General features: G+C 40.3%; 1 long non-coding RNA gene across 2 annotated transcripts; it reads left to right on the plus strand.

Moving 5' to 3' along the window:
* Positions 1 to 25723: 25723 nt before the first annotated feature.
* Positions 25724 to 98202, plus strand: LOC126183532 (uncharacterized). Of its 2 annotated transcripts, none has more exons than XR_007536764.1 (5): positions 25724 to 25873; positions 28814 to 28912; positions 30554 to 30645; positions 82945 to 83018; positions 97910 to 98202. It is a non-coding gene; the product is annotated as an uncharacterized LOC126183532 (long non-coding RNA). The 2 variants fall into 2 exon arrangements; XR_007536765.1 differs by lacking the exon at positions 25724 to 25873 and adding an exon at positions 25957 to 26086.
* The last annotated feature ends 45977 nt before the right edge of the window (positions 98203 to 144179 follow it).

Raw genomic sequence — 144179 nt, forward strand, 5'->3', positions numbered from 1 at the left:
ACCTGGTTCTGCTTTCAAATTCCACTCCCTCTGCTATCTGCCTTTCTTAAAATTGTCTGCTATTGCAACCATACGAGTGGCAATTACAGTCGTGTCTCCACTCACTCTTTCCATCTCTTTCTGTCGCCTTTACATATCTTCCGGTGCTGTCCCCGGATCGTCGTCCAATTGTGGCGTTGTGTTGTGATGAGTGTCGACCTATCGTGCTTACAACGTTTATCTTTCGTAAACTCTGTTCTATAACTTAATCCTGTCTTTACATGTCGCCCTGCGATGGCTTTGTTTGTGACCAGCCATGAGTGTTTCAGTCACGTCTCGTGATTCTTGCGCGTCCTTTCAAATTTGATCTAATGGTTTATTTAGTTCTGTTCGTGTGTATTGGATTTCGTGACCGACATCCTCACGCATTTTATTTCTGTTCCCCTTCAAGGTTTCGTATCCCCGTAATCGTTTGTTTCAGTGTTTCCTGCAACCACTTTTCATGGTCTGAGTCGAGTATTGAAACATTGTGAAGGTATTATCTGGTACGTTCAGCCTCCCCCCCCCCCCCCCTGTAACCATCTGATGCAGTCTTTCCCTATTCTGTCTTTCCAGTGCTGAACCATTGAGGTCAGAGCAGAGTCCTGGTACGCTAACACTCGTTCATTCAGTCCTGTATTGTGCCAGTGGGTTCAGTATGATTACGTTCGATTCTACATACTATAACTGAACATCATCTGAATCCACGTCTGCCTCACTCAAAACCTCTTCCCCATGTTCGTCATCAGCAACCAGATTGTTGTGTAACTATGCCTAACTCATCATGTGATATTCTCTGCTCTAAATCGTGCTGTTCATGCAAATCATCTTCCAGCTTGTCTAGCTTGATCCTATCCAGGTCGTCAACAACCTGTCTTTGCCCTGATCTGGGTCTTTCCACAATTTCGGATTTTCTTAACGATCTCTGAGCTTTACGAATTTTGCGTTCATGACTTCGCGTTCACATTCCCTCATAGGGCTTAACCCTCCTCCAAAACAACAGACATAGTCCCCACGTAAATTTGCTGCACTTTTCAATCGAAATTTCCGTGCAAAGTTGTACTTTCAAGCTCAGTATTGTTGGAATAGAATACAAAGCAACCCAACAACGATGAGACAGTCACCTGTGCGCCAGCAATGGAAGGCACAGAAATTCCTCTAACTACTGCTTCTAATATTTAAATGAATTATATATATATATATATATATATATATATATATATATATATATATATATATATGAATTATATATACACTCCTGGAAATGGAAAAAAGAACACATTGACACCGGTGTGTCAGACCCACCATACTTGCTCCGGACACTGCGAGAGGGCTGTACAAGCAATGATCACACGCACGCCACAGCGGACACACCAGGAACCGCGGTGTTGGCCGTCGAATGGCGCTAGCTGCGCAGCATTTGTGCACCGCCGCCGTCAGTGTCAGCCAGTTTGCCGTGGCATACGGAGCTCCATCGCAGTCTTTAACACTGGTAGCATGCCGCGACAGCGTGGACGTGAACCGTATGTGCAGTTGACGGACTTTGAGCGAGGGCGTATAGTGGGCATGCGGGAGGCCGGGTGGACGTACCGCCGAATTGCTCAACACGTGGGGCGTGAGGTCTCCACAGTACATCGATGTTGTCGCCAGTGGTCGGCGGAAGGTGCACGTGCCCGTCGACCTGGGACCAAACACAGCGACGCACGGATGCACGCCAAGACCGTAGGATCCTACGCAGTGCCGTAGGGGACCGCACCGCCACTTCCCAGCAAATTAGGGACACTGTTGCTCCTGAGGTATCGGCGAGGACCATTCGCAACCGTCTCCATGAAGCTGGGCTACGGTCCCGCACACCGTTAGGCCGTCTTCCGCTCACGCCCCAACATCGTGCAGCCCGCCTCCAGTAGTGTCGCGACAGGCGTGAATGGAGGGACGAATGGAGACGTGTCGTCTTCAGCGATGAGAGTCGCTTCTGCCTTGGTGCCAATGATGGTCGTATGCGTGTTTGGCGCCGTGCAGGTGAGCGCCACAATCAGGACTGCATACGACCGAGGCACACAGGGCCAACACCCTGCATCATGGTGTGGGGAGCGATCTCCTACACAGTGTATATATAGGGTGAGTCACCTAACGTTACCGCTGGACATATATTTCGTAAACCACATCAAATACTGACGAACCGATTCCAGAGACCGAACGTGAGGAGAGGGGCTAGTGTAATTGGTTAATACAAACCATACAAAAATGCACGGAAGTATGTTTTTTAACACAAACTTTCGTTTTTTTAAATGGAACCCCGTTAGTTTTGTTAGCACATCTGAACATATAAACAAATATGTAATCAGTGCCGTTTGTTCCATTGTAAAATGTTAATTACATCCGGAGATATTGCAACCTAAAGTTGACGCGGTTTGTGGAATCGGTTCGTCAGTACTTGATGTGGTTTACGAAATATATCCAGCGGTAACGTTAGGTGACTCACCCTATATATATATATATATATATATATATATATATATATATATATATATATATATATATATATATATATCGAAAACTTAAATTGTTTAACTATTTGTCGCACATTTACTTGTAAAATTTTACTCTCAGGTCTAGTGTCCGTTGCCAGCCAATGTGGCCGAGCGGTTCTAGGCGCTTCAGTCCGGAACTGCGCTGCTGCTATGATCCCAGGTTCGAATCCTGCCTCGGGCATGGATGTGTGTGATGTCCTTAGGTTAGTTAGGTTTAAGTAATTCTAAGTCTATGGGATCGATGACCTCAGATGTTAAGTCCCATAGTGCTTAGAGCCATTTGAACCATTTTCTTCTAGTGTCCATTGGGAGTAATTTATTTTTCTAATAGGATAATGCACCTAATGACTGCTAGTAACTCACAGAATATCAATAAAATGAGAATCCTTGCAGATGATACTAGTGTTCCTAGTAACTAATAATTAAATGTGTTCGCAAATTTTCAAATCTCATTTCCAGCAGGATATTGCCCCTATACAATTAATCATCCGAATAGCAACCATTTAAGAATTCCTAGCACGGTCGCTGTTATCTAACATTCAGAATACTCTGTTTTTATGTCATATATTCCACCACTTAACATGTAAGGAGTGCTCTGAAAAGGAAAATATCAAGTCTGTGAACCCAGACCTTTCCAGGTACGGAGATCCCAGACACGGCCACCGTTAAACGTCAGAAGAACAGCTGTTGTCGGTGTACCTCAAATATGTCAATGAGGAAGGAGGGCTCTGTTATAGGACAAACAAACAGTCTATTCTCTGCATACAGAAATTTTTTATTGCATAAATCATCATACACATTCGGTTTCCAGATGGGAAAATGGTAATCTTAGAAGATCCTGTGTCAAAAATATATTGCTATAAAAGTATATTCTTCAAATTTAACAAAACGTAATACGAAAAAAATGACGAATTTCCAAGTAGGATTCTCAACTGAAATTTCCGTCAGAAATGTTCATTCTTGCAACATAAACTAAGCTTCTGTAGCTCGGAAATGTTTCTTATCACCTGTATGACTTATCCAAATTTAAACCTCAGGATGACGTGGCTGCCACGAACATGAGGAGATTCTAGCTACTACTCCAAGCATACGCAGTTCTGGAGCGAAAGCACGCTAGTGACTTCAGCATTTAGTGCCTCAGGAATTCGTCATTTACTTTTCGAAGTGTGCAGCGAACGTGGCGACGGCGGCTTGCTGCTGCGTGTGACGTGTGTTACCTGTCAAACTAATAAAACTATGCTGGCCTCTGACTGATTTTAACCAGTCGAAAACTTCACTAAGTTTCTGTGAAGCGCAAGGCTGTATGCGTCCCTAGGCTGAGACAAAATGTCGTTGTACACTGTCCAGGGCTGGACGACGTGTACCATATTGCGTTCAAAGTACTCGGAAGAATGTTAACTGCAACTACACGTCTCGTTTCCTCCGATTTGGAGATCTACGAAGAATTCAGCACAAATATGGCTGAAATAGAGTCTAGAGAACCAAAAATGTTCACAAAAAACTTCTCTCTGCGACACCACACGGCGTTAAGCGCCCCGTGCAACACTCGACGCCTCTCGAGAGAAGAGAGCTCAGTTATCCACCCACAGTTCACGATATTTTCGTGTACTTTCCTCACTGAACCGCGGCCTTGACTCGCACCGAGACTGGCATCAAGCAGTGGGAGTGCTCGGTACATTCTGTATTTGCTTGTTCGAGCTAATCAGCATTTCCCTACTGAACTTCTGCATCACAATAACGTCATCTTCTGCCTCCTTGTCTTCCTTTCGTTCAAGCAGCATCCGAGTTTTTGTTGTTGCATTTAAGTTTCGCCAGACACGAGTTTTTACATGTGAAGCTCATGAACTATTCACGACAGGATCACGTGACCTAAGTGTTTACTAAAACTGCGACGCAGATAGCTTTTTCCACCTGCCGTAGAAATGCTCAGAGGCGACGGCCCAGACAATTGTCGTCTTAAACTGGCTCCCTGCCGTGAGGGTCGGTTTGTTGTGTCTCGCTAATTTTCCCTAAAGTGGATTTCCATGTAGCACTTCTGCGTCCTAACCCAAGGGACGGAGCCGTTTCACTTTTGTTCCACATTGTTATGAAAATGTAGGAAGGGACTATTAATACTATGTACACGAAAGCCACATGTATGCCCACTGCTCATTGCACTCCTCATTATGCAAATTAGGCTAATTACGTTCAAAGTATGGCATGTTCTGTATCAATTGAATCGACGTGTCATGGAGAATAGCATGTTAGGTAGTAAAATATCCTGCCACCTTGAAAATGCTGTTCATGAATGTCAGCACAACAGTTCGAATCACCAGACTGACAAACAAATTGACAGTCAAAGTGTGTGGGATAACCACGAGAGTGCACCTGCTATCATACGAAATTGCACCCCAGACTATAGCTTCAAATATAGTTCCAACATGTCCACCACGCAGACAAATTGGCTGCAGGCCCTCAACTGACGTTATTCTAACCAACACACAATCATCACTGGCACCAAGGCAGAACCAGTTTCCATCAAAAAACATAACAGACCTCCACCCTGCCCTCCTATGAACTCTCACTTGACACTACTGAAGCCGCAAAAGGCGGTGGTTTGGGACCAGTGGAATGCGCACTACAGGACGTCTGGCTCAGAGCTGTTCTTGAAGTAACCGAATTGTCAAAGTTCGTTGTGTCACTGTGGTGTCAGCTGCTGCTCAAATTGCAGCTGCAGATGCACCAGAGCCATACGCCGAAAACGATGATCTTCCCTCTCGGTAGTGCCACATGACCTTCCAGAGCCCAATTTTCTTGCTACCGTACATGCTTGTGATCACCGCTGCCAGCAGTCATGTACAGTGGCTACATTCCTACCAAGTATTTCTATAGTATCGCAGAAAGAATATCCAGCTTCTCGTAACCCTATTATACGACCTCATTCAGGCTCAGTGAGCGATTCATAATATCGTCTTTGTCGCCTTAAAGGCATTATTGACAAACATCAACTCACCACGTCCAATCTCAAAGGTAACTAATGCTCATGACCATTGCAGCGTGCATTTAAAACAAACCTGATTTACATCCTCATAGTGGTGCTACTAGCGCCACTCTTATGCGTCTGCCACGAAATTTGAATACATTCATCTTACAGATGTAGAAACACGCTTACCATCTTTCGTTTGCCGCACAACTCCTTGGTTTTGCGATTTTTTTCCGTCAACGTATAATTGTTTACAATATGTACACTACTGTCCATTAAAATTGCTACACCAATAAGAAATGCATATGATTCATTTGACAAATAGATTATACTAGAACTGACATGTGATTACATTTTCACGCAATTTGGCTGCATAGATCCTGAGAAAACAGTACCCAGCACAACCACCTCTGGTCGTAATAACGGCCTTGATACGCCTGGGCATTGAGCCAAACGGAGCTTGGATGGCGTGTACAGGTACAGCTGCCCATGCAGCTTCAACACGATACCACAGTTCATCAAGAGTAGTGACTGGCGTATTGTGACCAGCCAGTTGCTCAGCCACCATTGACCAGACGTTTGCAATTGGTGAGAGATCTGGAGAATGTGCTGGCCAGGACAGCAGTCGAACATTTTCTGTATCCAGAAAGGACCGTACAGGACCTGCAACATGCGGCCGTCCGTTATCCTTCTGAAATGTAGGGTTTCGCAGAGATCGAATGAAGGGTAGAGCCACGGGTCGTAACATATCTGAAATGTAACGTCCACTGTTCAAAGTGCCGTCAATGTGAACAAGAAGTGACCGAGACGTGTAACCAATGGCACCCTACACCATCACGCCGGATGATACACCAGTATGGCGATGACGAATACACGCTTCCAATCTGCGTTCACCGAGATGTCGCCAAACACGGATACGACCATCATGATGCTCTAAACAGAACCTGGATTCATCCGAAAAAATGACGTTTTGCCATTCGTGCACCCAGGTTCGTTGTTGAGTACACCATCGCTGGCGCTCCTGTCTGTGATGTAGCGTCAAGGGTAACCGCAGCCATGGTCTCCGAGCTGATAGTCCATGCTGCTGCAAACGTCGTCGAACTGTTCGTGCAGATGGTTGTTGTCTTGCAAACGTCCCCATCTGTTGATTCATGAATCGAGACGTGGCTGCACGATCTGTTACAGCCATGCGGATAATATGCCTGTCATCTCGAGTGATAGTGATACGAGGCTGTTGGGATCCAGCACGGCGTTCCGTATTACCCTCCTAAGCCCACCGATTCCATATTCTACTAACAGTCATTTGATCTCGACCAATGCGAGCAGCAATGCCGCGTACGATAAACCGCAATCGCGATAGGCTACAATCCGACCTTTATCAAAGTCGGAAACGTGATGGTACGCATTTCTCCTCCTTACACGAGGCATCACAACAACGTTTCACCAGGCAACGCCGGTCAACTGCTGTTTGTGTATGAGAAATCGGTTGGAAACTTTCCTCGTGTCAGCACGTTGTAGGTGTCTCCACCGACGTAAACCTTGTGTAAATGCTCTGAAAAGCTAATCATTTGCATATCACACCATCTTCTTCCTATAAGTTAAATTTCACGTCTGTAGCACGTCATCTTCGTGGTGTAGCAATTTTAATGGCCAGTAGTGTAGTTAGTTACATCTGCATTACATGCGTGATCTGTATAAGTAGAGATGCATTAAAACTGTTGAAATAGGAACATCTTTTACGCCGGCCGCTGTGCCGAGTGGTTGTAGGCGCTTCAGTCCGGAACCGCCCTGCTGCTGCGGTCGCAGGTTCCAATCCTGCCTCGGAATGGATGTATGTGATGTCCTTAGGTTAGTTAGGTTTAAGTAGTTCTAAGTCTAGAGGACTGATGACCTCAGATGTTAAGTCCCATAGTACTTAGAGCCATATACTTCCGATACGCGCGTGTGTCTAAGTCTCTATGGCATTCGTGATAATATAAAGTTAGTGAGAGGTAAACTGCTGAGGAAGAGTTAATATACACAAAACAAAAACCGGTCGAATTCCTACGCCTTAACCCACAGTGAGAAGTAGTTTACATTTTTAATTGAAACACAAACCAGCCCTCAGTGTCTGTTTTGTATGGTATTTTATCGGTGCGGAAGAAGTACGATGTGAAGCGACGTTTTCAACTTATTCACGAGAAATTCACGATCGATTTGGATACTGAGGAAAGCAAGACCAAACTCCTCGAGCTAAAACAGAAGAGAGAGTTATTCATTACTTGAAAATCTTATTATTCTTTATAACGCATTATGTGGTTTTGCCCTCGATTTTACCTCTTCTTCTTAACGTTTTTAAGGAAGAGAACCATGTCATCCACAATGACGACGCATTGAGAGCGAGGTATCATACAGCTCTTAAAATAGCCAAAACAGCGCTGAACGGAAGAGCTGAAGAATCTGTTACAGAGTGTTTTCTTGCTGCCGCAACGATCTTGTCCAGCGGCCCTTTTCGAAACAGTTTCTATTTCACGGAGAACAATTCGCAGACGGCGCATCGAAGAAACGGTAAACGATGTGAAAATGAAACTGAAAGATAAGAGTAAAGATTCGGTTATTTTCTCTTTGGCTTTGGAAGAATGTACGGATGTACTTGCTGTATTTGTGATAAGTGTTGACGCTGAGTTGAAATTGATGGAGGAACTCGTCGATTTAGTGCCAGTGCAAGATACAACTATGTCTGATGACATATTTTCTTCCTTAGGAAACATTATTGTTGCAATTATTGATCAAAAGTCTAGTGTCGTTGATTTGATAAGAAAAAGGTGAAAGAAGTTAACATTCATCAGAGGGCACCAGCGATACAATGTGTCCTCTGCAGCGTTAATCTATTGACAAAACTTGAAAAAACAGTGCAGTGGCAGCCGCCGAGCTGAGAGAACGCGCAGCAGCAGCAGCACTCATCAGCTAAACAGTAAATTCATTTAGTCTTTGTTTTTTTTTTTCATGTTCTTCTACAAAGAAGTGAACTATACCTGTGTATTTTAGTGTGTAGACTAGTGGTTAGAAAATTAGTCGTAAATTTTGTTTTTGCGTAAGTATTGTGAATATCCTTGTGTAGGAGACGAGGCACTGGCAGAAGTAAAGGTGGCTAAGCCATGTCTCTGCAATACCCTTTCTTTCAGGAGTGCTAGTTCTGCAAGGTTCGCAGAAGAGCTTCTGTAAAGTTTGGAAAGTAGGAGACGAGGTACTGGCAGAAGTAAAAAATTTATTTCTGTTTAATAGCTTGCGGTCTCAGAGTACAGTGAGAAATCTGCACGGCAACTTTTAGGGTTACTTCATTCTCCTTTGGTATATTTTGTATACATTTCAAACTCAGTAGCGCCATTTGAGACCTTATACGTGTTTTATACACAGTACGATATGGCCGGGGACTGTGCTTGTTGTGAGCGCACACAAGGATAGTTGCCTGCTGCTCGTAAACAGCTGGAAGCTGCGTTGGCTGCCATCGACAAACTTCTAGCTAATGCTCGAAGTTGCGGTGTCGTCGGGGCGACGCCTTTGGTGCCACTGGAATCCCCTGGTGACCCGGTCGTCGCTGCGGCTTCTGATGCGCAACATATGACAGGGCCGTCCTCACAGCAGAGTGGGTAGCAGACAGTCGTAGGTTCGCGTGTCACTGGGCGGAAGGTGAAAAAGTGAGCAGGCCGTGCGGCAGGCTCCCTACGTTTCAGCAACAGGTACGAGGTGCTACCAAGTATTGATGATAACTCTGAACCAGCACGGAATGCCTCTCCTGTTGGGCCAGCGATCGATTTTCCTGCCCAGTCCAGACAAGTACAGAGGGTGGGTATGTTAGTCATTGAGAGCTCCAACGTTAGGCGAGTAATGGAGCACCTCAGGGAGACAGCAGGCAAGGCGAGAAAGAATTCCAGTGTGCACTAGGTATGTTTGCCTGGAGGTCTCATCCGTGATGTGGAGGAGGCCCTGCCGGCGGCTGTCGAGCACACTGGGTGCAACCGGCTACATGTAGTGGCACATGTCGGCATTAGTGACGCCTGTCGCTTGGGTTCTGAGGCCATCCTCGGCTCCTTTCGGCCGCTGACTGATTTGGTGAAGGCAACTAGCAACGTACGCGAGGTGCAGGCTAAGCTGTCTATTTGTACTATGGTACCCAGGGTCCTCTGGTTTGGAGCAGAGTTGAAGGTCTAAACCAGAGGCTCAGACGATTCTGCGACGGTATCAGATGTGAATTTCTCGACCTCCGCTATAGGGTGCAGAACTGTAGGGTTCCCCGTAATAGGTCAGGCGTGCACTACACGCAGGAAGCGGCTACTTAGGGTAGCAGAGTACGTGTGGCGTGCGCATGAGGCTTTTTTATGTTAGAGAACACCTCCCTTGAGATCAAAGACGATTTGCCTCTTAAATCAGCCACAATGACTTCAGAGAATCCTGATCTTCGCAGGTCAGAGATAGAAAAGGTTAAGATGATTTTAAACTGTAGGAGCATCCAAGAAAAGGTCCCAGAACTAGTATCGCTTACTGAAGGTTATCATGCACAGACAGTATTGGGAACAGAGAGCTGGTTGAAACCAGACGTCAAAGACAACGAAATCCTAAGTTCAGAGTGGAATGTTTATCGTAAGGATAGGTTAGTCACCAATGGTGGCGGTGTATTTATTGCAGTAAAAAATTCGATAAAATCTAGCGAGGTTATCACGGATTCTGAATTTGAATTAATCTGCGTGAAATTGAGTATCAAAGAACGCTCACAAATGCTGATCGGGTGCTTTTATAGACCACCTGGGTCAGGATCTGTAGTTGTAGAGCGCTACAGACAGAACTTGTAGAATACCATTAGTAATTTTCTTGATATGCCGTTGTAATAGGGGATTAGGAGTGTTATGCCATCAAAACTGGTGCCAGAGACAGGTGTTTGTGTGGCATTCTCCTGAATCTCTTGTCCGAAAATTACCTTGAGCAAGTGGTCAGAGAACCAACTCGTGAGGGTAACGTTCTAGACCTCCTGGCAACAAACAGACCCGAACTTATCGAATCAGTTAACGTAGATGAAGCTTTAGGTGATCATAAGGCTGTGGCAGCACCTATGGTGACGGGCCCTGCAAGGAATATTAAGAAAGGTAGGGAGATATACACTACTGGCCATTAAAATTGCTACACGACGAAGATGACGTGCTACAGACGCGAAATTTAACCGCCAGGAAGAAGATGCTGTGATATGCAAATGATTAGTTTTTCAGAGCATTCACACAAGGTTGGCGCCGGTGGCGACACCTACAACGTGCTGACATGAGGAAAGTTTCCAACCGATTTCTCATACACAAACAGCAGTTGACCATAGTTTCCTGGTGAAACGTTGTTGTGATGCCTCGTGTAAGGAGGAGAAATGCGTACCATCACGTTTCTGACTTTGATAAAGATCGGATCGTAGCCTATCGCGATTGCGGTTTATCGTATCCAGACATTGCTGCTCGCGTTGGTCGAGATCCTATGACTGTTAGCAGAATATGGAATCGGTGGGTTCATGACGGTAATACGGAACGCCGTGCTGGATCCCAACGGCCTCGTATCACTAGCAGTCGATATGACAGGCATCCTATCCGCATGGCTGTAACGGATCGTGCAGCCACGTCTCGATCCCTGAGCCAACAGATGGGGACGTTTGTAAGACAACAACCATCTGCACGAACAGTTCGACGACGTTTGCAGCAGCATGGACTATCAGCTCGGAGACCATGGCTGCGGTTACCCTTGACGCTGCATCACAGACAGGAGCGCCAGCGATGGTGTACTCAACGACGAACCTGGGTGCACGAATGGCAAAACGTCATTTTTTCGGATGAATCCAGGTTCTGTTTACAGCATCATGATGGTCGTATCCGTGTTTGGCGACACCTCGGTGAACGCAAATTGGAAGCGTGTATTCGTTATCTCCATACTGGCGTATCATCCGGCGTGATGGTATGGGGTGCCATTGGTTACACGTCTCGGTCACTTTTTGTTCGCATTGACGGCACTTTGAACAGTGGAAGTTACATTTCAGGTGGCTCTACCCTTCATTCGGTCCCTGCGAAAACCTACATTTCAGCAATATAATGCACGACCGCATGTTGCAGGTCCCGTACGGGCCTTTCTGGATACAGAAAATGTTCGACTGCTGGCCTGGCCAGCACATTCTCCAGATCTCTCACCAACTGAAAACGTCTGGTGAATGGTGGCCGAGCAACTGGCTCGTCACAATACGCCCGTCACTACTCTTGATGGACTGTGGTATCGTGTTGTAGCTGCATGGGCAGCTGTACCTATACATTCCATCCAAGCTCTGACTCAATGCCCAGGCGTATCAAGGCCGTTATTACGGCCAGAGGTGGTTGTGCTGGGTACTGATTTCTCAGGATCTATGCACCCAAATTGCGTGAAAATGTAATCACATGTCAGTTCTAGCATAATATATTTGTCCAATGAATACCCGTTTATCATCTGCATTTCTTCTTGGTGTAGCAATTTTAATGGCCAGTAGTGTATTTGCTCAGCGAGGGAGACAGGATACAAATTTCAGAATATCTCAGCAGTCAGCATCAAATATTCGGTGATGACGACGAAAATGTGGAGAAAAAGTGGCAAAAATTAAAAGGCATCGTTCAATATTCCCTAGACAAATATGTTACGAGTAAGCTTTTAAGGGATGGGAAAGATCCACCATAGTTTGATAGCCGTGTTAGAAAATAACGACGTAAAGAAAGAGCACTTCATTTCAGATTCAAGAGAAGCAAAAACCTAGGTTGCGAACAAAATCTGAACGAAGGGAAAGTGAGCGTAAGGAGAGCAATGAGAGAAGCGTTCAATGATTTTGAAAGTAAGACGTTGTCAAGCGACCTGAGTAAAAACCCTAAGAGATTTTGGTCGTATGTAAAATCAGTAAGCGGGTCAAAATCATCTATTCATTCTCTCAGCGACCACGCCGGCACCGAAACGGAAGATAACAGAGAGAATGACGAAATACTGAATTCTGTCTTCCGAAGTTGTTTCGATGCGGAAGATCGTAACACTGTCCCTCTTTTCAATAATCGTACGAACGTCGAAATGGCAGATATTGAGATAACTGATCGCGGAATTGAGAAGCAGCTACAATCATTAGTAGTGGAAAGGCGTCAGGACCAGACGAGATATTTATAATATTTTATAAAGATTATGCGAAAGAGCTTGCTCCCCTTCTAGCAGTAATTTATCGTCGATCACTTGAGCAACTAAAGGTACTTAATGACTGGAAAAAAGCGCAGGTCATTGCTGTTTTTAAGAAAGGTCGTAAGACAGATAGACACAATGATAGACCTACATTGTTGACGTCAATCTGTTGTAAAATTGTGGAACATGTTTTATGCTCAAGAATTATGACGTTTTTGGAAAGTGAACATCTCCTCTATAAAAATCAACATGGATTCCGCAAACAGAGATTCTGCGAAACTCAGCTCGCTCTGTTCCTCCATGAGATCCACAGCGCAGTGGGCAACGGCGCTCAGGCTGGTGCTTTGTTCCTTGATTTCAGTAAGGCATTTGACACCTTCCCGCAATGCCGTTTAGTGAAAAAAATAAGAGCTTACGGAGTATCGCAGCAGACTTGCGATTGAATTCAAGACTTTATAGCAGACACAACTCAACACTTCGCTCTTAAAGGAACAAAATCGACAGATGTAAAGGTAATATCCGGAGTAGCACAGGGAAGTGTGATAGGACCGTTGCTGTTTACAGTATATATAAATGATCTAGTAGAAAGCGTCGGATGCTCTTTAAGGCTATTCGCAGTTGATGCTGTTGTCTATACCAAAGTAGCAACCCCAGAAGATAGTAAGAATTTTCAGAACGACCTGTAGAGAATTGATGACTGGTGCAGGCTCTGGCAGTTGACCTTTACAAGTAAATAAATGTAACATACTGCACATACATAGGAAAAGAAATCCACTACTGTAAAGCTAAAGTGTTGATGAAAAACAGCTGGAGACAGCGTATGCCGTAAAATATCTAGGCGTAAATATTCAGAGCGACCTTAAGTGGGTCAACCACATAGAACAGAGAGTGGGAAAATCAGACACCAGACTCAGAGTCATCGGAAGAATCTTAACGAAATGTAACTCATCCACGAAAGAAGTGGCTTATAAGGCACTTTTTCGCCAGATTCTTGAGTATTGTTCATCTATGTGGGATCCTTATCAGGCAGGACTGTTAGAGGAGATAGAGAAGATCCAACGAAGAGCAGCGTGTTTCATCACGGGATCGTTTAGCTGGCGAGAGAGCGTTGCGGAGACGCTCAACAAACTTCACTGGCGGACGTTACAAGAGAGGCGTTGTGCATCACAGAGAGACTTACTATTGAAATTTCGGGACAGCACTTTTCAGGAGGAGTCGGACAACATATTACTTCCCCCCAAATACATCTCGCGTATTGACCACGAGGAGAAAATTCGAGAAATTAGAGCCAGTACAGAGGCTTATTGACAATCATTCTTCCCTCGCACTATTCGCGAGTGGAACAGGGCTGGAGGGACCAGATAGTGGTACCGAAAGTACCCCCCGACACACACCATTAGGTGGTTTGCGGAGTATGATGTAGATGTAAACTAAGATCGCACGGTTTGGGACATCGGCAGTTTAAACGCTGACTGGCAGAGCTGGGGTGTATGTCGATGTGCCGTATTTTTACGAAGCACGCTGGTTATGTCGAGGTACTGTTTTAGAACTTTTTTTTTCGACTTCCGTGAAGACATAGTACCATTCATGCACATGAAAAGAATGCCAGTAAAAGAGTGTAATTGCCACCAGTGTATATTACATCTTGCATTTCTAACTGACCTTACAAAACAAAAATGTTGTGAGTACAGCTTTGCAAAGTAGACGCAAACTAATTATCGATGTAAATGACACCGGTTTGGGTTTAGAAGGAATATGCTGTTGTGGATAAAACAACTTTTAGAAAGGTCGTTTGTGCACTTTTCGAATGTTGCGTCAGTTATAAATGAAATAATTACTGAAAATGGCACTGAGTGGACATTTAGATGAATTTGTCATTGTCCTACAGGCTTTGTTTAAAAAAATTAATAGTAGATTTAGTGATTAAAATCGATTTGACACTTTTAGTGTTATTGTAATTCCTTCAGCAATGGACGTTGAAAGTGCACCTTCTGAAATTCGGTTGGAGCTCACTGACTTTCAGTCCAGTCGTGTGCTTACGTAGAGGTTTCGCATTGCAGAAAATATTGAAATGTTTTACAAGAACTTCTGCCAAGAACAGTTTCCGCAGTTGTTTCGAACGCTGCTCGAATCTGCAGTTCCTTCAAATCACATATTTGTGTGGAAGTGTTTTTTCAACAATGAAATTAACAAAATCGAATCTCAAGAGTACTTACTAACTTTCATGTGACTGGAGCACTGCTTCTGATAACCAGTCATCTCTCTTCAAACATTTAGATGCTAGTGAAAAACATTCAAGGACAATAGTAGAGTGATGGAAATAAATGATTCTTTGTTTTTCATAAGTAACAGATCAGCTCAGAACTCCACACTTCTCAGTAAGGTTACATGTTGCGTTCTTCAGTCATTATTTTAGGCCTGTGTTATATTTGTGACGAAGAACTTAAGTCGGAGTGATGTTTTACTCTCTTTTTGTTGATCCCTGTATGCCCCCCTCTTTTCCTGTACTAAACTGAAGGTCAGGATTTGCAACGGTTTGTACCGCTTGTCAGTGCTGTCAACATATGCAGTTTACTGCTTTGCCACATTTAAGTTCCCAGTATGGCATTAAACAGTGAAAAGCTTATTCTTTCTTTATTTCTTTGTCACTTTGTTGTGCCCCTATCAAGCAGCAGACGTTGAACCACTTTTCTGTCGTCTGAACTTACGAACGTGCTCTTAGTTTTTCGAACGTAGAAGAAAGTGGTACATTAAGTATGAGGTGGTCACAGAGGGGAAAGACCAGAAATAACACGTCACTCTCTGACAAACGAGGGAAAATAACACGGCTATTTTATAACCTAATAACTTATATGCATAGTCTTATGTGACGAGTTGGTAGGTAGAATCATGCAGACCAGGGTAAACTCATTTGCTTTTCTTCGCAACAGAATTGTTATACACTCCTGGAAATTGAAATAAGAACACCGTGAATTCATTGTCCCAGGAAGGGGAAACTTTATTGACACATTCCTGGGGTCAGATACATCACATGATCACACTGACAGAACCACAGGCACATAGACACAGGCAACAGAGCATGCACAATGTCGGCACTAGTACAGTGTATATCCTCCTTTCGCAGCAATGCAGGCTGCTATTCTCCCATGGAGACGATCGTAGAGATGCTGGATGTAGTCCTGTGGAACGGCTTGCCATGCCATTTCCACCTGGCGCCTCAGTTGGACCAGCGTTCGTGCTGGACGTGCAGACGTGTGAGACGACGCTTCATCCAGTCCCAAACATGCTCAATGGGGGACAGATCCGGAGATCTTGCTGGCCAGGGTAGTTGACTTACACCTTCTAGAGCACGTTGGGTGGCACGGGATACATGCGGACGTGCATTGTCCTGTTGGAACAGCAAGTTCCCTTGCCGGTCTAGGAATGGTAGAACGATGGGTTCGATGACGGTTTCGATGTACCGTGCACTATTCAGTGTCCCCTCGACGATCACCAGTGGTGTACGGCCAGTGTAGGAGATCGCTCCCCACACCATGATGCCGGGTGTTGGCCCTGTGTGCCTCGGTCGTATGCAGTCCTGATTGTGGCGCTCACCTGCACGGCGCCAAACACGCATACGACCATCATTGGCACCAAGGCAGAAGCGACTCTCATCGCTGAAGACGACACATCTCCATTCGTCCCTCCATTCACGCCTGTCGCGACACCACTGGAGGCGGGCTGCACGATGTTGGGGCGTGAGCGGAAGACGGCCTAACGGTGTGCGGGACCGTAGCTCAGCTTCATGGAGACGGTTGCGAATGGTCCTCGCCGATACCCCAGGAGCAACAGTGTCCCTAATTTGCTGGGAAGTGGCGGTGCGGTCCCCTACAGCACTGCGTAGGATCCTACGGTCTTGGCGTGCATCCGTGCGTCGCTGCGGTCCGGTCCCAGGTCGACGGGCACGTGCACCTTCCGCCGACCACTGGCGACAACATCGATGTACTGTGGAGACCTCAAGCCCCACGTGTTGAGCAATTCGGCGGTACGTCCACCCGGCCTCCCGCATGCCCACTATACGCCCTCGCTCAAAGTCCGTCAACTGCACATACGGTTCACGTCCACGCTGTCGCGGCATGCTACCAGTGTTAAAGACTGCGATGGAGCTCCGTATGCCACGGCAAACTGGCTGACACTGACGGCGGCGGTGCACAAATGCTGCGCAGCTAGCGCCATTCGACGGCCAACACCGCGGTTCCTGGTGTGTCCGCTGTGCCGTGCGTGTGATCATTGCTTGTACAGCCCTCTCGCAGTGTCCGGAGCAAGTATGGTGGGTCTGACACACCGGTGTCAATGTGTTCTTTTTTCCATTTCCAGGAGTGTAAGATAACTACTATTACTTATTCATTCGATGGCACTTTTGTGTAAGGTTGGCCTTCAAGGCCGCAGATACTATGCACATATTACGTTGTGTCATAATTATTCATTGCACTGTCGCACCGTAATAATTACGACAATTCAAAGAAAACTCTTGTGACTACAACTTGAGCGTCACCTGTCGATCATCCTTTAACAGTAGTCTTCGGCCCTGTTAGCGAGTAAGAGAATGCGAGCTGCATGCGCATAATGCCTGCACAGCGATACATACGCCCATGGTGCCTGCGGGCAGCCACGGAGGCAGCTCACGCATCCAGTATTGTTCTAAACGAATCACCAATGCATTACACATCAGTCTGAAGACAGCGTACAAAAAATGAAACATGTGCAAAGGTTTTCGTTTCAGTTTGGCATTTATCCACTGGTTTAAGACAAACCCAACTGATGATGGATTCAAAGTAGTGATCAGATCCTAATAAATTTTCATCCAGTGAAAATATTAGCGTATTAGAGATCCTTTAGAATTATTTTCAAGGACGTCTGAAGCTAGATAAGAAATTGGTAAAGTTCGTATTATACGCAATGCAGAAAGCTGGCTATAGCCAGTAACCAACATATTTGTTCTGAAGCTTGCATGACTAAGTGATCACCAAGAAGAGAAGCTACTACACTACAGGAGAGTGGCAAGGTTTCAGGAATTATTCAAATGGTTCAAATGGCTCTGAGCACTATGCGACTTAACTTCTGAGGTCATCAGTCGCCTAGAACTTAGAACTAATTAAACCTAACTAACCTAAGGACATTACACACATCCATGCCCGAGGCAGGATTCGAACCTGCGACCGTAGCGGTCGCTCGGCTCCAGACTGTAGCGCCTAGAACCGCACGGCCACTCCGGCCAGCCAGGAATTATTCCATAATAGTTGGATGAGAATTTACACACACCAAAACAGTTTGAGAAAACAAATTCTTAAGTAGTGAATACAATATAATTTCTCGTCAAACCGTTCAAAAATCTTCGTATGAAAATTGTATGGAATAGATGGTCATGTAGTGTCGCCATGATGGAATTATATTAGACTTATTGGTCACTTACAGAGCCAATCTCTTGGGAAACATTTGCAGAGAGATGGTCACTGAAACCAGAAGAGTAACATGCGACTCTTCAATAACTACAAGAGTAAAATGTAGTCATAGCCATATCCTCAGTGCAATAAAAATTTCCTATGGTCTTTGGAGGGATTCTAACACTGTCCAAAAAGTAGTGTCCAGATGCTTCATAATAAGATAAAAAGCAAAATGAATGCTGGTAATGTTACATCTTATACTCTAATAGTTCAAGTGGCTCTGAGCACTACGGAACTTAACATCTGAGGCCATCAGTCCCCTAGACTTAGAACTACTTAAACCTAACTAACCCAAGGACATCACACACATCTATGCCCGAGGCAGGATTCGAATCTGATTCGGTTTCGGACTGAAGTGCCTATAACCGCTCGGCTACAACGGCCGGCTATACTCTGACGTTCATTCACAAAAGGAAATAATGGAACATTGTAATCATTTATCATTTACAGTGAGTCTTAAAAATTCAGTGAATTGTCTCAGAAAATAACTGAAACAAAGGTTACAAACAGATTTTCACTAGCCTTAAAAATAATCACAGTTAGCTGCAACACACTTCTGACACTGGTTATAAAACCTTAGGAAACTGTCGGCAAATGCTTCTTGTGGAAGTTCACTAGCCTTTCAGGGCTAATTAAAGCTGGGACACAAAAAGAAATCTGCTGTAGCCAAATCTAGAAAATGAGTGTGTTGAAGAACAGTCACCTTGCACTCAGAGAGAAAGCTGAGCATGCAGACACTGCATGTACCCATCAATGGGTGACCACAGTACTTCCAGCTATTCTACAAAAAGCATTTTCCAACAGTTTCAAACACTTCTACAATTGATGTCAAAAGTTTGTTGTAGCTAATGATGATTCTTCCCAGACACACCTTGTAATTAACATTGCAAATGTGAACATCGGTACTTACTAATGGTGTTGAAAAGCAAGTAAAATCTCCACAACTAAACAAGATGCCAATGCCTGACGCGGTCTTTTGAAAACAATGTATAGAATTTACAAATGAATTTGTTCCATTCTTTACCATAATTTATTATAGAGCTCTTGAGCAATGAATTACTCCCAGCAGTTGGAAAATTTACAGGTCACATACATCAACAAGAGGTAACAACTGAGTCACAGAAATATCGTCTTCACATTTACCCATAACATAATTCTAAAGCACAAAATACAACCTGGAACAAAATGACTTTTTCCAAAACAACCAATATGGACCCCAAAAACATAATGTGAAGCTTATTTGCTACATACATGCCATCCTAGCAATCATGAATGGAAGCAGTTACAGACATTTGATGTTTAAGGAATTACGAAAAGCTTTGGATTCAAAGCCACAGTGACACACAGAAAAGAAAATATGGTTTTGAGAGGTATCTAGTTATGTTTGAAATTGAGCAAAAATATTCATGAGAGGCAGAATAAAACACGTTATTCTAGCTAATCATCGACATTCAGATTTTTTTTTTTTTTTGTAAAGTCCGCTTAGATGTTGATAACATATTAAGCTTGTGACAATATTGATAATTACTGTACCAGTTAATGTAGAAATTGTAAAGTTTTGCATCTTGTGAAATGTAAGAATGTACTGTATTTCGGCTATATGATGAATTAGTTACTGTTATACACACTGTGCTAAATCCCAAACCCAGACATTGGACACTGTTGACAACGATCTGACCTTCAAATGTTGTTGAACACTCTGGCTGTAAACCATGCAGTTTCACTCTTTCGTTTGCTGTCATTTACCGTGATAAGCCATCGCATAATATGAATTCCCCATATTTATAACATTCACGATAGGAATTCCCTGTCCATGTGAAACAACAGTTGTATAACGAAAATTAAAGATTCCAATGAAGTCTGCAATGTTTTAATAAATACTTTATATCAGCAGCTGCCAGTCCAATTTATCCCCCAAACGTAAGTGATAAGGTAAAGCTCTGCTTCACTGAAGAGCCACCTTTTGAATTCAAAGGAGTGAGTGAACAGGAAATAGGTACGATAATAACGAAACAATACTCATCAGGTTGGGATGGTTTCTGTAGTGTTGTGGTTAAATAAAGTAATAAAAAATAGTTAAAGTAACAACTGTTAGTTACCCAATTAGCTGTAGTACCAGAGAACACAACATTCCAAACGTATTGAAATGGAACACAGTTAAACCACTGCCTAAAAAACAGTACAAGGAAGAGGATTCAGACTTCAGGCTGATATTATTAATGCACATCTTCAGCAAAGTGTTTGAAGCTGTATTGCTGACACAATTTCTCGAAAAGTAAATTGCTGACAGACACAGCATAACCTCAAAAAGGATGACAGCACTGCCACAGCAACTACAGAACTTCTTTATAATGTGTATGATGTCTTTGATCAAGATATGCAAACAGTACTCATGTTTCTAGACTTCACTAGAGCCCCGGACTCGGTAAACCAAGAGTTACTCTTCAGTAAACTTGAGGTTCACGACATAAATGCCATATCTATTCAAATGCTGACAGCTTATCTAGTTAACTCCAAGCAGTGTACAAAGCTAACTTTCAAAATCAATGATCAGGTCATAAATTTCCAGTGCAGATATGAAACAGTCAACATCGACATCTACATTTGCATTACTATTCTGAAGTTCACACTTGAGTGCCTGGCAGAAGGTCCATCGAACCACCTTCAGACCATTTTTGTACCATTCCATTCTCTAACAGCATCTGAAGGAAAACGAACACTTAAATCTTTCTGTATAAGCACTGTTTTGTCTTGTTTTATTGCGATGATCATTTCCCCCTATGGATATTGGCGGCAGAGGAAGATGCTGGTTAAAATTTCGTGAAAAAACCTCGCCACAATGAGAAATGTATAATGATCGCCATCCCACCTCGCTTATCTTCCCTATTTTGCGGCAATACTAAACGAACTTTTTCAGTGTCCTCCATCAATCCTATCTGGCAAGGATACCATACAGCACAACAATGCTCTAGCAGATGACGAAAAAGTCTAGTGCAGGCAGTCCCTTTAGTAGATGTGTTCTGTCTTCTAATTGTTTTGCCAATAGATTAGATTAGATTAGATTCAGTTTTCGTTCCATAGAACCAAAAAATGAGATGATTCTCGTGGGTGTGGAACATGTCAGAAAGTATGGCATAAAAACATTAAACATTTAAATATAATACTTACTACCCTGATCATTTGTCAGGAGATAGTCGAAGACTAGTTAATACAATGCAGTAAACTGGGACAGCTAATATGTACAGAATTAACAACTTTCTGAATGAAACACTTTTATGCACTCTTAATAAATTTATCATACGCAAAATGCCTAAACTTGACTGTTGTGACCAAGTGTTGCCAAAACTGAAATCTAACAGATATTTTTAGTTAAGCTGACTTAACAGTCTCTGTTAAAATATTGATTCACACAAGTCTTTGTTTCCCTTCTCCATGACATTATCTATGTGATCATTCCATTTTAAGTTGTTCGTAATTGTAATCCGTAAGTACTCATCTGAATTCACAGCCTTTAGATTTGTGTGCTTTGCCGTACAACCGAAATTTAGGGGATTCCTTTTAGTAATCATGTGGATTTATAAACATTTTTCGTTATTTAGAGTCAATTGCCGGTTTTCGAGCCATACAGATATCTTGTCTATCACTCCACAGTCGATTTTGATCATCTGATTACTTTACAAGATGGCAAATGACAGCATCATCTGCAAACAATCCTAGAGGACTACTCGGATTGCCTCCTAAATCGTTTATCCAGATTAGGAACAGCAGAGGGCCTTTAAGACTTCCTTTGGGAACGCTGGAAATCAGTCCTGTTTTACTCAATGATATTCCGTCGATTACTATGTACTCTGACCCTTCTGAGAGAAAATTAGAAGTCTCTTGTGAGGAATGATGACAAACACCTTCTGGAAATCTAGAAATGTGGAATCAGTTTGAGAGCCCCTGTCGATAGCACTCATTATTTCATGTGAATAAAGAGCTACTTGTTTTGAGAAGAAAAATATTTTCTGAATCTGTGATGACCGTGTGTGAACAGATCCATTTCCCTGAGGTAATTCATAATATTCCAGTACAGTACACGCTCCAAAATCGTAGTGCAAAGCAAAACGACATTAGTGATATGGGTCTGTGATTCATCGAATTACTGTTATTTCCTTCCTTGAGATGTGGTGCGATCTGTGCAACTTTCCAATCCTTTGGTGCTGCTTATATGATTGCTAAGTATGGGGCTATTGTATCAACATACTCTGAAAGTAACCTATTTTGTATGATATGTGGATCAGAAGACTTGGCTTTGTTATGTGCTTTAAGCTGCTTTGCTATAACGAGAATATCAAGTTCTAAGTTACTTATGTTGGCAGTTATGCGTGACTCGAATTGTGGAATATTTACTTCATCTCCTTTTGTGAAGGAATTCGAGAAAACTGTGTTTGATAACTTACACAAGGTGTACCCCAGGGCTCGATTTTGGGCCCTTCTCTCTTTTGTGTATACACAAATGATATAAAGCAACATCTCGTCTCTCAGTTAGTAACCTATAAAAATAACTCACTGTCATTTTTTGCATACAAAACGATGAGTTAACACTGGTTGCCACAGAGGGACTAGAAGAAATAACTACTTTTTTCCAGGACCATTAGCTGGAGGTTAATATCAGCAAACCACAGTTATTGCCATTTAAACTTGCAAATCCACACCAAACCTCTGTCAATAATAAAGGTGGAATTGAAACAGTAAAAGCAGAAGACTGTAGATTTCTAGGTATTTACCTAAACGAAAGTCTAAGATGGTTAATCATTCCAATTTTATATGTAATAAAATCAGTAGTTCCCTATCTCTAACCAGTCAGCTATCAAAAGTAGTTTCTAATCAGCCCTTATCAACAATCTATTATGGGACAATTTTTGCACACATTATTACAATTATGGGCTAGAAAAGGGGCTGTGCTCCTGAAATATATCTGAACAGAATATTATCCTGCAGAAAAGACAATCAGTATTACCCCTGGAATAAGGTGCAGAGACTCCTTCTGGGAAATCTTTGTACTTCATAAATACCTCAGTCTACTCAGTGTATCTTTACATATAACAATTTTTGTGGCACATCAAAACAAAGCAACCTAGTTCTCTGATATGTGTGTCTATAATACAAGAAACAAAGGCTTCTGCCATAGACAAAGAACCAAACTAAAATCAACAGACCATATATCATGCATTAATAGCCTAACACAGTGTAATGGACCACAAAGCTCTGTAAGGTCTCACAAAGGGAATTTATTCAAAGTGAAACTGAAGTCAGTCTTGATTACTAAATGCTTATCCTCTTAGAGTGAACATTAATATAAAGCTAAATTGAAATCTCTGTACACTTTAGTGTATGAAATCTCAATATCTGTAATAATTATGACATGACACGCAGTTCTGTTGTCTTACTAAGTACATGCAGACCAGTAAATAAAATGCATCTAGGGAAGAGTGGATACAGCATAATTTTGATGAAATAATCTTTGAAATATGTGTCTGTTCATGCTGTTAGTTCCTCAGGGTGTAGTAAACAATTATACAAAATTTGGAACCAGTCCAGTTATTACGATTTCAGTCCTTTCGTTACCAATTTTTGTGGTATACAAATTCCAAGATTAGTCCAAAAGGTTAGTATTGAGAATAATATAAGTTCTGATTTATGAATATACAAACTGTGGCCTGTCTTTTCTTTGTGTAACTTTTCATCTAAATAAAATACACTCACTACAATTTGGTTTCATATTCAAAATGATCCTCTGAAGCAAGTGTTGACAGTGTCCAGTGTTACCCCAGTCTTGATTTAGAACAGAGGCCATCCTTAATAATTTTGCATTTCTAAATGATTTTAAGTAAAATATCTATATTGTGTAAGGTAAGGACAAATGTCCTCAAACCTGACACGGCTAATAGTGACAGAGAAAAAGTTCAGAGACGAGAAAAAGACGTTTTGTTCAAAAAGAGGAGTAGGGCCCAGCTAAGCAGATGTGTTGTCAAAAGATAATCGCCTACCAAGCTCATACTTCCGGACACCCCTGAAAGTCACATTACCAGTTATGTTACCAATATTGTCAGGGATACCAGAATCACTCTTCTGACATTCGCACTGCACTACTTTCACAGAATGCAGTCACTAAATATCATAATGTTTCGGTTGTATACCTAAGAATAGCAATGTTCAACTGGGTGACACTGCAGTCAAGTCACCCAGTCACTATTTCAGAGATTAGTATGTTTTGTTGGGTAGCATTTATACATTCCTTTCACCAAAAAATATCACATCAGGCTTCAAGGTGCCTGGATTGAGGTCATTTAATAGGTTGGCATACACTGAAGAAAGTCGTAGGCCATTAGAAGTAACTTAGCAGCCAGCAGGATCTATGTCAAGCTGTGCTACACATTCTTCTGTGGAATCTGCAGTTTTGCATGGTGCTTCACCTCCCACTGCAGGTGCAAACTTGACAGAAATATCAACTACTGCAGACTGTAGTCAAAAGGTATGAGGCGATATGTAAGATCAAAGCAATACAAATCTGCAGTTTACACTAGTAATCTAATCAAAGACGAATTGTAAGCAGCAGTGGTAGGTAAAATGGGACCAACAGTCTTGACCCAGAGCATGAAGGAATTGAAGATTTCTGCAAAAAACAAAATCGGTGATGATACCAACAGCACTGGAACCTGAGGATGATGGACGTTCTGAAAGTGATAATGATAAACCTTCCAAACGTTGACAGTTGATAAAGTGAGACCAGACGATTTTTGTGGTTTATTTTGCCGCCAAGAAGACTTTTAAATATTATGTTGGCCAACTCAGGTTTGCAGTTGCGAAAGGGGAAGTATAAGTTACATATCTGCAGAAGAATGGCTTCGGATTTGTGTTCCCTGTTGCCCCAGATGAGTCAGTAGTGAAGATGTCGGTCTGATATTATTTGCCTTCTTGCCTCTGCAAAAACACAAAATTCCAAAATTCTGCCTCAGATAGTATGAATATAAAGCATGAAAGTAACAGTGACCGCACTACCTCCCCCCTTCCCACCTGTCTATCTAAACCTACTCTGTACGAAACTTGTAAGAAATTACTATGAGGTTTGTAAAAGTGGTCTGTTGGGGTGGTGCTATAAAAAATGCCAAGAGTAAAGTGCAGCCCATACCTGACCTACGAGAAGGGTAATTTGTGATTCTCGATTGTATAAACTGAAAACCAGCTCAAAACTGAGTGTTTCCATTGACAGAAAAAATGCATGACGAAGAAAAGTAGGTGTATAGGGTGACATACTGATTTTTAGAAATTAAAAAAAGGGGTCGACGAATATAAGCGGATGGACTTACGAGGGAGGAGAAAAGTAATTTCTTTTGAGGAACGACCTAGGCAACGACGTAAGACTGATACAAAGATAACGGAAGAGGCAGACGGCAGAGCATACGTGCATACATAAAGCTGACAATATTAGTGGCTTTTATTTATTAATTACGGAGAAGACTGATAATTACTTCCTATCTCATAAACGGGTAATTCTACAAAACTACCGGTAACTGCATTTCAGTCCGTTGGTTGCACTGCCTCCTGTTCTAAATGTAATCTCTGCGATATTTGTTTACCTTTGCGTTTAAATAAAAAAAATGTCCTGAATGATTTAACGACGCTCAAGGTTGCCAAAAATATGAACTGCTGTAAGTACAGTCGTATAGTCTTGGTATATTTATTCATTATTGTGTCGTGAATCGATGGGGTGTACGTGTGGACAAGTTTTAGTATTAGAAAGGAGCAGTGTTTCGGAAATATTTCTGTGAAGAAGAAAATATTCAAACGGAAATTGTTTCATTTGTGTTGTGAGGAAACATTGTTTTGAGAATCTGTCTTTGCAAGTACATTGTAGAAGAAAGGTTAGATAATGAATATAGGCCTTCGGTAATAAATAGGAAGTAGATGAACATCAGGTTTTCTGATTGTTTTAAAAGGAGAACGTAAGGAGCCCTCGTTACGTTCCTGTTAATTTCGAAATTCATTCATTCTTTGCTCAGTATGCTGAATGGTTCGCAGTTGAAGAGCACGTTTTCATACAGATGTAACTGCGTAATTCATTTTTCCCATAAGAAGTAAATTAGTAATAGGAACTTAAAATATCTTATGAGATCCAAAATTTGTTCTTCAAAGCGATTTTATACGTTCTCCTAATTATGAACACACATCTAGGTAGTATTATTAATGTTTATCTTGCATGAGCTCGCGTTAGCCGTGCCTAATTACATAGTCAAATTTAAAAGTGGTTATTAGAACAGTAATGTTTATAAGAAATAAATATGTTTTTAGTTTTATAGATGTGGGGCAAATGTCTGACAATGCCTATCCCATTCATATGTTGTCTGGTTCTTTGAAGCAGTTGTAATTTTGGCTACATTTAATTTCCTTGAAATGCATTTCACGTAGGGGATTTCAGCCACAAGGCAGTGGTGTGTATACATCAGCTTGCCAACATGACAGATTCATCTAAGAAAGAAGCAGTGTGTGTTACACTATGCTGGCGATGTGGTCAGCATTTCCAGAAGAATACTGTGTTGATTTATGGATGTTGTTTCAATGTAAACTTTCTTGGGGTGGCTACCAAGAGTATCCTGGACTTAGTGGGAGTCAGTGATACCAATGGTGGCCTTTGTTGCCATGCCAGTTACCTGATATGGTGACATGATACAAATGCTGGAGCTTACTGCTACACATTGGACATCAAAAAATTTAAGAAAATTGGCAGCAAGTGTGGTTTTTGTATGAAATTAAGGTTAACTTATAAAGGGCACCAACTGCAGTACACCTATTCTATAGTACTTTGTTGAAGTTCTTGCTTCAGTCTGTGTGTTGAAGTGGTGCATTTTGTGAAATGTAAGCACTGAAAAGGAAGGGTAACATTTTATCAGCAGCTGCTAGATATTCTTTTCTTAAGTAGTACTGGTGACTGTCTGGGAAACCCTGTGAAATGGAAAGTGATGTTACTCCTCCAGCTCACTGTGGACTCTTTCTTTCCAGCAATACACCATGTAGTCAACAGTATAACAGCTGTTCCTTAGCTAACATACGGCACCTCTTGCATAGCCTCCCTACTCACCAAATAGGCCAATAACAGAGCATGGTTATGAAATGGTGTCTCACAAAATGCTCACTATCTTGTGGCTGTGTTTTATTTGATTCCACAATATACTTTTCAGCATAAATTATATCTGTGGAAATATGTTCACTTTTAATTCGGTTATCACTTATATAACATTAAATAATGCTTAACAGCTCAGTTTCCAGTGGGCACCTACTTTTTGAGCCAGAGGTAAATTTGATAGGGACCTTCATTCTAGTCAGTCTGGAGACTGGTTTGATGCACCTCTCCACACTGATCTATCTCATGCATTCCACATCATCTCTGCAGCAATGTTGCAGTCTACATCAATCTGGATCTGCTGACATCAGTCAAATCTCACTCCCCCTCAACAATTTTTATACCCTGCACTTTCCTTCATTACCAAATTGACAATTCCTTTATGTGTAATGATGTCTCTACTCGGACCCCCCCCCCCCCCTCTTTTACTCAAGTTGTACCATAAATTACTTTTCTCCCCAATTTGATTTACTACTGTCTCATTAATTGTTCAGTCTACCCACCTAATCTGCAGCATTCTTCTGTAGAACCACATTTCATATACTTCTTTCTGAAAAAAGTGATACACTGTCATGGAGATCAACTGACTGACATTCACAATCGACATAACCAGTGTCGATCAGTCAGTGGTCATCTTAAGACTAAGTTGCAGTGTTGCATGGAATGCAGTGTTTCTTAGAAAAGGCTTTTCATAAACCTCTATATTTCATTGACATGGGGAAATTTAATAAAAACATTTGAATTTTGTGTATAACATGCTACAGAAAGAAGCTGCTTTGGGCGCTAATGACCATAGAAGTTTTGCGCCCTAAAACCACAAACAAAAAGAAAGAAGCTGATAGTGACAACCTTAGTGCAGGTATACTGGAATGATGTGACACGTAATAAATTTGGTTGGACAACTCTATGGAGAACTATCGAGTAAAGGCTACTGGCAGTAAAACAAATGATTGGGTTGAGAGACAAGGAGAGAGGAAAGAAGATGGAATAACAGAAACTAAGTGGTATGGCTGAATGATTACAAGACTAAGAAATCAGAAAAGGAATACAAAAAAAACCTTGCCCAGTTGATCTACCTATACACTTAAGTTGCTCTGTGTCATTCTTCACTTCTCTTCCTCTTTATTTTCTGTTTCCACTTTTAATCTGTGGATTCAGATCAGTTTATTAAAAAAAGTGTGTAATCACTATTGTTATAGGCCTAACTGTTAACAGGTACTGTATTTGTTTCTTTATGCTGTAATTTCCTTTTTCTCTCTTTGCCCATCCTTTACTTTTCATTGCTGTCTCTCTTCACTTCAGTATTAAACTCTTGACAGTTTCACTGGTATTGTATTTCGCTTTTATTGGTTAGACCATAATTTTTGCAGTGTTTATTGAGTGTGGCTATTTCATCTGTCATACAGTTGATATTAATCACCTTTGTCTTTATGTGATGAAATCAGTTGAATGAGGAGAAACTTGTTTCCAGGTCGAAAATGACACCAGTGATGCTCGAGGTGCTGCAAAAAGCAGAAACCTTTCAGTTTCTGTAGTTCCAAGAATGTACTATGAAAAGGCAGATTCAGCAGTAAGTGGCAATAAATTTCTTTTTTAGTCTTTTTGTCACAATTATCAGCCATTATCAAGCTATTATAAAAGAAGGTAAAGATCAAAATACTTAGCCTTGTTATCTCATAATGATAGACTACAATCTAGGTTCATTAAATTGTGCACTGTTGGTAGAATTTTCAAAATATGTACGAGGGTTGTACAATAAGCAAGGACCCACATTTTTTCCTCAGATCTTATTTTTTGTTAAATCAGAATTTGATGACAATATACATCATGTCTTGTCCATGTCTTATGTTTCTACGTAGTTTCAATCACGTTCTATGGCCGTTCACCAATGTTGTGGAAGAGCACGTATTCCCTTCTGGTAAAAACTCTAGTCGTGTAGGCGTAGCCATGTTTTCACTGAATGACGGTCTTCTTCAAAGTGTGTTCCCCATAGAGAAACTTCAAGTGGCTCAAAGAGATTGAAGTCCAAGGGCGCCAGGTCTGGACTGTGGGGTGGATGAGGCAGTGATGTCCAACCCAATTTGGCGATGTGTTCCCAGGTTCTGAGACTTGAGTGTGGGTGTGCATTATCATGTTGGAGCAAGATTAATGCTGGATCCTTGTGCGATCGAACACGTTGGAAATGGTTCATGAGTGTATTCAGAGTCTTCATGTATGCCTCTGAATTGATGGTTGACCCTCTTGGCATCCTCATGAGAATGATGCCATCACAATCCCAGAAGACTGTCACCATGACTTTTCTGGCAGAGGGGGTTGTCTTGAATCTCTTCTTTTGTGGTGAATGAGGATGTCACTACATGCACTGCAATTTTATTTCCAGCACAAAGTGGTGCACCCCGCTTTCTTCCCCCATAACGATCGGTGACAGAAAGGCCTCTCCTTCAGTCTTGAAGCACTCCAACAATTCAGATGAAATGGCCTTTCTTTGAACCTTGCGGTCCGCTGTGAGCATTCGTGGAACCCATCGTGAGCACCTCTTTGAATATCAGAGTCTTGATAATTGCAGATGCGCTTCCAATGTTGACTGGCAACTGTAGTGCCAGTTGTTGAGTTGTGATGCGCCGGTTGGCATGAATAATGGCATCTGCACGATTCAGCATGTCTGTAGCAGTGACTGTGACAGAATGTCCCGAGCATGGCTGATGATGGAGCTCTGTTTCTGCATTTCCGGAGGCTGTAATTTTATTCACCCATCGCTCAACTGTACTACTATCAACTGCAGCATCGCCATACACTGCACACAAACATTTATGGATGTTCGCAACAGTTTCTTTTTCTGCACACAAGAATTCAATAACAGCACGCTGCTTGTAATGTACACGCCATTTTGATGCTGTGCTACGGCACTGCCATCTACCAGAACGGTTCGAAACTTCACCGGCTTGCGGAAAAAAACATGAAATGAAATGTGAAGCACCAACAAGGACATTTGTCTATGTGTATTAATGGCTTAAAAAGTGGGGCTTTACTTACTGAATGACCCTTGTACATTATGTACAGTACTTCATTTGTGAACTTTTTCTTAACCACCTAAGGAGGCATTCACTCTTTCATCACAAGAGTCTATCAATGCATTGTGGGAACACACAGCTTATGTCTGTAATAAGTTTCCTTTTCTATACAACTTTTAATGTAATTTTTTGGTGTACAGGAGGCCAAAGGAATGACTAGAAAACTGAACTGTTCATTGTGTCTTCAGACGGACGGCAAGTGAACTAGTGAATATGATCCGGTGAACTCAAAGTAAGTGTAACTCTGAAGAACATTTATTGTGTCATTGCTTCAGAAAAGGGAAAAAGTTAAATAATAAACATTAAAAATGATAGAAAAAAAGGGTTAATAGAAACTTAATTTGTGCTCCCTCATATAAATTACAAAAGAAGACTTATCATTAAAAAAAAAAAGTCATCTGTCTCCTGACTGGTTGGATGCAGCCTACCACAAATTCGTCTCGTATGCCAACTCTCCATCTCACAGTAACACGTGAAACCTTCATACTCAATTATTTGTTGAATGTATCATAATCTGTCTTCATCTCCAGTTTTTACCCTCTACAGCTACCTCTAGTACCATGCAAGCTATTCCTTGATACCTTCAAACATGCCCTATCGTCCTGTCCCTTCTTCGTGTCAGTGTATATCATGTTACTTTCTTCGCCGATTCTGTGGAGAAATTTATCATTATCTTACCTATCACTTGGCATTTGAAATGTAATGTATTGTGAAATATATGTTTTCCCACCAAAAAAATCCACAGCCTTAATAATGGATAATATATAAAGTGCAGTAAAATTTGTACAGCAGTAGTTCTTTATATGGGCAAGACTAACATAACAAAGGATCAGACTGTCAGTATGACACAAGCAGTATTTAGTACTTGATCCTCATGAAGGCTTTAATGTCAGTACATACGACACGTGGAGTATAATAAAGACATTTGGTATTCCACTGCAAAATACTGTGTCAAGAAAACGTGATAGTCATACTTGTTTGTTAGAATATGGTGGAATTTCGCAGTGTCATTGTCGGTCAGGAACACAGTGTAGCAGAAACTGTGTTAATGAAGATAGAAGTCTGCATTAGAAATTGGAATAGTACCCGTTCATTGGTGTTCTCATTATTGAAAACACATTGAGCAGTCAATAAATGAAATTTTATTATAATCCTGTAACATTAACTCAAGGAAAAATTCCATATTGTGGTATGAGGAAAGAATGTTTAGCATTTTGTGCATTACTAAACAAGTAAATATGCATTTTCTACTTTCATCCTTTATGACCTGGCTCTTAACAGGAAATTTAACTGTCATAAAAGCATTTTTTTTTTAAATTTTGTGTAGATGAATAGGTTTCTTAATATACTTTTCCAAGAAACTATGAATGTGGGAGAAAGAGCACAATGAGTATGGAGTTCTTTTTCCCAAAAAACTTTTCCCCACTGTGAGTGGTTTTGTAGTCTTCAGTGTGTGGATGACCTAGAACATTTCATTTTGGAACACACCTTTCAGTTTTCATCATTAACTGCGTGACACTGGTAACTTTAAGGAGAAAGTTATAATTTAAAATTTTATTTAGATACTGTTGCCACATTTTTTTGTTGTTGAATATGATAAAAGTATTTGTATACTGTAGAGCTTAAAATATTAGAAGAATAGGACAATTGTCATGGACCTGTTCTTCTTTGCAAGCTTTTTGGATCTATGGTGATTGTGAGCTATTAACTGTCTCTTGGGAACTCACAGCTTTCAATTTTTTTGGCACTACGTTTTGTTTTGTGATAACTTATAGATTTGTAACAAACATACTACTTCCTTCATCCTTTGGTTTTTGATCCTCTAACATAGGACAACACTTGGCTGCATTCCCGTAAGTCGTTTTAACATAAGATGCACTAGGTAAAACTGTTTCACATGATATAAATATTGATTTTTTGTCTCTTGCATTCCCTTGTTTTCTCTTTGATTTGTACCATGTGTTTGCCTTCTCATACTTTTCACTCAAAATTTTCTATACATTCATTTTATCAGTAGATATCTCTTTAAAAAGTAATACCTAGATCTGATGAGATGAACTGTGTGTGTGTTTTTTTTTTTTTTTTAAACAAAGCTTGAGCTTAAAATTATTTTTCTTATTTCTGATTTTTACGCTCTGATAAGGAAAGAGTTATTCAGAAAGTAAGGTCTGTTCTCTTATAAAACATTAAGCATCACAGATTTTTCAAAAAACTATTTTTTTAATTCCTCATGTTTTTGTATTCTGACAGTTTGCATGTGAAATAAAAAATTTGTCATAATATTCTACAAGCTTTTGTATCCCTAAGTCAGACATCAGAAGCATGTGAGGATTACCAGTCTCTAACTGCTTCTTTCACCTCATCTGTTGTGAAGCACTTGCCACCGTGAAACTCATTTAGATAGTGGAACAAATGAAAATAACTCAGCCCAGTTGTGGACTGTACGGTGGGTGGACAATCTGTTTCAATCCTAAAGATCTGACTAGATCTTGGATGTGAATGGCAGAATGGGGTCTGGCATTGTCGTGCAGCAACAAAACTAGAGAAGTCAGAAGACCAAGTCACTGTATTGCGTGTTGAAGTTTAGTCTGTAAGCAGCAGCATTTATTGTTGTCCCTTGCTGCATAAACTCAACCAACAAGGCTCATTGTGTATCCCAAAACATGATTGCCATAACCGTGCATGTTGAGGTTATCTCGTTGGTTGGTTGGTTGGTTGGTTGGTTGGTTTGGGGTAGGAGACCAGACAGCGTGGTCATCGGTCTCATTGGATTAGGGAAGGAAGTCGGCCGTGCCCTTTCAGAGGAACCATCCCGGCATTTGCGTGGAGTGATTTAGGGAAATCACGGAAAACCTAAATCAGGATGGCCGGACGCGGGATTGAACCGTCGTCCTCCCGAATGCGAGTCCAGTGTCTAACCACTGCGCCACCCCGCTCGGTTATCTCCTTGTTGACGATGTTGACTTTAACTGGTACTGTCATATGATGCCATACCGTTGATTGACAACTGGTACTGTCATGTGACGCCATGTTGTTCATTGACGTTTACCCTCTTGGATCATGTGAGAAACCCATGTCTCCTCCTATGTGACAGTGTTCCCTAAAACTTGATTAAATGCGAAAATCCTTCTTTTAGAAAGGAAGCTGTTAATATCCTTGCTTAGTCTGAGCTTGTGCTGTGCACATGATGACCTCATTATGAAACACACATTTAACTCATATCTTCATAGCTGTATAACTTAGTAACAATATCTTTCAAATTTACATGAAAAATCTTCTGTTAAGGTGTATGTAATGGATTTTCAAAATCAACACCTAGATTCAAACCAGTAGGCTTCTCCCTTACCCAACTAGATCACAGCCAGTCCAATCAAACTGCTTTAACCATACTCTACCTCCCCACACTCCCTGTTTATTACTGTGAATTAATAATATAGCTCCAAGAGCACAATACAAAATAGTCATCACCTTTTCAGAGAGTAATAAAGTGAAATAAAAGCTTCCTTCTACCTGAGTGTTGATTTGGACACTACACTGCTTTTCTAGGTGTGGTATTGTGGGAAGTTGTATGCCATTGCTGTAACCTTAACTGGGAACTGGCTCGCCCATCTAATTACAGTGGCGTCTAAGGTTTAACAGAAAAGTCGAAGCATACTGGCTCAGGAGAATATGGGTAAGGCACTGTTCTTAAATGAGAAAGTGTTCTTGTTCGACAGTCTTGTGCTCCCAATTCACTATATTTTTCAGGACACATTACAACCTTTGGTACTGACATCTCAATAGTTAACTCATTGTCTAACAAGCACATGAAGCAGGAAGCTAACCAATAATAGATATTCGTTGAGATGTTAGTTGGAGCAGTTTTGCTGTGCTTACTGAGAAGAATGTGTGCCTCAAACATAAATGAGTTTCATGTGGGTGATAGGTGCTGCTGTAGCTCAGTTCTAGTTTATAGTCTTATTTAGAGACTGTTTAACAAACATGATGATAGTTTAATGCATCCTATGAGAATTATAATGAATATTAGGGTCAGTGGTAAAATGTAGTCTCACAGTAAAAGCAGATTTGACTCCCATAAGTTACACAGTGGGTTACCGTAAATGAAACTTTCCACCTTTAAAGTGTGCTGGGATTAACAAACACTGCGGGTTTTAGCAAGAAATGCCTGTGATCACTTTTTTTGTAATCACAACTGGAGGCAACTTGCTTATCACATTTCTTCTAAGGATGCCCCGTAGCCATTGTCCTGCTTGATTTCTTCTCCATTGGTCCATGAGCTCTAATGCTTGTGCCGTAAACAGTGCATAATAATGTGACAGTTGGGCAGGTTTAGATGCTAAGTACAATCAGAATTGTAAAATAATTTTAGGGTGCCAACAAATTTGGCTTTTATTTCTTTAATCACGAAATTAGCAAAATGATTTGTAGTGCCAGTCTCTCATTAATATTCATAACAAGATTCCTGCTCATTAATCACTAGTTCCCGAGTACTGCAAAAGTCACAAAAATGCTTCGCACGTTCTTAGAATCAACATGAGATCACACAAATATGTTTTACAAGGCAACTTTATCCATTAATTCCGTCTTTATGCAGAGTTGCACTTCATGCACTAGTTCATGTGTTGCCACCTCAAAAACTGATTGCAGACTGCCTTGGATTAACACGACATTGCTCAAGTACATCATCCGAGGAAATTTTTCAACAAACTGTTCCATCTGTACATTAAATCAGATTTTATACACTGATTGATGTATCACCTCTTTAGAAATCGATCGTAGACTAGTAGTGAGCTGTCTTAGCAGTTTGGCACCTACCATCTCAGGGTGCAAATCAGATTGGTCCATCCTTTCCATCAATAAGCACTGACAGTAAGTAAAATTTGTAATTGGCATTTCCTGATGAAATGAGTGATATTGAAATTATTAATAATAAGTTCACAGTGCACGCAGAATTATCAGCGTGGAACAGTGAATATAAATGATAAATTATTTGTTTCTTGGTTCTCAGTGTGGTAGGTGAATACCTACAGTCTCTATGCTTCAGTATGATACGGCTCTTGCTCGCTCGGCCGTTCTCACGCTAAGTCCCCATCAGACACGTCGCTGGATGAGTCTACTTTGTGATCCTACCTACTCACTAGCCTGTCATAGCAAAATCTTCATATACTGTGGATTAAAACATAGTAACAAAATGTAATAAATGTAAGCAGGAATGTGGCATAAATGCCACAACTGTTCAGTTCTTTCTCATCCCAAGCTCTGTCCAGTGTGGAAGGTGATGCAAACCCAAGGTTAAAGTGAAAGTGCACAAGGAAAGAACCGAAAACCAGGCTTGTTTATTGTTGGTTGGATTCTAAAGAACAGTAAAGAAGTGTTAAAAACAGATATACTGTTATGGAGTATGACAATGGAAATTTCAGTGGTGTGTGTGGGTGTGAACCTTGATATTCTTGTCACTAGATGAATCTTGGTTCATTTCAAATATTAACTAAATAAAGGTTAGTGATGGGACTTTGGAGGCAATGTAGTAGTGCCTGTATGTAAACATGAAATTATTTCTGCTTGCAAATACACTGAATGAATGATTTTATGCCAGATTGCCTGTAAATTTATTGTTATAGAAGACATTGGTCTCGTGACTGTGTCAAAATGCTCATTCAGTGCATGCTTCCTTAGCATGGTTTTGCAGTGAAATATAATTTTCTGTAGTTGTAAATCCAGCACACAAGCTATAATCTGAGTTGTACAATGGCTTTGTCCAAAAATGCAAACTGCCATATTTTTAATTAAAAATTCATTGTAACGCACATCATATTTATTTGTACACTGAAAACTAAACTGATGCACCAATGACCACCAATTAGGTTCCTTTCAGAGTATACAGATGCAATAGCTCCATACTTAACTATCATATACAACCACTTGCTTGATGAAGGTACCGGACCCAAAGCCTGGAAAGTTACACAGGTTACACCAGTATTCAAGAAAGGTAGTAATCCACTAAATTACCGGCCCATATCATAAATGTCGATATGCAGCAGGATTTTGGAACATATATTGTGTTCGAACATTATGAATTACCTAGAAGAGGGTGGTCTATTGACACACAGTAAACACGATTTTAGAAAACAACATTCTCATAAAACACAAATAGCTATTTACACTCGCAAAGTGTTGAATGCTATTGACAAGGGATTTCAAATTCATTCTGTAATTCTAGATTTGCAGAAGGCTTTTGATACTGTATCACGCAAATGACTTGGAGTGAAATCGAATTTGTATGGAATATCATTTCAGTCATGTGACTGGATTTCTGATTTCCTGTCAAAGGTCACAGTAGTAATTGACAAAGTCATAGAGTAAAGCAGAAGTCATTTCTGGTGTTCCCCAAGGTAGTGTTATAGGCCGTCTACTGTTCCTTATCTATGCAAACAGATTGAGGAGGCAATCTGAGCAGCTGTCTTAGGTTGTTTGCAGATGATGCTGTCGTTTATTGTCAAGTAAAGTCATCAGAAGATCAAAACAAATTGCAAAACGATTTACAGAAGATATCTGTAAGTGCATAAATTGGCAATTGACCCTAAGTAATGAAAAGTGTGAGATTATCCACATGAGTGCTAAAAAGAATCCATTAAACTTCAGTTACACGATAAATCAGTCTAAAGGCCATAAATTCAACTGAATACCTGGGAATTACAATTATGAACACTTTAAATTGGAAATACAGGGTATATACGATCTGGGAAAAACCCAGGAATTTTTTAGAATTCCGGGAATTTTTCATTGTTTAGTTTTCAGTTAAATTTTTGTAATTTTGGCTGGTAAGAACTGATAATCTTACAAAGGATATTACTGTGTCCTGCTACTGCAGAATAATACTTCAACAATAAAAGATAAATCGGAGAAAAACAAAAACAACTTAAATTGCAAAGGAAATGCGCCATATACGACGACACACAGTGCTCATGCAAGTGTCTGCCAACAGCAAAATGTGTTAAAGGCTTTAGGAAGACTATGCAGTGCTTCATAGGAACATATTGCCTCTGAGTGTGAAGTCACAACTATTTACATTAGATTCATTTTAGTAATTAAGAGTGGGCTCATGTGCATGCACAGTTGAGTCGTGTTGGAGTAGTAGATTCTCCCACTTCTGGCTACAGGAATGTGACTGTTGACTGTGCAAGCCAGTTGCAGCTAGATGCTACCGGGAAATGGGGGCGCCAAATTCATATTCTTGAGGGAAAAAACTTGTTTCACAAAGTGCCTAGCATCCAGCGCACATTTGTCTAACGATTATTCGTATAGTTTTGAAATGCTTCCCTGTTGGTTTTTGAACACATTTTAAGTTGATTTCTGAATGAATCATAAGTTGATTTTTGAATGCATACATAGTGTACGTGATGTCTGTGTCAGGAGAAACCTCGTCGCATCTAGAAATATACTTTCCGCAGACAAACGGGGTTGGGACTATATGAGCTGAGCGGAGCAAAGCCGAACAGATGAATGCCAATTGCTGTCTGATTATGTAGTTGATTGGGATTGCGAATGATCAGTGTTGTTATAATTACTAGCGAAATCCATAAATTCAGACTGCCAGAATGGAAATAAATGACTGACAGGAATAACAGGTGAGAAAGATTATGTATTATCTTCTCAGTGTATCCAAGAAAATGAAATTTTGACAGAAAACTTTTGGCCAGATCGCTACAGTAGTAAGGATCAGTTGTACAGTCCCCAGCTAGCAGCTGCTTAAGTTCTATTCTGCAAGCAACACGTAAAATGTGTTGTGCGAACACGTAATAACGCCTAACTGGAAAATAATCGCGGGATAACTAAACCTTTGATTCTGTCAGGGTTAGTGAAGTTAATCGGCGAACAAATTTTGACAATGGCAGGAATAGCTACAGAATTGGTGATGACTAGATTGTTTGTGTTACGACGAGGAAGGAGAAGAAACGGGACATCACACAAATTATGGAAGAATAAGACGATTCCAAATTTACATAAAAATTTCGTAATACTACTTTCCGATCTCGTGCTTGAGAAACTGGTGCTTATGAATGAAATGTGAAACTATTTCCTACCATAAAGCTTTTTGCTTGTCGTAGGCCTAATAGGCATTTGATATTGGTACTTCGTGAATTACATTCTGTCGTGTTATAAAAATGGCCATTTGTGCCAAAACAGTCTCGTTTATTTGATGTGTGTTAAAATTTCGGCAGTGTTGGAAAGGCCAATCTTGTTTTATCTAGCAGACAGTGACAAAATAGACATAATAAAATTGAGAAACCACACCAGCCTTGGGTATTATTTGTGTTAACAGCTTTTTCAGTGCTAGATAATGACATTTTGATTTTTCATGTAGCAAAATGTTTGACGAACTTTGATGAGGTAATAGATTCTGTCTCAGAAGGGAAAGCACACTATGTAAAGCTGTAGCAAGATTAGAGAGAAAAAAATGCTAGGAGCTAAGGATTGAAGAAATGTGTACTTTCTTGCTTGTCTCTTGTCTTTATGTATCCTATATTTAAATTTGTCACACAAAACAGCAAGTTATTAACTAATAGCCAACAAAGAGTGCAAATTTTCTGGAGAGTTCTTGTTCTCCCGATTACAAATAATCCCATTTGCTATTAATTGTGAGTATTTACTTATTTATTTATTAATTAATTAATAATAATAATTGTTATTGTTAAAAAAGAGGGGCAGGCTGTCAAACCACCTGACTGGGAACAGGAGAGACACCACAGGGCATTTAAATTTCCATTGTCGTGAATATGGTTTGATGGCATCCATTACAAAATATACATGTTTCAATTCCACAGAGCGAAATACAGTGATGTGCAATAGAATAATGCTTTATGAATAGACGTGGCACTGCACTTTTTCATGCTTAAGACCAAATAAAAAGTCTTAAATTTCCTCGAACACATATGTTTTATGTTTCAGACTTTTCAGAAAGATGTGCGCTACAAGATGAACATATTTTTGAAAATTCGATTTTTGTTTAGTATTGACCCAGTTTGCAAATATTGTAGATCCAGGGCTGATGCGCAGAGCAGTCTGAGTTATAGTGGATAGTGTCCACATGACCTGTGTTTACATTTAGTGATTTTGCTGTTTCCCCTTTGTTTATTCTCATGTCAAATGAAAACAAAACGGATGTCTCTGGCCGGGAGCTGTGAAGTTAATTAAAATACATTCACATAATATTGGAAGGCTAACATATGTTTTTAGTTTCAGATTTTATTTCATTTCCACCTTTCTGACAGTCAAGCTTTAACCGTATTGTGGAACAATGAAGTTATTTTTGTCTGTTTGCTAAAGAAATTTGACTTTTATTAACGTTTTCCATAGAGCCAGTAAATGTATTTGAAATGAAATATTTAATTCCAAAGTACTGGCTAGTTTCAACCGTTCGCTGCATTTAAAGTGCATGTTTTCATCTTCTAGCACATATGGAATTATGCCATAATTAAGGACCAAACATTATATAATACAGTACTGGTGCTCCAAGGAAATTTAAATCCCGTAAACCACACTGAAAAGCTTAATATCAGGTCTAGGTCTACTTCATTGGGAATCTGGACTTACGTATGTGTACTTTAAATATGCACTTTAAATGTGCACATTTTAGTATGGGTCACGAAATTCCGATGCTCTTGGAGTACCCTCTAATATCGTGTTTCTTTTGACATAATGTATGATCTTTCAATGTTTTACACATACGTACATATGGGCTTCCTACGTCATGATAGCTGTGCAAGTGCGGTGTCGCCTGTTATCTGCGCTCTCTGGTAACTGCTGAAACGAACCTATTTTTAACAGGTCAAGGGAAAATATTGTGAATGGTGGTTCGAAAAGCATTACTTTCAAAGTAAATATCCTTTTTCGCAAGCTGAACTATGTGCGAGAATGTACCATGAATTTCTTAAATCACAGAGTGTTTCACTCTCATTTATTAATCAACTCTTTGATGATGAGCCATTTAGAAGAATTCCGAACCCTGAAAATCAGATATTTATGTCATTATTAAAAATTTTACTGGCACACTTGTGTGGTATATCTTAAAGTGTAACACGCACAAAAAAAGATCAACATCATATTTGAAAGCTTAGTCTCTCTTGCAACTTATTAACCTTAGAGATCAATATTATATGCGAAAGCTTTGCTTTTCTTGTAGCAACACTATGTATATTAATTTAAACTATTAACTTCCCCTGTTTGTGCGTTCGTGCTACTTGCCAGTGATGTTGCTGTTGGCTGACTACATCACGTGTCCTATGCACTGAATATCTGCTGTCATTGGCTGGCGAGATCACAGGACATGACCTATGACTGGCTTACAAAACCACTTCACAATCTAGATTTCAGTGATTCAGAAAGTAACATGCGGTGTTTGGTGGAATTCCAATGTATACTTTCGTAATACGAAAATGTGCAACATACATGTTGCTGCACATTAAAGATATTTCCAAAACATGTCTTTTGCCTGAGTTTTGCTTCCTAAAGTTCTGGGAAATTGTACGCCCGTGTATAAAACCATAACCATTCAAAGGATTGATAAGGGAAAATATACTGTCACTTAACATGTAAAAAGCTTGTTTTCACCTGGGAGAAAGTGTATTTGTAATCTGGAAATTCTGGAATTTTTTTTCCTTGTCCGCGTATACACCCTGAAAGAACACACAGAAAATGTTGTAGGGAAGGCATACCAAAGACGGCGTTTTATTGACAGGACTCTTAGAAAATGTAACATCTACTAGACTGCCTACACTACACTTTTCCATCCTCTTTTGGAGTACTGATGCACTGTCCGAGATCCATAGCAGATAGGATTAACGGAGTACATCGAGAAAGTTCAAAGGAGGACAGCATGTTTTGTATTATTGCAAAATAGGGGAGAGGATTTGGAGTGGATAACATTAAAACAGAGGCATTAACTTTCTCCTCCGAATGTGAAAATATTTTGTTGATGCTGATGTACATAGGGAGAAATGGTCATCGTAGTGAAATAAGGGAAGCCAGAACTCACACAGAAAGATATGTGTTCATTTTTTTCTGCGTGCTGTTAGAGAGTGGAATAATAGAGAATTATTATGAAGGTGGTTCCATGAACCCTGTGCCAGGGGCTAAAGTGTGATTTGCAGAGTATCGATGTAGATATAGATGTTAAAGAGAGCCAGAAATAGTGATGGAAAAATTTCCTGCAGTCTGTTAATTGCTCTGCTCATTCTGCTTGTATGCTGGAATTCATCCATAGGCCTGAGAGGTGAGAGCGCATTCTCCACAAGTGATATTTGGAATTGGTGTCATAGTAATCGATGACATAAACTGCCTGACATTGACTATGTTTGAGATTCACTTTTTGGCAATTTAGAGCTCTGCCAGGGGGAGGTAGATTGGATTTCAGTTACAAAAATACTGTCCTTTCCCAATGTGGAGATGGACCATATCCAGGCAGAAGGTGGAGAGATAGCACCAGTCTGGTAACATCCACTGTTGGGTGTAGTAACAACTACATCTGAAGGGGAAATTTATCTGCAGACTGCTCATCCTCTACATTTACTCATCAACTACAAATGACAGTTAAAAGGATGAATAAAGTGAAGTGGGAAACAGACCTTTAATTTTTTCAAGATAGGTCAGTTTTAATTATTCAACATTGTATTTTGTCTTCAACAAAAAATTCTTTGCCTGTGAAGTACTCGGGGAACTTAATTTTATTGACAGATTCTCAGAAATGCATGCATCCCCTGTTCTCTTTTGTAATGTAATTGTGCATCCGCATCTATGTGACTAACCTGTAATTCTTAATTAAGTGCCAGGCAGTATATTCATCGAACCACCTACAAGCTTAATCTCTACCATTCCACTCTCGAGCAGCAGCCAGGAAAAACAAATGCAAACTCTGACTTGTGGTGGTGGTGGTGGTGGTGGTGGTGATTTGGGTGCCAGCAAAATATTTTTTTACATTTGGAGGAGAAAGTTGGTGATAGAAATTTCGTGAGGAGATCCTACCACAACAAAAAATGCGCCCCTCCCCCTTTTTTTTCCACCCCAATTCACCTATTGTATCTGTTGCAATCTCACAAATTTCATGATAATACAATATGAACTGCCCTTCTTTGAACTTTCTCAATGCCCTCCTTCAGTCCTGTATGAGGAGTCCTACATGGTGCAGCAGTAATCCAGAAGAGGATGGACAAGCGTAGTATTGGCAATCTCTTTAGTAGACCTGTTGCATCTAAATGTTCTACCAATAATAATGTATGGAAAGTTCTCGTTGAAAATTGCCTAACTTTTGGAATGCACTTAGTTATTTTCTAACTGTAGGACACACACACTACTGTCTCCCTACATCTCCCTACATTGTGGTTTCAACTGCCAGCTCTTTACTGCCACACAGTGAGTGTGGGAGGGAGGGAGGGGGGTTTGAGGTGAGGTATGCATAGAAGCAGGAGGCAGGGAGGGCATTGGGGGGAAGTGGCTCGTGGGAGAGTGGGGAGCGATGTGCGGGCTAGCTAGGGGTGCAGGTAGTGGGGGCAGCCACCTGCACCCCAAGCTAGCCCACAGAATGCTCCACATTCTCCCATGAGCCACTAGACGCTTTCCCCAACCTTCTCCGTGCCTACCGCCTCTCTCTATCCCCCCATCTCCCCCAGAATTCATCATGAGCCAGTTAAGAGCTGGCAGTTCACAGTACAGTGTAGGGAGGCAGGTGTGTGTGTGTGTGTGTGTGTGTGTGTGTGTGTGTGTGTGTGTGTGTGTGTCCATCCCTCCCTCCTCCCCTTAGTCGCCTTGTTTGTTGTGCCAATAAATAAGTGTTTGGTTTGCTTTGGCCACAATGTTATCTGTGTGATCTTTCCGGTTTAAGTTGCTCATAATTGTAATCCCTGAGTACTTAGTTGAATTCAGTCTTTAGATTTGTGTGATTCATTCTGTAACTGAAACTCAGCAGATTCCCTTTAGTACTCGTTTAGAAGACTTCAGACTTCTCATTACCTGTGTTAAGAGTCAACTGCCACTTTTCGTAGTATACAGGTACCTTTCCTACACCATTTTGCATTTGGATTTGATCATCCAATGCCTTTACAAGATGGTAAATGGCAGCATCATTTGCAAGCAGTCTAAGAGGGCTGCTCAGATTTGCCTCCTAAGGCATCTGCATATCGTTCAGGATTAGCAGGAGATTATAAATAACACTTCCTTGGGAACATTAGATATTACTTCAGTGTGACTGAATGACTTTCTGCCAGTTACTACGAACTGTGACCATTTCTGAGGAAATGGTGAATCCAGTTGCAAAACTGAGTTGATCCGCTGTTGGCATGCAATTTGATTAGGAGTAGCTTGTGAGGAACAGTGTCACAAGCTTTCTGAAACTCAAAAAAAGTTTGTATCAATTAGATGTCCCCAGTCATTAGCACTCATTACTTCGTAAGAATAAAGAGCTAGCTGTGTTTCACAAAAATGATATTTTCTGAATCTATGTAGGCTATTTGTCAATAAATACTTTTCCTCATGGTAATTCATAATGTTCAAACACAGAGTAGGTGTTCCAGAATCCTATTGCAAATAGGTGATATGGGTCTGTAATTAGCCAGTTAATCCTGTTTCCTTTCTTTCTTGAGTATTGGTGTGAACTGTGCAACTTTGCAGTATTTATGTAAGGATCTTTCAACTGACAAATAGTTCTATATGATTGCTAAGTTTGGTGCTAATGTATCAACATACTCTGAAAGGAATGTAATTTGTGTACATTCTGGACCGGAGGCTTTGCTTTTATTAAGCAGTTTAAGCTGCTTCACTACATTGAGGATACCTATGTGCAAATTGCTTATGCTGGCAGTTACTTGCTCTTAACCTGAATTATAGAGTATTTACTTAATCTTCTTTGGTGAAGAAATTTTGGAAGACAGTGTTTAGTAATTTCGCTTTAGGGGCACTGTTATCTGTAAACTTACCATTGCTATTGCATAGAGAGGGTATGGATTGCGGCTTTCCACTAGTATACTTCACATATGACCAGAAATTCTTTGGGTTTTCTGCCAGATTTTGAGACAGTTTCTTTGTGGAAACTGTTAAAAGCATCTCACATTGAAGATCATGCTAAATTTTTAGCTTCTGTGAAATCTCGCAAAACTTGGGGATTTTGCATTCTTTTAAATTTGGCATGATTCTTTCGTTGCTTCTGCAACAGTGTTTTGACCTGTTCTCTGTACCATGGGAGATAAGAATCATTTCTTATTAATTTATTTGGTGTTGATACTGTTTATTTGACTTCATACTACATCTGTTCTACCCTTACATAGTCAAATTGGACGGTGCTGAGACTGTCTCTTAGGAAGGTGTCAAGCTCATGTTTGCTTTTTTAAAGAGATATATTTTGCATTTATTTCAAAATGTTTTTCTAAGAAAGCATTTGGTATGATATCAGATGACTTTTTATGTGTACCACATATATTTTGGCCATCATATCGAGGGTAGATTGAAGTCACCAGCAACTCCTATTGTATGAGCTGGGTACCTATTTGAAATGATAATCAAGTTTATTTTGAACAGTTCAACATGTGTATTATCTCAGTTGGGGTTGGGGGGGGGGGGAGTGAGGAGTCAGTAAAATTAACCAAACATGGTGTACTGCATGATAAATTTGCAATACGCCAGATGATGACTGAAGCTTTATTTCACTTAAACAGCTGTTGCTTAAAGCTGTAATGTTTGTTATTTTTATTTTTAATGGTTTTAATTTTTTGGTATTTAAATCCTGCTTAACAGTGTTAGGAATGAAATTCATCTCTTAAAATTTAATTAAATGAAATGTGACTCTTGAACATTACTTAAAGTGTGTGAAAGGTTCACCTATGTTGCATCAGATGGTATTGTTAAAACACCAATAATTCCAGAACATAGCAACACACCATTTTTTATGTCCAACCTGAAGGTGATGAGCGGGTGCCTCTTGGAAATATTATGCAATTTAGACAATTCCAACTGATGTGTATTGCCCGTGAACCTTTCAAGCAGTTACTATGTTGGGAAAGCCTCAAGCAATACAGTAGTTACCTAGATTCTGTCTAAACAATGTTAAATTGTTGCACCATTATGCAATATTCCGAGATAAATAATTAAATCCATATTGTTCTTTCGTTTCCACTTCTGATGCTTTTTCTTAGATTTTTAAATCTTGGCTGTGATTCTGTAGGTTTGTGCTTGCTTTGCACATAGTGTGATATTGAATGAATGAAATAAGTGACACAATTGATCATTATTTCTCACTGATCAAAATGTTTCCCAAGCCTCTGCAATTGAATAATTACATCAGTCGTCCATGGATTTATTCCTTAGTGTCTAAACTACTTGTATGAATGACACTAAACATCATCACAGTTAATTTGTGTTGACTGGATTAGTTGTACAGTACAACTGCAACTATCTGGGTCACAAATTATCCTGATCACTTTGAGGGAAAAGAAATTTGTACTGTATGATGAAAGTTACTGATTTTTGCAATAGTTATTCCAGTGTACAGTATAAGTTACACTTCATTATCATTCTAAAATCAATGTGCAGCAAATGTATTAAAAGAAGAAAACGGAAAAAATACTTCTGATGCTGCTAAGACACAATAAAAGTTAATATTCATCTTTGGAGTAGCAGCTCTTGTATTTTTTCTTGTTTGCAGTTACAATTATTGGTTACAGGCTTTACCTTTTATGCAGAAACACTGTTTCTTCTCTTGTTACCCATACATGCTTCGGAACTCCTGTACCGTCATCAGTGGGTTTTGTTTATTGAAAACTTTAGAGAGTAAACATATTTTAGGTTGTAACTAATCTAACAAAGTTAGTCCTAAAGACAGTTTTGTGAGTTTTACATTATATGGTTTTGCTGGATCATCTGTATGCTGTCCTGCACCGATAGCTTTCCATCTTCGAACCAAACAATGTAAATGTGAACTTCATCAGCAAGTTAACACATCTTTTCATTTTTCTTTTCTTTTTTTTTTTAACCTTGATTTTGGTGTACCAAAATGTTTTGCGTATATATTTGTTGTTAATAACATTTTGTTGTGACTGATCTTCCTCCTGTCACGTTCTCAGGGCACACACACACACACACACACACACACACACACACACACACTTGTGTAATTTTGGTTTTACAAACACCTTTTCACTTCGCAAAATGCGGTGACTACTAAACTGTTGTGTGTCCAACCCCGTCAATGTTCGTTTGTTCCCGAGAGAGTTTGACACCCGAATTTGAATTTTGATATATTCCCTCTGTGTGTTGTGTTGTGTAAGATTTAGTGTATGTGTTTTGCGTTCATTCCTTTTCTGTTTATAAATTTGTTGGTTTAATTTATCTATCATATGGGGCTGGTAACCATTTTTGTCTGCTATATGTTTTATTGTGTCTAGCTCCTGTGTGTAATTTTGTTTGCGTATGGGTGTTCTGTTCAGCCTGTGAAGAATGAATCTGAAACTTGCTTGCTTTTGTGCCACTGGTGGTTTGGCAGATTATAAAACAACAACAAAAAAAAAAACTACAAAGTTATATATTGGTGTCATTACATCAATGACATAATATGTCTGATTGATGAACCACACTCAAATATAGAACAACTACACAGTGAAGTAAATAACTTGTACCCAAAAATTCCCTTCACCTTAGAAACAGGCAACACACTAAATTTTGTATATCTCACCATATGAAAAATGAAAACCACCCATGACATCACAATATTCAGGAAACCAACAACCAGGAGCATCACCATTCACAATCTGTCAAACCACCTGGTGGCACACAAGCAGGCAAACAAAGGGACAGAGAAGTAAACAAAATTTAAATTTGGTGCCAAACACTCGGGAGCAAATCAATGCTGATAGGGTTAGGACACACAACATACTACTCGCCACATTTTATGAAGTGAAAAGGCATTTGTAAACCAAAATTATACTAAGTACATTAATATGTTTGTGTGCAGTGCCCTCAGAATGCAAAAGGAGGAGGATCAATTGCAACAAAATGTGATTAAAAACAAATACGCAAAACATTTTGGCATACCAAAATCATGTTTTTAGAAATTCAAAAGCTGTGTTAACTCACTGATAAAATTCACATTTCCATCATTTGGTTGAAGATGCCAAGCTACCAGTGTAGGACACAATACAGATGGTCCTGCAAAGCTGTATAATGTAAAATCATGGTAAGAATGAAAACTGTCTTTAGGCCTTACTTTGTTAGATCAGTTCCAACCTACAATATGTTGGATTTTACAGTTTTTAATAAACAAAACCCACTGATGATGGCACAGAGGTGCCAAAATGTGTTTGGGTATCAAGAGAAAAAAGTGTTTCTGCATAAAAGGCGGAACCTATATCCAGTAACTGTAAAAGTTAATGCACACACTTGTAGCCAGAAGGCCTGAAAGGATTAATATGGTATATGGACTTTAACTCCTTTCTTTGCGACTACTTCCCTTTCATGTCCTTAAGCTCTCATAACCACAGATTGTTTTTTATGTAAGTTGTGAATAACCTTTCAGTATTTGTATTTCATCCCTGCTACCTTCAGAATGTCAGTGAGAGTAACCCAGTGAGAAGCTTTCTTCAAGTCTACAGATGCTGTAAACATAGGCTGGCCTTTCTTCAGTCTACCTTAGTCTCGAGATCACTATGGCCTCTTGTGTTTCTGTATTTCTGCAGAAGCCAAAGTAATCTTCCCTGAGGTTGGCTTCTGCTAGTTCATCCATCTTTCTGTGTAAAGAATGAGATTTTCACTCTGCAGCAAAGTGTGCACTAATATGAAACTTCCTGGCAGGTTAAAACTATGTGCCAGACTGAGACTCGAATAACTCGGGACCTTTGTGGGCATGTGCACTTGCTCGCGAAAGGCAAAGGTCCTGAGTTCAAGTCTTGGTCTGGCACACATTTTTAATCTGCCAGGAAGTTTCTGTAAAAAATTTCAGTATTTTGCAACTATGACTAATTACACTGATGGTTTGGTAATATTCACATCTATATTCTTCTTTGGAATAGGAATTATTACATTAATTTTGAGGTAAGGGGTGTTTTGTGGGTCTGATAAATTTTGTGTACGAGGTGGAATAGTTTGTTTGTGGCTGGCTCTCCTCAGGATCTCAATAATTGAGGGAATATTGACTACTCCAGGGGACTTGTTTTGACTTGTCTTTCAAAGCTCTGTCAAATTCTTCTTGCATTATCATGTCTTACATATCATTTTCATTTATGTCCTCTTCTGTTTCTATAGTATTAATTTCCATAGTATAGATCTTGTTCATATTCTTTCCACCTTCCAGCATTCCTTTCTTTGCTTTGTACTTTACCATCTGCACTCTTGATATTCACACAGCTGCATTTTATTTCTCCAAAGGTCTCTTTAATTTTCTACGACATTTCCTTTCATTTGCCCCCCCTCTTCTGGTTGCTTCTCTCTCTCTCTCTCTCTCTCTCTCTCTCTCTCTCTCTCTCTCTCTCTTTCTTTCTTTCTTTCTTTTTTCCTTTTGAGAAAAGGTACACTCTGTAGGAAGGAAATCAGCAGATGTGATACACAGACAAACAAATGACAGCAATTTCAAAAAAATTGAATGACTTATTAGAGAGCAAGCTTGACAAATTGTGTGAGTAAATAATGTGTTGGTCTACCTCTGGCCTTTTTTGCAAGAGTTATTTGGCTTGACATTGATTGACAGAGTTGTTGGATGACTTTCTGAGGGGTTTCATGCCAAATTCGGACCGATTTGTGCATTAGATTGTCAAAATTATGTCCAGACATTCTCTTGGGATATTCAGTGACCTTGCTGGCCAAGGTAGGGTTTGGCAAAGAGGAAGACAGTCAGTAAAAACCCCCGTCATGTGCAGGTGGGCATTATCTTGTTGAAATGTAAGCCCAGGATGGCTTGCTGTGGAGGGCAACAAAATAGGGTGTATAATATCAATGTACTGCTGTGCTGTAAGAGTGATGCAGATGGCAACCAAAGAGGTCTTGCTATGAAAAGAAATGGCAGCACAGGCAATCACTCCTAATTTTTGGGTTGTGTGGCAGGTAACTGTTGGATTGGTATCCCACTGCTGTAAAGGGGCACCTCCAGACATGTCTTTGCCTTGGAAATCACATTGACTGCAGTAAAAATGCCTTCAGTAATGAGCTCTGCTTCGAACTGAGCCCCAATGAGCAACAAAGACATGTCTGGAGACACCCCTGATAGTGCTGAGATGATAATGTGACTGTCCCCCATTGTACAGTCTGACAACCAGGAGTGATGCCCTGGAGTGCCATTTCCTTTCATAGCAGGACCCCTTTGGTTGTCATCCACAGCACCCTTACAGCACAGCGGTACATCACGATTTTCTACAACTCATTTTGTTGTCCTTGACAAGCCATCCTGGGCTTAAATTTCAGCAAGGTAATGCCCACCCACACACGAGTTTCTACTTCCTGTCATCGTGCTTGCCAGTCCTGCATTGACTAGCAAGTTTGCCAGATCTCTCGCCAGTTGAGAACATCTGGAGCATCATGGGCAGCAGGGCCCCTTCAACCAGCTCGGGATTTTGATGATCTGACATGCCACTTGGACAGAATGTGACATATCACTCAGGAGTACATAAACATCTCTATCATTCAGGCCAAGCGCAATAGCTGCTTGCATAAGGGCAGGTAGACAATGTGTTATCGACTACATCAATTTGTGAAGCTCTTCCTCTTGAATAAATTGGCCAATATTTCTAAAATTGTACTCATTTGTTTGTATTTACATGTACATCACATCAAAGTATTTCCATCCCATTTGGGTAGTTCCCTCGTTTTTTCCCCTGGAGTTTATGTGATGGTAAATCAAATATAAAGAACTGACGGCATTTGTAATATGCTTCAGAATGGCATGTAGGAATGGGGTGAGCTGGCCTTTTTACACTTCTAACCAGTTTTTAAGTAGCTCCAGTAATTTTGAAGCAACAAATGTCTCCACCCCCCACCCCACCCACCAAAAAAAAAAAAAAAAAAAAAAAACTGCACACTTTGGGGATCAAACTTTGTCAAATAGATTTCTGTTTGCCTGACATAAAGAGTTCAATGAAGGACGAGTGGAAAATCCGGAACATTGTTGTTTTTGGACCACCATTACAGATGGAAAAAATTTGCGCAGTTTGGTCGACAGGTGTGTGTGTCCAAAATTGCAGAACAGGTTGGAATAAGTTACTGGAGCTGTGACAAATGATCTAAAGCTCTGTAAAGTGTGTGCTAAATGAGTCCCTTGCCTTTTGACTGCGTGCCGGAAGTGGAGGTGTTTTGGAGGTCTGTCAGAGGCTTACAACAATGTTTGTGAAAGAAAGTGATAACTGTTTTGAATGAAGAGACATTACTTGAAATGAAAAGTAGGATCCACCACTACCCTCTGGAGTTCAAACAAGCCAGTACAGAATGGCGGATGGAAGGGGAGACAGCCCCAGTTAAAGGCAAGACTCGACTGTCGGCTGGTAAGGTGGTCTCAACCACTTCCTTCGACCAATGTAAGTGATGCACAAGTATGCTGCTTACTACTGTGAGATGTTGAACAAGATGTGGGCTGCATTTTGCTTCAAAAATGAGACAAAGCAATTTGAGCAGCCATCCTCCTCCACAATGCCAGGTCCCAACTGCAAGTGCATTGGTGTCAGTACTTGAGGTGCATTTGACCCTTATTGATCATCCTACCTACAGCCTGGGCTATCATTCTGCGGGTTTTGTTTGTTTGAGCTGTTTAAAGAAACTCTAGGAGGGCAAGTATTTGAAACTGACGAGGATGTGGAGATTCTTGTGTGCACTTGGCGCCTGATGCAAGCAGCTTCATGAGTCATGTCCATTAAGTATCTGGGAGTAAGCATAAAGAAAGATTTAAAACGGAATGACCACATTGAAACTAATCTCATGAAAGGCAGATCACAGAATGAGATTCATTGGGAGAATAATCAGGATTTGTAGTCAAAGTATGAAGTTTGTAGCTTGAAACCCTCATTCAACTGATCCTTGACTACTGCTTGTCATTCCGGGACCTGTACTTGATCGGATTGCTAGAAGAAATAGAAAAAACCAGAAGGGAGCAATACGTTCTATCTCGGGTTTGTTTAGTAAGTATGAAAGAATTGTGGAGATGCTCTTCTAGTTCCAGTGACAAATGGTACAAAAGAAGTATTTTACTTCAAAGTGTGGTTTTGTATCAGGATTCTGAGAGTGCTTTCTCCCAGAAAAGTTAAACAATATATTGTTTGTCATCTGGGGCTTTCCTGGTGTAAATGCAGCTTCGATGGTTCTTGGATGTACTGCCAGATGGGATCTCTGAAAGTCCATGATATTTCCATGATCAACTGTTCCACAGTCATCAGGTGGTGCAGCTCAATAATGTTGACCATTGGTAGTATCAGGTCAGCAAACATATGTGGCAAATTCATTGTGATGTGTTCTAGCACAAGTTAACAGCAACAACATTAGCACATGTTACCTGTCATAGCAGATAATGTGCATTTTGATTCCTACTTAGTGATGTTAAATCAGCACTGGTGGGATACCTTTTAATTTCCGAAAAGAAGAAAGGGCTGCACTGCACTGACTGTATCAATCTACAAGAGGACAGAGATGTGAAAATGCCAAGACATTACCATTCCCTATACAAATTGGGAAACCAATTGGCATTCAAAACATGTTCCATTTGTCTCAAAACGAATAAATACAGGTCCTATTCGGTTCTCAGAGTATCTGATACCATTCTTCACCATTGGGAACAAACATAGTACCAAGGGATGCACCTGATCAGCGAAAATGGTCTCACAGTCCTTGGCAGTAATGTGACATTACAGAGCAATGTGGGGCCCATGGAATACCTGTATTACAATATGGTTGCCCAAGTCATCAATGACTCCCTTCAAGTTCCACTCTTGGGATGTAAACTTGGTCAGAAATTGGAAACAGCATGAAAAAACTCATCCTTCCAGATGATTCTTCTGCTACTCCATAGTCCATACTTTCCTATTACAAGGATTTGCATAACTGTTGAGTGGCTATGGAATTCCACCTAGCCTGGCAATTCCCTGCTTATGGTGCTCCATTTGTGGTTTTGGTGCTGACAGGTTACACAAGTGTGACATTCAGTGATTTCAGCTGCTACTGCAATCTTACTTTTTGTCACAATCCTCGTCAGTGACAGTCTGTCACAATCACTCAACACACAATTTCATTGTGACTTGGCGGATATATATATATATATTTTTTTTTCCCTGTATGTAGTATAAATCTTTCATATGGTGCCTTTTGAAATACCAGACTCTTTGGTTTCCTTGGAGCACCCACCATACGAGCACCAACAATTTAAATTTGAACATGGGCACTTAGCTGTGACATAATGTACTCACATCTACACAGAACACTTTCCTGGCCACAAGTGACGCTTCCAATGTATTGATATTGCACAGGTGTTTTTCATGGCCAAATAAAACCTTACAATCTGCAGATGGGGCTACTGTCTGTATTATTGTTCTAGCATGCCTTTCACGTAGTGTTTCCATATTTTTGGCAAACACCTGTGTGTTGGCTTTCACAACCAGGAGCTGCAACTTCTCATTCAAGTACCTCCACATAAGGCTGAGCTCACTTTCTTCGAAGTTCTCCCTCTAAGGAAAAATTTGTTCCAATACAGTAACTCAAACATGAAACTTGTTTGTGGTCTTGATGTCTGTCAGGCATACCAATTGTTTAGCTATGGAGGTGGACTGTGAAAGTGAAACCAAACTTAACTCCACTCATCGGCGGCACTCAGTATACTAGTAGAAAATCCAAGTGTGGGCTTTGATTTACACTAGCCCATTCCCAGTACATGATTATATTGAACTCTTGTATGCCCTCTCTATCAACCACATCCAGATCAAACTGGATAGTTTGTGAATGGGCAGATCGTAATGAATGGTTTCCTGAAATGAACAGAAGGAATGAGGAGTGATTTCTAAGAAACTGTCATTCAACATACTCTTAGGTGGTCCATTCTCATTCCAAGAACTGTCAGTCAGTCCTTGTTACCACGTCCTCGTTCTTTTCCTGATAGTTGCTTATTCCATCCTCCATTTCAACTGTTTTTTATTTTTTTTTTTTAATATATAATGTGTGTAAAAACTGTGTACATTTTTTCACACACCGAACAAATTATCTACGGATCTCTTCGCCATCTTGATAAACTAAAGAACACGTAAGTTTTTTATATTTCGTCTGCTTGATTTAATGACTAGTATTTAAGGTAACTTCATCATTTTTTAATTTTACTGTAAGAAAGTTTACATAAAACTTGTGATTTTTTTTTAATTTCTTCCAAAAATATAACATGACAAGAAGAGAGCCTTTTATTTTTAAAGTTTGTTTCCAAGTGCTGCCACCTAGTTTAGTTTCTTTGCACAAAAAAATAAGTTGGTCATGTTTTTGGCTCTGTAGCAAACGGGGAAGGTGTGCCTCTCCATTTGAAAAATTGTAGAATAACATGAAATGCTATTTACTATTTATCTCAGAAAATGTAGCTCAGAAGTAACTATATAGTGAAAAACTTTACTTCCAACTTAATTACCAATAATGCATTGCTGCATTAACTTTAATAATTCAATCTATAAACCTACTATTTACTAAGTGTGTAAAGCAAATGTGACAAGAAAATTGCATTGCTCTTTTTAATAGTTTTGAAACTGCCTTCTTCAGACAGTATTGTACCTATTAAGAAATATTAACACATTGTGTGTGTGTGTGTGTGTGTGTGTGTGTGTGTGTGTGTGTGTGTGTGTGTAACAGAGATGGTATCATTACAAAAAGCAAAATTACAGAAAATGTTTACAAATAATTTTAGTGAAGTGTACTTATGTATGATAACATGTTGTGTATCATCCACTTAATTACCATTTAAAATACTTGATTTAAAAATAGTAGCTCTGTGCTGTAGGGCCATGTCTCTAAACTATTTAAAATACCACACATTTGACAATGGATTAACAATGTGTAATGTGCCACTTGAAAGATTTGCATTAAATATAAAATGGGGTACTGGATCCTGCGGAGCAAAAGTATACCACATACAGAGCTAGTAACAAGTGCCGACTGGCTGGAGAGTAGAAGCACTAGAATTAAGTGGATGTCACACACATGTACTAGACATAGTCAATGACTCCCACATCAGATTTAGATAATGTGATCCTAAATGTGCTTCACTAAAATAATTTGTAAAAATTTGTTGTGATTTTGCTTATTGTACTGATACCATCCCTGTTCCACAAACAATGTTGGAATATTTGTTAATAGGTAAAATACCCTTCTGAAGAAGACATTATTACTTCAATCCTTAATTATATTTGTCTGTGGGTTCTGTTTCATGATGCAGTGTAGTGACTGTTTTTAATTTTTGATTCAGAAGATTATGGCGACAGAGTGAGGGACAAGAACCATATAAACAATACTTCAGTTTTTGTAAAGCCACATGCAGGATATTACTATCGGCAACCTGATATATACATATGAAGTTTTGAAAGAATTCAGAAATCCAAATACGCAGTTCTGACTTCTTAAGTGACACAGGATCATGATTTGATATACATAGCAGTAAGGAAAATACAAAGAGAAGCAACTTGTAGTCTGTTCTTTTGATTGCTATTCAGCTTCATTGAGGAACATAATGTTCTTCACCATCCACCTTGGACAACTGCTTCCTTTGGAGCATGGAAAGATACTCCATGAAATGGGTCTTTGAGAAGAGAAATTCACATTTAATTCAAAAAGTATAAATATAATTGTTTCATGTATCTTACGCCTGCAAGGTAAAAAGAGGTCTTTTTTCAAAATGGTTTTCAGTTAAAACACACACAACTCTGAAAGGGGTCATATTTTTCACTGTTGTGACAGACAAATAATTTAACAGAAAAGGCATACAGTGCGAGTTTCGCAGACAACTTTTTCATGCTCTTTTTGGTAGTAATTTAATGAATGAAATACATGTAAAACTAGCAGCATTGAAGTAGTAGTGGATCTCTTTTCTGTTCCTTTGAAATACATTTGTGTATAAAATTTATCTTTAAAGTGCATTAACAAATAATTTACCGATTTGTTGATTTTCATGTTCGGTTCACTGTCACTGTTAATGGCTGCTTGTGCTCACTCAGAAGTTATCCTTCTCAAATAACTGATGACTGATTCAATGCATGTAGCTTTGGACACTTTTCAGCTAATGAATAATCAAAAACTATCTATCTTTTTCAATTGTAAAGCTCTTTAAAGCAATAATGTATGCTAATTTGTCGAGGGTTTGAAGGCAAAACAAATGTCTTCTTTCTTTTTTCACTTGTTAAATTTCGATGATTTTCAAGCATATTTATGTTGTTGTTACCATTGCTGATACAAACCTTCTAACTTTGGTATGCAGTTTCTTGGCTCCTGTGTCAGAAGTCTTTAATTATCAAATAAATCTTCACTTTCTACACAGTATGACACTTCGATGTGTAGTTAATTTATACACCCGCAGATTGTAAAAGAAAACTATTAATTTTGGTTTGTCAGATAATAGTTAACTTTACAGCTATTTCATACTAGTAGTGTCCACGCAAATATACATAAATTTCCTGTAAACGAACTGAAAACCAGGACATTGTACTTTCTATGACTACAAGCTTCTCTTGAAAATGGATGACAATTAGGGTTGTCTATGCAGGGTCTTAAACAGGTTCCATAATTCATACTTCACCCAAGTAATGTGATGCATTCTGCTAACACATTCAGCTAAGTAATTCAAAGTAAACAACTTGCATACATTAGTTAATCAGTGAATTTATCACGCAGAAGTAATACTTGTATGTACTTGATATTTTTTCAGGGAACTTCTCTAAAATCCATATTCCACACAATTAGATAAGAAAGGAACAGGGAACAAGTGAAAATGAACAGTTTCCAAAAAGAAACAATCGCCAGCGAACTAATTCCTAAAGATGTATGAGTTTACCCATCTGTAATCCAGCCTTCTCAAAATAAGTCAACCTGCTAAGTATTTCTTCACTCACAAACACAAAATAATATAGTTGACAAATTGATAATCTTCTCCTTTTTGGAAGGCAGTTAACAAGCCTTCACTCTCCTGCAAATTACTGCACTTAGTGTTCAAAAATTGAGCATAATTGAGGAATAAGAGCATTCAGGCAACAAACCAATGTATAGAAAATGTGATTAGAAAACTTCCAGAACAATATAAACATAAATCTGAAAGATCTCATGTCACAACAACAAAACATTAATAGTATCTATTGTTCCCCACACTGTCACAAGCTTGATATCGATGTGGCTTACTGTTCGTGAGATGGTTCAGCTCTGTTAGTTCATCCAGAGTAAGGCAGGACCAGCTGTACCTCTGATAATTCACATGTGTGTTTGCAACAATTTGTAGCTGTACCTGTCATTGTTATGAATACTTCCCCCCCCCCCCCCCCCCCACATTGAAGATGTAAAAAATCAATATGATCCCGAACCTGATGCACTTCCACACCTGGCCCCCACGGCCTGTCAACAGACATCTTTCTGTGATGCTCATGGTATTTTACAGGCTACCACTTAGCTTCCACATGAATGTGTGATGATAATGATTCTGATTGAGCTCTTCTCTTCATTCATTCATTCATTCATTCATTCATTCATGGTCCAATATTGATGTTGCTGATCATGCACAATAGATACACATGTCTGCATTACTATCAGTGGGACACACATTGTTGATGTGTAGCATACAGACCTAGTGCTCTGACTGTCTGATATGCAGTTTACTGAGAAATTGAAATTCCTGAAGCAGCTGTAATCCTTGAAATAATCTTTATACTTCATCATGCAATTCAAACTTCCATCTTCATGCATACCGTGCAAGTTGCTGCACTGTGATTAGTTTCTGTTCTATTCCATTCACATAAGTGGCCAGGGGGAACAATACCACCTGTTTTCCAAAGTTTCACAAAAATCTCTTTTAAACTTCGATGTGTACTGTCCTGTCAGGATCCTAGCACCACATCTATGAATTTGTTGAATGTTTGTGTATTTGACAGAGACTGCAAATTCTGGAGCACTCTATTAGTGGCGGCTAGTGGTTTTTTCCATGTGGCTTCCTCTGTAGGTGCATTGAGCTTCACCAGAAACTTTCCAACAGATCTGCGACTTCCACTTGTCTTCACTACAACTTATTTTAAATGTTCGTCCCATTTTGTATCATTTCATGGTATTATATAATTTTTTTTCCTCAGTAAAGGAGAGCTACCATTCTCTCCAGCAACAGAAAATATTGGCTATGTTGTTCTGAATTTTTGAACTACTAGAGACTGTTGCTGACCCGGTCTTAACGTATTTTCAACTCAGTCTAATCTTTGTGAAGGTATTTCAGTATCTTGGTTATCTGTTGACAAGAGTCCTGATGGTGGCCACTAACAGGATCTGATGCCTTTTACACAGTTAGGGAGACAATCAGCTACTTACCTGAATATGCTTTTTGCAAGATTCTGTGAATGAAAAAAGGTGTTTGTGTTACAAAAGTAGTTTTACCAGAACTTGTGATTATTATTTGAGAGAAGCTTCTTTCTTCCTTGGAGCATCATAATTTTCAAGCTTAGAATATTCTCCATGGCCATGCAACAGAGGAAAATCGGTAGTGTTAGTCTGTAGTTCTGTACAGATATGTTTTTAATTGCTTCTGCAATCTTTTGTTTATTTGGCACAGTCCACATCATTAGATTTATCATGGATATGATTTACAGAACAGAGAACAAACTAGCTGAACTAACTAAATGTGAAGTTTTAAAGGGTTTCTTCTGCAATTTATTCTATGTAAAATCCAATAGGACTTCTGTCAGTGCTTGAGGCGTTGTTTACTTTAAGTAATCTTAATTGTTTTTCCATTGATGAGATTGCTTATTTCATAACAATTATTTGTAGAGATGTGTAGCAGTGAAACTTCAGTATAACAAGAGTCACTGTTTTTAGGAATGCATTATTAAATGTGGAATCTGATATTTCAGGTTTTGGTATATTAACTTCACTTTAAACACCATGCTGTTCCATGAGAACTGAATGAGAGGTCTGGATCTGGTCACTGACTTTTCATTGGGAACAGAATTTCTCAAGATTTTTGTGACATATTTTTCAAAGACCTGATCCCAAAAATTGTATCTCATGTTGCCCTTCATATAGATGCAGAAGTTGTCCTATCTTTTATTGCCTCTTTGCCTACATTAGCTTTTGTAGCGAGAGTGTAACAAGCATTGTTTTTACATTATATAAATGGTGCTATTCAACAGTAATTCTTTGCTGTTTTTAGTTGCCTTACTTCGTGTGTGTTTAGGAACATGATTCATAGTATGTTCAAGCTTCAACAACTACTTTTCTACTTTTTTCTTGGATTTAATGTGAATGTTGCCAGTTAATATGTAGGCGGTTAGTGACTGTCAGTGCTACTACACGATATATATAAGTGACTTGGTGGATGCCATCTGTGGTCACATGATGCCATTCATTGACGACAAGAGTTGTGTACAAGGAAGTGACACTGCTAAAAGCATTATCAGCAAGTGGCTCAATGAAGTACAAAATGCACGGACATTTGCAAATGATCAGTGCCAGTTGCAACTAGCCCTCAACATACATGTAATGTAATGATATAAGCAGCAAAAAGGGTCTGATATAGTTTGACTAAACTATCAATCACCTGAATCAGTCACAACTTTCAAGTATCTAAGAGTTGTTATCCAGAGTGATTTATGGTGGAAAGACTACATAAATCTATCCAGAGGCAAGGCAGATGTCAGATTTATTATGAGAATTTTAAGTGTACACAACACATGAAAGATGCCACTTTTATCATTCTTGCCAGACCAATTCTTGAAGAAAGGGAGATAGAGTTTAACATCCTGTTAACTGTCAAGGCACTTTATGATTAAACCATGGAAAATCTAAATCTTGTAAATTCGAATCGAACAACAAAAATTAAGAGTTCAGGGGATTGATATGGAAAAGAAACAAATTACAAACTTAAACATTGAATATTCGTGTTTACCAAAGTACTTTTCATGCCAATACAAATTTCAGGGCTGATTTGCCTGGGTTTGGATATAACTCGATTATTAAAGGGGGTAGGATGGGGAAACGAATAATCTCACCATTCTTTTTAGTCATTTGTGTGGTAGATGCTGAGATGGTACAGTGTATTCTCTTTCCTGCGTGGTGGGAAGTTGGCAATCGACATCCATTTTTCCATGGCTTCGTGGCATTCCTACACCATCATTAAAGCAGTCCCAGGACAGACGTAGTTGTTTATAATGTCTGTCTGTCTGTCTGTCTACATGAGACCCACACATTCTAATGTCTGTACTTCAACCAAGAATCTGCTGATGCTCTGATTCATAAGCAGCATCGTACGGTCTGCTAATTTCTTTTAGGTGTGTCATTTGTTCTGCTGCAGTTCCAAAGTTTCATGTACCTGCCTTGTTCATGTTCTTGGCACTTTAGCGTCTGCACTTTGTCTCAGTGCCCACATATTATCAGCATGTCTCTTATCATCTGCCATACTTTTTTAAAGTAGTTCACGTTTACTCTGGTGCGTAGAGCTGTTGGTGAAAAAAAAAATTCTGATATATAAAGGCGATGTTTTTTCCACCGATATATCAATATAAAACGCAATATCAAGTACCGATAGTCTTATTTATTTTTTTATTTTTTCCGTAACTTTGGTAAATATTAGAAGTTGTTGTAGAATATAATTTTACTTTCACTGTGTGGAGGAGTCTTACTACTTCTTGAGCTTTCATAAAATCCAGTCTTTCTCTTTTGACTGTATGTAGCAAGTATATGTGGTACAAAACAAGAAGTCTGATTGCACTGCAGGGGAGGGGGAGGGGAGGGGTTGAGAATGGAATAACAATATTTCCGATGTGAGGAAATAGCATACCAGTTGCATTAAAAAGAAGTGTGTGTGTGTGTGTGTGTGTGTGTGTGTGTGTGTGTGTGTGTGTGTGTGTGTTTTTTTATTTTTGTTCTTAGCATAAGTTAAAGTAGCGTGTTATACTAGGGACTGATGACCTCAGCAGTTGGGTCCCTTATGAATTCACACACATTTGAATATTTTTGCGTGTAAGTGGCACAATAAAAGCTGTCCAATGGGTCTGTCATTAGGTTCCATCACATAACGGATTTGTCTGGAGCACTTCATTTCAACTTGCCTGTCTTTTCATTTCTGCCAATGCCAGTGACCTAGCACTTGTTGTTCTGCACCCTATTCAGTAAAAACAATTGTTAACACAACTAGTGATGAAGTAAAGAAATAGCACAGTAGTTGCATTAAAAATAGTTTTTTAACACAACTAGTATGCTATTTCTTTACTTCAGCGTTCTTCAAAAACAGTTGTTGAAAATGGTGAACAAAAAACTAAATGACTAGACTGGTCTTCTCGGTGAGTGGAGACGTGTGAGGGGAAATGCTGCTGTAATCGGCACTACTAACAGAAATTGCTACGTCTAGCTTCAGTATGCAGTTTTGACACATCTGATGGGTGACTGGCATGGGCAGAAATGAAAAAACAGGGAAGTCGACATTAAGTGTACCGGAAAAATCAGATACTTGATGAAACCTAACGACGGACCCATCAGAAACCTATTATTGTGCCACTTACCTGCAGTTACCATTGTTAAAACACACACACACACACTCACTCACTCACTCACTCACTCACTCACTCACTCTCTCTCTCTCTCTCTCTCTCTCTCTCTCTCTCTCTCTCTCTCTCTCTCTCTCTCTCTCTCTCTCTCTCAAATTTAATTTGGGCAGCTAAACACCAAAGGCACATTACAGACAACAATGCCATTAAATATTTACCTTTGTTTCCTTCACTTAATCTGCCATCAAAATACACTGACTGATTAAAACAGAAAACTTGATGTAACTTCATACATGTTTACATCATTAGGTATGTCAGTGATTACAGTTGCAGTTCTCTATAACAGGTAGTGTGTTAGTGTTTCTCGTGTTTAGTGTTGTTACTGGACCCAGTAGCGTGTATAATAAGTGTGTAAAAGCACTAGATGTTGTCTGATCACCATGAAGGACAGAGATTCTACGTACTTCGGTGAGAAATCATTATCAGTACCTAACAGAGTTTGTAAGGGTGTTCATTGTGGGACTCCAGTTGACCAGCTGATGAAATCGTGCAATATCCATTTTTTTGGGTCAAGTGACAGTGGATTGAGCTTGGACTGCATGCAAATGTGAGGGCAAGTATGCTCATCATCAAGTTTCTGGTGGAATACATCTGACCACTACATGGGAGGATTGCCGTATTGTGCACAAGGCTCATTGTAACCCCTTCACATCCGCACCTGACGTGTGAGAACAGATAATGGACTCCCTTCAGAATTCCGAGAGATCCTCCACCATTTTTTGGAGACTAACAGCAGACCATCCCATGCATAGGCTGCTATTAACATGCCACCACTAACAATAGCATTTGTACTGGTGCCATGATGGGGGAGTGTAGATTGCTGATGAATGGCATTGCATTATGGTCAGCAATGAACCGTGGTTCTGCACAAATGCAGATTATTATTGGAGATAATAACAGCTACTCACAGAGAGATCCCATTCATCCAGTGTTTCGGAGAGGCACAGCAGAGTTACTCCATTTCTCATTGTGTGGGGAGTCACTGAGCATGGCTTCAGGTCACAGCTGGTAGTGATTGAGGCAACTCTGATGGCACAACAGTATAAAGTGGACATATTGCTTCCTCACGTGTTACCTCTCATGTGGCAGTATACTGGTTCAATTTTTTGATAGAACGGTGCTTGTCCACACATGGCACGTCTGTGTGTGAAATGTGTTTGTGGTGCTGATGTGCTACTGTGGCCAGCAAGATTCCCAGTCTATCATAGAACATAAATGGGGCCATCTCAAATGGCAACTCCACTCTAGTGCCAGTATCCAGGATATCAAGGACCAGTGATAAGTTGTGGGCCAACTTGCCTCAAGAGAAGATACAATGTCTTTGACACACTTCCTGACTGAATTGGCCAGAGGGGTACATCATACTGTTAAGTGGGCTCATAATGCTATGTTCTTTGTAAATATCACTGGCCTTTGTAATCATTGAAATAACATCAATATTCTCTCAACCCATCGGAAAAGTAACTTGAATGACAAGTTGCAGGTAGATACACGACATAAATCAACAGCCAGTTAAGATAAATAATAGCATTAGAATATTATGTGGAAGGAAACATGAACTGTGTACTAATAGGTAGAACAGTGACAACCCAGTTACAGAAAGACCCTACAGACAAAACTACAAAGTGCTGAAGAATGTCATCAAACAAGTTAAAACAATGCATTACACCAAGAGAACAGAAAGTGGTCAGAACAAAATTAAAATTATATGGCCAGTTGTGAAGGAGGCATCAGAGCTGAATGTCAGTGCTAAACATATTACACATTTCTTATGTGAGAATAGAAAGATCAAAACCTTTTAAAATCCGGCAGTCTTCATTACGTATAATGAAGCAATCTGAGTACCGGGTATTGCCCCGGTACCTATTTCTTCTCATCTTTTATTAGTCCATGTCCTCTTCCTCATTCACCCCTCCCCCTCCCACATATCTTCCTGTGCATCTCCTCCCCATGTCCTCCACCCCCACCCTCAGTGCACCTCCCTTTGCCCACAACTTCCTCTTTCCTTACTCTGTTCCTTTCTCCCTCCCACCTCCCACCCTCGCTGTCCATTTCCCCCTTCCCCTTGTGTCCATCTCCTCCTCCCCTTCTGTCTCAACTTCATTTCCCACTTGCCACTAGGACATTGCTGGTTCTTACCCTCACAGTATTTCTTTCCAGATAGTAAGTAAATATGTTTACTAGGTTTGGTTGAAATCTATCCAGGGATATAGGTGGTGGTTTTTACCCTTGGCTTTGCCTTTGTATGCATTTGTCAGGCATAATTAAGATATTTCACTCATACGTGTAAACATATTTCACCTTTATCTCCCTTGCAGTTTTGTTGTTGTGCAGCTCAATTTGTATCATGTCTCCTTAGCACACTCGAGACAAAGCCCGGGCATACATTGGACCACAACTTTGTGTTGAAAAGACCACACCTGAGTATAGGTCAGGTTATGATTTTCTCTACGCACGAACCACCTTTCACTTGAAAACTGAATTATTTTGCATGAGAACACTGTACGGGCACCTTGGTACCTATCCCTTGACTGGTGCTACCTTCTGTTGTCAGTTTCTAGAAATATTTTGAAACAAACATTAGTGAATGTAACAGCTGTTGCCACAAATGAGTGAGCCAGTATGATTGCATTAGCATAATTTCATGCTTGTACAAATTAGGTTTCACAGTGTGCTGTAATTCTGCTACAAATATGTCAAGTTTGTTGAGAGAGCAAGAAATTTTGGAGGCTCAAGAGGAAGAGATTGCTCAATAACTCACCCTGAACTTTTTTATTTGGAGGATAATTATACTTTCTGTCACAATTTTAAAGGTTGTAATCTGTCAAATAACTAAAGTAAATAGGAAAGATAGATCTGGAAGCTTGGTCCTTTTTTTAGTGTGTATTATTCTTGAAGATACACCAGTTACATATGTGCCAGTAATGCTTTAAATAACAGCATAAACAGCCGGGTCCTTAGGCCCAATATTTTTTCTAAGTAGCCAGTCTCCAGAGTAATAAAGTTATGCTGATAGATCCAATGGGAATCAATCCAGTGATTTATGATGAGATGTGGAATGTACTCTCTCTCTCTCTCTCTCTCTCTCTCTCTCTCTCTCTCTCTCTCTCAATATATATGGATATCAGGTATGATTATGAAGATTAAGTACGCCCTTTATTAGTTATGTACTGAGTCACAAGTGCAGTGTGTCTTTCAGGTGTTGGTAGTTTGCTGCCAGATTGAAATAATTAATGGAACCTCTTTATAAAAAGGGAGAAAGATAATGTAGGGAATTACTGACCAGTTACAGAAGTATTTGAGAGAGCAACTGTAGAAACTAGTTGCACATCTGAGTTCACACAATTTTTTGCAAGATTTTATTATTTGACTTCAGGAAAGGAGTAGTCACATAAAATGCTATTTCTTCTTTCATGTGTGAGGCAGTAGCCGGACTGAACAATAAGTTGCGGACAGTCGATATTTTCTTGTATTTAACACAGGTTTTCGATTGTGTGGCCCATGCAGTACTTTTGCCTAAGTTCAAACATTGTGGGGTTATATAAGAAGCCCAACCATGGCTCGCTTCAGATCTGGAAATTATGATGCGGAAGGATGTCTTCAAGAGGTACAGAGGCACCAAAGAGATGAGAAGTCTGAATCTGCCTGAATGATGATTATAACGAGGAGGGGGGGGGGGGTGTAAGTCAGGTCATAGGGCTCAGTTACGGATAAGTTGCTTTTCTTGACGGAAGATATGGAATGTAAATGATCTAATAGGGTAGTTTGTAATATCAACAAGTGACATTCGGAGAACAGATGAACGCATAACTACAACAAGACACAATGCGTACAGTTTCTGACATAGAACTCTCATCAAAACTAAATTTTATTGTCTCTAGGTTTTCAAACAGGTAAAGTAGTCAACCATTTTAAATTCCTTGGACTGAGGATAGATTAAGAGCTTGCTTAAGAGTGTCACTTTCAAGGTTTTGTGCTCAAAAGGAATGCTACTATTATTCATTACAAGAATGATCTCTTCTACCTCTTGACAGTGAAACGAAAGGGCTGGTTCACATGAATACGTCTTCTTGGGGAACAGCTCCTTGACACCTGTACTGCGAGACTGAGACAAGCTGGCAGTGGCATCATTATGTTCTGGGGAACATTCACGTTGGCATCAATGAATTCAGTGGAGCTTGTGCAAGGCACCATGATGGCCAAGGAGTGTTGTACATTGGTTAGAGACCATGTACAACCCTTAGAGATATCATGTTTCCTGAGGGAAGTGGCATTTTTCAAAAGATAATGCACCATGTCAAAAGGCCAGAAGTGTGATGGATTGGTTTGAGGAATGCAGTAGCGAGTTCCAGTTGATATGTTGGCCTCCCAGTTCAACAGATCTGAACGTGATTGAACACATCTGGGATGTGATTGAAAGTAGTGTCAGAGTTTATTGCCCCCCCCCTCCCTAGAAATTACAGGAATTAGGTGATGTTTATTTTATTTATTTATTTATTTATTTATTTATTGTTCCGTGGGACCAAATTAAGGAGAAGTCTCCATGGTCATGGAACGAGTCAATACATGAAATTATAACACGATATTAGAAACAGATAAAATGAAATATAAAAAAAACATATTCAGGTGACAAGTCGTAAGTTTAAATGAAGACAATCAACAATGTAACACTGGAATTTGCTTAATTTTTTAGCTCTTCCAGGAGCTCCTCGACAGAATAGGAGGAGTGAGCCATGAGGAAACTCTCCAGTTTAGACTTAAAAGAATTTGGGCTACTGCTAAGATATTTGAGTTCTTGTGGTAGATTACTGAAAATGGATTCAGCAGAATACTGCACAAGAGTCGAGGAAGTGCATTCCACATGCAGATTTGATTTCTGCCTAGTATTAACTGAGTGAAAGCTGCTAACTCTTGGGCATAGGCTAATATTGCTAACAATAAACGACATTAAAGAAAATATATACTGTGAGGGCAATGTCAGAATTCCCAGATTTTTGAATAGGGGTTGACAAGAGGTTCTCGAACTTACACCACATATAGCTCGAACAGCCCGTTTTTGAGCCAAAAATACCCTTTTTGAATCAGAAGAATTACATACGACATAAGCGTATGAAAATATGCGAAGTAGACTACTTTTCATGTTGAAGTGTCACTTATTTCAGATACTGTTCTAATGGTAAATAAAGCAGCATTTAGCTTCTGAACAAGATCCTGGACATGGGCTTTCCACAACAGCTTACTATCTATCCGAACGCCTAAGAACTTGAACTGTTCCGTCTCGCTTATAATATGCCCCTTCTGTCTGATCAAAATATCTGTTCTTGTTGAATTGTGAGTTAGAAACTGTAAAAACTGAGTCTTACTGTTTCAATATTACACACAAGATCCTTCACTATCAAGCTGGTGTCATCAGCAAACAGAAATAAAGGCATATCATTTATATAAATAAGAAACAGCAGTGGCCCCAGCACCGACCCTTGGGAACGCCCCACTGAACAGTGCCCCATTGGGACTGAACATCACTACCACTCTCAATATTGCAGAGAATTACCCTCTGCTTTCTGTTCTTAAAGTAAGAGGCGAACCAATTGTAAGCTACTCCCCTTACTCCATAATGGTCCAACTTCTGCAGTAATATTTTGTGGTCCACACAGTCAAAAGCCTTCGTTAAATCAAAGAAAACACCTAGCGTTCGCAACCTTTTATTTAATCCGTCCAAAACCTCACAGAGAAAAGAGAATATAGCATTTTCAGTTGTTAAACCATTTCTAAAACCAAACTGAACATTTGACAGCAAATTATGTGAATTTAAATGCTCCAGTAACCTTGTATATACAACCTTCTCGATAACTTTAGCAAACACCGATGGCATAGAAATAGGTCTAAAATTGTCAACATTATCAATGTCTCCCTTTTTATAAAGTGGCTTCACTGCCGAGTACTTTAATCGGTCAGGAAACCGACCACTCCTAAAGGAAAAGTTACAGATATGGCTGAGAACTGGGCTAACATACATAGAACAATACTTCAGTATTCTGCTAGATACCCCGTCATATCCATGAGAGTTCTTGGTCTTTAGTGATTTAATTATTAACTCAATCTCCCTCTTGTCAGTATCATGGAGGAGCATTTCAGTGTAACAGTCTCGGAACACTTTTTTCTAAGAGCGCTTTATGATTTCCTGTTGGGTCTAGGTTTCTATTTAGTTCACCTGCTATATTCAGAAAGTGATTATTAAATACTGTACATATATGCTACTTATCAGTAACACGGACATTCCCACTACGCACAGATTCTATATCTTCGACCTGTCTCTGCAGACCAGCCACTTCCTTTACGACTGACCATATGGTTTTAATTTTATCCTGAGACTTAGCTATTCTATCTGCATACCACATACTTCTTGCCTTCCTAATAACATTTTTAAGCACCTTACAATACTGTTTGTAATGGGCTGCTGCATTTAGATTTTGACTGTTTCTAACGTTTTGATATAATTGCCACTTTGTTCTACAAGATATTCTTATCCCTCTAGTCAGCCACCCAGGCTGCCTGTTTGTGCTAGTACCCTGTTTTGAATGTTCTAACGGAAAGCAACTTTCAAAGAGCATGAGAAAAGCATTATATTTATCGTCTACTGTATCAGCGCTATAAACATCTTGCCACTCTTGTTCCTTGATAAGGTTTACAAAGGTCTCTACAGCAACTGGATCAGCTTTCCTAAACAGCTGATGACTATATTTAACACGTGTTGCAGCTCAAAAATCTTTTAGAGTTAAAATTTGTGCATCATGATCTGAAAGGCCATTCACCTTTTTGCTAACAGAATGCCCTTCTAGTAGTGAGGAATGAACAAAAATGTTGTCTATGGTTGTTCTACTGTTCCCTTGCACTCTCGTTGGAAAGAATACGGTTTGCATAAGATTATATGAATTAAGGTGGTCTACCAGCATCCTCTTCCTTGCACAATCACTTATACAATTAATATTGAAGTCACCATATATAACTAACTTTTTGTATTTCCTATAAAGTGAACCGAGAACCTCCTCTAGCTTTAGCAAAAATGTTGTGAAATTGGAGTCTGGGGATCTATAAATAACAACAGTTAGTAGTTTAGCTCCGTTAAATTTAACCACACCTGCACAACATTCAAACACCTTTTCAGTGCAGTACTTTGAAACATCAATTGACTCAAATGCGATGCCGTTTTTCACATACATGGCTACTCCCCCACACCGCAAAGAGCTCCTCGAAAAGCAGCCAGCCAACCTGTATCCTGGTAAAGGAAGCCTCTGAATTATCTCCTTATTTAAGAAGTGTTCAGATATACCAATAATTTCAGAGTCAACATCTATAAGCAGTTTCACTAATTTTATCTCTAATACCTTGTATATTTTGATGAAATATACTAATTCCCTCATTACTCGGATACCTAAGCTTTGTCAAAAGTGATTCCCTTGTTAGAGAGACTTCCCTTAAGCAGGAATACCTATCAGCTGACTTCAATCTAAAAAAGATGCAGCTCTAACACCCACTACTGCAGGAATTTTCCCATCAATCCCACCTATGCTGTCACCTATAAGCTTTGCCTACCTCCCCTTCGCATACCTGTTGAGGTGCAGGCCGTGTCTAGTGTGTGTGTGTGTGTGTGTGTGTGTGTGTGTGTGTGTGTGTGCAGATATGGTGCAGGTACGGTGCCAACTCCCTCCAACAACCTACCAGGGCCTCATTGCTTCCATGCCATAATGTGTCACCACTGCTATCTGTGCCAGAGGTTGACATGCTGGCTATTATGCAGATGGTTGTAATGTTCTGGCTGATCACTTTATTTTGGGGCAACTCTGTGCACTTACCACGAATGTTGTTAGCCCAGAAAAGGGTAGTTATGCAGACCTGTGGAGTCAGTTTGCAAAAAAATTATGTGGACTGTTGAATTCTAACTCTTCAATCCCGGTATATATAAACTGTCATGGGATTTTTTATCATCGGTACTGACTCATTCAGAAGAAATTGCAACCTTCATTCAGTGGACACTAGATTAAAAAATGGTTTGCACTTCCTTATAAGCATTGTAGAGTAAAGTGTGGACTATTAAGCAGGTTTAATTTTCAGTATGCTTCCAGTAGATGTGTAAAACTATCTCATGAACCTAAAGTATTCAGATACGTTGAAAGGTTTCCTTTGTGGCACACACGTCCTGTTCTGTAAAAGATTTTCTCACATAACTTAAAAATGTTTTGTAATTTTTTATTGGTATACACTCTCACATTTTTTGTTTTATTCTTTTGTTTATAGTATATTTGATAGTATTACCAGTATTCTGTAAATTGCAGATGGACTCATTCCATACAAAGTAGCTTTGGCTTACATGGTCCCAAAAAACGTGCTAGATAAATAAAAAATAAATAAATAAATAAATAATAAAATGCATCTTCAGCTGTCAAGTGTACCCTGAACAAACACCAGAAATGTACTACCATTTTAAGCTGTAGTTTCTCACACAGTGTTGTATAAGGATTATTTTGTCTGCCTGTTGTTGTGCTAGTCAGTGCTACATGCACTGATGATAAGCATAATGTGCTCTTAAAGCAGAACATGACATACTCATCTCTCAAATTGTATATTTTGATTTATCAGAAATGCGCTGCATGATGTTGAGGTGCGAGCAGAAGTGAGACAAGCTGTACCCAGACCTGTAGCTCAGTTTCCAAAAAAAATGGTTCTTTGAGGTGCTAGCCTATACTCCAGATCCAGAATTAATCCTAAATAGGACTGTAATCTCAGTGGGATTGACAGCAGCTGCCTAGGCGACAAGTTACTTGAGATGTGAATAGTATTCACTGTCATATGGAACAAGGATGACAAGCATACATACTTTTCTTGGACTACCAACACAAACATTTGTACAGTGTTGACACTACGTTCTACATATTAGACAGTTTTTAAAGGACCTCTCAGCCTACCACACACCCATAATTGCATATGTTGATGTTGTGCTCATAGGCATCTGATATCTACTACTAACGCACAAAGTTTAAAGCAGTCCACTCATTTGACAAGTCTCACATGCTTGGTACATGGTTCATACTCTGTCAGCAGTATGATCCATTACTTTCACTGCACTGTGTTGTTGCCCCCACGTAAATATGTTGTTCAGAATGAAGAAATATGTTGTTGTTGTATCATTTGTGTAGAACTGTTCATTTTCCATGTTCCGCAAACATTTCAGATTTGTGTGTTTGTTTACTGATGGAAAAAGAAAATTGGTTGCTCATTTATTCCTTAAATTCTACATTCTGAATATTTCAAGTGGCAGTAGAATTTCTTATCTTCTTTCATAATTCAAAGAATATAGGTCATTGCCATTATGGACATATATGATTTACAAATTGCATTTAGGATAAATATGCTACAGCTTCTAAACTTGGTTTGTGTAGAATTTCTGACACCACCCTCTTTTGAATAAAGGTTGGAGAAGGTGCTCTGTTTCTGAAGATTTAGGGAGTGACTTTACAGATGCTGTAACTGAGGTGGGCACCTGGGAGCTTGGAGTAGCAGGATTAAACAGTGAAATCACTATTCTAATTGTGGAAGACAATAATGTTTCCAGATAGTTTCCTTTTCTGATTATGTATAGCCTCATCAGGATGACTCGGCCCACACTAATTCCAGCCAGTAGATGCAATAGGTAAAAGGGTATTGCCAGTAATGCTGTCCCATAATATTTTACACATGGTCAAAGGGGGATCCATCTGATGATCATGCTGTCTAATAGAGCTAAAGAACATCTTGGAAAACATACTGGTCACTGTGAGTAGCATGCACACAGCGGTTTCCCTGAAATCGTAGGAATGGCAACGTATTGGGATGGCTAATGATTTGCATACATTATGCACTATCCTGTGTACCCCAGGCAAAGATCAATCACCTTTGTAACTGTTCCACATTTCGAACTTGCTTTTGCTTTATTTTCACACAAACCTGTGTCTCTTTCAGTTAACAGTTCAACGATGGAAAGTCAGTTGTTCCTTCCAGTTACTTTATCTGCAACAGTTTTACAAAACTGCATTTTTGTAACTACTTGATCATTAGATTTCCCATATTTTGTAACTCATGGTGAAATTATATGTACAGGGTGGTCCATTGATAGTGACCGGGCCAAATATCTCACGAAATAAGCATCAAACGAAAAAACTACAAAGAACGAAACTCGTCTAGCTTGAAGGGGGAAACCAGATGGCGCTATGGTTGGCCCACTAGATGGCACAGTCGTAGGTTAAACGTATATCAACTGCGTTTTTTTTTTAAATAGGAACCCCCATTTTTATTACATATTCGTGTAGTACGTAAAGAAATATGAGTGTTTTAGTTGGACCACTTTTTTCGCTTTGTGATGATGGCGCTGTATTAGTCACAAACATATAAGTATGTGGTATCAGGTAACATTCCGCCAGTGCGGACGGTATTTGCTTCGTGATACATTACCCGTGTTAAAATGGACAGTTTACCAATTGCGGAAAAGGTCGATATCGTGTTGACGTATGGCTATTGTGATCAAAATGCCCAATGGGCGTGTGCTACGTATGCTGCTCGGTATCCTGGACGACATCATCAAAGTGTCCGGACCATTCACCAGATAGTCACATTATTTAAGGAAACAGGAAGTGTTCAGCCACATCTGAAACGTCAACCACGACCTACAACAAATGATGATGCCCAAGTAGGTGTTTTAGCCGCTGTCGCGGCTAATCTGCCCATCAGTAGCAGACAAATTGCTCGAGAATCAGGACTCTCAAAAACGTCAGTGTTGAGAATGCTACAGCAACATTGATTGCACCCATACCATATTTCTATGCACTAGGAATTGCATGGTGATGACTTTGAATGTTGTGTACAGTTCTGCCACTGGGCACAAGAGAAATTATGGGACGATGACAGATTTTTTGTATGCATTCTATTTAGCGACGAAGCATCATTCACCAACAGCGGTAACATAAACCAGCATAATATGCACTATTGTTGTTGTTGTTGTTGTTGTTGTTGTTGTGGTCTTCAGTCCTGAGACTGGTTTGATGCAGCTCTCCATGCTACTCTATCCTGTGCAAACTTCATCTCCCAGTACCTACTGCAACCTACATCCTTCTGAATCTGCTCAGTGTATTCATCTCTTGGTCTCCCCCTACGATTTTTACCCTCCACGCTGCCCTCCAATACTAAATTGGTGATCCCTTGATGCCTCAGAACATGTCCTACAACCGATCCCTTCTTCTGGTCAAGTTGTGCCACAAACTTCTCTTCTCCCCAATCCTATTCAATACTTCCTCATTAGTTATGTGATCTACCTAATCTTCAACATTCTTCTGTAGCACCACATTTCGAAAGCTTCTATTCTCTTCTTGTCTAAACTATTTACCGTCCATGTTTCACTTCCATACATGGCTACACTCCATACTATTACGCAATGGAAAATCCACGGTGGCTGCAACAAGTGGAACATCAGCGACCTTGGCGGGTTAACGTATGGTGCGGCATTATGGGAGGAAGGATAATTGGCCCCCATTTTATCGGTGGCAGTCTAAATGCTGCAATGGTAGCTGATTTTCTACGAAATGTTCTACCGATGTTGGTACAAGATGTTTCACTGCATGACAGAATGGCGATGTACTTCCAACATGATGGATGTCCGGTACATAGCTCACGTGCAGTTGAAGCGGTATTGAATTGCATATTTCATGACAGGTGGATTGGTCGTCTAAGCACCATACCATAGCCCGCATGTTCACCGAATCTGACGTCCCCGGATTTCTTTCTGTGGGGAAAGTTGAAGGATATTTGCTATCGTGATCCACTGCCGCCGCCTGACAACATGTGACAGTGCATTGTCAATGCATGTGCGAACATTACAGAAGGCAAACTACTAGCTGTTGGGAGGAATTGCCAAATGCATTGATGTTGACGGACATCATTTTCAGCATTTATTGCATTAATGTGGTATTTACAGGTAATCACGCTGTAACAGCATGCATTCTCAGAAATAAGTTCACAAAGGTACATGTATGACATTGTAACAACCGAATCAAATGTCCAAATTTACCAACGTTCTGTATTTTAATTTAAAAAACCTACCTGTTACCGACTGTTCGTCTAATATTGTGAGCCACATGTTTGTGAGTATTACAGTGCTATCTATCACAAAGCGAAAAAAGTATTTGGCCCGGTCACGATCAATGGATCACTCGTGCATGTGTGTGTGTGTGTGTGTGTGCGTGTGTATGTGTGATGATTGATTGTTCAAAATTGTACAGGTTGTTACGTAATTAGGGATAAGAGAAATATGGCTGAGAAAGCAATGTGCAGTGCATCATATTTACTTTGATTCAAGGTGGTTGATGGTTTTATTTTTGGGTGTGCCTGTCTTGTTCCGTTAACCAAACATGAGGAGAGTGAGGAGCGCTGGAGAAAAGTGTGTTGCATAATTTTCTGTTTTACACATTGATATAACTGCTCTTCAAGTAGGCTGGTCAGTAAGTGCAGACTGGTGTGTTGGAGTTTGCCCTATTACTCTATTCAAAGTAAACCAGGAGAACTGGCAGAAACACCAGCTCTCAGGGCAGCCAAAACACAAGCATTTCCTGAAAGTCTTGAATATATCATTCCAAATACTGCTGGGAAAGTAGATTAGAAAATCCTCACTGAATTGTTTAGGACACTGTGCCGATGCCTGAAACTCAAAAGGGAATACAATGAGAATGGAAGTTTCTGAAATACATTAATTTGCATTGTCATCATAAACTTTGTGAGTGAAACTCATATGTCATTACATGGGTAAGATAAAGATTTTTAGTATTGCAGAAAATGCTGATATTCACAAAAAGTACTTTTGAGAATTACTAAAGTCAGATGAATCAAATATTCTGCCCTGTTGAAGTAATCAAGAGGATTTGATTATTTCAAAATTGAAAGAAAATTGCTTTTCATTCGTATGTACTGTCGCTACTATGATGAAAAGTAACTCTCAAAATTCTGTTTCACCGAAGGACAGGTATTCTTGCTTTGGGTTTATGATGTTGACACTGAACTGTGTGGTAAGAATGTGTTGGCAAATTCTATGTTTAGTGGATTGGTAGCACGGTAGTGTTTTAGAAAGTGTAGGTTCAAAACTTAGTCTAACTATCCTAATTAAGGATTTCAGTCAATTACGTAAATTACCAAAGTTAAATGATAGAATGGTCCCAGGAAATAGACTTCACTTCCTGAAGCTATGATAGAACTGAGGTAGTCTGTCTTCAGTGACATCACTACCAAGGGGGCAACACCAAGAAAAATATCATATCAACAGCTGCTTCCCTCTTACATGAAAGCAGTGAGTGGAATAATCCATATTCTGACAGTCGTTGATGAACATATTTTATAAAACAGTGTGGAATTCTTTAAACCCTCAAATTCCTGCACTTGCTTTCAAAACAGTCAGAGAATTACACACTTTCTGAACTGATTCATGATGATGATGATGATGATGATGATGATGATGATGATGATTGTCCATTGAACTACAGTAAAATAGGGTGAACAGAAACTGTTTCCAACTTCAAATGGAAAAAATTGATAATTTCAAAAAGAAATATGAAAATAAAAATTGTATGGGATTGCACGTAGGTGTAAAATTTATTAGAATCAACATTATTTTTTCTTAAAATGAACATATTTTACAGTTTTGGTGCATTTATTCACCAAATGAGAATACATTAGTACTTTGCATGTATTCCTTTATTATTAACGAGCAATTCATCACCTCTTGGCATTGTTTGAGTCTTGAGCATGAATTTTTGGCATCTCCATTTCTAGCTTCATGACCTCTTTACACTCATTGGAGGGGTGAGTTGTGCTTTTTTTGCGTAGACCATGAGCTAGAAGCCTTGCATAAATAAGCTTTCTGTGGACTGTGGAGTTACAAACATAGACTCAAAAGTGCTCCAGAGCCTTCTTCAAATCTTGACTGGTAGCTCTTTGTTGTTTTTTGCCATCTGCACAAGTTTGCATCAAGTTCTAGGGGACAGTTTGTACTTGTATCTACAGTTCCCTCAATGTGCAGGACTGAAATTAAGGACATCTTTTACCACCTAGCAAATACGGCTTACAGATTTTTTGTGAAATTTGTAACCTGTTGGCTACATCTCATTTTGAATACAGTTTTTCGAGTAACATATTTTTAGAAACAACATTACTTGGCACAGATCACTTTTCTGACCTGTAACCAATAAATATCTGACATACAAAAGAACTACTGATAATAATTAAAATATTGGTGTTCTATGGCTGAAATGTAAGTAGAAATACTCACACATTATGTTTTGATGATACGTTAAGCATAAAACGCACATTAGGTATGTCCCAGCAGAATTAAACTGCCTCCAAAACAGCTGCCTCCATGCAATCTCTGCCCCAACAACAACAACAACAATTGATTGCTTAGGGAGTGCTGCCAACATTGTTATTGGCATAGTACTGCCAATAACAAAGATAAATGTTACCATATAGATGTAATAGTGAAATTTTCAATATCACATGGCTGAATAATTCCAGAGTGAGAGAAACTAGAGAATATCAAACTTTTTGTTTCGAGTCTAGTAACTTTCATGCCTCTGTAGATCTTGAGCCTAACTTCAAGCGTATAAATAGATTTCGGGCCTAGCTCGTGCTTATATAACATAATAACTTCATTGTTCCATTCACCACATAGAGAGGGGTGAATAGAAACTGCAGTGTTGATCTTACTTTATTTCTGAGTACTGGTCTTAAGTGTGAACACACACATGTCAAAATCTGTTTCCGATTTAAAAGAGTAAGAAACAAAATTTATCTGGTAAAAAATTTTATTCGCTACAAAAATGAAACTTATTGCATGAATTGTTGTTGTTTGTTCTGTTTTCCAAAACAAATAAAGATTGTTAGAGACCTAATTTCTTCATTGTAACATTAAATTGGTACACTTGGTTTGTTTGTTAATACATTAATTCACTTATGTGTTTTAAAATGATATCTTTGAATCTGAAGGTCATACCTCAGAAGTTAAAATGAACATGTTTAATTGGCCTGTGGTTTTTTCTGAAGAAAAATATTCATAACCTTTGCCTTCTAAATAACAAATTTTACTTCCATTCAATCTAAATGACTGCTTACTTTTTTGAAATACTTAAACTGCAGCATAATTGTCTGGGTTGAGAACAGTGCCAAGTGATGATTCATTTCTGTTGGATTATTGGTCTTCTTCTGAGGAAATACGGAAAAGAACTGTTTCTATTCACTCCACAAATTCCAAAAATGCAATTCTACATTTTTCAAGTAGCCAAAACGCATGTCAGATTAAAGTATACTTTAAAACTGAAGTTTTGGTTCATGGAATTGGGTTGCAAATTTGCTTATTATGTATTTCAATTAAAACAACAAAATTTAGATTGGTAATGAGGAATGAATTCAGCACCATGTCCAGTGTTTGTCATAGAGTGAATAAAACATAAACTTGGTGTTGCCAACTTTGAAGTTCTCAATTTCCCTCTTATACGGATTCAGTACCAACCTAGGCAAATGAAATCTTTTAATGATATTCCCCATTTATCTTCTGACATGATATCATAGAACTTCATTTGGAAGTTCTGTTTGTATTTACCCAATACGTATTAATAAAGATGCCATTCCAGAACCCAGTACCAGTTGCAGGTTGCCTAGGTTTGTTTTTCAGCATTTTACGTAATTATTGACAGAATTTCAAAATTTAAAATGCTGTCATAATCTACTCGGTAAGAGATGTATTCTTATGTTAAGTGTAACACGATATGACAAGCATCGCAGTAAGGAACTTTCTGTTTGGACGGTAACTTATGGTGTGCAAATACTCGGATTTCATTCATCCAATATTTGAGGCTGGGGGCACTTAATGACCTCCAACAAACTTTACACATAATGTCAAACCTTTAGAAAACTCTTTCTACCTGACACCTCCCACAAAATGATAAAAAGGAAAAAAAAGTTGATCACCTACTAAGTTTTATTTGTTCATGCACTAACACACATCAGAAATGACATTTTAACATAGGAGAAAATGCTGGAAAGTAATGCCTCCAAATTTATGTGAAAACCGTTGCGGCTTTCGAAATACAGTGGATGTTATTAACATTCTATGTCTGTATTCTTGATGTGTACATATTTGCAGCCATCTGCCACCAGAGGGCTCTGAATTGTAGCATGTAACATGGTGGTGTGTAACTTAACTATGTTGGTGCCTGGTAAAGAGCAAGCTTGACTGGGTTTTGAATTGAAAGCGTTCATCCACAAATGGAGCACCTTCTCTTTCAGCATGAAAATGCCAGACGGTGTTGTGACATCTGCAACAATCCAGTGCCTTGAGTTCAGTCATCAATCATCCTCCATACAGTCCTGTCTTGGTCCTATCTGATTTTCATCTGTTTCCAAAACTTAAAGAACACCGTCAAGGACTTCACTTTGAAAGAGGCGAGGTTGTGGCTCTGTCAGCAGTGAGACATGCAACAGTGATGATATCAACAAACTCCTCTCATTGGAAGAAATGTGTTCTTCACCAGGATGACTATGTTTAGAAATAAATGTGTAGGCATGAAGAATAAAGTTATGTATGTTAAAGTTTGTTTTATTTAAAAAACTTTAAGTTTTCATATAAAAAATTTGGAGGCATTACTTTTCAGCACGCCATCATATTACTTCTTTACTGCCAAATGTGTTCGCAACACAGTTTGCAGATAGTATCCATTTATACCACTGAATGTATCTCCAAAAATATATCATTGTATGAAACGCTGTTTGGGAGATATTTCATAGGCATTTAGATGCATGAAAAACTAGTTTTTGCTTAAAATGGGGTGCAAATTATGCAGACTATATTCATCCACTGTTTTGTAATGAGAGCAAGTGGTGACTTCAAACAAACTTTAAGCATGATCTTGAATGGTTTCTGAACTTTTTCTTAATTACATGCTTAACATTAGATATTTAATGTACTGACACTTTTGTAAAGTAATGAGAAGTTTGGAGATGTTTCATACATGGGAGTTAGATTCGTTAAAGAAGTGACGATTACTGGTTGTTTCTATTCACCCAATTTTATGGTACTCTTGTTTGCTACACCAAGTTCTTGCACAAGAAGTTACTAGCAAATTTTGGAGCTAGGAGAACTGACATATTTATAAATGTCATAGTAGACGATGTCGGAAGTTCCGTGAGGCTTGTCACAAATGCTGTTGTACGCAGAGAAGTCACAATGGTAGACACTTGTAGTGAAATGCAGGAAGACCTGCAGAGGACTGACATTGGTGCAGAAAGTGGCAATTTATGCTCAAAATAAACAAATGTAATGTATTGTGTAAAAACTGCAGAATGGCCCATATTATTGTATGATTACATGATTGCAAAACAATCACTGGAATAAGTCACATTCACAAAAGTATAAGAGTAGGGATGTGGAGCGATTACATAAAACTAATCGCTGGTAAGGCAGATGCCACACAGATTCATTGGAAGAATATCTTGGGAAAAGTTAGTCCATCAACAAAGGAGGTAGCTTACAAAACCCTCGTTTACCAATATTGTAATATTGCTAGCCATTATGGAATCTGTACCAGACAGGCTTGATAAAGGAAATAGCGAGTTTACGAAGAAAAGAAATGGAAATCATTTCAGATTAATTTAGTAAACATGGCAGCATCACAGAGATATTCAATCAATCTGCATTGAATATAGTGTGTTCAGTTTGGTAGGAACTCTTCAATCGAATCACACTGTTGGTCTGATATTCCATATGCTCATATTTTGTTCTTTAGGCAGCAATGCACAACAGTATCAAATGCCTTGCAGAAATGGAGGAACATGTCGTCTACCTGGGCACCAGTACCTACCGCCACCTGAGTCGTAGATGGACAGAGCACAAGTTGTGTTTCACATAATGTTTTTTTGTTTTGATTTGTACGGAGGAGTTTTTTTAATTCAACCTAATTTTCAATTTGATATTATTAATGTATGTGCAGCCTGTAGTAGTGTGTTCTATATTTATTTATTTATTTATTTATTTACTTAAATTTTCTTTGCGTGGAGCCATCGTAATGATGGCTTTTGCAAATGTCAGATTTAATACTGTGGTTATATTTACACTTACAAAATGCACTATATTCTGTAGCTGTTGCTTCTTATGTCTATTTTTTTTTACATTTCTCACATTACAACTGATATGCTAATGCCTCATGTTACAATCACTCTTAAAATTCGGTGAAAAAATAAAAACATTTCCCTTATACATTCTTAGAGTGATTGGTAGCTTGTTATACCAAACCAAACCACTGAATATCAACATTTGTATTCTGCAAGCCATATTGTAGTGTGTGGCTGGGGGTACTGTGTGTATCAGTGTCATTTCCTGTTGCACTCGTGAATACTTCATGGGAAGAAAGATTGCTGTTAAGCCTCCATGTGGCCTCAACCTCTTGAGGAGGGAAAACAGTATGTTGATGCCTCGAGGAACATATGTTCTCGGAACTTTAACAGTAAATTACACTGTAATGTAAAATGCCTCTCGTGCGTCATCTGCTACAGGAATTTTTTAAACATTCACACAAATATAGCTTGGAGAAAATGCTGTAAGTGTTATTCCAAAAGGTCTCACACAGTAGAGGCAGTTATTTCATTTTAGTTGATCCTGTGGAATTATCATTTTGTTGCAGATTAGGCAATCCAGTTACAATGAAGAGGGTTGTAACTAAAACAAATTCCACTCATTGTAGTACTGAGGTAAAAACTAATGTAGTCATTGTGATAAGGATAACAGCACCATAGGGATAATTTAAAGGCAAAATTTAACTGTTATAACTTTGTTCAGATATAAATACTGTGACTTCAAATAAGAGCCCATCAATGACAACACAGAAACTTAGAAACATATTTGAGTGAACACTTGATTTCCAAATGTTGTACAGCAGTCACAGTTTTTGAAGAACATCTTTGTGCCAGGCAGAGATATAGATGCCATCACATGCCTAGTGTTATATACAGGTCCATTACATCTTGTACCACCTGTCTTATAATTGTCTTCAGATGATGCATAATTCATTATTCCTGAATTTTCTTAAACAATCCTGATTCTTCTATGGTTGGAACCAAAGTTATGATTTGATTTAACGTAATGTGAGGGTGAGGTGAAATGCTGGCGACCTGATAGTGAAAGACTGTCTCATTTAGGTCAAAATGATTCTGTTCTTTTCATGTAACTTCCTTTTGAGTCAATATACTTTGTTCAGTTTTTAGTAAATATTTTCCATCCTAATGTGTTATCTTGCAGGATTTACAAGATTGCCGTAATCTCATTGGACTGAAAACGGTTTCCAGCTACAAATAGGCAGAAGTGTGAGTCTCATGTCCAGATGGGTGGATGAATTAACAGTATTTACTCAAGTCAAGAGTGTTCTCTCTTTCTTGTTTCCTTGTTGCTAACATGATTTTGTGGGCAGGTGGATTGTCCTGATCAGATATTTTATTTATTTTCTGTCCAGGGTTCTTTCCATGAATTGATTTTAATCCAGTAATACCATAAAATTTTAGTGTCAATTCTTGCTTTATCCTCTGAAAGGCGAGTAATAAAGAAATCTATTCTTTGTCTCATAAAACATAGGCCATATAGCATTTCCAGCAGATGAAATCAGCTTTGCCATTTTTGGTGCATTTCTGGCTAAAAGTGGAGGACAAGCATCACATGTACCATAACAAACTGATGCAAACAAAATAAGATGAATAAATCAATTAAAAAACATGTTAAATTATTTTTAAAATGTTCTAAACACTGCAGAGAAGTTCATTTTCACATTTGCTGCTGTTCAGCGTCCATCTAATAAGGCACCCATCTTGCATAAAGCTTCTCATTCGTACCGTGTTCTTTGATACAACTATCGCGTCAGTTATTTATATACATTTAAATATTGATTGTCCAATAACATTGTGTACTTTATCCTTGTTTTTACCAGTGATTGCAAGTTTCATCTGGATAATTCTCATGTGACGTATTGACAAATTGGAAATCAGCAGACGTCTTATTTTATTAAGATGCAAAAGCAACGTCCTTAGAATACTTCACCAAATTTGAATAAACTTTCGCTGGCAGACTGTTTGAAAGACAAATTTTGTGATAGTGAGGTATTACCGTTTAAAACATAATGTCTTGTCTATCAAGTTGACATGCGATTTACACATATAAAAAACAAAGTTTAATGGGTATCAGTGATATCTTTGAGCCAGGAAGACAACTTTTCAGTGATTGTGATAGTTTTTTTGCCAGTCATATTTTTTCCTTCCATGAATCTTTAAATCTGAAATTATTCTTTACAATTTTCTGTCTCTTGTGTATCTACAAAACTCGTATCAAAATAATCAGTTTTGTATCAGTATTTCTGGTAAATGAATGGAATGACAGTACATATCCTTTGAACAACAGAACATTGTTTACAAAACAGGCATCATGTAAACATTCAACCAAAGAACAAGTTTGGTTGCACCTTCTATTCACCGTTATCATGTTGCTCTGTTTCATTAAGTCCTGGTCACCACATCCAGCTGTCGGTGACCATTTCAGCTGCTAACGCACCTGTTTTCGTATGTGTGGGTGGGTGGGAGGGCACACACACCTAGTTTATCTGTGCTGTTTCCTTTTTGTTTTTTATTTTACATGCCAGATGTTTCTGTCACAAGCATACTGCGCACACAGGTATTCTCTCTCCAACAGCGTGGCTTCCTTCCATGACTTTATGTCAAGTTAGTTTGTTGGTTTGATCCAGGTGTAAGTGCAGTAGGAACTATGAGAATGTAATTCCTCAGAATTACATTCTTGTATAAAGCATTCTATCTTTTCTTGGTGCACCATATCTATGTAAAACCTTAAGCTTTAGATGATCACATCTATCTTCTTCATCAGGAGCAGCAACTACAGTTCCTAGGTAAGGCAGTTGAGGCGATTATCAAAAGCTTGAGATTTTTCGCAGATTTTATATGGCAAGAAAATAGAACCTTGTCTCAGATACTCCATTATAGCTGATTGTGGAAGCTGAAGTGGTATTTCTGTATTAGTGTGTTGAATGAAAGTTTGTTTCTAAAATGATTTGTGCTTCATGCTCAATAAAGGCTCCGCCATCACTGTTCAGCGGCTCCATTGTTACTGCCTTGTACTCAGTGCCAGGCAGCTTTTATGTTACGTGAAAAATCACTATTTTAATCACAACTGTATCTCTTTTGTTGCATGTTTATTAGGCTTCAATGAAATTTTGTGCCAATGAAATCTCTATAAGTGTTTGAAAATGAGATTGAACACTAGCGATTGACCTAATTTATATTGGTGCATTTCGTAGACAAGCACTAAGACTATTAGAGCTTTTCCAGTAATCCTGAAATGTAATGTTAGTCACTGGAAAAATAAAATGGTGCTGTGTCATAGCTTCGAGTTACACTAAAATTAAGTCTCTTGCTTGAATGTGTTTCGAGACTGTTTACATCATGAAACTCTTCCAGTTAGTTCATTTCTGATTAATACCACCATGGAAAAAACTTGATGCTAGGGCTGGAAGACTGAAATAACTGTAAATGAAAATAAAATGTGAGACTATTAAAAATGTTATTCTAACAAACAAACAAACAAAAAAGTCACAAGTTCTGAACAGGATTTAATCTTAAACTTTTTGCAATATATATGTATTTAAAGGAATCTATGTTCACAGGGCCTGCACACAAAAATCGGAGGATGGAACTGTTATCTGTTGACAAGCTTTTGAAGAAGGATGTAACACAACAGGTAATGACATTCATCTTAAATGAAGACTGCATCCTGTGGTACATGTAGATTTCATAAAAAAATTAGCACAAGGCTATCATACGTGTTTATCGCTCCATTTCATGCCTGCTTATACATCACTTAAATAAGTGATTAGATCACTTATTTTCCCCATTCATCTATATGTGAAAGGCATAGTAGAAACAGAATTCTTTCATATGCAGTAACAAATACTGTCTGTTCATTCATTCATTCATTCATTCATTCATTCATTCATTCATTCATACTTTCTACCTCCCCCCACCTTGCCCCCCCCTCCCCGTATCCCAGTATGACTTTGTAGTTATTTTGTATAGAGTACTGGTATTTGTTAGTTAATACAGATATTCATAGATCTTATCAACTGGTACACTTCAATTCCTCTTAATTTTTGTAAATTATGTTTCATGTATCACTCTTAGTGAAGTGACCAGTAAAAATTAAACATTAGCGATGACTCATCACTTACTATCTCTTTTCTTTATGGATTACACTAATTTGAATAACTTTTGAGTAACATACCTTATTAATTTTCAAAATCGCTTGGAAACTATGGATTCTTTCCACACTTGTAAATACTTTTCATAACCCTCAGTATGAATTGAGTAAAAACGATCTAGGTCAAAGCTACTATTGAATCCTCGGTGCTCTAAATTTCAATTTGCAGTGTGTACAGATAAATTATGAATAGTTGCTAGCAAATTTTTACTGGATACACAATATGGATTCTCCTGCAGATTTTGTTTATGCCCAGTATTGTCAGTTAGTGTACTAAGGATGAAGTGTACATGAAGATCAGCACTATATGATGAGATATTTTGTATCTGTGGGGTAGACTATTTAATACATGACACTTAACCACCATACAGAAATCTACTTCAAAAGTAGCATGGCAACTAGGCTTCATGCTGTTGACTTTCTGTGATTATTGTTTTTGGTGCAGTAGATCATGTGATTTGTAGTTGCTTGCTTTTTGACTTGTAAATCTAGCTAAAGTATTTCCCTTCCAACAATAGATATGGCTCAGGATTGTAGAAACTTTATTGATGAGATGCAGTCAGTGAACAGGTGGTAACTCGGTGACTATCAGCGAGCTTTGAATGACTTCTGTGCTTTTTATTAGTGAAAAAGTCACAGGACCATCTCCTGTTGTGAATGCATCGGAGGCCTTGCATTGTTCCTTCTGTTGCCGGTTTGGTCAACAGAGAACCATGATCTGGCACTCAGCAGACACCTCAAGGTTTCTTCAGTCTTTGCATAGATCTGTAGTTGCCTCTCAGGAAAATCTCTGTGAGAACTGGTCAAAATGGTAGCCCTGTACTCCAAGCAGATAGGTTTGAGACATTGTCTCCCACTGATGATAAAGAGAGAACTAGCAGGATATACCTTTCATTGAGCAGTTGTCACCTTTGAAGTCCAGACGAAGGGAAAGAAGGTACTGTTTGTTGATGGATGATAGTTTTAGTTGACTAGTGAAACCTATTAAGAAATTAGTGTTAAGAGAGCAAAATAATTGTGAATTCTGTGTGCATTCTGAGTTGAACTGTCTACCAGTTGGATATGTCATAATGAGAGCTATCAAGAATGTGCTTGTTGTCAGATATAGATCATTACAAATGTTGGTGCAAATAATGTCTATTGCTTGTGATCTGAGGCTGTTTCTTATTCTTTCGTAGGTCACAAGATGGGGGGGGGGGGGGGGGGGGGCTCAGCATAACTGTTGATTTCAGCATCTTACGGAGGACTGACATTAGTTTATCTGGTGGGTTAGGTGCACAACATATAGTGATAAGTCATTTTGGTGGCAGAATGCATCTGAAATTCATGTGGTTCTGTTTTTGACATTAATCAAAACTTGGATATCCTCAGATGAAATGACACTGATTCACAAACTTCATGTTTTAAAAAGTATCAGGTGTGAAATGCTGATAGCCAGAAAATAAAATTTCCAATATTTAACAGCACCTATGTTTGCGGAAAAGACCCAGAACACCCCATTACTCAAGAAAGTAACGACCCTCACATAATACTTGAGACCACATGTAAAATATACAGAAATGTTAAACATGTGGAACATTAATTGGGAAGGTACACAGGGGATGTATTTGCAGCAACAAGCAAATATATAAGGTCCAGCAGGATGAAATGGACCACTCTCTGAAAATACATGGGGAAGAGGAACTGGCAGCCAACATTTTACAATGTGTTGCTAAATAATACTTACTGCATTAGTAGACAACTGCCGTGAGCAACTAGTCTGGTGACAAATATGCAAGGCACATGCATGGCTTTCAACAGCATGAAGTAATGCTCGCTGCACCCTGATATGAGTGAAAATTACGTATTCCAATGACTTTTGTATATATTTGGTAACACCTTTCAGAGTATCCCTTGCTCCCTGCGACGCACTGAAGTGACAGAAGTGATGGGTTACTTCATAATATTGTGTCAGACCTCCTTTTGTTTGGCATGGTGCTGCAGCTCTGTGTCATGGACTCAACATGTCATTGGAAGTCCCCTACAGAAATATTGAGCCATGTTGCCTCTATAGCTATCCATAATTGTGTAAGTGTTGCTGGTGCAGGACTAGGTGCATGAACTGACCTCTCAGTTGTCCCATAAACATCTGTTTGCATTCACGTTGGATGATATGGGAGGCCAAGCAGTTCACTAGAACTGTCCAGAATGTTCTTCAAACCAATCATGAACAGTTGTGGCCTGAAGACATGGTGCATTGCCATCCATATAAATTCCATCTTTAGGGAACATGACATCCATGAATGACTGTAATTGGTCTCCAAGTAGCCGAACATCTGGAGGACCCAGTCCCTTCCATGTAAACACAGTCCACACCATTATGGAGCCACCACCAGCTTGCATAGTGCCTTCTTGATGACTTCGATCCAAGGTTTCATGGTGTCTGTGCCACACTGAAACCCTACCATCGGCTCTGACCAACTGAAATCAAGAGCGATCTGACCAAGCTACGGTATTACTGTAGCAAAGGTACTCACATCAGTCGTCGGCTGTCATAACCCATTAACATCCTATTTCGCAGCACTGTTGTAACAGATTCATTAGTCATACATCCCACATTGATTTCTGTGGTTATTTGATGCAACATTGCTTGTCTCTTAGCACTGACACCTCTCTGCAAGTGCCACTGCTTTCAGTCATTAAGTGAAGGCCATCAGCCACTGTGTTGTCTGTGTGAAAAGAGGTAATGCCACACACTCTTAACACTGTTGATCTCAGAATATTGAATTCTCTGACAGTTTCTGAAATATAAATATGAATGTAGGCTCTTGCGACCATTGTCACATTCAGTAAAATTTTTCTGGGTTTGTGACCCCATTGTCAGTATATATAAAACTACCGATGTTTCGGTCCCTGTTGCAGGCAACTTTTTTCAGGGTGTTTCTGCTTACTGCTGAATGAGAGAACTTTGTTTCTTATATACCTGCAGGCATGGCTGTTATCAAATTCTGATAGGCCATTTAGGATGAAGGGGAGGGATGTTACAAGTCTTTATTGGTGTTTTTTTTTTATTTGTTTTCATTGGTGGAAACCAGACATTTTGATTGGTGTTTGCATTACTGCTTGTAATTGGTGGAAATTGGTGAATGGAAAACCAGGCGGCAGCTGTGATGTGGTGGTGTTTTCCTGCTTTCTAGTGCTGGCTGAGGTGCGCTAGTACTCTATGTACCTGTGGCCACTGTGGTCTCCCACGTGCCTGTATGTGTTGCTTCACTTGAGCTATCATCTCGTAGTGCTGTTATTGCTGGCAGCCAAGATGTCGGGAGTTGGTAGCCGTCTTCTCTGTTCATGTAGGCCGGTCGCTTGGCCATTTCTATTGCCTCTCTAATCTTCTGTCTGATAGTAAGAGGCTGTTTACACAGTATGTGAGCGTCACCAAAATGAATCTGTTTGCTGCACTCATCCTGGTGTTCTGCCACCACTGACTTGGTGTGCTGTCTCAGTCGGATATATCTTTTATGTTCAAATATCCATGTGCTGATTGGTTGCCCCGTCTTGCCTACATACACTAATCCACATTTGCACTGATTTCGTAAACTCCAGCAGCATGTAGTTTGTCAGGTGTATCTGCTGTTGTGCGAAAAAATCTTTTATCTTGTTGCTGCTTCGGAAAATTGGTTTGATGCATGCTCGGTGGAGAATTTTGCCCACCCGTTCAGTGACGCCGTGAACATATGGTAACAAAGCAATGTTTTGTGCTTCCTTTTGCTCTCTTCTATTGCCTCCATTCTTTGTCGCCATAGTTTTATCTATTACTTTTATTCCTTAAACATTGGCACAAAAAATGGACTTGAGGTTTTGTAGTTCACCCTTTAGATGTTCCTCATTGCTGATCCTGTGAGCCTTCTTGGTTAAAGTGTGCAAGGTGGATTTATTCTGCGGGTGATGATGGGAGGAGGCATGCAGGTACTTAACAGTACTCGTTGGCTTCCTATATACTCTATGGCCTAGTTTACCATCAGGCTTTTTGTAAATTCCCATCTTGAGGAAAGGCATCACCCCATTCTTTACCATCTCCATAGTGAATTGGATTCTGCTGTGCTGCTGGTTGAGGTGTCAGAGGAAATTTGTAGCTCTTCCTCTCCATGTGGCCAGATAATGAAAGTATCATCAATATTGGAGCCAACATTCTGGGTGTAATGGTGCAGACTGGAGAGCTGTTTCTTCAAAAGCTTCCATGAAGATGGCTGCTGCAATAGGTGAGAGAGGGGAGCCCATAGCTACACCATTCTGCTGTAAGCGAGAATACCCTGAAGAAGGTCACTTGCAACAGGGACCGAAACGTCGGTAGTTTTATATATATTGACAATGCGGCCACAAACCCAGAAAAAGATTTCTGAAATGGTCTGTCCCATACATCTAACTCCAACTACCATTCCATGTTCAAATTCTGTTAATTCCCACCTTTTGGCAATAATCACATAGGAAACCTGAATCACCTGTGAACAAATGACAGCTTCACCAATTTAGTGTCCTTTCATACATTTTGGACACAATGCTACTGCCATCTGTATGTGTGCATATTGCTATCACATGACTTCTGTCACCTCACTGTAAGATGTTCCATTGTCACACATCAGGGTGGTTGTTGAAGCAGCCCCAAAGCTTTAATGTTACAAGACTGGTGGTGCTCAGAAACTCCATGTTCACCAAATCCATACCCATTAGAAAGGGCCTAGGCATGTGGGAATTTGGGGCAATGATTCATGGGTGCAGCAGCCAAGGACGTCTATATAGTATCTACTGAATAATCGCTCTGCTTGAAGTGAACTTGTTATCACACAAATTTCTCTCTCTCTCTCTCTCTCTCTCTCTCTCTCTCTCTCTCTCTCTGTGCGATGGAAATGGCGTGTGGTTCCAAATGCTATATTGAGGTATTTCTTGCCATTCTTGAAACACATGATGTGTTAGTTCATGAAGACTGCTGGCTGGAGGCTGGTAGGCTGGTAAGTCATTCCAGACATACACTGTGGGCAATAAATTGGGGAAACAGTCAGTCAGCAAGGATCCCTACATGTGTTGTTGTGTGAATTGGAATGTAGGGTCTTGCAGTATGCTGTTGGTATACGCCTATCAGTACATTGGTCATGAAGGGTATGACACCAGATTTACCATTCATGCCACATACTGGGGAACACTTGGCTTCCCTTCATTGATTACCAAGTTTGCAATAAAGTTGTATAATAGTTGTCATAGCCAGTAGCTTCCCACACCACGATTCCTGGAGTTGGAGAGTAATGCATCTCCAGAATTGCTGCTTCCTGTGGCCTTCCAGTGGGTCTACAGACACATTTACAGTGATTTGACCATCACAGACAGAAGGCAGACACATGGCTGAACACCACAGAATGCCACTCAATGTCCCAGTTGACTTTGGCCCACTCCATGCAAGTTATCTGCTGTCTGTGGACTGTGCAGTAAACGACATATGACAACTTAATATCTTGACCCAGCTGCCAGTAATCTGTTTCCCCACAGTTTGTAATGACACTCTTCCTGTAGCCGCTGCCATCTATCTGTTCATCAGAACCAGTCATACAATCCTATCATTTTCTCATGGTGTGGTCCATCTAGAAGGAACCGTGACTACTCTTGCCACACACATCCTGAGACCATCTCAACATGATTCATTATGAAATAATTGCACTACAGCTAATTGTCTGTGATCTCTCATGATGGAGCTCCCATATCGCTCATGTCAATGATTCTACCTTCCCAAAGTCTGAAAGATGGCAACCTGCTGAATGTCCACATCCTTTGGGAGAGATGTACTGAAGTTTCCACTTGAAAGTGTTTCATAAATGTTACACACACCCAATAGCCATCAGGTATTAACACCATTATTCATATGTAGGAATGGATTTTTTTCTGCATTGAAAGAATACTTGCCTAAGGATGAAATGAAAATCAATGTATCCCACAGACAAGTAAATATTCAAGGATCAGTTTGGTAATGTTCAGTCAAGATGTTCATGAGGTAACACTTTCCATTTTGGTTAGTGTGTTGTAGTGATTATTATAACATAAGAAAAAGTTCAACAAAATAGCTGGGAGATATTTTGTGTTTAAAAGAGCAATTAAACATTCTACTTATGTGGTGAATTTGGAACATTTTCTTGAAATCTGACAATTGTAAAAGAACTAGGTCAAAAATGAAAAATCCAGGTTGGGATAATGACAGTGTTATGAAAAGGAGAAATTCCTACTCGCCGTATAGTGGAAATGTTGAGCTGTTGCGTTACAGACAGGCACAACAAAAAGATTTCTAAACAAGTAAGTTATCGACCAATAAGCCTTCTTCTGAATTAGAAAAAAAACACACACACACACACACACACACACACACACACACACACACACACACACAGTCTCTGGCTGCCGAGGCCAGGCACTGTGTGTGTGTGTGTGTGTGTGTGTGTGTGTGTGTGTGTGTTGTCTAATTTAGAAGAAGACTTTTGGCCAAAAGCTCACTTGTTTAGCAGCCTATCTGTTATGCCTGTTACCCATCTGCGACTCAGCATTTCCTTTTCATAATACTGTAATTGTAAAAGAACTGATAGACAACTTAAAAAATAAAAAAAAGACTAATCTAGCTTTTGGTACTTCATTATTAGTTCATGAGGGAGGAAAAAGTGTTGGGTGTTGGGTTGCTGGAGGTTGATAAGGAGGAGGCCACTTGGAACCAAACTTGAGAGGGATCCACCTGTTGTGAGCATGAGATGAATTCTTCCTCATCCTCCCTCAGGTAGGAACTAACAACTTCAAAAGCTAGGTCTAGTTTTTGTTACTTCTAAATATGTATGTTGCCAGAACTTGGAATTCTGCCTCATGACGATAAATTCTGTCTTCGGGTAATTTTAGTTCTATCAAGTGCACTCCCCATTGGATACAGTTAAATATAAGAGAGTTGTGGTTAATTCTGAACACTTAGTCACACACATTTGTATAATGTATTAAAAGACAGAAAAGATGTACACTGGTTTAATGTTACCACATGCAGAATATTTTGAAAATGGAAATTAGTGTTGTTGTTCTTGGAAACAGAATACATTTAAAGTGATAGGAAATCTTAATAGCAGTTCATGCACCTATAAAATGTGTGGAACATGAGGGCTACAATTAAGTTTATAATAACGTCTTGGTAAAGGATGCATCATAAAATCTTTAAGCAATGTATCTTAGGTGAAGTCAGTTAATGTAATGAAACTTTCTGTTAAGTCTCATACATCAATCTGTTGCTGAAATTGATGACTTAAAAATTAAAGTTTAAAATTCAACATTTAAATGTACATTCCTACATCAGAAGATTGTTAAATCTACATCGGTATTTCACAAACCACTGTATGGTGCGTGCTGAGAGAACCCTGTATCCCTACCAGTCATTTCCTTTTCCATTCCACTCGCAGATAAAAGCAAGGGAGAAATGACTACTTATATGCCTCTGCATAAACCCTAATCTCTGCAATCTTACCTTCCACGTGTGAAATGTGTATTAGTAGCTGTGGAATCATCCTGCAATTAGCTTCAAATGCTGGTTCTCTATATTTTCTCAATAGTGCTTGCCAAAAAGAACATCAGCTTCTCTCCAGTGATTCCCATTTGAGCTCCCAAAGTATCTCTGTAGTACTAAAGTGTTGTTTGAACCTACCGGTAATAAATCTTGCTGCCCGCCCCCCTCTTAATTGCTTAGGTGCCTTCTTTTAATATGATCTGGTGTGGATCCAAAACAGTCTAATACTACTCAGCAAGTTGCATTAGTATTCTGTATTGCAATCTCTTTTACAGATAAACCACACTTACGTAAAATTCTACCAATAAACTGAAGTAGATCGTTTGCCTTCCCTACTACAATCCTTACGTGCTTGTTCCATTTCATATCAATTTTCAGTGTCACACATAGATTTTTAAATGATTATAATGTTGTGTTGGCAGCAGAGCCAACACCATGTTACTAGTGGGGGCCGAAATGCATGTGTTTTAGCTCACACAGGCTGGCGTGAGGAGGGAAGGACTATACTGACGTGAGGTCTGCAACATGTCAAGGAACTTTCATACTTAACTTTAATCCATTAATAATGAACGTCGCTCTTGACGGTACATGATTCACAATATTATCTGTTCATAATACATTCTTGAGTAGAGCGCCTTGCTAGGTCGTAGCAAATGACGTAGCTGAAGGCAATGCTAAACTGTCGTCTCTGCAAATGAGAGCGTATGTAGTCAGTGAACCATCGCTAGCAAAGTCGGCTTTACAGCTGGGGCGAGTGCTAGGGAGTCTCTCTAGACTAGTCCTGCCGTGTGGCGTCGCTCGGTCTGCAATCACTGATAGTGGCGACATGCGGGTCCGACGTATACTAACGGACCGCGGCCGATTTAAAGGCTACCACCTAGCAACTGTGGTGTCTGGCGGTGACACCACAGATAATGTTTCAAGCAGGACACTAAGAGTGCTGTATCTGAACATTACTTGTTTGTTTTTCCTACTCATTTGCATTAACTTAAATTTTTCTACATTCAGAGCAAGCTGCCATTCATGACACCAACTAGAAATTTTTGCCTAAGTTATCTTAAATCCTCCTACAGTCACTCGCTGATGACACCTTCCCGTGCATCACGGCATCGTCAGCAAACAGCCGCAGTCTGCTGCTTACCCTGTCCACCAGACCACATATATATATAGAAAATAAGAGTGTTCCTGTCACAATTCCCTGGGAAGCTCGTGACATCTACATCTACATCTACATTTATGCTCCACAAGCCCCCAACAGTGTGTGGCAGAGGGCACTTTACGTGCCACTGTCATAACCTCCCTTTCCTGTTCCAGTCGCGTATGGTTCGCGGGAATAACGACTGCCGGAAAGCCTCCGTGTGCGCTCGAATCTCTCTAATTTTACATTCGTGATCTCCTCGGGAGGTATAAGTAGGGGGAAGCAATATATTTGATACCTCATCCAGAAATGCACTCTCTCGAAACCTAGACAGCAAGCTACACCGTGATGCAGAGTGCCTCTCTTGCAGAGTCTGCCACTCGAGTTTGCTAAACATCTCCGTAACGCTATCACGCTTACCAAATAACCCTGTGACAGTGACCTTTGCCTTTTGCGGGCAAGTGCTCTTGCACTAGAGCACTTGCCCGCGAAAGGCAAAGGTCCCGAGTTCGAGTCTCGGTCGGGCACACAGTTTTAATCTGCCAGGAAGTTTCATATCAGCGCACACTCCGCTGCAGAGTGAAAATCTCATTCTGGAAACCTGTGACAAAACGCACCGCTCTTCTTTGGATCTTCTCTATCTCCTCTGTCAACCCGACCTGGTACGGATCCCACACTGATGAGCAATAGTCAAGTATAGGTCGAACGAGTGTTATGTAAGCCACCTCCTTTGTTGATGGACTACATTTTCTAAGGACTCTCTCAATGAATCTCAATCTGGCACCCTCCTTACCAACAATTTTATGTGATCATTCCACTTCAAATCGTTCCGCACACATACTCCCAGATATTTTACAGAAGTAACTGCTACCAGTGTCTGTTCCGCTATAATATAATCATACAATAAAGGATCCTTCTTTCTATGTATTCGCAATACATTACATTTGTCTATGTTAAGGGTCAGTTGCCACTCCCTGCACCAAGTGCCTATCCGCTGCAGATTTTCCTGCATTTTGCTGCAATTTTCTAATGCTGCAACTTCTCTGTATACTACAGCATCATCCGCGAAAAGCCGCATGGAACTTCCGACGCTATCTACTAGGTCATTTATGTATATTGTGAAAAGCTATGGTCCCATAACACTCCCCTGTGGCACACCAGAGGTTACTTTAATGTCTGTAGGTGTCTCTCCATTGAGAATAACATGCTGTGTTCTGTTTGCTAAAAACTCTTCAATCCAACCACACAGCTTGTAACGTGCCGGGCTGTATCCGTGTATTAGTGCCACTTAAAAGTTCACGTCACAACCGGATGTACCGGTATTGAAACATTTCCTCACCCAGTAGATAGTGCGCAGTGTTCTCAACGTACCTTGCTTTGCTTATTCAATATTGTCTTCCCAGTAGCTGCGTCCGTCTCACCTAAATCACACTGAAATTAAGAAGCCAGAATCCTAGGTTAAGTTTTCCAAAATCAAAAGTCAAGATTGTATTCATTGTTGAACATTTATGTCAACCACAATGCGACTTATTTGTTATCACTCACACACACAATATTCATGTGACCAGGCCTCTTACACTTAATCGTCACATTAGGTAGGTCAAAAACTTCCAGTCTTTAACAAAGTTCACAATTACAATTACCGAAAAATTAACCAACTTGCCGCACTTCTGCTCCAAGAGAATCTGACCGAGAACTAACTGAGAACTGCACCAGCTCGGACCTTATATAGATGAGCGCTTGGATATTTTACTATTTATATTATAGTTTATCCTAGGGTTAAAATGATCCTTCCTAATTGGTTTTGAAGTTAACTATTGGGTTTTATTATTTAAATAACATGAGTGAGCTGTATCAATTTAAATACGTGGAACTAACTTATGCATCCGCCATGGGAATTCCTGACTTACAACCATGGCAGCCCTCTTGAACAATAATTTTTACATATTCAAATTTACATAATTCTTGATTAATGCACTTACAAAGTTGAGACTGGAGTCATTTTATGTAGAAAAATAAAGGTAGCAAAAGTATCGAAACAGATCTCTGAATTATTTAGTAGGTTGGTCACAATTGGCACTGAAAGTCATACAGGCTACAGATTTTAAGTGTTAATATCTAGTTAAGTAACAGACTTTAGGTTAATTTAAACACTTTGCTGGAATAAGCAAAATTTAGGCTTTCTTTTAGATGCATTCTTATAGCTGAATTCGATCTATTAGCACACTCTAATTTTACTTAATATGTATTGCACTATATACGTCATTGTTCATAACTGTTAATATGATGCATTTCCAATAAAACTAATTAGCTCATTACTTTCAGAATGGACATTAGAATGTACTGAAATAATAGATTCTACAAGGGGAATTTTTTTTAAAACTATTTCTGAATTCTGTACTAAGAGGCTGAAGGCCACACAATCTGTAGTCGGAATCTGAGTAGTTAAAATGAAAAAAAAGTTCATTGCTTCACTAAGTTACTGAAGGAGTGTAAAACCAAAACAGGATAGCAGTGCGCAACCCTGCTTCATTACAAGCTGGTCTGATATTCCATAGGCTCTTACTTTATCAGGCGACAGTGCGGAACTGTACCAAACGCCTTCCGGAAGTCAAGGAAAATTGCATCTACCTGGGAGCCGGTATCTAATATTTTCTGGGTCTAATGAACAAATAAAGCGAGTTGGGTCTCACAAGATCGTCGTTTCCGGAATCCATGTTGATTCCTACAGAGTAGATTCTGGGTTTCCAGAAATGATATGATACGTAAGCAAAACACATGTTCTAAAATTAAACAACAGATCGGCATCAGAGATATAGGCCTATAGTTCTGCGCATCTGCTCGATGACCCTTCTTGAAAACTGGGACTACCTGTACTCTTTTCCAATCATTTGGAACCTTCCGTTCCTCTAGAGACTTGCGGTACACGGCTGTTAGAAGGGGGCAAGTTCTTTCGCGAACTCTGTGTAGAATCGAATTGGTATCACATCAGGTCCAGTGGACTTTACTCTGTTGAGTGATTTCAGTTGCTTTTCTATTCCTTGGACACTTATTTCGGTGTCAGCCATTTTATTGTTCATGCGAGGATTTAGAGAAGGAACTGCAGTGCGGTCTTCCTCTGTGAAACAGCTTTGGAAAAATGTGTTCAGTATTTCAGCTTTACGCATGTCATCCTCTGTTTCAATGCCATCATCATCCCAGAGTGTCTGCATATGCTGTTTCGATCCACTTACTGATTTAACGAAGACCAGAACTTCCTAGGATTTTCTGTCAAGTCGGTACATAGAATTTTACTTTCGAATTCACTGAACACTTCACGCATAGCCCTCCTTACGCTAACTTTGACATCGTTTAGCTTCTGTTTGTCTGACAGGTTTTGGCTGCGTTTAAACTTGGAGTGAAGCTCTCTTTGCTTTCGCAGTAGTTTCCCAACTTTGTTGTTGAACCACGGTGGGTTTTTCCCGTCCCTCACAGTTTTAATTGGCACATACCTGTCTAAAACGCATTTTACGATTGCCTTGAACTTTTTCCATAAACACTAACATTGTCAGTGTTGGAACAGAAATTTTTGTTTTGATCTGTTAGGTAGTCTGAAATCTGCTTTGTATTACTCTTGCTAAACAGCTAAACCTTCCTCCCTTTTTTTATATTCCAATTTACTTCCATATTCAGGGATGCTGCAGTGGCCTTATGATCACAGATTCCCTGTTCTGCGCTTACAGTCGAAAAGTTCGGGTCTGTTTGTTATCAGTAGGTCCAAGATGTTATCTCCACGAGTCGGTTCTCTGTTTAATTGATCGAGGTAATTTTCGGATAGTGCACTCGGTATAATGTCACTCGATGCTCTGTCCCTACCACCCGTCCTAAACATACCCGTGCGTCTGATGAACACTTGCCTTTGAGGACAATGTTCTGGGTTCTTTTAAATAAGAAGTCTTTGAGGGACTTTCGTTTCTGGGAACCTCTTCTGTAAACTTGTAACTTTGTTAATAGTTGGGAGTGTGACACCATGTTAAATGCTTTACAAAAATCAAGGAATATGGACTCTACCTGTTGTCCTTCGTCCATAGTTCTCATAGTTCTCAGGATATCATGAGAGAAGGGCAAGCAGAGTTTCACATGTGTGAAACACAGCTCACTTTTCTCACACACAATATCCTTCAGAAAACTGTTCCAGGTGGACAAGTGTATACCATCTTCCTCATTTCTCAATAAGCATTTTACATTACCGGACTGTCAGTTGTTAATCGAATTACTCATATATGTCGTATGTTAACCGGGGACCTAGAAATGGCGGAGAGGCTCCGTCTTTGCCGCAACTGCAACCGCAGTGGTCCACAACCCGACGACGACTGCTGCAGTTCACTTCACCCTCCACTGCCCCGCACCGAACCCAGGGTTATTGTGCAGTTCAGCCCCCGGTGGACACCCCCCCCTCTGCCCCCCACCTTGTTAGGTTATTGGGGTTCCATATCTCATTCAGTAAAAACAGAACCTGTTTGTCAAGACCCCATTTTCTGAGGAATAGTTTGAGGTATCATGTTGAAATTTATATCAGCTGCGAAGGCTATGGTCCCTTAGCACTGTAAGTAACTGAAGCTTTTAAGTCAATGCAGGCATAAGATATGGCCATATATGTCACATATTGTGACAGTTGCAAACTCACTCATCAAAATCTATAGAGGGAGGTATTTATAGACATGTTGAGCACTGTGGCGTAGCAGTAAAGTGACTGCCTAGAAAACAAAGGGTCATGGGATCGAATCTCTGTTGAACTATGGATTTTTCTGTCTCCATTCTAACATTGCCTTCACCTCTCAACCAAAACAACCTGTGGTTTGGATTCCACATTAAACTAAAGGTCCTCTTTGCCCAGTGGAATAACTGGGATAGACTCGGGACACAAACGTTGTCAAAGTGGTGCACAATAGAACTGCTTGCATCAGGCCATTGAGTTACACGAAGCTGTCGTTGTCGTTGTGTGAGTCCTACTCACATTTGTCTTTTTTTTTTTTTTTTTTTTTTTTTTTTTTTTTTTTTTTTTTTGCCCCCACAAAGGGTACCAGTCAAATTAGCTCTGTATATGAATGGTTTTGCCTTGGAGAAAGGATTGGCTTTTATGTAGTAATTGTGTGTGTAGCATGTCCTCTTCAAATACTATAGTTTCAGCACATCTATAAAAAGTACTCCCGTAGTCATAGAATTTTATGAGAGGGAGAGGTAAACTAGATGTAATTCTTTTTTTCATAAATATTAGTGTCAGTTGGATAATACGTAGTATTCTGAATTTCCATATTTTTAGCTTTTTTGAAGGGTTTCCCAGCTTTGATGAATAATCATTTTATATTAATTGTATAGAGCATGCTGTAGCACTACCTTCATTATGTAGAATTACTGTTTTTATTCTTGCTGACAACCTTGGACCCAGTTATCTTTCATAACATTACTTCATCATACAGGTACAGTGTTCCTGTGGATTATTTCTTTTCTCCATGTCGTGTGTAAAACAGAAATATCTCTAACAAAATTGTTTACTTTAATTTAGCATTCACCAAAAGTGTTACCAATTTTCTGTGAGATAGATGGAATTCAAAACATTTTCTTAAAGAATAAAATTTGTTTTTACTCTGTTCTTTTGTATACTATGGGCTGATGTACAATTGTATAGAAAGATTTTTATTTTTACAGTGAAGCGTCTGGAGTGAACTTAAGTGAACATGGACATGGAAAAAATCTTGTTAATGGCAAAGAATGAACATTCAGTAAACTAATTCAGCAATAAAACTGCCACTTTGCTTCATGTCATTTGATGTTACTGTAGCAATTGAAAGTGCTGTTGAGAGGAAGTATGGTATTGTGAATATTTTGCTTTAATGTACTCAAGATGTAATGTTCCTTCAAGAAGCTGAAATACTGTTTTGTAACAAATGTAAAAAATTAGGTTGAAATATATAGTGATTCTAATTACAGAAGTTATTCAACAGTTTGTTTTATTTGAATAGTAGTTTCTGTGTTACACTGCAGCAAAGCAATAGTATTTTAAGTTGTTGTATCTGGCAAATATTTACACTTGGATATAAAAATATGAAGACAGCCACGTGCAGTAGTACGTGACATTTGGTTTGCTGTTTATTGTGTAATAAGAATGGAAGGCAGAAGAGGTTTGGCTACATTTAGTTCTGTATAGTGTGTAGATTCATTTCTTTATTTAAACCATAATGTTCCAGTCAAAAACTGACACATTAACAGACAGAATATTCATGAATAAAATTAAACCTTTAATAGTGAGTTGAACCCTACCACTAAAAATACATTACAATTGAAGATGCAACTATTTATGTTCTAATTGTACATCATTCACTCTCCACAAGATCTTACGTGCATCTAGTGAGTGAGGTGGCACAGTGGTAAGACACAGGACTTTAGAGAGACTGGCACTAAAAATCACTTTCATTAATATAAATACCAAAATGGTTCCTCTGAAAATGATACAGTAGATTCCCTTCCACAGCCCAAGCTTCTGTTCCATTCCTAGTGACCACAAGCTTGATGAGACATTAAAAGCTGGTCTTCCTTCCTTCTTATTTGCAGATCAAATCCACTTGTGTGGGCATACTGTAGAACCAAACATGCGGACTTCTGGAAGTTCAAAACTTTTGTTTCTTGCTTCAACCAAGTATGCATAATGTGGGTTTATCACTTTACTGAATCTGTCAGATGAGGAAAACTTACAGAATTCTGCTTACAAGATTCCTAGCAGAGTAGTAATGTAAAGTAGAAGTGCTTTGAATGCTGGTGTTTCCTCTGCAATTAAAGATGTTGACCTCAGTCAGTTCATGGAAGCAGATTAAACTTCAAATAAAAGTAAAATGATTACTAAGTGTGTGTGTGTGTGTCCGGCAGTTTATCCTTTATATAACATTGTCATTGTTCCATCCTGGACTTTCCATTGTTATATTTCACTAAAAGGAATGTCCAATTTTTGGAAATGGCAAGAATATGCTGGTGAGTAGAACACCATGAGGACTGAATGGAAGGAAGTAACTGATTTTATAAAATACTTTATATGGTTATTGCAGAATTGTTATCATCTCTCATATGCAAAGGAAATAACCTATATTTGCATCACATTCTGTCAAATATGACCATATGTCGATTGTCCACAATATCATTTAAAAATCTGATGTTCAAAGACAAGATTAAGATGTGAACAGTTTAATTTGTAGTTGTTCTTAAAGAAAGACAGGAACTGATTTATAAATATTTTGTTGCAAAATTATTGTGTAATGAATAGTTCCTTAATTAAAGTTCACTGTGGTGTTTAAAGAACTTCAAGCATTCTTAAATAGTCAGTGCTTCAAACATAATACTTGGACCCAACATCCTCAGTTATTTGTTGGATAAATTCCAATATTACACACACAACTACATAAATAATAATAATAATAATAATAATACATAGTAATGGAAAATTGGAAAACCACACTTAATATACAAACAAATTCAAATAATATCACATCACAGCCAATACAGATTAAGTGTGCAATATACCAAGGAGACTCATTAAGTCCTTTCTGGCTCTGCCTTGCTCTGAACCCACTATCCAACATGCTAAATAATACAAATTATGGATACAATATTACTGGAACATACCAACACAAAATCACACATTTGCTCTACGTGGATGATCTAAAACTACTGGCAGCAACAAATCAACCACTCAACCAGTTACTAAAGATAACAGAAGTATTCAGCAATGATATAAATATGGCTTTTGGAACAGACAAATGTAAGAAAAATAGCATAGTCAAGGGAAAACACACTAAACAAGGTTACATATTGGATAACCACAGCGACTGCATAGAAGCGATGGAAAAAACAGATGCCTATAAATACCTAGGATACAGACAAAAAATAGGAATAGATAATACAAATATTAAACAAGAACTAAAAGAAAATTATAGACAAAGACTATCAAAAATACTGAAAACACAATTGACAGCAAGAAACAAGACAAAAGCTATAAATACTTAGGCTTTACCAATATTGACCTACTCATTTGGAGTAGTGAAATGGAGTAACACAGACCTAGAAGCACTCAATACACTTACACGATCACAATGCCACAAATATAGAATACATCACATACATTCAGGAACAGAAAGATTCACATCAAGCAGAAAGGAAGGAGGATGGGGATTTATTGACATAAAAAACCTACATTATGGACAGGTAGACAATTTAAGAAAATTCTTTCTAGAAAGAGCAGAAACTAGCAAAATACACAAAGCAATCACTCATATAAATACATCGGCTACACCACTGCAATTTCATAACCACTTCTACAACCCTCTAGATCACATAACATCAACAGATACGAAGAAAGTAAATTGGAAAAAGAAAACACTACATGGCAAGCACCCGTATCATCTAACACAGCCACACATTGATCAAGACGCATCCAACACATGGCTAAGAAAAGGCAATATATACAGTGAGATGGAAGGATTCATGATTGCAATACAGGATCAAACAATAAACACCACATATTATTAAAGATCCCAATACCACAACAGATAAATGCAGACTTTGCAAACAACAAATAGAAACAGTAGATCACATCACAAGCGGATGTACAATACTAGCAAATACAGAATACCCCAGAAGACATGACAATGTAGCAAAAATAATAAATCAACAGCTTGCCTTACAACATAAACTTATAAAACAACACGTTCCCACATACAAGTATGCACCACAAAATGTACTGGAGAATGATGAATACAAATTATACTGGAACAGAACCATTATAACAGATAAAACAACACCACATAACAAACCTGACATCATACTCACCAATAAAAAGAAGAAATTAACACAACTAATCGAAATATCCATACCCAATACAACAAATATACAAAAGAAAACAGGAGAAAAAATTGAAAAATACATCCAACTGGCTGAGGAAGTCAAGGACATGTGGCATCAGGATAAAGTTGACATTATACCGATTATACTATCAACTACAGGAGTCATACCACACAATATCCACCAGTACATCAATGCAATACAGCTACATACAAACTTATATATACAACTACAGAAATCAGTAATTATTGATACATGTTGAATCACCCGAAAGTTCCTAAATGCAATATAACACATACCGTACAGTTAAAAGGAAGTGACTCTTGATCAAGGTCCGTGTCACTTACCATTTTTAACCAGACCTGACGTCTGAGAAAGTAAAGAAATAATAATAATAATAATAATAATAATAGAAGACCAAAGGAGATGGCTCTGTCCTAATCACATTGATCCATTCTGTAAGCTGCCTGAAATTTATGGAAACCATAAAAAAATCTTGGTAATTGGAGTAGACTTCAATGAATTTTCAGAGCATGAGCTCACACTTTGGCTCTTGAGTGAACTGAGTAAATTGGTTTGGTAATTAAGGCACTGGAATTAAATTCAAGAGAAACAAGGTATAGGTTGTCACCTGCCCATATACATTTAGGTTCTCACTGTGTCCTTAAATCACTAAAGGCTAATGTCACAATGGTTCATTTGGAGAAAGCCAAAATCTCACTCCTAACTTAACTGATGTGATCTTCTGTTAGTTTCCTTACTGATGAGCTTTAAACCCCTATGTTTTCCTTAGCACTTGAAATTGCATTTGGAATGGATGCTATGAAATTGCTATAAGGTTGTGGACATACAAGGAAGGCAGGCAGTAGATAAAAAATGAAGATAAACAAACTCACTCCCATGAGAAACTGCTAATAGAAATGAAATATGTACATTATGAATTTGAATGAAACTGCAGATTTAAGTGAAAACAAGGTCAAATGCAATTGTAATATATGAAGTAAAAAAGGAAGAAATTTGTGGTCTAAAATTGGCACAATAATAATGTTGCCACCCAATTATCTCTGACCTTAGAACTGCTGTAGAAGGATGTATAAGACAAATAAACAAGTGTTGCAGCTCTACAGTGATGTATACTTGTCAACATCTGCACCCAAACATTATCCCTATGCACAACCAGCCCAAGAATTTGTCTGTAGTGACAGTAGTTCATTTCAGTATGCCCTTGGTTTAAAAATTCTGTATTCGTTTGTTTTTCTTTTGTGAAGAAGAACAGCTTGCACTATAAAGGTTATGCTTAGAATTCTACTTTTGATTTGCCATAAATGAATAAACCTATCTTTGTTCCCCTAAAGAATAACATCGCATAATGCTAACCTCTTCCCCAGATTCTCACTTTGCGTAGTCAGGTTGTATTATATTCATGTACCTGTGCATGAGTAGAGTATGAAACCAAGCAAATGAATATGCAAGCCACCACCAGTCTAGAGGATACTGGGATTATTTTATTGTTAATTCAATTTCTTTTTCTTCACACTCAAATTTACAGCCAGTATTCCGGTACTACCTCTCATGGCCCATGTGCAAGATCCAACCATCTAAAACTAAGAGTGGTTTATTCTGGTTGGAGATGCTGACATACAAAGCTTTCCCATGCAGCATCAGAGCAGTCATTGATATAAATGGGGGCAGAACCACACGCTTGCCACAGGGATGTGCCTAGAGCATTAGTTAAGAGGAATTGACCTGCTCTGGTCTCAGCTCCCAGCATAGCAAGATATTCTTATCCCCCTCTCCTTCCTCCACCTCCTCCCCCCCCCCCACCCAATTTCTGGGCACTGTTCTTTTGTTGACTGGCCACCATGACCCTTCTGATTGGCTGGTTGGTGGTTCACCAGACACTAGACACACCAGCTGAATTGGAAAGCATAGGGCACTTTTTACCTTTTAACATGTTGACTGCAGCATGCTGCGTGATAAATATTTCACTACCAGGTCAGGCATATGGCATCAGGCACTCAGTTCTCCTGTTGATGCTGCCAGTCATATGGCAGTCAACATGTTAAACTGTCTGTTTTTCCCATTGCTTTCCCTGTATACCCAGGTATTCTAACAACTCCACTGACACTGGTACATAAGTGAACGTCAAGAGTGTTTCCATCATGTAAAAGTAGATGACAACAAAGTTAAGAGTTAGCACAGTTTCCATAGCACAAACAAATATCATAATGGCAACAAAACAGTATATATGGAAAATGCGAAAACGGAAGGTCCGAGTTTAATGTTCCAGCAACGAATACAACAAACACTTACAAATTGGTTACTTCCAGGACAGTTCCCAGCCAGAAGCCCTGTAGCATGCATTCCACTGGCCTCAAGCCATCACCATTTGCGATTTCTGTGGTGTCAAGTGAGAACTCATTGGAAAACAGGGTGGAGGTATGCTGCATTTCCTGATGAAAGCTAGTACTGCCTCAGTGTTAGTGATGTCAGTGTGTTGGTTAGGAAGAGGCCAGTTGAGTACCTGCACCCACCTGGTCTGTGCGCAAGACACACTGGACCAACACCTGGAGTTTTCCAACATGATAACGCTCACCCACATACCGCTTTTGTAACACAGCATGTTCTACAGCGTGTTGACATATTGCCTTGGCCTACTCGATCACCAGATCTGTCTCAGATCGAGCACCTATGGGGCATCGTCAGACAACTACAGCATCATCCACAAACAGCTTTAAACACTTAATACCTGAATAAATTTCTAGATGAATGTGCAAAATTCAGAAATCATGATACTTTAGAGGTAACGAAAACACTTGGGTAAATACAGCACTTGTCAGAAGTGTTGGTAGCTTCATGCAGGACCAGTGCGTAATGGCAGTGGTGCTCATAAACAGTTAACCGTCCAATTATTAACATGGGAGTGGTATGATGTGAATTTGCAACACTCTACATTAAGGGTTTAGCCATACCGGTATAGACCAACCAAGTGCAACAGCCATGGAACTCTGTCCCACAAACTCATGTACATTTGCATGCTTGCATTCAACATTCTAGCAGTTACACCAGTTATTAATGTACCGGTATATCACATCTAAAATGACTTATCTCGGGCTTACATTAACCTGTGATCTTGCAATATTAATCACTTAAACATGTTACCTAGACAAATGTATTTCTGAAATTTCAGTACATTGCATTAATTATTTTTTGGTGTTGTGATTTTTTCCCAACAGTGTATTTACAGCAAACATTTCTAACTCATAATGGAAGATGCTTACTTAAATGTAATTAATATTGACACAATCAGAGGAGACAGCCAACACAAAGCCATTAATGCAACATTGAGCACTAAGTGATGTAATATTATTTCATACAGCATGATAGATAGAACAAAGAATTCAAAGTAGAAAAAAGTGATGCAGATGATTAAAATACAACTGTTGAACACATTGATGTTCAGTCCTGAGAAGGTCATTCATTAAGTATGTTAAGGTTTGTTGAAAGACTGGCCTTTCAACTGCAAAACAATGAGTCATAGGAATATGAGCAACAGCGTAATATAAAGAAATAGCAATTTTCACAGTGATGTGATTGTATACCAGTTCCCACAAAACATATGTACATCAAAAAAAGTTTTGCATCACCTCGGTTCCGAGAGTTTCTCGCGTCTGTCGGTCGTCCTAATTTAATATATTATTTATTGGTAATGTTGATTGTTGCCGACTTAAGTGGTGGGCCTTAATAAAACTGATATTTCATTTAATTTTCATTTACAATTAAATGCTTTTGTGAAGTTCTTTTTTCAACAAATGGCTCTGAGCACTATGCGACTTAACTTCTGAGGTCATCAGACACCTAGAACTTAGAACTAATTAAACCTAACTAACCTAAGGACATCACACACATCCATGCCCGAGGCAGGATTCAAACCTGCGACCGTAGCGGTTGCTCGGCTCCAGACTGTAGCGCCTAGAACCGCATGGCCACTCCGGCCGGCCTTTATTTTATTTTTTTTAATCAATATTAATCTTCAGTATAAATTATTTGTTACGTTAATGAACGTTAGACTCACTGAATCTTAAAACATGAGCATATAAGTTGAACATTGGAATAAGCTTTTCATATTAATTTCCTCAGCTAGTGAGCTCACTTTAAAGCAAAAAAATCTTTAGTTATTAATTACAATTGAGGCCCACACACATGTGAGAGTGTTTTTTCTTACCTCCGTTAACCATTGCATTGTAGTCGGAGTCCTGGCTCTGGCCTCGGCTGTTGTACTGAAAATAAGAATCTTAAAGCTACATATTTTCTGCAACGTCGGGCGGCTGTGGAGAAAAATGTATTATTATATTAATAGCTGGCGAGTTTTTTGCTTCCGCTAATTTTTCATAAGTTAATATCGCCACGTAATGGTGTCGTTGGCTGCATTGGTCACTGCAATTGTTGGACTGTAAATTACTCAAATGCAGGTTAATTAAAGGAAGACGGACATGAAATCGGGATCACCTCTTACAAATTAAGTGAACAATGATATTAAATCAATATATTATCTGCTTAATTAGTACAAATATGCTTACATTTGCCAGCACACACAAGATGTGCGTCCGCCGCTCGTGGTCTCGCCGTAGCGTTCTCGCTTCCCGAGCACGGGGTCCCGGGTTCGATTCCCGGCGGGGTCAGGGATTTTCACCTGCCTCGAGATGACTGGGTGTTTGTGTTGTCCCCATCATTTCATCATCATCCAGGAAAGTGGCGAAATTGGACTGAGCAAAGATTGGGTAATTGTACGGGCGTTGATAACCACGCAGTTGAGCGCCCCACAAACCAAACATCATCATCATCACACACAAGATGTCCATCTACACGCAACCAAGACAAGAGAAGACGACTAAAAAATTAACAAAAGAGCGCATCTTGTCGTCTCTTTAGATCATTTTGTTATATTTCTTTGCCCTCGAAACTTACATAGAGAAATTATAATAATACGGATACATGAGAAAAATGTATATTATTCAGTTTTGAAATGTCTTCTTTATAAATACTGTTTTTTTTAAGTCTTTTCGTATTATTTCACTGGGGACGCTATATTGGCCCCCGAAATGTTTGTCATAAAAAATGTTCGTGTTTTTTGACATAAATATTTCCTGTTTCATGTCCACATGCAGATTTTTCTTTCACAGTCTACATATGTCACATCGTATGTTTAGTCATTGTACTTAATCATGTTTGTTACACGCAAAGTAATAAGTTATTTACATAACAATATAATATACAATTGGTTACGAATATAGTCATGTACAAAAGAAAAGGACATAGAATACAATTGGTTTGACAGTTATGTTATGACATGTTACATTGGTACATTAATTTTGGCTGCTTCTTTTTGTGGTTGCAGCTTATGCAGTGTTCGAAGGTATACAATTACGAGTTAGTCTGTCATTTTAGCAGTCCCAGTGGTGTCAACTATTCGCTCCCCATTTGGCGCGGCCGTAGGGAAACCCTGGGGAAAACATCGGCGGAGGGACAGACTAACCGCTTTGGTTACTTTCACTTAATTGTTTCTGGGATGTCATTGGAGTACAGGATATGTTACGAACAATTTTTCGTTCCACTATGCAAAAAAATGAGGTCATTATAACAATTAATATATCGTCGTTATTGAATACGGTGTCGTTGATGATCTACGCCGCGACGTTTAGCTCGCGACAGCGCCGGTTGGTGTGTTTAGTGCTCCGCGTTCGCGGCGGCTGCGGAGAGGTCAATGCCCGCTCGACGCCAGCGTGTCTCTCGCCGTCGTGGAACGCCAGAATCAGCTGATCGGCTGCACTGTTGGCGATGCGCTTCTGTCTCGGCCGGGCGTGGCGGAGTGGGATGATACCCGCCCCCGCGCTTGTTGGCAGGAATCAGCTCTGCTACGCATCTCCGACCTAGTACATGAAACATACACGCAACCAACGTAATATTTCCCTCCCGCTGCAGATGGTTACGTTAGTGGGAAAGAAGCATTTATTGGTGCGACAGTTGTTAAGTTTTCGCCAGTTTCCGAGTGTCAAGCCAGCATTGTCTTGCAGAATACATGATATGGATCTTCTGCCGTGAATGCAGTTTTGATGCGACACTGTTTCCATTAGACGTCAGTTTTTGTCTTGATAAAATTATTTATGTTTTCGCCGCACTCGCAGGCACTGGTGAGTGTCCCAATACGAGCTTAGCACAAACATTCGCCGTTTCTGCGGGCGCTGTTTTGCAACAGTCCACGTATCGCATTCAAATCTCGCATTATTGTACTCACTGAAATTACAGTCTGTCCCAAAAATATTGACTGTGGGTTCACTTCACGTTAACAGTTCACATTTATAAGCAAATTCACAGTTTTTCGTGCGTTATATTGGCGTTTGGCGTCTTCACCGCTGTTGAACGTTCAATACTAGTACTTCACTGTCCGTATCACAGTTTCACCTTCTCAGTTTTTCACACTGCTTAAAGTATCTGTTTCGATTAGTTCACAAACACTAATGTATTTCATTCAGTCTGAACTGGATTTTGGCTCGTGCTGGATTTTACGAGTCTCTCACACTAATTACCTCGTTCCATTTTCCACTTACAGAGTCGTACTTGCCTTCTGACTTTTGACTATACAATTGTATTTCCGTCTCATCTGAGGTAAATCCTCATGGTATGTCTGCCTATTCATTGCGTAGTTGCCCTCCAGAGCCAGGCTTGACTTTACAAAACTTTGCCTCTCTCATTATTTTACACATTTTGTAATCTAGGCCTAGCGTGCAAGTTCCTAGACTAGTGTTAGATTTGAGACTTTTGTTTACACGATAAATTCATGCAAATCTCTGCCTTAGCAGATGGCAGTATATTTTAACAGTGCTTAGCGGTAGTCGCGTTTACTGATTTGCTTTTCTACCTTGTCCACAACACATGAGGTACCTTAGGTGATGTACACCCTGCACTCATGTTGTATAGTAAATTATGACTGAGCATATTTCTGGATCGGTATAGACATAAATACATGGAATGACATATACACTATAATATTGAATTTCATGTTTCACCACTACTAGTTCAAAAATATTCATGACACACTAATGAAAAATTCTTTCGTCGTTACATGCTGTTGAATTTTTTTAAAAATATTTTTAAAGCATTTTTTAAAATGAAATTTGTAAAATATTCTTAAACCTACGTTGATTTTTTATGTAATTACTTTAAACTCTCATTGCTTAACATCTACAAAATTGAATCACATTAATCCTGTGTGCCTCATTGTCTTTACCTGTTACACTAAAATCTGAACATTTACCCACAGAAAAAAAACACGCAATAAACTTAACCTGCTATTAACACTTTTAAAAGTTGCTCTACTGCGCAAACTCCTTTAACTCCTTGTATGGATAGAGTACCCAATTAAGCATTTTTCTTATTTCTTTCGTAACTGCCTCCTTCTTTGACCACGGGATGGTGTAGTTTGCGTGACAGAAAGTATCGTGAGGTACCATTTCGATGTTATAGGTGTAGCCCTCGATAACAGCGGGTTTTTCCGAAAACACATTCTCATAATCTGTAAGTAGCCGAGTCAATTCGTTTTGTTGTGCTTCAGTCAAATGTTCTGACTCCCTGACTTTCATGGCTATCAGTTTCCTTTTTTCCTCTCTGTCTTCAGTAATAAACTCTTTATAATATACTTGTCTTGTACTTAAGTCAGAATATAAATTCATTACCTGTATTCCTTCGAATCTAGACTGAAAGCTCCGGCAATATTTACCGTGCACTTCCCGTGTCCTCAACAATGGCAAAATTACACGTCTACCCTCATTCATAAGGCTTACTTCCCCGCACAAGAGGTCGATTTTTGCGTCTCTCTGGCGTAAAAATTCCATCCCCAGGATGCAAGCAACACCTAATCCCTTAACTACTAGGAACGAGCTTTTCATTGCTTCATTTCCTACCGCAAACTCGATTTGCACCTGGTGCTTTATGATATGAGATTGTGCACCTATTGCACCTGTTACACGACAATTCTTCACTGGCAATACTGGTATTCTATTATTTTGTCTCAAGTACTTGTAAAAAATTACACTCATGACATTGGTTGACGCACCGGTATCGACTATTATCTGTATTGGTGCTCCGTACATATCTGCTTGCAATATAGCCTGCACAACACTTTTGTCGATTCGGTTACATTTCTGCGGTATGTCTACAAGTTCCTTTTCTATTTTTATTCCCTCATTGTATCTCAGCATACAAAGTTTATGGCTGTCATCCGTGAATGTGCCCTCAACTAATCCATCCTGCAGCCAACAACGGAGAGTGTATTGTGGCTGTTTTTAGTTTAAAGGATGAGCATTAGTGGGTTGACAGTTGTCTGTGACTTCTACTAATCTCACATTGTGGTTCTGGTTGTTGTTGTTGCTACTGTTGGGTTGGCCGCCCTGCCTCCCGGATGGTGTATTTTGATACTGTGACGTGTTCTGTGATGGACCTGGGTTGGCGTTCCATTGTGGCGCTGTTCTGTTGCCACTGTGGTGTCGGTTCATTACAACGACGCTACTGGTTTCGGTTGTTCGGCCATTGCGGATTGCCGTTACCATTATATCCAATAGTCATGCGTCCATCATGATGTGTGTTCCGATTTTGACGATTATAACCGTTGCCGTTGTAACCATTGCCATTCTTTGTGCCTCGATTCTGTTGCCGCTGCTCCTGCCTATTCCCGTTACCATTTGGTACTAAGTTACTACCGTTACTGTTGCTGCCATTGTAATTGGCCTTTTGTTGATTACAGCGTGCATGGTACCACTTGTTTTCGGTTTTCATGTCTTCGAATCCACTATTTCCATGAATTGTTCTATATAATATACCGGCACATTGATGAAATATCTTTTAGTTTCACTGGGCAGCTTCATTTTTCATTAATCTGATTATGCCACGATCGGACATGGGCTCGTCCCAGTACCTGGTTTTGTTTATATACTTTTCAAAATGTTTGCGTAACGTTCCCACCTTAGGATTGTACATTTCTGGACTGTACAACTCCTTGCGTAGTCTTTCTTGGACGCTATCGGACCAGAATTTTTGCAAGAATGCACCTTCAAACTGTTGCATCGTTAGACATTTTTCGGACACGTCGGTGGCCCAAAGTGCCGCGTCACCTTGAATAAAGGCGACCACATACTGTATTCTTTGTCTTTCCGTCCATGTCCTGGTAAACACATTCCTGAAGCTCTTAATGGATACCATAGGGTGGACATTTCGTTTTTCGCTATTGAAGAGTTGGAATGTCCTGTGTGTTATCACACTGTCCTCCTTTTTGCACATCTGATTGCTATCTTCTGTGACATTCATTACTTCGTGATGTGCGCTGCACGGTATCGCATATTGTGCGTGCCCATAATTCACAGCCCGCATCTCGTGGTCGTGCGGTAGCGTTCTCGCTTCCCACGCCCGGGTTCCCGGGTTCGATTCCCGGCGGGGTCAGGGATTTTCTCTGCCTCGTGATGGCTGGGTGTTGTGTGCTGTCCTTAGGTTAGTTAGGTTTAAGTAGTTCTAAGTTCTAGGGGACTTATGACCATAGCAGTTGAGTCCCATAGTGCTCAGAGCCATTTTGAGCCATAATTCACATGAGGTTGCGGTTGCGCAGTCGCACCCTGCATACCGTCAGCGTTATTATAGTAATCAGTACGCGGAGTCGGATTCATTATCTGTCCGCCACTGTTTACATTGCTTTCCAATGCAGACAGTCTCCGCGCGACCTCCTGTTGCCAATTCGGCAACTCCGCTGTCACACGGGATTTGATCTGTGTTAATTCGGCATGTAGTGCGGCAGCGCTAGCGTCAATATTTACACTCGCGGCCGCAGTCGCTTGTTCTACAACTGTTTTTACATCGCTTTCAATCTTTGCAGATATCTCGCGATCCTTTACTTCTATCCATTCATTAAATTCTTTTTCGACTTTTTGAGCTTGCACTTCCAAATATGTATCAATACTTTTCCGTGCATCTATCTCCATATTATCCACGCGGTTGGTTTAAAGTCTGGACATTGTCTTCAAGCCTAGTCTGCGATATCTGTAATTTTTGCATCTCGCCGGCTAAGCTTTGCACAAGATTGGGTATTTCTTTGCAAGCGTCCCGCATCTCGGCAAGTTCGCTTTGGATACTGTCTAGTTTCGCTTCACTGCGGTGCTCTTGCTCACTGAGCTTTTGCGTAAATTCTTTCCCTTGCTCATGTAGCATTTGAGCCAGTTTTTCGTCTCTTTGTTGCCCTTGCTCATGGAGCTTTTGCGTTAATTTTTTCTCCTGCTCATGTAGCGTCTGAGCCAGTTTTTCGTCCCATTCTCTGGCTCTTTGTTCGAGCCTACGCAGAAATTCAGCAAAAGGGTCTGCAATCGGTGAGCATACTGGTGCCCTACCTAATCTAGCACTCGTTTGGCCCCCCTGTCCATGCAGTGGAGATGTTAGTCTATTCCCATTCTGCTGTGGAGCGTCATTCACCGTCCATAGATCCTCGCCCCCGGCTCCGGAAATTATGTTATCCGAGGCGGTGGCTTGGGATTCGTTTACGTTCTGCAAATGATCCGAACTTCCCATGTTAACAGAATTTTGTTCGTCTGGTACGGATGCTTTAGGTTGTCCTATCTTACCCATAATAAATTCACTTTAAGCCATTGACAAATCTTCAACATTGATACACACACGAATAATTATCCCCTCCAAAAATAAACATATAAAAACACAAATACACACAATTTAATTTGCACTTTACTTACTATTTTTGCACCGAAGGTATCTCATGCGCATATGGGTTCTATATTCCGCACAGAGCTACACAGGATGCTTGCACAATAGGCCTTACCTTTGTTATTTCTCTTTCATGTAATCCTTCTTTTCTACACTTTTTCTTCTCCAGGTCTCCTCAGGGTGTGGTTTTGTTGTTGTACATGTAAAAGAATTCATATAGGCATTAATATTTTAGAACAATTAGGCACACACATAATTACATTCATTACAATAGAATCATATTTAATAAATCTAGCAGTTTCTTTGATCGGGCACCAAAGTTGCGGCGCCAATCTCGCGTCCGTCGGTCGTCGTAATTTAATATATTATTTATTGGTAATGTGGATTGTTGCCGACTTACGTGCTGGGCCTTAATGAATCTGATATTTCATTTAATTTTGATTTACAATTAAATGCTATTGTGAAGTTCTTTTTTTAACAATATTAATCTTCAGTATAAATTATTAGTTACGTTAATGAACGTTAGACTCACTGAATCTTAAAACATAAGCATTTAAGTTGAACACTGGAATAAGCTTTTCATATTAATTTCCTCGGCTAGTCAGCTCACTTTAAAGCAAAAAAATCTTCAGTTATTAATTACAATTGAGGCCCACACACATGTGAGAGTGTTTTTTCTTACCTCCGTTAACCATTGCATTGTAGTCGGAGTCCTGGCTCTGGCTCTCGGCTGTTGTACTGAAAATAAGAATCTTAAAGCTATGTATTTTCTGCAACGTCGGGCGGCTGTGGAGAAAAATGTATATGATGTTAATAGCGGGCGAGTTTTTCGCTTCCGCTAATTTTTTATAATTTAATATCGCCACGTAATGGCGTCGTTGGCTGCATCGGCCGCTGCGATTGTTGAACTCGAATGCAGGTTAATTAAAGGAAGGCGGACATGAAATCGGGATCACCTCTTACAAATTAAAAGTGAACAATGATATTAAATCAATATATTATCTGCTTAATTAGTACAAATATGCTTACATTTGCCAGCACACGCAAGATGTTCGTCTACACGCAACCAAGACAAGAGAAGAAGTGAAGACGACTAAAAAATTAACAAAAGAGCGCATCTTGTCGTCTCTTTAGATCATTTTGTTATATTTCTTTGCCCTCGAAACTTACACAGAGAAATTATTATAATACGGATACATGAGAAAAATGTATATTATTCAATTTTTAAATGTCTCTTCTTTATAAATACTGTTTTTTAAGTCTTTTCGTATTATTTCACTGGGGACGCTATAAGTTCCGGAACCTGTACAGGAAAATTGGAATAGAGATCAACATAAATAACATTTCCATCCTTTTTTATTGCTCATGAAAACCACACATTGCACGTTGTATCACCATACAGCGAGACCTTCAGAGATGATGGTCCAAACTGTTGTACACACCAGCACCTGTAGTACCCAGTAGCATATCCTCTTGCATTGATGCATGCCTGTATTTGTCGTGATACTCTATCCACAAGTTCATCAAGGAACTGTTGGTCCAGATTGTCCCACTCCTCAAAGGCGATTCAGTGTAGATCCCTCAGAGTGGTTGGTGGGTCACATCCTCCATAAACAGCCGTTTTCAGTCTATCCCAGGCATGTTCGATAAGCCGGCCGGTGTGGCCGAGCGGTTCTAGGTGCGTCAGTCTGGAACCGCGCGACCGCAACGGTCGCAGGTTCGAATCCTGCCTCGGGCATGGATGTGTGTGATGTCCTTAGGTTAGTTAGGTTTAAGTAGTTCTAAGTTCTAGGGGACTGATGACCTCAGATGTTAAGTCCCATAGTGCTCAGAGCCATTTGAACCATGTTCGATAGGGTTCATGTCTGGAGAACTTGCTGGCCGCTCTAGTCGAGCGATGTCGTTATCCTGAAGGTAGTCATTCACAAGATGTGCACGATGGGGGCGCGAATTGTCGTCCACAAAGACAAATGCCTCGCCAATATGATGTCGATATGGTTGTACTATTAGTCGGAGGATGGCACTCACATATCGTACAGCCGTTACTGCGCCTTCCATGATCACCAACAGCGTATCTCGGCCCCACATAATTCCACCCCAAAATAGCACTGCACTCGCTGGACAGTGTGTCTAAGGCGTTCAATCTGACCGGGTTGCCTCCACACACATCTCCAACGATTGTCTATTTGAGGGCATATGCAACAAAAAATGGTTCAAATGGCTCTGAGCACTATGGGACTTAACATCTGTGGTCATCAGTCCCCTAGAACTCAGAACTACTTAAACCTAACTAACCTCAGGACATCACACGCATCCATGCCCGAGGCAGGATTCGAACCTGCGACCGTAGCCGTCACGCGGTTCCCGGCTGAAGCGCCTAGAACCGCACGGACACACCGGGCGGCGCATATGCAACACCCATCGGCGAAGAGAACATGATGCCAATCCTAAGTAGTCCATTCAGCGTGTTGTTTGGCCTATTTGTACCATGCTGCATGGTGTTGTGGTTGCAAAGATCGACCTGGCCACGGACGTCGGGACTGAAGTTGCACATCATGCAGCCTATTGCGCACAGTTTGAGTAATAACATGACGTCCTGTGGCTGCACAAAAAGCATTATTCAACATGGTGGCGTTGCTGCCAGGGTTCCTCCGAGCCATAATTCGTAGGTAGTGGTCATCCACTGCAGTAGTAGCCTTTGGGAGGCCTGAGCGAGGCATGTCATCGACAGTTCCTGTCTCTCTCTATCCCTCCATGTCCGAAAAACATCACTTTGGTTCCGTCAGAGACGCCTGGACACTTCCCTTGTTGAGAGCCCTTCCTGGCACAAAGTAACAATGCGGACACGATCAAACTGCGGTATTGACCGTCTAGACATGGTTGAACTACAGACAACACAAGCCGTGTACCTCCTTCGTAGTGGAGTGACTGGAACTGATCAGCTGTCGGACCCCCTCCGTCTAGTGCATGGTTGCTTACATCTATGGGCAGGTTTAGTGACATCTCTGAACAGTCAAAGGGATTGTTTCTGTGATACAATATCCACATTATGTGCGTATTTATTTTCACTTCAGCAGAGTCATTTGTACATATAACTTGGTAACATGTTCTTAGTCCATTGTTCCAGAATCTCTTTTCTGACCCTGAAGGGTCATAGTTCTTAATTTCCATTTATAAGCAGTTAGCACAGTGGACATGTAAATAACTGTATTAGACATTGTCACATTGAACACGCTGAAAGCTTCCCAGTGTTGGGGCCCAGAAAATTATCTATAGTAAGGTGTGTATAAAGTGTTCATGACTTAGGTCAAACTGAGTGATGTGGCGCAGTGGTTAGCACACTGGACTCTCATTCGAGAGGACGACGGTTTAATCCCACGTCCAGCCATCATGATTTAGGTTTTTTCATGATATCCTTAAATCGCTTCAGGCAAATGCCAGGATGGTTCCTTTGACAGGGCACGGCCGACTTCCTTCCCTAATCCAATGAGACCACTTACCTCGCAGTTTGGTCTCCTCCCCCCAAATCAACCCAACTTAGGTCAAAATGAGACTTGGGATATGGCCAGACTATGTACTGTGAAATAGAAAACCAAATGCTGGTAGTGATCAAGAGTCAGGACTTTCTCTCCTGACACTTCCTTTGAATGGGCTACTATACATGATGTTATTTCCCAATATGCTGCCCATATTGGTGAAAACTGTAGCTTTCATTGTCATGCTAAAGTACTACATCTCATATGGATAAAATTCCTCCACACTTCCATGTTTTTCGTGTACAGGTTTTCTCTTTGATGAACTGGAAAGAGTAATGTGGTAGAGTTGCTGTTCTTGATCAACCCTTAAGTCCAAGAGCAGTTTTGTCAGCTGAAGGAAAAGTTTTTCTGCTCATTGTTTCACAAATATGGACACATCACAGTGATTGCTACAATCTTAGTCATCCTGCGCCCACTTTTTGATCTCTCTGTACCTCCAAAATACTTCGTTTGGACTGCCAACTGTCTCATGTTGAAGTAAGAGATTAAGAGGGACATTGTATTTTGTCATACACTTGTGTGCCATTGAAAGGTAGGTATTTGTTATGTTGCCAAGTGTGTTCCCACTGCCATGGCAAATGGTATAGTTCAGCATGTCATGAGATGAGGGTGTTGCAGTTGATGCTGGCAGGACACACATTATTTGATAGTGGTTTGAACATGGGTGCCCAACACACAGGATACTCAACAATGAGGTCACTCAGGGGCTGAGCGTTTCACATGCCCCAGTATCGAGGGTGTACCATGAGTATCTTGATGCAGGGAAACTTACAGCTGCCACCTCAATCAACAAACTTGTTCAATCCATCTTTGACGGTTGCCAGTTAAAGGCTGGAGGAAAAGGCAGGGAAAAAAATGTTATTTTTCATCTCAGAAATGTATATATGTACTAACTGTTTACATCGAGTTTTTAACTTTCCTGAACTTAAGATGAAGAAGACTGTTCATAATCTTAAAGAAATGGTGAGGTTTCAGGGTCTCATATTTGATCTTAAGGTAACCTGTTTGCCCCACCTTAGGTACCTGAATCCATGGCCCCTAAGAGCACCGGGTATTTCAAAATATAGGCTGTCCATGATTAACGCTGTAAACTGCTCAGAATGACGTCAAATGTGAACGGCATATTGTTGACACTGGGGGGAAGCGTCACGGAAAAAAAAATTAAAAAAGTGCTGAAATTTAACCAGTAGATGGTGCTGTAAGTGCCTTAACGTAATTGGGGACGCCTACAAATGACAGATGAATCGCAATACGATTGCTATGGTTTTAATTGCTCGTTACACCATCTGTACTGTTCAGTGTCCATGATTGCAGAATTTCGGCAGTCAACAGTTATGACACTTTTACTTAGGTAAGCCTATATACCACGACAGGCAAGGTTGTACCACGCTGGATGGGAAATATCGCTGTTTAATTGTCTTGCGACCAAAAGTCGCATAAAAAGCAAAAGACATCCGTTTTTAACTGTTCTGGTGTAAGCAACGGTATGAAAAGAAAAATGACGTCGGTTTCTAATAGTTGTGAGACTGGCGCAAGACATGTTCAATATGCTGGCCACCATTTTGTGCCACAAGCTGAAATCGAGAAACAGCATGGTCCACAACAGATGGGAGACACTCGTGGGTCACGTTCAGAATGCGTTACGCAATTCGTGCCTTAAATTTAGCTACTTTAGTTATTGGAGCACTGAACACAACATTTTTCAAATATCCCCACAGCCAGAAGTCACATGGGTTAAGATCAGGTGATCTGGACGACCAGGCTATGCGGAAATGGTAGCTAATAATTCTAGCATTTTCGAAATGCCTCTGTAGCAGTTGATTCACCGGCTGTGCAAAGTGCGGAGGAGTGCCATCTTGCATGAAAATCATCCTGCCCATGTATCTTCCACGCTGTTGACGGGTTGGAATGACGCTGGTGCGCAAAATACTGACACAGCTTGTACCAGTTGCGGTACACGTAAGAGGACCCACAGGACTCATTTCCTCGCAAAAATTCGACCCTAACGGTAAAAGATTGCGTCGACTCTCACCAGTCACCTTTGCAGAATGAAGTGGTACCGGTTAATGTGCATGCGGATTTTCCGTTCTCATATTTGCAATTATGCGTATTGACATGTCCTTGGAGAAGGAAATGGGGTTTGTTTGTCCAAAGGACTTTCCTTGGCCATTCGTTGTCCATTTCCGCGCAAGCAAGAAATTCCAGAGCGAACGTTTCCGTTGCTGGCAGGTCAGCAAGAAGCAGCTCGTGAGCATAGCTGATTTTGTATGGATAGCAATGTAGGATGGCTCTAAGCACTATGCGACTTAACTTCTGAGGTCATCAGTCGCCTAGAAGTTAGAACTAATTAAACCTAATTAAACCTAACTAAACTAATGACATCACACACATCCATGCCCGAGGCAGGATTCGAACCTGCGACCGTAGCGGTCACGCGGTTCCAGACTGAAGCGCCTTTAACCGCACGGCCACACCGGCCGGCCAATGTAGGATGTTTAGTATGATTTTATGTACCGTGCTCGTAGGCATGTCAACGTTCGGGCAATTCCCCTTGCACTGCCTGCATGTTTGCACACAACTGCTCGACTCCTGTAATGCTGTGGCTACATTTTCGACAGACGTTGGATCAACTGGTTTCCTCCCTCTGTCCCATTTCGCTTCAAAAGAACCTGCATTTTAGAATTTTGTAATCATTCTCTCCAGACCCTTATCAGACATCGTACCAATGCCTTTTTTCGTAGACCTGAGTGCTTGAATATCCAGAACTTCAGCGGAGCTACTGGAGCACAGTCACCGCTCTTGTAAAAGAGCTTTACCAGGAGCGCGCGATCCTTCATGGAAACAGTAATGTTAGGCGTCTCGGACACAAACTGAGGGACAGCGGCGTGTCACCCGTCTGTTCGTGTGCATGTTCTGACGCTTACAGAGTTATCTATTGGTCAAATTTTCGTTAATTTTTTCCGTGACGTTTCCTCCTGCGTCAATAACATGCTGCTCAAATACGACGTCACTGAGCGGTGGTTCTCTTTCTATAGTGTTTTGAAATTGGAACTATAAGTATAAACACCTTGTACAGTGGTGGCAGTTCGTTTGGAACAGACTAAACCTATCTGCTCCAGTTTTACAATGTCTTCATGAAACATCATGGGTGAACAGTGCATGGTTCAGGAAAACTGACGAGGTGGCGCAGTGGTTAGCACACTGGACTCGCGTTCGGGAGGACGACGGTTCAATCCCGCGTCCGGCCATCCTGATTTAGGTTTTCCGTGATTTCCCTAAATCACTCCAGGCAAATGCCGGGATGGTTCCTCTGAAAGGGCACAGCCAACTTCCTTCCCCTTCCTTCCCTAATCCGATGAGACCGATGACCACACTGTCTGGTCTCCTTCCCCAAGCAACCAACCAACCAGGAAAACTGTGTTAATTAAAATCGTTGATGAGATACACCATAGGGGAAGTAGACTACTCACAAGGGCCTTTAGGACCATTCCTGTTTCTAGCTTCTGTGCCGAGTCAGGTGAGCAGGTGCTTAACATCGGGTGTCATCTCCTCATGGTGTTGCAAGTTTGTGTAACAGTATCCATGCCACAGACACGTGCATACCAAACTGTTGCTCGCCCACCAATGGAATGCCTTTTCAACAATGTACTGCGAGCAGTGAGGTCTTGTTGGAACCCCACAAAGGACTTCCTTTTAGAGATGGATGTTTCTGGTTTAAAGTATCGTACCAATATTGGAGTAGATCTTCACCTTTCCTCCAAAAGTGACCCAGAATTATAATACATCACAGTTTCACTATACACTACTTGATGAGAAGAGTGAAGCATCCTGAAGACATAGTAAGGATATCCGTGTAACTTCGTACAGGTAAACAACATTTGACAGGTGTGTAAATGATTATTGTAACTGTTCTCTGTGACAGAATGGCCACCTTAATGCATTGGTGGGGTTTGTGTTCAGTGTGGTTACTAAGCCTGGAATGGTGTATAAGGACGTGAACGCGTTAGAAGTTGGGTGATCAGGGTGAAGAACATGGAGATGTGGTGTACTCGTGTGAGACACTTTTAGGAGTACCTGACAGACTTTGAAAAGGGGCGTCATTGTGGGTCTCCATTTGACTGGCTGGTCGAATTGGGTGATATCCAGATTTGTGGAGCAATCAGACGTGACAGTGACCTGATGCTGGATTTCATGGGAGCTTGAGACCAGGCATACACGTTGTTAAGGTTCTGTTCGACCATATCTGATAACATCAAGGAAGGGTCGCCATATTGGGCACAAAGCACATCGTAATCCCTTCACATCAGCACCTGTCATCCGAGAACCAGTAATGGACTCCCTGCACGATTCTGTCATACTATACCATAGGTCAGAGACGAGGAGCAGCCGGACTAAACAATTAGTGTACCATGTGTAGCCAGGCTGCCGTTAACACCACAACACAAACGGCAGCACCAGAAGTGGTGCCGTGAGCTAGCATAGACTGCTGATGAATGGCGTCACATTGTGTGGAGCTTATTGAAGTGAGTTGAACAGTCTCTTGCAACGACACGGCATTACTTTTAATCGAATGTGCCGCAGCAGCTCATGGTCAGTAGCGGATGTTTATTTGTCGGCTAAAGCTTTACTGTAGGCTGACAGTGAATGACCGGAAGTTACAAGCACCAGCAGACTACACACATTCTCTTAGAACTTTTTAAGTTAACAATGATCGGAGTAGTATGATAATTAGCACTATTGTTGCAATATTAGGAAAAAATACAGTTTTGTGAAATTTTAACACATGGTATTGCCAGAAAATAAAACTGGCACTAGGCGCGAATCCAGGGTTTGATGTGTGTGTTACAGTAAGTGGCTCACAGTCCCCCCCCCCCCCCCCCTCTCTCTCTCTCTCTCTCTCTCTCTCTCTCTCTCTCTCCACTCCCTTCCTCACCTCCCCTCTCTCCCTCTGATGTGTCGGTAGTGAGGTGGACAATAAACACAGACCTCTAGAAAAGGCAACACATTAATCAGATTATTTACAATATGTACACTTAATAACTGAGGCGTACATAACTTCGTATAGCTGTAGGTTCTTCTGTGGTGCTGAATTATATGAAGCGAAACTTAAGTTCTTGATATAAACAAATAACCTTGAATACTGATAAACACTGGCAATTTCGTGCTACATCCATGTATTTTTCTTCGCTGATGTCTTCCATACTACTGTTGATATGAATCTGAAAGTTCACTGCAGGTGAAGCTCAAAGTGCAGCTGCTTAAAGAGACGCGCGGATCATTAAGAGTCATGGGCAGTGAGGTCATGTGGACGTAGCGTCCTCTGGTGACGTATGTGAGGCGTCCTCAACTGAGACAGCGACCGATGGAAGAGCGAGCTCGTCCGTCGGTGCACTGGCTGGTTTAAGACTGCCTGCTGGGTACGGTTGGCAAAGATGCCGTCGATAATGCATTCCCTACTTCCCTCCATCCCCCCTCCCAAAAGAAAAAAAAAATTGCACACTGCCAGCGCATAGTGTCGATGTGGGCGACAAGAAGAGGGAGGTCTGTGCTGTGGTGCTATAGCAACCAACCCACATTTCGTCATTCGTCTTCGAAACACTGGACATATCTGCCGAGAAACCGGAGGTAGGACGTCCATTCAGTAGCACAGGTGTGTGCAGTCTTGGCGCTGGTGAGGACGCTGATGGCTCTACGGTTAAGATGCAGGCCCAATGTCAATGGCTGCCGTCGCTGTGAACGCTGACGATCGTGGCGGCAGCAGCTGCGCAGACGGGCAGTGGTCGATCTCCATGGCAGAATCGTCGGAAGACCCATGCGCCCGGACGTCAGGCACTGGCAAGGTACGTTATGGGGCAACGGTCCGGGCTGCAGGCAGTGTGTCCGAAAAATTAAAATCTACGGTAGCATCACTTTCATTCCGCAAACGAAGTTGGATTTGATGCCGTCGATTGGTGCCCGCTGCGCCGTGAATGGTATGGCTTCGTTGCAAAGCTAGCGTCGGAAACAGAATGGCATGGGTGGAAGAGATGCAGCACAGTGTGGTAGCAACTACGATGTAAGAGTTCTGCTGGCGAATAGGTGCTCAGAAACAACAACAAAGCGTTTTCCGTGGAGTGAAAAGCACGAAGTTTGGACTTATGAGTCTTGAAAGTACCAACACGACATTAGGCTTCACAGTTCGATTGAGGAGAGAACGGTGCCTTTGGGATGTGTTGAATTCCATTTTCCTGGCAAAGTTGTTGACATTCCGACTGCGGACCTTTGTCCGAACAATTGTTTGTGGCAAACGTTAGCAAAAGACAGAAGCGAGTGCTTTGACAGTGCTAGCACTAACAGCCGAACGCATTGGAACAATAAAAGGATATTTGCTGTATGCATCGATGATAATAAGTCATCTTGCGTTTCGGAAGGGACTAGCAGAAACAATACGAATGCACTGCCGAAGATCGTCAGCGAGGCCAATTGAAAAATTCTTGGCGCGGCGCTGCCTGTTTATCCGCGCATCCACGGCAACCGAGGTCATATCTTCCATTATTTTTTAAATATTATTTATTGTGCAGAAGTGGTACAAAGCTGTATCACTTTTTCAACATAATCTCCCTCACGCTCAATACAAGTCCTCCAGCGCTTACAAAGTGCATAAATTCCTTTAGAAAAAAATTCTTTTGGTAGTCCGCGCAACCACTCATGCACCGGGTGGCGTACCTCTTCATCAGAACGGAACTTCTTTCCTCCCATTGCGTCTTTCAGTGGTCCAAACATATGGAAATCGCTTGGGGCAAGGTCTGGTGAGTATGGTGGATGAGGAAGACACTCAAAATGCAGGTCTGCGATTGTTGCAACTGTTGTACGGGCAGTGTGGGGCCTTGCATTGTCATGTTGGAAAAGGACACCTGCTGACAGTAATCCACGTCGCTTTGATTTGATTGCAGGCCACAGATGATTTTTTAGGGGATCTGTGTATGATGCACTGGTGACAGTGGTCCCTCTAGGCATGTAATGCTCCAAAATGACGCCTTTTTCGTCCCAAAAGAGAGTCAGCATAACCTTCCCTGCTGATGGTTCTGTTCGAAACTCTTTGGTTTTGGTGATGAGGAATGGCGCCATTCCTTGCTCGCTCTCTTCGTTTCCGGTTGGTGAGAGTGAACCCAGGTTTCGTCCCCAGTAACGGTTCTTGCAAGGAACCCATCACCTTCTTGTTCAAAGCGCCAAAGTTGTTCTTCACAAGCATCAACACGTCGTTCTCTCATTTCAGGAGTCAGCTGCCGTGGCACCCATTTTGCAGACACTTTGTGAAACTGGAGCACATCATGCACAATGTGGTGTGCTGATCCATGACTAATCTGTAAACTTGCTGCAATGTCATTCAGTTTCACTCGGCGGTTTTCCATCACTATGGCTTCAACTGCTGCAATGTTCTGTGCAGTCACAACTCGTTGTGCCTGTCCTGGACGAGGAACATCTTCCACTGAAGTCACACGATTTGCGAACTTCCTACTCGATTCGTAGACTCGCTGCTGTGACAAACATGCATCACCGTACTGAACCTTCATTCGTCGATGAATTTCAATAGGTTTCACAGCTTCACTACGCAAAAACCGAATAACAGAACGCTGTTCTTCCCTGGTGCAAGTTGCAAGTTGGGCGGCCATTTTTATACTGATACTGCGACGGTATGTGTGCATCTTCACTATGCTGCCACCTACAGGCCATTCTGCACGCTGTTTGTAGCACGCTTACCAACTTACAGGATAACGGCGCGAAATTTAGATTTGTTATTACAAATTTAAGGTTTTCATTTGACTCACCCTCGTACAATGCTGGAGCACTAGCTGCTTAGCTGTAACGATTCCCCAATGTGATCTGTGTAATAGTTTCAAAAATGGTTCAAATGGCTCTGAGCACTATGGGACTTAACATCTGAGGTCATCAGTCCCGTAGAACTTAGAACTACTTAAACCTAACTAACGTAAGGACATCACACACATCCATGCCCGAGGTAGCATTCGAACCTGCGACCGTAGCAGTCGCGCGGTTCCGGGCTGAAGCGCCTAGAACTGCTCGGCCACCGCGGCCGGCGTAATAGTTTCACTACATGTTGTTGCAAAGATGTGGGAATCAGAACTATCGTTTGTTCATTGGGAGAATGCAATAAAATTACTCCATTGTGAAGAAAAAGGCTGTTGTTGTGCAGCGAACTATTGCATCTGATTTGGATTATGAGGCCAACCCGTCCGAATGTTGTACTTGAGCAATCCTAGTGATTGATCTTGTTCAGTAGCTTGTGCGACTCGCTGACAATAAATGAGTAAAGTCTGCAGTGCTTGCGAATCAGAATAATCAATTTGAAGACAAGAAACTTCTAGTGCGTCGAAATCCCTACCATTTCCCATAGGTAAGTGAGACAGAGTGTCTACGTTTGCGTACTGTGCCGTAAGGCGATAAAGAATTTCCTATTAATAATTAGAAAGAAGTGGTGACGAACTTTGCAGTTTCTGTACTAGACGATCAGGTACGCACTTCGCAGGATGAAGAAAGAGCTATCAACGGCTTATGATCTGTCACATGAAAAAAATCTGGCAGGTATTAATGAAATTTTGTGACATTGTATATTGTGGCTAAAGCCTTCTTTTCCAGCTGACTATAGTTGACTTGGGCATTGTCCAACGTAAACCAAGGTCGTGCAAGACACACAAATAGCGCAGCTACACTATTCAAACTTCCGCTCAGTCTTTTGTTCAGTCTTTAGTTCAGTCGTTCCGAAACCATCATGGAGGAAGAACTGTTTTTGTGACTACGATTACACTATGTGCTCTTAAATTGAAGAAGAATACAAAGTATGCACGTTGTTCACGATGGTCCCGAAATTGGTTATTGAGTAAAGGGACATTCTCTCATGTGCATCTTTTCCGAGAACTACAGCAGGAACCAGAAGACTGGCCCAATTACTTACGTTTGGGTATAGAACCATACTGTAAATTGTTAACGCTTGTAACCCTGGAAACTGAAAAAAGATAGTATCATGAGGGTTGCTACCAGCCCCACTTGAGATTTAACGTTAAGGTTTTTAGCGACAGGCAGGAGCTACGAGGACACTGAATTTACAGCTGTTATATCGAAAAGAGCTTTAAAGCCGTATCGTACCAGAAATGAGTGAAATAATAAACCGTACTGAAAACGGAATATTTAAATTGATGTAGATAAAATGTACGCATGTTTCGCGTTTTAAAAGAGAAGAGTTTCACAAAATAAATATTATAGTATTAACACCTTACGATTTTAAGTAAACATTGACTGCTTGAAAATTAAACCAAAGAAAGTAATGAAAATTTGTAGAAAATATTTTATAGATAGATGAGGGTCTGCATAATTTTGGGTACCATTCCCAAAATTTGCAAAGTACTTTCTGGTAAGCTCGAGGAATTATCTATATCTATTACATTGCTAATTGAAGACGTAATGAGCTGAACTAGATGACTGGGTTGTGGATAACCCATTGTGCTGTTGATGAGATTTGCCTGATAATTGTAAGGATAGCTCTGCTGCATTAAACTCTGCCCTCCGAAAGCACCAGCAAAATTAACAACGGCAAAGTCATTTATTAATGTTACCAGATCAGCTTCAGAAATAACATGATTAACAAGCTTACGGGTCCTGGCGGAGGTTCGAGTCCTCCCTCGGGCATGGATGTGTGTGTGTGTGTCTGTCCTTAGGATAAATTAGGTTAAGTAGTGTGTAAGCTTAGGAACTGATGACCTTAGCAGTTAAGTCCCATAAGATTTCGCACACACAACAAGCTTACGCGCAAATATATTTTAGTTCCGTTTAAGATCACGCTAGTTATGCACTATATACTTACCGTAAGCATCAAGTTCATAGTCGGAACTAATAGCTTTCAATTTATCTCCAGCTAGTGTAAGTACTTCTGTAGCTATTTCATTGTTTTTAAACTGGTTTCTCTTCCTTTTGGTTGACTTTTGGCCACTGGGTGGTGGTGTGTCAATGTTTGGTACAGTTTTTATTGCAGTTTCAGCTCTTCCTTCTCGTGGTGTCGGAAAAGATGGGAATAAATCCTCTATATGCGATTCCTCTCCGGTTTCCAATTCTTGTTCATCTTTCTCCAAATATAAATAAAACAAACCTGTTTATTTTTATCTGTGACACAAAAACAAAAACCAAACGAAACATCTCCACTGAAGAGCCAAAGTAACTGGTACACCTGCCTGATATCGTGTAGCGCCTCCGAGAGCACGCAGGCGTGCCGCAACACGACGTGATTCTATTTACACTGAAGAGCCAAAGAAACTGGTACACCTGCCTAATATCGTGTAGGGTCGCCGAGAGCACGCATAAGTGTCGCAACACGACGTAGCATGGACTTGACTAATGTCTGAAGTAGTGCTGGGGGAAACCGACACCATGAATGCTACAGGGCTGTCCATAAGACTAAGAAGGGCTCCATCCGCTCGATACAATTTGAACAGCACGTTGCAAGGCATCCCAGATATGCTCAATAATATTCAGGTCTGAGGAGTTTAATGACCAGCGGAAGTGTTTGAACTCAGAAGAGTGTTCCTGGAGCCACTCGGTAGCAATTCTGGATGTGTGGGATGTCGCATTATCCTGCTGATACTGCCCAAGTCCGTCGGCATGCACAATGGACATGAATGGATGCAAGTGATGAGACAGGATGCTTACGTACGTGTCGCCTGTCAAAGTCGGATCTAGACGTAACAGGAGTCCCATATCACTCCAACTGCACACGCCACACACCATTACAGAGCCTCCACCAGCTTGAAAGTCCCCGCCGGCCGGAGTGGTCGAGCGGTTCTAGGCGCTACAGTCTGAAGCCGCGCGACCGCTACGGTCGCAGGTTCGAATCCTGCCTCGGGCATGGATGTGTGTGTTGTCCTTAGGTTAGTTAGGTTTAAGTAGTTCTAAGTTCTAGGGGACTCATGACCTCAGCATTTAAGTCCCATAGTGTTCAGAGCCATTGTTTTTAAAGTCCCCTGCTGACTTGCAGGGTCCATGCATCCATGAGGTTGTTTCCATACCCGTACACGTCCATCCGCCCGATACAATTTGAAAAGAGACTCGTCCAACCAGGCAACATGTTTCCAGTCATCAACAGTCCTATGTCGGTGTTGACGGGCCAGGCGAGGCGTAATGCTTTGTGTCGTGCCATTGTCAGGGGCTCCGAAAGCCCATATCGATGATGTTTCGTTGAATGTTTCGCACGCTGACACTTGTTGATGGACCAGCACTGAAATCTGCAGCAATTTGCAGAAGGGTAGCACTTTGTCACGTTGAACGATTCTCTTCAGTCGTCGTTGGTCCCATTCTTGCAGGATCTTTTTCCGACCGCAGCGATATCGAAGATTTTATGTTTTACCGGATTCCTGATATTCGCGGTACACCCGAGAAATTGTCGTACGGGAAAATCTCCACTTCATCGCTACCGCGGAGTGCTATGTCCCATCTGTCTTGCGCCGACTGTAACACGACGTTCAAACTCACTTAAATCATGATAACCTGCCATTATAGCAGCAGTAACCGATCTAACAACTGCGCTAGACACTTCTGTTTTGTAGGGGTTGCCGACAGCAGCGCCGTATTCTGCCTGTTTACGTATCTCTGTATTTCAATACGCAAAAGCACCCACAGAATTGAACTCATGGCAACTGCCAACGCTAATTGTGAATTTATCTACTGTGATGTTGGAACAAATGGCCGGATTTCGGATCGAGGAATCATTACAAAAACGAAGTTCTATGATAAATGGGCACAAGGTAGCCTCAAGATTCCTAAAGCAGAGAACGTTTCAAATAGTAATCAAGTTCTTACCTATGTGTTTGTCGGTGATGAAGCCTTTGAACTGGGATCTCATTTTCTTAAATAATTTCCTAGAAGCAACTTAATCCTAGACATCAGAATTTTTAATTATCATTTGTCAAAGCTCGACGCGTCGTTGAAAACACATTTGGAATAATGGCATTTCGTTTCCGAGCTTTGCAAACTGCTATTAATTTGGATATTAAAAATGTTGAAATCGTAGCGCTGGCCTTCTGTGTATTGCAAAATGTTTTAAGAAGACTATGTTCTCGAAACTATTTATCGTCTGATAGAATCGATGTAGAAAATATAGAGAATGGTTCAGTGGTATTAAGAGCGAGATGTAACTCCGAAATTATACATAATCTTCAACTTCGCAGACGTGGTCTAGTTCTAAAAAAAAGTTGAGGGAAGTTTTAAAATAGATTTCAACAATGAAGGATCGGTACCCTCGTAAGACAAAGCCATTGTGTAATTTAAAACGCACATAAAACGTTACAATTAAAACGGATATTTGCTTGACGTATCGGAAAAGTAAACATATTGTGCTTAAAGAACTTGACACTAATTAGGAAAAAATCTCTGCATAAATTACTTTTGACTCCATTGTAGTGTCTCCTAACTACACTGCACACTATTTTCTTTTTCTTAAAAATACAGTAGAACCTCACGGAGTGGTATAATAAATAATGCTTGTTGGCCACGAAAATTAAAGTTCATTATTATTAGTTACCTTCTTTTCAAAATCATCTGTGTTTACCCGAGATCGTCTTGGTGCTGATATTCGACATTCAAGAAGGAAAGTAAATCAAAGTACCACAAAGAAGGTTTATGGATGTTCTCTCTTCCAACTCCAGATCGCGTGGACGTTTATATTTTCGCACTTTCTTAGCATTAAACTGTTCGAAATGAGTTGATTTTTTTGGTGACCAACTCTCTTGTAGCTTCACGATGCGCTTGCATGTTCTCATTAATCAAATCGGCTAATGCCTGGCTTTTCTCGTCCAGATAGTTGGAATCCTTTTTACTTGCCAGAGGCAAGGAAAACGTTGATACAACTCTATGAACTCCCTGAAAAATTCGTAAATCCTCCATTTTTTGTCCGCACTGCACGCACTGAAACAACAGTTGGAGCCTCCAGTGCTAACGGGAGTAGACTGTTGAAGGTGCTAGGTTTGAACGATAAGACTGATGTGTTGTCGGCAGTCTTGCCTGTAAACAAAGTTCCAGTTCATCAGCCTTTTGCGACTTCGTCAAACTTTACTCAGTTCTTGCAAGACTGTTAAAATTCCTTCCACACGTAACGTTTTATTTGACAAATCTGGCGTAATCTTCCAAGACTGACGACAAACGTTGCTTCTAGACCAGGCTTTAGATGTGAATGCCACGGGGCCTTCCGGTTCAAAAAATGGCTCTGAGCACTATGGGACTCAACTGCTGAGGTCATTAGTCCCCTAGAACTTGGAACTAGTTAAACCTAACTAACCTAAGGACATCACAAACATCCATGCCCGAGGCAGGATTCGAACCTGCGACAGTAGCGGTCTTGCGGTTCCAGACTGCAGCGCCTTTAACCGCATGGCCACTTCGGCCGGCAAGGGGGCCTTCCGGGCTGCCAACTTTGTGAAACGAAACTGTCCCTATTCCATGTGGTGATACGTCAACTAGAAGCACTGCTTGTTTTTGCGGTTCGAGATGCATAAGACTTAGGCAGTACATGTTTCAATTTCTGAAAAGTTTATTCGCATTCTCCATTCCACTTAAAAAGTACAGTTTTATGCCACAGGCGATGCAATGGCAGCGGCTATTTGTACTGCGTTCGGAATGAATTTGATGTAGTATGTTTGTGTGAGACAGCTTTATCAGCACCTGACAAGTATTTGAAATGGGCCTCATTCTGGGTCTCCATCTGGCTGGCAACTCGAGTCGTACATGCAGTGTCCAGATTTCTGGAGCATTCAGATGAGACATTGGCCTGAGGTTGGACTGCATGAGAATGTGAGGGCAGGCACACTCGTCGTCAAGGTTCCATTACACAAGGGAAGATCGCCGTAATGTGCACCTAGCACACCGTAACCCTTTCATATCAGTGCCTGCCATACGAGAACAAATATCTGGCACCATTGGTCGAAGCCTAGCAGCAGTCAGATTAGGGAATTTCCATCCTATGTGCAGGCTGCCGTTAACACTATAACGGTTCCCTTTAGAGTGGTGCCTTGACTGGGAAGCATGGACTGCTGATTAATTGTGTTCAGTGACGAATTGCTATTTTGCACTAACCCGACTGACCATCTTTGGCGACTGTGGTGGTTACCTGGAAAGAGGTCCCAGTCTTCCAAAGTTTTGGAGAGTCACAACAGTATTATGATGTGGGAAACCACTGGGTATGACTTCAGGTCACGGCTGGTAGTGATTGAGGGAACTCTGACGGCACTATGGTGTGTCACACACATCCTGTGTCCTCATGTCTTACCTCTCATGTGACAGCATCTTGGTGCCATGTTTTCAACAGTATAATGCTCGCCCACATGGCACCTGTCTCAATGGACACTCTGCCTGGTATGGAGGTATTCCCGTGGTCAGCAATATCTCCATATCTGTCAATAGTGGAACATATGTGGGACCAACCCGGACCTAAAATCTGTCCCAGAGCCAGTATACAGAATATCGAGAACCGTTTTCAACAGTTGTGGGCAAGCTTGCTAAAGAAGAGGTTACAATACCTTTAAGACACCCCACCCAACCGAATCAGGCGAGAAAGGGTGCAACGTCATATTAATAAGTGAGCTCATACTGCAAAGTTCTCTATTAACTTGATTGAGTTCTGTAATTAACGCCCGGCCGTTGCGACCGAGCGGTTCTAGGCACTTCAATCTAGAAACCGCGTGACTGCTACGGTCGCAGTTTCGAATCCTGACTCGGGCATAGATGTGTGTGATGTCCTTAGTTTGGTTAGGTTTAAGTAGTTCCAAGATCTAGGGTACTGATGACCTCAGATGTTAAGTCCTATAGTGCTCAGAGCCATTCTCAACCGTTGAAATTTCATTACGTTTTCTCCTCCCGTTCTGGGGCTTCACTTTTTTTTGTCAGGCGATGTATAAACGCTTCTACTAATTTATTTGGAGGGAATGGTCGTGACTATGCGACAGACCCTTTTGGATGCATGACTGAGTGACATTAATGTAATTAAGCTGTAGTGTTATATACAGTTATTTAATTTGTTACCCAGTACCAAGTACAATTACAAAACAATTAACATCTTTCCACTGATGTGCCCACAATATTAACGAGAATTTTCAAAATCACTTTCCAAGGTTTGATTATTGTTATCCAGAGACAAACAGATCACTGACAGGCACGCTATGAAGATGGCTGGTATTTTCACTGGCGGTCATTGTTTACACACAGAAAACTCCTACTCATCGCCCTAGCAAATGCTGAAGCCCCGTATTTCAAGTATCTAAATCTACATCCATACTCCGCAAGCCACCTGACGGTGTGTGGCGGAGGGTACCCTGAGTACCTCTATCGGTTCTCCCTTCTATTCCAGTCTCGTATTGTTCGTGGAAAGAAGGATTGTCGGTATACTTCTGTGTGGGCTCTAATCTCTCTGATTTTATCCTATGGTCTCTTCGCGAGATATACGTAGGAGGGAGTAATATACTGCTTGACTCTTCGGTGCAGGTATTTTCTCGAAACTTTAACAAAAGCCCGTACCGAGCTACTGAGCGTCTCTCCTGCAGAGTCTTCCACTATCATCTCCGTAACACTTTCGCGATTACTAAATGATCCTGTAATGAAGCACGCTGCTCTCCTTTGGATCTTCTCTATCTCTTCTATAAACCCTATCTGGTACGGATCCCACACTGCTGAGCAGTATTCAAGCAGTGGGCGAACAAGCGTACTGTAACCTACTTCCTTTGTTTTCGGATTGCATTTCCTTAGGATTCTTCCTATGAATCTCAGTCTGGCATCTGCTTCACCGACGATCAACTTTATATGATCATTTCATTTTAAATCACTCCTAATGCGTACTCCCAGATAATTTATGGAATTAACTGCTTCCAGTTGCTGACCTGCTATTTTGTAGCTAAATGATAAAGGATCTATCTTTTTGTGTATTCGCAGCACATTACACTTGTCTACATTGAGATTCAATTGCCATTCCCTGCACCATGCGTCAATTCGCTGCAGATCTTCCTGCATTTCAGTACAATTTTCCATTGTTACAACCTCTCGATACACCACAGCATCATCTGCAAAAAGCCTCAGTGAACTTCCGATGCCATCCACAAGTATATGAATCAAATGTACCTTCTCAAGACTAGAAGCGACGTGTGTGGAAGATTTCTCCTATAGCATTCTGCTACGTATTCTATGGATTTGCTGTGAACAGTAGAACCATTCACATTATGTCTCTGTTGACACTGTGGCGTTGTTCGCTCCATAATATTAGTTCTGTTCGATGATGCCGATGCTAACATTTTTATCTCTGTTGACATTGACACTCGGGCTTTGTTATATTAGGGTATGTTTGAAACAGATCTAAAGATGGTCACTGAAGGCCAAAATTGTTGGTCTGACGATAATTTAGCGATCATAGATTGGAATTAAAGAAACAAATTTTAGAGTCTGACCATGATTCTAATTGTCAGCTCGTGAACCAAATTATTTAGGAGCAACTTCTTTAATTGTTGCGTAATATCCTCTTTTCCTCACTAAAGAAAAGAAAGAAACACAGACTCCTTAAGAAAATGCATCTCTGCACTATTCTCATCCTGTCTTTATTTAGTTGTGTTTAACTTTTGGTACCTACAAACCCTGTGTCCCACTGCTGTGGCCAATTGTCTTTTATAAGAAATTAATCTGCAAATGTCTGCGTCCCTGTAGCTAGCTGATAAAACAAGTTATACAAAATAATAATAATAATAATAATAATAATAATAATAATAGTAATAATGATTAAAAATCATCCAACATTCCACATAACGCTTTCACTTTATGTTTTCTTCCTTCGTTTTCCCTTTCTAGAAATACTTACCCCCAAGCTATGCATAGCACAATACTAACACCTCTTCCTCTTTCTGAGCTCAACATCTCGCTCATTATGGAGGGATGCCGACTCAGTTTTTCAGGATAGCAAATGGGAAGTTGCGTTACAGAAAATGGCCCAGAGATCACCAGTGTGTGTGTTATGAAGCAATGTGTGTATAGTGTGTGCAGTGACTGATAGTGAGATATGAGTGAACAGTATGGCATTACATTATTTAATAAGTTATTTCTAAAAAAAAGTATTGTATACCAGGAGGAAATCTAATGATTGTCTCTAACTAGGAATCTGTAAATGTATGTGTATACGAATTAGCTTGCTTTAAATTGGTCTAAACTTGTAAATACTTTGACATGTCCTATATCCTTGTGAAAAGAGATCTGCGGATGAATAAAGCTACTGTTACTACTATTACTACTAAAATACGTTTGGGTGCACTTCCACCACAGGTGGTCAGAAAATGGCGCTCGGAGTGTGGAAAACTGAAACCACATTCCCAGCAGTGTGGCTTGGAAATGAGCACCCACTTCCCTACTACCTGCCAGATGGTGCCTAAAATATCGAATTAACCCGCTAATAAAGGCGTTATTTGACCTTGACTTTGCAATCACAGTGAAGTAGGTCAGGAGCGGTGACTAATTAAGAATAGGAATGCAATATAATCTATCTGAAATCTGTCAGCATCTCCAGGCTTCTTCCATGTATACATCCTTCTTGAAGCAAGTGTTAGCTACGATTAAGTTGTGCTCTGTGCAAAATTCTACCAGGAGGCTTCCTCTTTCATTTCTTAGCCCCAATCTATATTCACCTACTACGTTTCCTTGTCTCCCTTTTCCTACTACCGAATTCCAGTCACCCATGACTATTAAATTTTTGTCACCCTTCACTATCTGAATAATGTCTTTTATTTCGTCATACATTTCTTCAATTTCTTCGTCATCTGCAGAGCTAGTTGGCATGTAAACTTGTACTACTGTAGTAGGCGTGGGCTTCGTGTCTATCTTGGCCACAATAATGCGTTCACTATGCTGTTTGTAGTAGCTTACCCGCATTCCTATTTTTTTATTCATTATTAAACCTACTCCTGCATTACCCCTATTTGACTTTGTATTTATAACCCTGTATTCGCCTAACCAAAAGTCTTGTTCCTCCTGCCACCGAACTTCACTAATTCCTACTATATCTAACTTTAACCTATCCATTTCCCTTTTAAAATTTTCCAACGTACCTGCCCGATTAAGGGATCTGACATTCCACCCTCCGATCCGTAGAATGCCAGTTTTCTTTCTCCTGATAACGACGTCCTCTTGAGTAGTCCCAGCCCGTAGATCCGAATGGAGGACTATTTTACCTCCGGAATATTTTACCCAAGAGGACGCCATCATCATTAACCATACAGTAAAGCTGCATGCCCTCGGGAAAAATTACGGCTGTAGTTTCCCCTTGCTTTCAACCGTTCGCAGTACCAGCACAGCAAGGCTGTTTTGGTTAGTGTTACAAGGCCATATCAGTCAATCATCCAGACTGTTGCCCCTGCAACTACTGAAAAGGCTGCTGCCCCTCTTCAGGAACCACGCGTTTGACTGGCCTCTCAACAGATACCCCTCCGTTGTGGTTGCACCTACGGTACGGCTATCTGTATCGCTGAGGCACGCAAGCCTCCCCACCAACGGCAAGGTCCATGGTTCGTGGGAGGGAGAGGTAGAGTATCCCGTATGAAATCATGATAACGTGCTCCATTGAACGTAGGTGGAACAACATGGGGCCCAATCAAGACATCACCAACAATGCCTGCCCAAACGTGCGGATTCTCGTCAGCCCACACATGTTGATTGTGAAAATTTACAATTTGATCACGTTGGAATGAAGCCTCATCCCTAAAGAGAACATTTGCACTGAAATGAGGATTGACACATTGTTGGATGAACCATTCGCAGAAGTGTACCCGTGGAGGCCAATCAGCTGCTGATAGTGCCTGCACACGCTGTACATGGTACGGAAACAACTGGTTCTCCCGTAACACTCTCCTTACAGTGACGTGGTCAACGTTACCTTGTACAGCAGCAACTTCTCTGACGCTGACATTAGGGTTATCGTCAACTGCACGAAGAATTGCTTCGTCCACTGCAGGTGTCCTCGTCGTTCTAGGTCTTCCCCAGTCGCGAGTCATAGGCTGGAATGTTCCGTGCTCCCTAAGACGCCGATCAATTGCTTCGAACGTCTTCGTTTTGGAAATCTGTCTCGATACAAACGTACCGCGCCACGGCTATTGCCCCGTGCTAATCCATACATCAAATGGGCATCTGCCAACTCCGCATTTGTAAACATTGCACTGACTGCAAAACCACGTTCGTGATGAACACTAACCTGTTGATGCTACGTACTGATGTACTTGATGCTAGTACTGTAGAGCAATGAGTCGCATGTCAACACAAGCACCGAAGTCAACATTACCTTCCTTCAATTGGGCCAACTTGCGGTGAATCGAGGAAGTACAGTACATACTGACGAGACTAAAATGAGCTCTAACATGGAATTTAAGCGTTTCTGGACACATGTCCACATAACATCTTTTCTTTATTTGTGTGTGAGGAATGTTTCCTGAAAGTTTGGCCGTACCTTTTTGTAACACCCTGTATACAACCAGTACCTTACAACTGAGGAGCAACTTTTCAAAACATATGTGACAGAAAGTAAAATTTTTAGGAGAAGCGAAGAACTTACATAGCAAAAAGTGTCTTACTAATTTTTTCGAATGTTATGTGAAATACTCTGATGAAGCTGTGGATAAAAACTTGTTTATTACAAGGTAATTTTTTTCTTTACTCTCAAGAAATGGGTACTGTCATGATGGACTAAATATGTTTTTTGTGTTCCTTTTTTTTGTTTCTTCTTTATACGTCTTCTCGTCCCACGAGTCATTTCCTCTCCAACTGTCGCATATCCACTCTCTATTACTATCTCCATCTGAAACAAGCTTTTACAACTGACTTCTGTATTTCAAAGGGTCATAATGAAAACACACACACACACACACACACACACACACACACACACACAGACAGACAGACACAGACACACACAGTGAGAGTGAGAGAGATCAATGATGTAATACTGAAAAAGAATACCAAATGGTAGTCGCTGGTCAGTTACAAGGTTTCACATCAGTCCGCTAGTCTTACATTGTAACCAATATCGCTTAATAAAACAAAAAATGAAAGAAATCGATAGAGTAAAAGCAGTTTTATTAGTTCATACTAGATGACAAAATGCTATTTGCTGCATTTGTTACTTTTGAAATATCTTTTTGAAGTTCAAATGCGTTTGATGAGAAGTGATTGTAGGAATGTGCAGAGTGATTAGAAAAGACATGATTTCATATCAGACAATTTTTTGCGCCAGTGGACATCATTCGTTTCGAAAAGTTCCCTCTCAATTATATTTGCATAAAACGTTTACAACACATGGCTTACATTTTTAGTTGACATATTTTCTATATCTGCAACATACAGGTTAAAATTTCAACACTATGTCTACAACACGTAGATGACAGTTACAGTACATTATATTTATAACCAATAGGTTACTGCTAAATCAACTGTTGCACACACAGCTGCCTTCTAGAAAATGACCCCACACAACGGAGCTCACTTTATCGTCAAAGTATGAAACGATTATCTTTTGTTGACAGTGCCAACTGACTGTACAATATAGTCGAAACTGTAAGCAGCTTGGAACGACTTATATGTTGCATAGTCAGTTTATCAACATTATTTAATACAGAGTCCTAGTAATAATCAATGCTTAATTCATTTGCAGATGGCCTTTCACACCCCTGGCTCCACTCGTTATGCGTTGTGTTTCAGTACCTCTTAGCTCTCTGTCCTATGACTTCTGCAATAATTTCCCCTGATAATTCGTCTTTTATTAAAACCCACTTTATTTCTAATAACACGTGAGATGGTACTAATGTTATTATAGGGGCAAACCAAAGTGTAAAACCACCCATGTACATCACTTTTAATAACATCATAAATATTTAAAGTAGCTACATGATATATTAAATGTAACACATTTTAACATTTTTTGGCTCAAATTTTTTCAACATTTTTTTGCAGTGTACGCGAAACAATCTTGGCAACACGTGAGCCGCTTGTTTCGACTACGCTGCAGAAGTTTCGCGGTGAAGCCCTTACACATCCTCCACACAGTGTTGATCTCTCCTCATGCGATTTCCATAGTTTGGGAGCCATGAAGAAAGACATTCGTGACTGTACATTTGCTTCGGACGAAGAGGTGCACGTGTGGGTACAATCATGATTCTGTAGGCATCCGCTAAGATTTTTCCATTAAGGCATCGACCGTCTTGTCTCACAGTGGAATAAATTTATTAACAGTTACGGCGATTACTTTTGAAATAATAAAAAGTGTACTTACTTTTTTCCCATCTATCTCGTTTTCATTTGATTGCCCCTTATATTTAAGAATTTCTGATTGTAAGTCTTTCAGAAACGCCAAATGGCTTGGAAGATCAGTTGAACGAAATGGCTTTTGAAAAGGGGTTATAGTAGTGGTTGTCAAACGTTTTTGCTCAAGAACCAAAACTGACATTATGAGGCTGCCCTTCGGCCCACATATGTACCAACCTTATTACTAACTGGTAACTTACGTAAACTAGTATGTTACGAGCCCCCAACATACTAGCCATAGTAAGGGTGTAATAAGTTGGGCTCCGGTCGCGAATTACAAACAGAGGGCCCTACCTTTCTTTTAGTGATTATACTTTGATAGAGGGGCGACAAAACGGGCTTTTGATTCTATCGTTTCTTTACACCCACTGTCGCTATTCATTAAATTACCTCTTTCTCCACGTAGCATGGACTTATTTGAATAACCGGATCTCTCGGCGTACTGGGAGATAAATTTATTCATCTTCTTTTGCCTTACCATCGCTCACTGTGTGTGAAATGTCGAGCGAAGCATGGTGAAGTTACTTATAAAGCCATAGCAATGGAAATCGGAATGGCTTCGGGACGATTGCGCAGGACGATCGCTTCCTTCGGGGTTTATAATGCACAGAAAAGGAAACAAGCCCTTTTCTGAGTTCTACATGGCAAGAAAACCTTTTAGGAGCTTGGTGGCTGTGATCACTAAGTTTCCAAAAATTATCAGGGAAGGTGAAGTGTGAAAGGGAATAAGACCAGCGACATATCGTGTACTATCAAATGGAAATTTATTACAATGATGCTCTATTACTACACAAAGCACAATGGTTACATCATAGGATAAATATTGATTCCATTCGGTCCCCCCCCCCTCCACACACACACACACACACACACACACACACACACACACACACACACACGAGGATACATTAGTGAAACTCCTTAGCATAATCACCAGCATAGGCACCTCATGAGAGAATCAGGACACAGCTTCCAGGAATTGTTGAGGAATGAGTAATTCCATTCCATTCCATGCTACGAGTGATCACTCACACAGCAGGAAACTATCGGAATCACTACACACTATGTCAGTACCAGAAAACCCTTTGATCACCGTGAATTATAAAGGATGGAAACTAAAGTCCACAGCACCTGAAAAATGGCATTAATTCTAATAAATCTCGATGAATGGAAATACTGTTATACATGTACGGGTTTGTTTTGTTCAGATAAATTAGCCCTGTGCGAAAATCGAAGGTAGCTGAAGTGGAAATCAAGTTCGGAGCCAACCCGTGAAAATTCAATAATTTCTATAAGGCCCGGTTCAAAAAATGGTTCAAATGGCTCTGAGCACTATGGGACTTAACTTCTGAGGTCATCAGTCACCTAGAACTTAGAACTATTTAAACCTAACTAACCTAAGGACATCACACACATCCATGCCCGAGGCAGGACTTGAACCTGCGACTGTAGCGGTCGCGCGGTTCCAGACTGAAGCGCCTAACACCGCTCGACCACTCCGGCCGGCTATAAGGCCTGATTCATGTCAGTGTACCATAGATACACGGATTTGTTTTGTTCTGAAAATTTTGCTCAGTCTAATCAGAATGTTACCTAAGAGAAAATGACTGGTTCGGTTACGCATGGTGGTCATAAACAAAGAACAAGCGCAGCCCAAATATTTGATAAAATGCCTCAACAATGGATATTGCGAGCGAGCGAGCGAAACGGAGTGTGCTATATACAAGGCGATCAATCACTAAAGCAACGGCTTTCGCGGCATACAGCCGGCCGGCGAGGCCAGCTGCTGTTAATGGAAACACTCTCAGTTACAAGATACATAGAATCAGAACATTAAATGAAATACGCAGATAGAAGAAAACTGCTGTCCACTTTTCGCTGCTTTGCTCTAAAAGTGGTAAGTGGTTGATACTACAAAAAATCACCAGAATTTTCCTACTGATTCTAATTTTTTGATACTCTGCTCAAAAATCATATAACGAACAGTTTGTGCTAAAGAGCGAAAGCTGAGACTGAAGAACTGTTTTTCGTGTTAATTTGTCCGTGGAAGCACATAAAGGCCTATTATGTAAACACAAACAACAGATCAGCTACTTTCTGCTTTTATTATATACTACGAATGAATTGTTGTTAACTGTTTAATTTATTATTGTTACCATAATTTCCTTCTTTTATTATTTCATAGAAGTGGCAGGCAAAACTGTAATCTTTTAAGCAAATGAAGCACGGTACGTCATTGCTACGTCACTTCTTAAAAATATTTCCAGACTAGGGTTGGTGTCATTCTGCAGCAGAACGGATATCCGGCGACAGCGAGAAACTACCATATAGACCAGGCGTGGGCAATGTTGCACACTGTTCGTACATGTGTACCTTAAGCCACGATATATGACAAAGGCACAGCAATGATCTATCAATTCTTATGCCATGTGGATTTTTCTGTTGGCCGTGTTATTAAAATAGCGCTCACCGCTATTCCCATTTTCTGTAATAAAGCAGTATTTCACACCAATGTAAATTTTATGAATAAAAGTACTCCTTTTTCTAAAAAAGTTTATTTAAAAACGAAAAATTTTAGCGCTGCTGCTATAGGTAATTGATATTTCGGTTTTACACGGTTATTAGTAAAACATAAAGAACACTTGTTACAATAACCGAAAAATACCGGTTATTCGGAACTAATATACCGGTATCGATTTTAATCGGTCGGTTTTCCCCATCCCTAGCTGCTGTGGCCACCGCACGGATGATAGGAGGTCCGCTGTAAATATACACTGATGTCCAAAATTAAAGCAACAGTATAAACAGGTGATAGTCAAGTACAAACACTGTCAAGAAGACAGAACGTAATCAACTGCAATATGCATAACGGTAGACAAAACTGTTTTTGGTTTTTTTCCAACTTAACGGATTTGCAGATACATTCGGGCAACTGGTTAATGTGCTCAATATGGGGTGTGACCACCACTGGCACCAATACAGGCCTGACAACGACAGGACATGCTGTGAATGATGTCATGAATCTCATGTTGAGGCAATAAGTTCATTATTCCTGCAGAGCTGCTCGCAAATCCTGGAGAGTGGTTGATGGATGCTGACTTAATGCAACCCGTCTCCCTAGTGCATTCCAGACGTGCTGTATGAGATTCAAATTGGGAGAGCGATCAGGCAACGCCATGCGTGCAATATCTTCTGTTTCCAAAAAACAAACTACCCGTGCCGTATGAGGTCGAGCATTATCGTCCATCAATACGAAGTCTGGGCCCACAGCTCTTCGCAACAACCGCTCCTGAGATCCCAATATCTCTTCACGGTACCTGGCAGCAGTTAAGTCTTGCTGATTGACCCCTATAATTTCATGGAGAGATGTTCGAGTGATCAACATAATCCCTACCCACACCATTAGGGATCATCCTCTATATCGGTCTCTTTCATAACGTTTGGGTTCCGAAATCGTGTTCCACGTGCCCATGCAGATGCGAATCTGTCGAGAATCACTCTCCACACCAAATCGAGACTCATCTGTGAAAAGAACATTTGCCCACCGTTCGACCGTCCAGGTGGCATGTTAACCCCTCCACTCTAGACGTTCCCTTCTGTGAAGACAGGCGAGAGGTAAACAGACAACAGCTCTCCAGCAATAAAGGCCACTCCGCTGAAGTCTTCTGTACTCCGTTTGCCTCGATACAACACGTCCAGGGGATACTGCGAGATCAGATGCTAGTTGCAGTACAGTACTAAGGCTGTACCGTCGTGCCCTTGCAGTCAAATAACTATCCACTCTTTCTGATGTCACAAGTGGTTGGCCCTGTTCTGATCTCCGGGACACAGTTTCGGTCTCTATAAACTGTTGCCTCATCCGAGGAACAAAGGAACAACAGAACGATTTACATTAAGACATCGGTCAACATCAATTTGCAACTCTCCTGCTTTCATTCTCCCTATGGTCCTGCACAGCAGATAGTCTGTCAGCGTCTTCTCTGTGCCATACTGCACCATCCGTGACTGTGTACACAGCGATTGTGGATGTGGGACTACGCTGCAAATACTATCCCACTTGATAGGTGCCCTGACGTCATTGATGGTGTGGCTGTCTGTTGATCGCATGCCATCTTCCATGCAGAACACGATCGTAACGATATCTGTTGACAGTTTGTTTGATTATATCGTGAATTAGACACAGGACGGAGAAATAGCAGTTTGTTGCTTTAATTTTGAACACCAGTGTACTACGGTTTGTTGCGTCAGTTATTTCTAACATACTTAACATTGATACTTAAAAAGAAAAGCAAATCACTCACGTATATTACGCAAGGAGATGCTGGAACTGCCTCCTTTCATTGTTCAAGCATTTCTGACATCTGCTTAAGAATTTGCTCATTAAACTCTGTAGTTCCCTCTGAGAAATGGCAACAAATTCTTGACGACTGTTATATAGTTTTACGTTCACCTAACTTGTGTGGATTTCGTTTGTACACTTTCTCTTTTAATGCCCCCTCCCCCCACATATAAAAATCGCAGGGAGTTAAATCGGGGGAACGAGGAGGCCATATGCTGTTAGGGGTAACTATCCTGAAACACGTCACAAATTTTCTGTAATGAGAAGTTGGTTGTATACGCCGTCGCAGGGTCCTGGTGAAAGGTCTCCGTTAGTTGGCCAAAAAAGGCCGCAAAATGTTTTCTACATATCTGTAATTGTTAATTGTTTACTGGAAAAAAGTAGGGCCCGTTATTCTCTCACTTATTTTTTGATCATGCAGGGGTACCTCATGTGTTACGTAACGCTTTATAGAACTCCAGTAACAGTTATTTTGTGAATTAACGCATCCACTTACGTGGAAGCATGATTCGTGCGAAAAGAAAGTCAGGTGAGGGTCAATTTCTCCGTAACCCACCCTATTCAAAATCTATTCACAAAACCGCAATATTTTTGCAGGGTCTGCATGGTAAATGTTATCCAGAGTTTCTTTTTTGAATGCCGTACGTGGTTGCCTATGTTTCCCGTCAGGAACACCACTCGTTTCGCGAAATTTATTTATCAGCCAATGAATCGTACTCTGTTTAGGAACTCGAATATCGGTAAATTCCTCTTGAAATAATCTCGTTACTGCATGTACCCAAGTACGAATCATACACGAATACACTTTGACGAATACGACACTTGTTTTTCGCCATTTCACTTGAAACACTTTCACTCACTACACTGTATTGTGTCGCCTAATAAATACGTGCTACCGACGCATACAGTGGCCTCGCAGCGGAGGGGGAATGTTCTCCCCGCTTGCGCTGCTGCCGGATGGCCGCCGGTCGGGCAACAAGATCCCCGCCAGGCGCTTTCGTTAAGGATTGATCACCCTGTACAACCAGATTTCTCGAGAATGGAGTACGTTATACAGCCCATTTAAAGAATAGTTCATTTAAAGAACAGTTCACTCTGTTAGCTATATTTGGTATGCAGCAACATATGACCTAACTTACACCAAACACTGATTCTTAGCGATCTCTACTCTTCATTGCAAACTATTCGACTTCTTGCACTAGTTTTAATTAATTCTGATAACTATGCGATTAACGAAATGATAAGCAGTTCAGCATAACGCCGAAGAATAAAGCTGAGAGATGAGCGAGAATCAATTTTTTTAGCGAGCAGTTTCTCTAAAATCGTTTGAGAAACGGCCGATTTGCGCGTTTGCCGTCCATGTAGCGAAGCGAGCCTGCGGGCTGCCGCGACGCTCCCCGGCCCCGATGTGCTGGGCGCGATGCAACGCTGCGGCAGCTGCCTGACTCGCAGCGCCGCTCTGCCCTCGCGCCGCTCCACTGTAATTCGGCACTTAAGCTCGCAGCGGCTGCACTGCGTATCCCTCTGCCCCTGACATAGGCGGCCAACTTTACTTGGCTGACGCCCGAATTCACCAACGTTAGTTAAAATTAATCGCATTTTAAAATATCGCTGTCCCTAATCATCCTGTGGTGTTGCAGTTCTTATTTCTGTGCTTGCTACGAAAATTGGACGAAGAATTTCACCTTATGCAAGACGCCTTTGGAGTTTTGTTCCACCCAGTCATTTTTCAGCACTTTTTGTGCTATCTCCAGTGGGCTACTTTATTACCTTTCTGTAAAACTGTTATTACGTATTAACAGTTAGAGAAAACATGTGGTACCAAATATTTACGCCGGCCGGAGTGGCCGAGCGGTGCCAGGCGCTACAGTCTGGAACCGTGCGACCGCTACGGTCGCAGGTTCGAATCCTGCCTTGGGCATGGATGTGTGTGATGTCCTTAGGTTAGTTAGGTTTAAGTAATTCTAAGGTCTAGGGGACTGATGATCTCAGAAGTTACGTCCCATAGTTCTCAGAGCCATTTGAACCAAATATTTACATTTGTGAATTCAGTGATTGCTGTTAGGTATTATACATGGTTTGTTTACAGCTCACAGTTGAGATATGTATTACTGGCCTGATGCATTGTATGTTCTTTATTACAATATGTCTACAGTACCGGTTTTATAGCTTATTTGGAAAAAGAGTGGGTGTGTGCATTAGTTTACATACCCTACATGAAGCTATTGAATGTTTATGTTGGTAACGGAAGAACAAACACCGATAAATCCGTATTTGCTGTTAATACAGGAAGTAACAAATAGTGATCTCTAAATGGCTCCACAAGCTATGAAAAGAAGGTTTATGTTGGTAACTGAGGAACAAGAACCGATAAATCCGTATTTGCTGTTAATACAGAAAGTAACAAATAGTGATCTCTAAATGGCTCCACAAGCTATAAAAAGAAGAAAAACACCATAAAACACTTGTGTTGTGCTGAAAATTATTTTGTGGCAGCATGTATTACTTCCGTATCTCCCCCCTACAGCTCAAACACGCGAATACAGCAAAAGTGGATATATCGGGTTTTGTTCCGGCGCTCCTCAACTATAAGTCTGCTACACAATCTACAACTTGTCATCTGCAAACAGCGAAACGAAATTGAGTAAGTATCGCGTTATTCTGACGTAAGTAACGCGATAGATACTCATTTTCGTTCGAAAACGCGTAATAAACAAAAATAAAAATTACGTTTCGCTGTTTGCAGATGACAAGCTGTAGACTGTGTGGCAGACGTACTGTTACCAACATAAACATTCAATAGCTTCATGTAAGGTATGTAAATTAATGCATACATCCACCGTTCTTCCAAGTAAGCTATAAAATCAGAACTTCAGACGTATTGTACTAAACAAAATAAAATGCATCAGCCCAGTAATACATATCTCAACTGTGAACTGTAAACAAACCATGTATAATATTTGACAACAATTACTTCATTCATAAATGTAAATATTTTGTACCAAATATTTTCTCTAAACGTTAATATCTAATAACAGTTTTACGAAAAGAAAATAAAGTAACATGCTGAACATAACACAAAAGTGCTGAACTCCAAAGGTGTCTTGCA

Source organism: Schistocerca cancellata, chromosome 4 (genome assembly GCF_023864275.1).
Source record: "Schistocerca cancellata isolate TAMUIC-IGC-003103 chromosome 4, iqSchCanc2.1, whole genome shotgun sequence".
Classification (NCBI taxonomy): Eukaryota; Metazoa; Arthropoda; class Insecta; order Orthoptera; family Acrididae; genus Schistocerca; species Schistocerca cancellata.